Here is a 144179-nt window from a genome sequence, read left to right as displayed (position 1 = left end):
TAGAGCTGGCCGGCCATCTAAACTGAGCGATCGGTCACTCTGTCAGAGCTCCAGAGGTCCTCTGTGGAAAGAGGAGAACCTTCCAGAAGGACAACCATCTCTCCCTCCAATCCACCAATCAGGCCTGTATGGTAGAGTGGCCAGACGGAAGCCACTCCTTAGTAAAAGGCACATGGCAGCCTGCCTGGAGTTTGCCGAAAGGCACCTGAAGAACTCTCAGACTATGAGAAACAAAATGGTCTGGTCTGATGAGACAAAGATTGAACTCTTTGGTGTGAATGCCAGCCGTCACGTTTGGAGGAAACCAGGCACCGCTCATCACCAGGCCAATAACATCCCTACAGTCAAGCATCGCGGTGGCAGCATCATGCTGTGGGGATGTTTTTCAGCGGCAGGAACTGGGAGACCAGTCAAGATAAAGTGAAAGATGACTGCAGCAATGTACAGACACATCCTGTATGAAAACCTGCTCCAGAGCGCTCTTGAACTCACACTGGGGCGATAGTTCATCTTTCAGCAGGACAACGACCTTAAGCACACAGACGAGATATCAAAGGAGTAGCTTCAGGACAACTCTGTGAATGTCCTTGAGTGGCCCAGCCAGAGCCCAGACTTGAATCCGATTGAACATCTCTGGAGAGATCTTAAAATGGCTGTGCACCGACGCTTCCCATCCAACCTGATGGAGCTTGAGAGGTGCTGCAAAGAGGAATGGGCGAAACTGGCCAAGGATAGGTGTGCCAAGCTTGTGGCATCATATTCAAAAAGACTTGAGGCTGGAATTGCTGCCAAAGGTGCATCGACAAAGTATTGAGCAAAGGCTGTGAATACTTATATACATGTGATTTCTATTTTTTTATTTTTAATAAATTTGCAAAAACCTCAAGTAAACTTTTTTCACATTGTCATTATGGGGTGTTGTGTGTAGAATTCTGAGGAAAAAAAATGAATTTAATCCATTTTGGAATAAGGCTGTAACATAACAAACTGTGGAAAAAGCGATGCGCTGTGAATACTTTCCGGATGCACTGCAAATGCTAGTTATCACCAATATACTAATAACCCAGTTGTGCTTCACTCATTTAGAATATGGAACCAATGCAAAAAGCATTTTAAGATGGAGAATCTTTTATCTGTGGCACCTTTGCATGAGAACCACCTTTTTCAACCCTCGCAAACATATGCATTTTTAATATCTGGAAAACATTTGGGATTAAATTACTTAGAGATCTTTATATAAACATCGTTGCATCCTATGAACAATTACATTCAAAATTTAACTTTTCAGCAACACATTTCTTTCACCATCTTCAAATTAGAAACTTTGTTAAACAGAACCTGCTCGAATTTCCCCATCTCGCACCATCCTCTATGCTGGAAAATATATTGCTCAGTTTCGAGGACTCAGACAGCATTTCTGCAATATATAAATTTATTTTACAGTCCCTCCAAGAGTACAATTTGAAAAAGATCTCTGACTCAACATATCAAAAAAGGAGTGGTAGGTAGCAATGCAGAGAATTCACTCGAGCTCCATATGCGCAAATCATATAATTATTCAACTCAAAATGAAATATTAAGCACATCTGTCTCACTTAAAACTGTCCAAAATGTTTCCAGGGCAAGATTCAACCTGCGAAAGCTGCAATCAAGTCCCAGCCTCACTGGGTCCCATGTTTTGGGCCTGCACCAAATTAACATCATTCTGGACAAAAATTGTAAGTGCCTTTCAGACAGCCTTGGTGTCACAATCCCTCTTAACCCGTTAAAAGCTGTGTTTGGTGTTCTTCCAGATGGGCTTAAAGCAGAGAAGGACAAACAAACTGTGATTGCCTTCACTACACTATTGGCACGCAGACTTATTTTGCTAAACTGGAAGAAACCTAACTCTCCTCTTTTAAGTCAGTGGGTAACTAATGTTTTATATTATTTAAAATTGGAAATAATCTGATTCTCAGTTATAAGATCTGTGCAGAACTTTTTCAAAACCTGGCAGGATCTAATCAATAATATTTTAAAATAAACTCTCAAAGCACTTAGGAACTAATTATCTTCCCATTTCTGTTTCTTCTCCATTTAACTGTATCCACCTATTAAACTCATCAATTTATGTATTTTTACAAGCTTTAAGTTTTACTCCGTTGGCTATGCTGTCTTTCTCAGGGGTGGGGGGTTAATTTGTTTTCAATCTGATTTTTTGTAAAAATTGATCTATTTGTATGGAATGATTACAATAAAATCAATAAAATTAAAAAAAAGAGTGGCGAGGAGAGAGAGAGAGAGAATTTCAATTTCAATTCTTTATTGTCATGTGTACAAGTACCATGTACAATGAAATGCTTGCTTGTATGTGCCCCTGCAGACAGTGAACATAGTCAAAAAAACAAAACAAAACCCACATAAAATAAATAACTGAATATAAATAAGTAAATAAATCCTAGGAATAAATAGAGACAGTGGCAGAAGTATATGTGCAGGTAGCAGTGGAGGTGACACAAGGTTCTGATTGTCCATGAGTTGAATTGCAGTTGGGTAGAAACTGTTTCTGAACATGGTGGTGCACGTCCGAATGGACTTTAGTCACTTCCCAGATGGGAGGAGGGTGAAAAGTGACAGTGCAGGGTGGCTAGGGTCCCGCCTGATACGGTTCACTTTCCTGAGACATTGTGTATTGTGGATGTCATGGATCACAGGGAACTTTGTGCCTGTGATCTGCTGTGCTGTGTTCACCACACGCTGCAGAGCTCTGCAGTCCTAAACCGAGCAGTTGCTCTACCAGGATGTGATGCATCCTGTCAGGATGGATTCCACAGTACATCTGTAGAATCTGCACAGGGTTGTGGGGGACATCCGGGCCTTACTCAGTCTCCTGAGGAAGTAGAAGCGTTGTTGGGCTTTTTTGACTACTGCCGCAGTGTGACTTGACCATTTAAGATCATCAGTGAGGGTGACTCCGAGGAACTTAAAGCTGCTGACCTGCTCCACAGCCTCACCTCCGATGTAAATGGGGCTGTGCTGTGTTGCCTGTTTGCGGAAATCCACAATCCTCTCCTTAGTTTTGCTAACGTTGAGGGTGAGGTTGTTGTCCTGACACCAGTCTGCCAGGAGTCTGACCTTCTCCCTGTAGGCCTTCTCATCATCCTCACTGATCAGACCTATTACAGTGGTATCGTCAGCAAACTTGAGGATGGTGTTAGAGCTGTACTTAGTGATGTAGTCATGGGTGTAGAGAGAGTAAAGCAGGGAGTGCAGCAATGTCCTGCGGGGTGCCAGCGTTGATGGTGATGATGGAGGAGGTTTTTCCACCAATACGCACTTGCTGAGTTCTACCGGTGAGGAAGTCCAGTACCCAGTTGCACAGTGAAGAGCTAAGCCCCAGATCCAGAAGTTTAGCAATGAGATGAGATGAAATGACGGTGTTAAATGCAGAGCTGTAGTCCACAAACAGCAGCCTGGCATAACAGTTCTTGTTCTCTAGATGAGACAGGGTGGTGTGAAGTGTTATGGAGATGGCATCCTCAGTGGACCTGTTGCAATGGTAGGCAAACTGGAGGGGGTCCAGACTGTCAGGGATGTTGTCCTTGATGTGTTCTAACACCAGCCTCTCAAAGCACTTCAGGGCTATGGCAGTAAGTGCTACTGGGCATTAATCATTAGGGCAGTCTACTTTATTTTTCTTTGGGATAGAGATGATGGCTGTGTGCTTGAAGCAAGTGGGGACAGATGAAACTCTCAGAGATGTGTTAAAAATATCCGTAAAGACAGCAGCTCGCAAGATCGCAACATGTTTTTAAAATGCGACCTGAGACTCAGTCTGGGCTGGGTGCTTTGCGGATGCTGAGTCGGGAAAAAGTCTTCCTCACGTCATCCTCAGAGAGCCTCAGGCTGGAGTCTTGTGTCGCTGTGGGGGGTGGTCCCACGGGCCTGTCCATGTTAGTGCGCTCGAAGTGAGCGAAAAACACGGTCAACTCATCTGGTAGTGAAGCGGTGGTAGCTGTGGCCGTATGTGTCTGGGGTTTGTAGTCTGTGATCAGCTGAATACCCTGCCACATCCGACGAACGTCTGCTGTGTTGTTAAACTGAGAGTCCAGTTTGTGGGCGTACTGGCACTTTGCATATTTAATGGCTTTTCGGAGATCATACCTGCTCTTTTTGTATGCCTGTGTATCTCACTGCTGTGCTCACAGATCCGCCAGCATACTTCAGCACACATCCAGGGCTTCTGGTTCGGAAATACGTGTATAGACTTTGTGGGTACGCAGTCATCCACACATTTGCCGATGAAGCCTGTGACAACTGCGGCATACTCGTCCAGATTCTCAGAGGACTCTTTGAAAACATCCCAATCCACAGATTCAAAGCAGTCCCTAAGTTTCTTCTCTGCTTCCCGGGTCCAACAGTACACCTCTCTCAAGACCAGCGTCCATATTTCAACTCATTTCCGATCATCAAACCAGTCCAATACTTGCTTCTTCAGGAGCCGTATCATTATCACGACAGCAGGCACCGAGAAATCCCGGGGTTTGGATTCTTATCAACCACTGCTGAGGACAATTATGGTGAGGTCATTTTTTGTACTGTCGGGAGGAAGTAAAATATCACACCAGCCAATGTTCAACTATTGCCGGACTTTATTAGCTTTTGGACTCATTTATCACTTTCATTTCAACCTCCGTTTATCATTCATCTGTGTTTGTGTTTATTCATTTATTGTTAAGGTGCAAGGGAGGGTTTTTATAAACATTGTGTATTCGTATTTTCATATAATTTATAATTATTCACTGGTGTCATTGGGATAGTGGTGGTTTGTGTGCACATATATATATTATTGAACATTCGTCTGTCCTCATGTGTATTTATGACTTACAATATATCCGTGTTTGATTTTATATATCTGTCTACTGTTTGCTTGTTATTTCGTCATGTCAGGAAAAACAGGACAATCTGTAATGAGTACGGCTTGTTATCATCTCAAGAGTCTTCAGGCTAGTCCAGAGAAATAGTCTTGGTAGTGTAGTGGCCAGTCTGGGTAAAGGGCCGGCCGTTACAAGTTTACTTTTTTCAATTTTGCATGCCTTATATAAGGCTATTAATGTGTTCTTAAATAAAACATAATAATTATGAAAACTTTATTATTTAAATACATTTTATTGAGTTATACCCAGCAACAAACACATATAACCATATATGCTAATATCCTCCCGGTCAAAAAAGAAATTTAATAGATGCAAGCTGTCACACATGTGCGACTAGGAGTGAGCCGAGTGAGCCAAGTGGAGGTAATTACCCGCCATGCCAGGGTGTGGCGGGGTGCTCTAAACCTATTTGTTATCTCTACAAACCAAATATGGGGAACCCTGCCTGATTTAACATCATTTCCTGTCCTGGCGCAAAGACTGACGTCACTTCCTGTTCCGGCATCCAGACTGACGTGTCTTCCTGTTCCAGTCAAATGACATAACTTCTGGTTCACAGCATATAAAACCTCCATCTTTCCAAACCAGTTCAGTTCAATCTGGGAACTCAAGCAAAGAACATCTTGTTTTCTTTAAGTCTTTTGCAGCCAGGGACAATATATGGATGGCTGCCCCAAACCTTCCCAGTGTGTTGAGACTCATTCTTTCACAAAGTATACATATAAATTACAGCTCTATTTCCAACTGTGTAACTCAAACGGTGACTGTGGAACCAGCGTGTAGGTGAACTATCCTATTATGCTGCTGGTCAAAATTTGCATCACATATTGCATGCCCAACGGGGAAAAATATAAAGTGGCCTCGCAAAGTACAACATTTTCCTAAAAGCGAAAGCGGAGCTTCACCGCGTGCTCCTGTCAGCAAGAGTGCAGCTTAAGCTCAAGCAGGCAGACACAGACAGTGCCTATTTGATTTCACGTTATTTTTTTCGAATACAAATATACAGCAAAAAATTGAAACAAAATAAATATTTGTAAAAATCCACTATTTGTACTGTATCCGAATACCACATTCAGATTTGGCTCCACCCCTACATTACACGGTAAAGCAAAATGTTTAATCTGGACCTAAACCAGATCCAGAATGTCACCTAAAACTGAACTAGCTCATGTTCCAGTTCTTCACTTGCAAATACGTTAAGTTCACCATTCTTAGAAAAATGAGCTTGTTCAATGAACACGCTCTTTTGAATTAGTTCACGCAAAATACTGTCGCCAATGCTTTAAAAAGGGTGTATGCAGCAGAGACAGTTACCCAGCTGGATGGCCTGTATATTAGAATGACAAGGAGAGACAATGGGACATGGCTTTGGTCTCCCCCAGATGGCAGCTCCTGCTGGGCATGCTAGGAATGGCACCCTGCACACCCGCAGGGCATGCTGGGTATGGTAGTACTGTGGAGCAGTCTTGTTGGGTTCCGTGTGTTCCGCCAGGGGGTGTTGTGGGCCTGTGTAACACCTGCTATTGGGGACTTCATGATCCAGTGATGCTTCCAAGGGGTTTTGCCCTAGCACTGAAAGTACCTCCCTGCTCTAATATAACAGAAGCCACTCGACCTCATCTGGGAGAGTTGGAGTCAGGTGGACAATGGACAAAGCTTCTCGGGAGGAGTGGCAGTAGAGGGAAAAGTGAGAAGATGAGAGAATACTTGTGGTTGTAGCTCCTACCTTGATGGACTGAAGGCAGTACCCCAGATGTCCACATGACCATCATCATCAAATTCTTGCACTTGTAGCCTGAAAGCCATAAGGACTAATTTAGATAATTTACTGTATGTTAGGGAGAATGCCCAGTGGGGCCTGGGTGGTCTCTTGGCCTTGGAACCCTTGCAGATTTTGTTGTTTTTTTATCTGTCCCATCTGGAGTTTTTTCTGTCCTACTGGCCATCTGACCTTACTTTATTCTTTGTTACTTGGTATTGCCTAATCTTATTTTTGTTTAATATAAACTTTTCTTTCTTCATCTCGTAAAGCACTTTGAGCTACATACACCATTTGTATGAAAATGTGCTATATAAATAAATGTTGTTATTGTTGTGTCACTTTTGGGTGCCTTTATAATGTATTTTTGATAATAAACCTTTGTATTTGAACTCAGGACTTGTGCCATTGTGGTTGTGTCTGGGGTTTGAGGTGCTGCAACGCCCCCTAGAGGTCACAAAACATTTGTTGATACATTATATAGAGAGATCTTTTTTGTGTACTTTTCCTCTTGACAATGCAGTTTTGAAAATGTGGCGAAGGTAAAAAGAGCGGTGATCAGATAAGCCTAGTGGTAGTCTGGCTATCGATTTGCTGGCTCTTTGGGGAGACAGAAGTCCACAGAGAGAGCAGGTTTTGTTTTGAACAAAAATGACGTGACTCGGGCTCCATGGGTGTGTGTGCATGTGACTCTTGGAAGTTTAATGGGAGGATTGTGACTGATCACCCTTGCACAGGAGTGTACAGCTGGTTCCAGTTTTCTTATGGACTCTCTGCAGTTCATAATTAGGACAGTGTGCCCATGGAGGTATAAAACGGGGACTGTAGCGGGAGGCAGATTGAAAAAGAAAGCAAAGGCAGAATTGGGTGGATGAGCTAGTGCGGTGTAGAGGAGGCCGAGCAGTCAGTGGCTCCAGCTATGGAATAAATTGTTTACGAATGAGTTTACTGTGTCAGTTTTCCATTGAGAGTGGTTCACGGGTGGATCTACCATCAGGGTGTACTGGGTGCACAACCAGGAGCCTTTTCATTAGATGCAACACCGCCCCACCTTGATATAACAACCGTGGTGAAATGGTGAAATGGTCACGCATCTGCACCTGAAAACTACCAAGGGGACCCCCGTTTGTTATTATGTACGAACGACTGTGCGTCAAAATCACCAAGGGGACCCCCTCAACCCATTGCAACTATCGAATAATTGACAAGGGTACCCCACAGCTTGCTTAAACGATCAAATGTCTGTGCACCAAAATTGAAATGGAGGACCTCTCCCCCCAGCTCGTTAATACAAGTAAGTGTTTGTGCATTCAGATCAAATGTAATTACTGCACTACATGAAACATTGAATTCTTAGAAGTATTTGATTCTATGTTATGGTGCTCTGTTCATTAAACCATACTGGATCCTGTGGGTGGTCTTAATCTGGGCTTGGAGTGGATGAGCTTGTGTATTTGTTATATATTTTTTCGTTTACTCCTTCGACAGTTGCTCCTGAAGACAAAAGTGTGAAACACCTGGAGCCTCATGTATAAACGGTGCGTATGCACAAAAATGTTGCCTAAGCCCGTTTCCACGCTCAAATCACAACGTATAAAACCTAAACTTGCCGTAAAGCCACGCACATTTTCACGGTAGCTAAAACCCTGGTGCACGCAAGTTCTCTGCTCAGTTTTGCAAACTGGCGGCACCCAGCATCAAAGCAGTGCTAATGTTCCAGTATAGTTTCCATTTCTTTTTTAGATCCACATCCCTGACGCGGCTTTATAAATACACTGAAATTAACTGCATATTGTTTATTAGTTTAATGCATCTGATTGTAATTAACCTGTAACAACATAATGGTCATTAAAATGGTCAAACTATTCTAAATACAATAGCTGCTTTAGCGTTTTTACTCTCACTGCACCTTCTTCTTCTTCTTCTTCTTCTTTCAGCTGCTCCCGTTAGAGGTTGCCACAGCGGATCATCTTTTTCCATGTTACTCTCACTACACCACTCGGAGTATTTATATCACTGTATCTGAATGGTGAATCACAGCTCTACAGCATCTGACTGGAAAGAGAATTATCATTATACAGCATCAAGCACACGCTGCCTCAGCCATGGTGCCTATTTGAACTGCTTTCATATGGCAAACACTTCAGAGCCTTTCCTGTATGGATCTCGCGGTTCAGAAACAGTTTCATCCCAAGAACTATAAACGCACTCAATCAGTCCATCAAGTGCTCCTTATCTTTATTGTTAATAATTAAACATGTTAGGACATTGTGTCACAGTCACAGCGCTAGCAAGGATCTGGCGCTCCGTTCACGGATTGTTCCTGCCTCGCGATGTATTCTTGCTGGGGCTGATGCGACTTTGGAAGGATAGAATAATTAAACATGTACTACGAAGATATTTCAATGCTCCTTAAAAGTTTTGAAGAATCGGCGATCTAAGCTTACAGATAGCTTAACGTCTATTACAGAGCTGATTGTGTGGCGATTGGGTATTTGGTGAAAGAAAAGTAAGGATAGGAATTGGAAGTTAGTACGCTCGAAAGAGACAGTACTGCTACAATAAAGTATTTCATCGAAGGTCACACACAGCGCGGCAAGCATCTTGCATGAGGTATGAACAATCACTGCGCCACCGTGTTCTCATGTTTAATAACATGCTTTAACTCCTATCATCATGAAAATGATATCAAGTATACATCTCAGTATTTTAATTATTCAGAGAGCTGTAATATTACGAATGCAATAGATTTTGTGTCCTGTCGGAGGAAGAGAAAGCCCATTTAAGAGGCACATAGTGATTCACACACATAGAGCACATAGAACAACAACAACATTTATTTATATAGTAAATTTTCATACAAAAATGTAGCTCAAAGTGCTTTACATAATGAAGAATAGAAGAATAAAAGACAGAAAATAATATAGGTCAACATTAATTAACATAGAATAAGAGTAAGGTCTGATGGCCAGGGTGGACAGAAAAAACAAAAAAAAACTCCAGACGGCTGGAGAAAAAAAAAAAAAATCTGCAGGGATTCCAGACCATGAGACTGCCCAGTCCCCTCTGAAGGTCAAATACAAAACAAATCATTTAAACTTGCTACTTTAGTTATGATGGGATTAGAGAAACTAGTAAATTAAAAGATTTTAAGATGAAGTTTCTGATGTTCTACTTTAATGACAAAATAAACTATGTGATTAAAGTGGAGATTTCAAGATTAAAGTTGACATTTCGTGCTTTGTTCCCCACTGTGTGCCTATTTTTTTTTCTCTGTACCCTAATAAGCTTTCATATGACACTCAGACGGTGGGCTACGACTCGCCTTTTCACAGCAACTTTGATATCTGACAACTTCTTTTATATTTTGAGCACTGTGCGACTATGTGAACTTGAGCTTTTGAGTTTCTCTGACACTCTATGTCACTCGATCAACTTCCTTTTGTTGTTTATACCACTGTTTAAGCCAACAAATAGTATGTTTTTCCTTGCCTCCACTTGGTATTCGCTGAAATTCTTCTATTTTCTCCGTGCTTTTGTCATTGCCTTTTCACAGAATGCTGAGCTTAAGGGCTATTTATATTGATTTGCATATTCAAAGAGGTGTAATTTTGGGAGGAGTTTGGGTGGGGCAGCAGGCGCGTACACATGTGCTACTTTTCATGCTGACTGGGATTTATGTAGCGAAAGAACTTGGAAGTTGGCGTTCACACAGATTTATGCATCTGGATTTTTTTGTGCATACGAACATTTCTGCTTTTGTCCTTAAGCCATGTTTTAGTGTGAATTCCACTCACGGCGTTATGCATGAGGCCCTTGAAGTTGTTTATGCTGAAGGAAAAACACCTTGAACAGGACATGAGACGGGTAATAGCCAGAAACAACCAAGGTTAAATGGCCAAGTATTAGCATATAAGCAAGGTATGATTGCTGTTAGCTGGGTAAGTACGAGGGATGTTCAAAAAGTTTCAGGCCATTTCTTTAACTCTATTTATTAAGGATTTATAAAACAAATGACATCACTTTTCTACATAGTCAAAGTTTGCAATGCAATTTTCCCAGCGTCATACCAACTTTTTAATGCCCAATTACTACTCCTTCCGCCTTCACCGTTTCCAACGAAAATATAAAGTGTGGAAACTTTTTGACTGTCCTTCCTATTTATTCAATTAGCTAATAATGACATTCTTTATTTCTTCACACAGGTAGTAATTATATTGTTTATTTATCCATCTCTTATTGTAACAGAATGAAGCAGTAGGGTTTCATATCAAACTAACAACCTACTTCTGTCTTCACACATCTTGTGCTCATCTCTGAGGCTAAGCAACATTTTGCATGAACCAGGCACAGCAGCTCACTTCTCCAGCTCCTTTTCATAAGAAGTATTTTCAATATTCAGACCTCCTAGTGTATATTCATATCTAACATTTTCACTTCATATGTGTAATTCTTTCCATTTACTGACAAATCTACCCAAGCCTGTCTACAGTCCATGTCCCTCTGTATTGATTCAGCTGATTCTAGACTATCTGCCAATCCACCCACCTTCATATTGCCTGCAAACTTTAACTTGATAAATCACTTGGACTCTCCTTAGTGGTCCATCACTGATGGAAGATTATCCACTTCCTCACATGGGAAGACCTTCTGCCTTCCCTCCATTCTGTGTTGGTCTCTAGTTGAGTAGAGTCTTACATGAACCTCAGGCACAGCAGCTCACTTCTCCTTCTCCTTAAAATTGAAGTGAGTGACATGATGATGTTCATGAAAGTAAAGAAATGAAAGCAACTTAACTTATGTGGAAATGTATAAAAGATGTCTCAGTGACACTGTAAATTACAGTGAGTAAACATGTCAGGTCAGGTTGGGGAGCAGGCACTGGTACAGCATGTTGCCGCACCCACCACACAATGAAGTAGCTCTGTAACTCCCCAGGCAGACACATGGTCCAGTCCCACCCTCCATCTGAAGCAGGCAGGTGTTACTTGGGTGTCCCCTTGGCCTGGTCCAGCCATTCAGGTCTTCAGCAATCACCCTCGGGGAATCGTGCCACACGGCCATAGTGCTGTAACTGACACTCCCTCACAATTCAGGTAATGTGCCTCATTCGGGACTCCTTAAGCAGCCACTCATTCGACACAAAGTCAAACCAGTGGTACCCAAGGATACTCTGAAGAGACACAGTACCGATGGAATTCAGTCTTTTTCTCAGGTCACTGGATTGCCTCCATGTCTTGCAACCATATAGCAAAACAGGAAGGACCTGGACTCTAAAGACTTGGACCTTCGTCATTTTGTAGTGATATCAGGAGCGTGACAAACCCCTTACCTCATTCCCCCCTTGCTCTCCTGATCCGTCTACTGACTTCATAGGAAGAGTCACCAGAGACATGAATGCCACTGCCGAGGTAAGTAAACCTCTCGACAAGGTCGACACTCTCTCCATGGACAGACACACTGCTGATGGCTGTGCCTAGGAGGTCATTAAAGGCCTGGATGTTGTTTTTTATCAGGACACTCGAAAGCCCAGACACTCAGACTCCTCACTCAGTCTCTCAAGAGCACTGATCAGAGCCTCCATTGACTCTGCGAAACATTGTCGGCAAAGTCAAGATCAGTGAATCTTTCTTCATCAACAGATGCCGCTCGGCCACTGGAGCCCATGACCTTGCCCAACACCCAGTCTATGCAAGCACTGAACAGAGTAGGAGCAGAACACACTACTGACGAACCCCATAATCAACTGGGAGAAACTCAGAGATTCTGTCTCCACTCTGCACATCACTCTAAATATGTATTATTTAAAATTATTCAGCATTTTCTGACACTATCATTTAGTGGTAATACACTGCAATAAATGCCATCTATCATGTTCAGGTGAAGACAACATTTTTAGCTTAAAACTTCAACGCAGATTTTAAATATCCTTTAGGTACAACTTTGAAAAACTGAGAATTTGAGAATTTCAATCCAGTTATCCACATTCGGCTGCTAACAACACCACACCACATCATTTAAGCTGGAATTGGCTGTCTGTTAAAGCAATTTCAGCCACTTGATATTGTAAAACAGTACTGAAAACATATTTTATGTACACTACTACTACATTTAACTACTGTCTATTATCACTAGTATGTGTGAATATCAGTCAGTCAGTAATTTTCTAACCCACATAGTCCCGAACAGGGTCACAGTGGGTGTTGGAGCCTATCCCTGCTAGCCAAGAATGAAAGGTATGAAGAAATCCTGGACAGGGTGGCAGTCCACCCTAACATGAATCACACTCACATACACAGTATAGGGCCAACTTATTATAACCAATTCAACTAACCTGCATATATTTGAAGTGCCAGAGAATTCCGGCGGAACTGGAGGAACCCCACGCAGACATGGGGAGAACATGCAAACTCCTCACAGGGAGAACACAGGATGCAAACCTTGGTCCTCTTACTGTGAAGCAGCAGCACTTCCACTGTGCCACCCTGACACCCCCTAAGAATATCACTGTTACAAAAAAAATATAATTAAAAATATTTAGATGAGAACAGGCCATTCAACCTTGTGCTAGTCTCACAAATAGCTTCTACCCACAGGCCATCAGACTTATGAATCATACATTCATCATTGATTGTTACCCTGTCTGTAGCACGAGGAACAGAGTACTTTATTTATTACATTTTTTTCTGATTATTTTCTGATTTCTGCCTAATTATTACTTTTAGGTTAACGTTTATTTAATTTATTGTTTGGTGTAAAGGAGACTGGCGAAGTAAAAATGACATTGCATGGTTTAAACCACTGTGTTTTTTTTACTGTGCATATGACACTAAACTTCATAAATCTTGAATCTAGTTTTATCCACTTCATAATTCCAAAATAACACCAAGTCGAGTTTTGAACATTCCCAAATTCCTACTATCTACCATGCGTACTTGGTCCTTTATTCCATATGTTTACGGTTCTCTGTATGAGAAAAAACTTTCATATGTTTGTGCAAAATTCACCTTTAACAAGTTTCCAACTGATCCCTGTGTTCTTGTTAAATTCACTTTAAAGTCACAGTCTCAATCCACTGGACTAATTCCCTACATAATTAAACATGTCAGTCAGGTCTCCTCCTAATCTCCTTTTGCTTAAACTATAAAGGCTCAGCTGTTTTAATCTTTCATCATAATTCATCCCCTGTAGCCCCAGAATCAGCCTAGTCGCTCTTTTCTGGACTTTTACCAGCACTGCTTTGTCCTTTCTGGAGACCAAAACTACACCCAGTACTCCAGATGAGGCCTCACCAGTGTGTCATAAAGCTTGAGCAGCACCTCCTGTGACTTGTACACCACACATCAAGGTGCTATATAACCTAACCCTAAATCCAAAGAGGACTGTTTCACTTATGTTAGGTAGAATGCCCAGAGGGGACTGGGCGGTCTCATGGTTTGGAATTCCTGCAGATTTTTTTTTTCTCCATGTTATGTCTGCAATATGTACATTTTACAACAGTGTGTTCTTGTTGGCCGTAAAGTGTTTGGGGTTAGAGGTTGAGTGTCTGGCGGAACTGGTGGTTCGGAAATAAACGCCTTTCTGAGAAAAACTGCACCTGTACGCTCTCGTATCGTATGCAACACTCCAGCCGTCTGGAGTTTTTTTTTCTGTCCACCCTGGCCATTGGACCTTACTCTTATTCTATGTTAATTAATGTTGACTTATTTTATTTTGTAACTGTGTCTTTTATTCTTCTATTCTTCATTTTGTAAAGCACTTTGAGCTACATTTTTTTGTATGAAAATGTGCTATATAAATAAATGTTGTTGTTGACATTCTGTTAGCCTCCTTAATGGCTTCTGAACACGGTCTGGCAGTGGATAGTGATGAGTCCACTATGACTCCTAAGTCCTTCTCATAAAGTGTACTTTTGATTTTCAGACCTCCCATTGTGTATTCAAACGTCACATTTTTACTTCCTGCCGGGGTGGATCTACTCTGAAGATAATGAAGTTTAAGCTTCATGGCCCCTAATCTTGGAGGCATCCCTGAAGCAACTTTAGTCCACATTGCTTAAAAACTTTGTGTGTCTACTGTGTGAGATGGAGTTTTTAAATAATAATATTATGAATGATACAGCTTAATTCAGTATAGCCATTTTAATCAAAATCTGATATGTTGTGGTTAAATTTGTATAACATTTGTTGTCATCTGCCATGTAACTACACAATTGTTTTTACTGGTTGTGAAGGGACCTCCACAACAGAGTCCTGAAAATGTCACTGCTTCCTATGTGTAATTCTTTACATTTACTTACATTAATTTTCATATTCCACAAATCTGCCCAAGCCTGTCTGCTGTCCAAGTTCCTCTGTAATGACTCAATGGATTCCAGATTATCTGCCACTCTACCTAAATTGATATCATCTGCAAACTTAACCTTAATAAATCACTCAGTACACTCCTTAGTAGGCCCTGTTACCGCTGGGAGGTTATCCACTTCCACACATGAAAAAACCTCAGCAAGGTGCAAGTTTAGAGTACTCTTTATTTCACTGTCTGTAATAAAAATTGAGATAACAAAATCTTTGATGAAGCGACTAGAAAGTGTAAAACTTTTAAACCTGCTAATCAAGTCACCAAATGCACCTGTCATGACTGGGGAGTCCAAAGCATTTCAAAGAATAGCCTTTTAGTGGGGGAAAAACCCTCAAACTCCGAGAAGAAAGGGTCTTAAAAAATCTTTAAAATAAAAGGTTTATTTTATTCAAAAGACTCTGCAAAACAGAACGCTCTGAAGAGCTCAAATGAGTTGAAAAAGTCAGACAATCACAGTAAACAAAGATCCAATACAGAATCCAAAGGTGTAATCAAAAAACAGAGCAAAGGTTCGAAAAATCGGTAAACACAGTCCCAACACAAAATCTAAAGTCGTCATCGAGAAACAGAGCACAGGGTTGAAAATCTAGGAAATCACAATGCAAAGGCAAAAGCAAAGACAAGAAACACTTCACTCCCTAGCACGTTTGAAATGAACTGCCAGGAACTATGGAATGCCCTCCCATATATAGGGTGGAGGGCTGCTCCTTGTAGTGATTGGCAGGTGACCCTGCCCCTTGGGGAACCACCCACAAAGCACAAGGGACATAACCTAGGTCATATCCACTTACAAATGAAATACAAAGAAAAATGTATATCTCTCTATTATATAAAAAAAATGATGCGACAAGACAAGTCCCGCGAGACTTCGACCTTGATATTTTTTCAAGACACACCCTCCTCTCAACCATATTAAACCACGCACATGGTACTCTCAGCTCTCATTAGTGCTTTTGTCAGACACAGTTCCTGCTCTCTCAGTTCTTATAAATTTTTACGCTTTCCTCACTTTAAGTTCACAATTTAAGAAGACGTATTATGTCCAAATCTTATTGAAGAATTTCATCATGAAGAGTTATCAACAGAAAAACTGAGTACACGGGCAATCCTAGCACTGAGAAACGATGAAGTCAAATGAATTAACGACAAAAATGTTGATCGGTTACACAGCAAATTGGTTAAATGAGTATCAATAGACTATGCTGAAACAGTTGGTGATGATGGTGAAGAAGATAAAAACATCAACTTGCAATATCCCGTAGAATATCTACAACCGTTAACACCGTCCGGTCTTCCACCACACGAATTACTGTAGAAAGAAAGATGTATCCAAGAAAGGTAATGTAGTAAATCTTCAGTGGATAACATTAGACAACAAAGGAGATCTTGATATGCCATTTGTATTAAAACTTTAACAGTTTCCAGTTAGAATAGCTTTTGCAAAGACAATTAACAACTCTCAGAGCCAAACACTGGAAATAGTCATTTTATTTAATAGAGAGAAAGAAACGAAATTCAATCATGTGCAGTTATACATGGTGTTAACACATTGAAAGTCCAAACACAGAATCACAATTCAATGCAATATTGACTAAAATTGAATTCAAAAATTATTTTATTGAAGCTTTACAGTAAAAGCTTAAGTTAAAAAGTATTAACGTGTTAATTTCAAATCCAAAAAGAACGAAATCATATAACGCAACAAATAACTCTAACGCAACATGAAGCATAATTTACTTTCAAATTATTACCTTTTACTATTTTTTAATATGGTTAATTACTCTCTGTAATGTAAAATAGTTAGTTCTATTATGCATATGTAACAATCCCCATGAAAATAAAAATCTATTTAATTTGTACATCTGCATCCGCATCCCCATACGCGAGCGGCAGAACCGCAAAGAGGCTAGCACATAGCGCAGGCCCAGGGGTTGGCAAACGAAGCGAGCAGGGGGCAAACCCCCCAGCAGTAAATAAAAGAAATATAAATACAAATAAAAGACAAAACAAAAATTTGACAATACAAACAAAACAACAGCACCTGCACGTTACGCCATGCCTACATTCTCATACTTGTTTTTATTTCCAAGTCTTTTTACCTCCTCATTCATTCACTGTGAAGTTGTCATACTGCTTCTAACATTCGAGATTAACTTTTTCTGCATTACATGTTATCAGCAGTTAGTGCCTCGTGGTCTAATTGCACTGCTCCTTCAAATTTTACAAAGTAAGCAGCACAATCAGAACAGTCTTTGAAATCTTGTGATTTTTTTTTTCTTTCTTTTTTCATTTTACAAAACAATGGCCAGTGTACAGCTGAGCACACAGGGTTGAGTGACGCACATTGACACACTTGGTTCAAGTTAGAAATACGAGTATGTGTTCTGGTGACTCATAACTTATTGAAAGCTGTTTGAAACTGTTTTTTTCATGCATTGCTAAATATAAATACGCTTATAAAAGTCAATATAGAAAGCTGGTGTATTTAGGTAATGTGTGTCTCTTATTCAACTCATTTTATGCTCAGTGCCTCAAAGAAAACATCTGTTTAATATGGCACACAGCTGTAGTCACTAATAAGCAGCCAGATGCCTTTTGACAACTTGCCCACTTATGAGTGCTCTGTGGGAGGCATCTTGACTTTTGCTGGACCATTCTGGCTTATCCTTTTCTGTTTTTATGTGGTACAATAATAATAAAAATGATAATTTCTGCTCCACAGCTCTAATTGTCATCTGTGTTATGTAATATTATACTCAAATACAGTTCTACATATTCCAATGCCCATATATTTAAAGAGAATTATTCAACTTTTCACATTTTATACACAATTACATTGATATGCAAGTGCTGCAATCTGCGTTCCCTTCTTGCCTTGGACCCTGTTCTACTGACACACACTCGACCCCCCAATGTCTGAGAATTTGATTGGGCCTAAGAATGTATCTGAATGCACATTTCAGGGTCATGAACCACAATCAGTTCCAGGGGCAGGGGTTGCCAGTTTCTGCAGGGATGTTAGGCTGATGCACCCTCTAGTGCAACCTAATGTCCACGTACCCTACAGTTTAATTCAGAAGACAGTGTCTCCATACCTTTCAGTTCTTATGGATATAACTCTGGTCTTTTTCCTCCAGTCTGGGACCATGTGCTGCATCTTCTGGACAGCAATTCCCAATTGTTTCACAAACTTTCAACAATATTTGTCAGGCAATGTGTTTCAGGTTCTGTCCCTACTGCCCTCAAAACTGCTGCAGTTACACCACTCCTTAAAAAACCTGACCAGGATCCTTCTTCTCACTCCAGTTTACAGGCCTATCTCTAGTCTTCCCTTTTTGGCTAAGGTGATGGAACGTCTGGTTGCTACACAACTCCATGCTTTTCTTCTAGACAATACACTCTATGAGCCTTTTCAGTCTGGCTTTCGTACACAGCACAGCACTGAGACAGCTCTTCTCCACGTAGTTAATGATCTTCTCCGGTCTGCAGATTGCGGTTCACTTAATATTCTCCTCCTTCTTGACTTAAGTGCAGCATTTGACACTGTTAATCATGAAATCCTCCTGTCACGTCTCCACCGTAGGGATCTCCGGCATAACCCTTCAATGGCTCACATCATATCATTCTAATAGGCAACAGTTTGCCACACTCGGCTGATATAAATCCTTCACCTCACCTGTGTCATGTGGTGTCCATCACGGTTCAGTCCTTGGGCCATTACTCTTTTTTTACTCTATATCCTTCCTTTGGGTTAGATTATTAACAGACATGGCCTTAACTTCCACTGCTATGTAGACGATATACAGTTATATCTTAGTGCAGACTCTCCTCTCAGCACACTCACTAACTGCATCACTGATCTTAAGCTATAACATTCGCAAACTTAATGCCAGTAAAGCTGAAGTGCTACTGGTAGGCCCAAACTCCCTACTTTCTAAGGCATCCAACTTCTCTGTTTCTATTGATGGTACATTTGTCAAGCCTGTTAATGTTGTTGGAAATGTAGGTGTGTTGTTTGATTCATCACTTAACTTTGAGCTACACATTAGGTCTCTGTCCAAAATTTTATTCTGTCATCTAACATTGCCTGCCTCCATCCATCGTTGTCCTTTAATGATGCTCAAACTCTGGTTCATTGTTTCATAATGTCTCGTATTGATTACTGTAATTCCCTCTTCACCGGCCTCCCTGCAAAATCTATAAAGGGGTTACAGTGCATTCAGAACTCCGCAGCCAGAGTCCTCCCCCACACAAAGCATTTTGCTCACATCTCCCCTGTTCTCTCCCAGCATCACTGGTTACCGGTTCCATCAAGGATTAAATATAAGATTCTGCTTCTCACCTTCAAAGCCCTACATAACATTTGCCCCTCTCTACCTCACTCAGCTCCATACACTCCTTGTCGCTCTCCTAGGTCCACGAGCAGTAATCTCGCACCAGACTCTCCACCCTGGCAGGCAGGTCCTTCAGTGTTATGGCCCCTCAACTCTGGAACTCTCTTCCTCAGTCTCTCCGAGATGGCTCCTCTTTCTCCCCCTTTAAATCTCAACTCAAAACATTCCTTTTTGAGAAACGTTTGTGTTCTGTGTGATATCTTTTTTTTCCTCCTCCTTTATATGTAAAGTGGGTTTGTGAAAGGCGCTCTATAAATGCAACTTATTACTATTATTATTATTACTAGACATTAAGCCCGTTACAAGGAACAGTCTATATTAAATGGCATGGGACCTTGTATGTGGCTGTAATATGCATCACTGTATTGTGTGCCTTTAATTTTCTCTCTCAGTAATACTGGTTTGTATTTCCGTAAAATGCCTGTAATTTTGTCTGACAGTAACACAGTGGAATCTCGGTTCACAACCATAATTCGTTCCAAAACTCTGGTCTTGAATTTGGTCGTGAACTGAAGTAATTTGCCCCATAGGATTGTATGTAAATACAATTAATCCGTTCCAGACTGTATGAACTGTATGTAAATATATATATTTTTAAGTTTTTAAGCACAAATATACTTTGTAGTTAATTATACCATTGAATTCACAGCGTAATAGTAAACTAAATGTAAAAACATTGAATAACACTAAGAAAACCTTGAACAACAGAGAAAACTAACATTGCAAGAGTTTGCACTATAGCCTTACGACTCGCTCGCTAAAAACACTTTTTTTAATGAGTTTTAAGCACTGGGAAAAAATGAACGTTTGAAAAATCCGTAATTTAATTAACAACCAAGAAAAGTAACATTGCAACAATGCACGTGGGAGCCTGTGTGTGTGTGTCTGTCTGTCTCTTGTGTGTGTGTGTGTGTCTTTCTTAAGCGCGCGCCTCTGTGTCTGTGTTTGTGTGTGTTTGTCTGTCTGTCTCATGTGTGTGTCTGTCTGTCTGTCTCGTGTGTGTGTCTTTCTCGCGCACACCTGTGTGTGTGTGTGTCTGTCTGTCTGTCTCTCTCTCTCTGCACAGGGAATGCACAGGAAGAGACTGAACACGTGCTGTGTGGCCCCGCGCATGCACACTTCACCAGAAGACACACACACACGGACACCTGGACGCACACAGGGGTTTTATTAAAGAGGATTCCCTGTCCTCTAGTGCCCTGGGTTATTGCCCAATTCATCTCACGCTGCTTTTCTTTCTCTCTCCCTGTGTCATTTAGAGGTGCTTCTGCTGCTACTACTCCAAAAGCACTCACTGAACAAACAGGGCATATGTTTATCTGGATTTCCTCCTTCCATATCTAATATCTGCAATGCTAAGGTCATAGCAGTGCTGGAAAAAGTCCAGAGATGAGCAACTAGGCTGATTCCAGGGCTACAGGGGGTGACTTATGACGAAAGAGTAAAAGAGCTGAGCCATTTCCATTTAAGCAAAAGGAAATGAAGAGGAGACATGACTGAAGTGTTTAAACTTATGAAGGGAATTAGTCCAGTGGATCAAGACGGTGACTTGACGGTAAAATGAATTCATCAACAGCACAGAGTTATAGCTGGAAAATTGTTAAGGGTAAATTTCACACAAACCTTAGGAAGTTCTTCTTCACACAGAGAACCACAGACATGTTGAATAAAAGACCAAGTTGATGTTACTTTGGAAGAATGAAGTGGATAATACTGGGGAGCTGTGTTGGGCTTTATGGCTTGTTCTCATCCAGATTGTTTTAATGGAATGATAACACACACATCTTCCTTTGACCATCTCTAATAAGGTCATGCTGGACGTTTTCCCTGACTCATATACTGTAAATGCACATACACTGATCAGCCACAACATTAAAACCTACTGTCTTAAATTTTTAGGTCGCCCTCATGCTCTAAACCAACTAAGGCAAGGACTCCATAAGACCTCTGATGGTGCCCTCTGGTATCTGGCACCAAGACATTAGTAGCAGATCCTTCTAGCTCTCTAAATTTGTGAAGTAGGGCCTCCATGATTTAGACATCTTTTCTTGCACATCCCACATCTATCACTTGTATCAAAATTGGAGTCTGAAAGTCAGAGTTATGCTGATGACACCAACCTTTATGTGTCTACTAAGCCCGACTCCACTCTTCCACCTCCTTTCCTCTCTGACTGCTTGCAGGAATTTAAATAATGGTTGTCTGCTGACTTTCTCAAATTAAATAATGATAAAACAGAGGTTCTTCTGGTAGGAACTAAAAGTGTTTTGGCCAAATGTGTCAATATTTCTCATAATATTTAGTGATAATTCTCTGTTCTCTTATTCCTCCCAGATAAAGAGTTTAGGTGACATTCTCGATAGAACCTTAAAATTTGATGCTGGTATTAATAGTATTATTTGGTCTGCATATTTCCATCTATGTAATATCAGCCATTTACGCCCATCTCTTCGAGCTAACAGCGCTGCTATTCTTGTCCATGCTCTAGTTACAGCTCGTATTGATTAATGTAATTCTATCCTCGCTTGTCTCCCTCACAAACTCCTCCATAAACTACAACTGGTTCACAATGCTGCTGCACGTATTCTTACCAGAACTCCTCCACAGACCTCATTACTACTGTCCTCCTGCAGCTTCCTTGGATCCCTGTTAAATACCACATGGATTTTAAGATTCTGTTTTTTACGTTCAAGGCCCTCCATAGTTTGGCACCTCTGTATCTCTGATTGTCTTCATATCTCCACTCCTTCCTGTATTGTTAGATCCTCCTCCTCTATTAAATCTTATTATACCTTCTGCTCGACTGGCTATCATTGGGTTTAGGGCTTTCACTGGAGTGGCCCCTCGTCTTGTCTCTCCCACAAGACATTCGTAACATTGACTCTCTTCTTACCTTTAAATCCCACCTTAAAACACTATTTGATAAAACGTTTAGTTGAAATGTTCAATTTCAATATTGTGTTAACAGTTAACATTAATAGTTGTATACTATTAATGTGTTTTGTAAGGTGTCCTTGAGTGCCTTTAAAATCTCCTATAAATTAGTAATAATAAAAAAATAAATACTGTATCTTCTTCCCATAATGCATCCTGCCATCTCTTCCCCAGGTAAACAATGCACATGCCCCCAGCCTTCACATGCTCTAAACGAAAACATGACTCATCAGACTAGACCACCTTCTTCCTTTGCTCCATGATACAGTTCCAATGCTCATGAGCCCATTGTAGGCCCTTTTGGTGATGGACAGGGGTCTGCATGGGCACTTTGACCATTCTGCAGCTATGTAGCAAGAGGTGATGCCTTTCTGTCACGGCCAGCATTAAGTTTTCAGAAATTTGTGCTACAGTAGCTCTTCTGTGGGATCAAACCAGATAGGTTAGCCTTCACTCCTAACGCAAATCAATGAGCCTTTGGAACCAATGGTTCACCAGTTGCCCTTCTTTGGACCACTTTTGGTAGGTATTAACTAGTACATACTGGGAACACCCCCCAAGACGCTCTGACCCAGTCGTCTAGCCATAACAATTTGGTCCATGTCAAAGTTGCTCAGATCCTTACGTTTGCCCATTTTTCCTGCTTCCAACATACCACCTTCAAGAACTGACTCACTTCCTGCCTAATACATCTCACCCCTTGACAGGTGCCATTGTAATGAGATCATCAACGGTATTTACTTCACAGTAATAGTTTTAATGTGGTGGCTGATCAGTAGACAGTGCCTATGAAAAGTTTTCACCCTCCCTGGAAGTTTTCACATTTTTTGTTATATAGCAATGAACCACAGCTGATTTAATTTGGCTTTTTTGACACTCAACAACAGAAAAAGACTCTTTAATGTAAAACTGAAACCACATCTCTGAAAAGTGGTCTAAATTAATCTCTATATACACTCACTGGCCACTTTATTAGGTACACCTGTTCAACGTCTTGTTAACATAAATCTCTAATTAGCCAATCACAGGGCAGCAACTCAATGCATTTAGACATGTACACCTTGTCAAGATGAACTGCTGAAGTTCAAACTGAGCATCAGAATGGGGAAGAATGGTGAGTGAGGTGACTTTGAGCGTGGCCTGGCTGTTGGTAGCAGATGGGCTGCTCTGAGTATTTCAGAAACTTTTCATCTACTGGGATTTTCATACACACCCATCTCTAGGGTTTACAGAGAATGGACCAAAAAAGGGAAAATATCCAATGAGTGAAAGTTCTCTGAGCAAAAATGCCTTGTTGATGGCAGTGGTCACAGGAGAATGGCCAGACTGGTTCAAGCTGATAGAAAAGCAAAAGTAACTCCAATAAGCACTCATTACAACCAAGGTGTGCAGAAGAGCATCTCTGCTTTACATGATGAAGAAAAGAGAAAAAAAAGACAAAACTAATTAACATAGAATAAGAGTCAGGTCCGATGGCCAGGGAGGACAGGAAAAAAAAACTCCAGACGGCTGGAGAGAAAAAATAAAATCTGCAGGGGTTCCAGACCATGAGACCGCCCAGCCCCCTCTGGGCAAACATCAAATCTTGAAGCAGGTGGGCTACAGCAGCAGGAAACCACTCTGGGTGACACTCCTGTCAGCTAAGAACAGGCAACTGAGGCAACAATTTGCACGGGCTCATCAAAATTGGACAACAGAAGATTGGAAAACGTCTGATGAGTCTTGATTTCTGCTGTGACATTTGGATGGTAGGGTGAGAGTGTGATGTCAACAACATGAAAGCATGGATCCATCTTGCCTTGGATCAACAGTTCAGGCTGCTGGTGGTGGTGTAATGGTGTGGGGGATATTTTCTTGCCACAATTTGGGCCCCTTAGTACCAATTGATCATCATTTAAATGCCACAGCCTACCTGAGTATTATTGCTGACCATGTCCATCTCTTTGTGACAGCCACCTTCTGTTGGCTCCTTCCAGCAGTATAACGGGCCATGTCACAAAGCTCAGATCATCTCAAACTGGCTTCTTGAACATGACAATGAGTTCAATGGACTCAAATGGCCTACACAGTCACCAGAACCCAATCCATGTGGTGGAACAAGAGATTTGCATTATGGATGTGCAGCCGACAAATCTGCAGCAACTGTGTGATGCTATCAAGTCAATATGGAGCAAAATTCCAGATGAGTGTTTCCAGCACCTTGTTGAAACTATGACATGAAGAATAACGTCAGTTCTGAAAAAAGAGGATATATATGTATATATATTGTCACGCACGTGCGCGTAGGGGGTCGGGACGGACCTAAATAAGATCGGAAAGTCATACGCCAGAAGAGAGTGGCGGGGTACTAACCTTTCTCTCTTTGTTTCTTACAGAAAGAAAGACGCACCGCCGCCATGAGCCTACATTCAACAGTTCCCGCAGTACGCTACTTCCGCCCTTCCTCTGTCCACTAACTATGATGTCATCAATCCCATCATCCATCTCGGCTCCTACCCAGCATACCTCTACTTCTGGCCCCTCCTACATAAATACTCCTCCGCCGCCATCTTTGAACTGTCAAAACACTGAACTGATTTCATGTACTTGACCGTGGCAACTAATTGCGAGATTTTTACAGTATACGGGGCCGGAAACCCCAAACCTTTATGCTTGTGTCTTTGTTTCTTTACAAAATATATCCAGTATATATATATATATATATATATATATATATATATATATATAATGTAAAGTTGACTGACTCACTCATCAACAATTTAAAAAAGATGAAATTTGTTAGGATGGTACATTTAGGACAGTAGGCGTCCACTAAGAAAGAACATTGGTAAAATTTAGTGGTAAAATCGAAAAAAAAAACAGAATAGAAAAATTAAATACATGAAAATCTCAAAAATGCCTTGATTGATTTGACAAAAGTTTGTTGATTTTGTACAAAAAATTATCTGACTTGTGTTTTTTTATTTGTGTATATTTGTCATTCCTAATGCGTTATTGAGTTGGACATCACAGGCGGAGCTTTGTGGAGACAGAGGGTGTGGTCCACCCCAAGCAGTACTTTTTAATAAACTTTAGTACTACACCTTCTACTCTTTTTTGACAATTTTGTTTGATAAGGCTCTGGAAAGCTAAGGTGTGTTGTATACAGTATGTCAAAATTTCACCATTTTTAATGTTTAGAAACTGTTACAAATACATATGTTGCAAAGCTATATTTTACAAATGCCAATCTTGACCAGATCGCAGACTAACTCCGACCAAAGACTCTCTCCCGAAAGGGACGAATCCTTCAATCTCATTATTAATATTTTATTTTTCTCTCAATCTCAAGATGAAGTGAACAAAAGAGAGCGGTGCTGCTTTTAGAAAAAGGCATGGGGGAAAAGTATTAAAAAAGAATGAAGGGGCGTTATTGAAATACCTCAATTATAACTGATAATTACAAATGTACTTAACATTTTTGTTGTTTCCATTTTTTGTATGATATGTGTTATTTTATTTTGTAAGTGGGGCAAACTCAAAGACCACCCCAGCTGACTAAAACTCTCATTACGCCACTCTCGGACATTCTAACACCTCTGTTTCACCGCTGCACTGACAGAGATCACACAAACAAATGGCGTGTGTCCATTTATGAAAATAAAGGCTGTTTGCATAAAAGAAGTGAATGAACCTCGAAGAAGATGCGATTAGCAAGTGCTTTGGCCAGTAGCACAGGCAATTTCGTGCAACTGATCCAGTATCAAAGGTTAAATTATTTATTCATTTAATAAATACTACCTCCCATCCCCTTTAAATGTTGAAGTGCGGACTAAAATTCCCATCAGCCAGCACTCTGCTCCAGACAATTTTATCAGTTCTCACAATGATTAAATAAGAGCATTCGATAAAAATGCCACGTCATCAAAGGTAGCAACAGCTGCATTTATTTATTTATTTTTCCTGCAACCACATTGGGATATCAATTTTATTATCTTACTGAAATCAGTCTCAGAGAAGTGTTTCTCGACCTTTGCAGCTTTAGCACCCAGACTTACCTTATTGATTTCATTGGTGAAGTCCAGGCAGCATTTGAAGGAGAGAGGGATTTCTCCCTTCATGAACTTAACTTGGTTAGAAATCGGGAAAAAAATTTCACAGCATTAAGTTACAATACTAATTAAATACCAGGATTAAGCACTTTCAGAAGTTAAAAACCTGGAAAAAAAAACAACTGCAGATTACCAGATGGAGCCAAGCCAAGGAGGAGGAGCAGAATGAAACATGACTTTTCCTATAATTTGTGAAGATGCTGTTTTTCAGAATGTGTTAAGAGGAGAACAGGATGGTACTTTAATACACAGGATAGTGTAATAAAATGCATTCCATTTGTCACTCCAACAGAAGGCGCATCACAAACTACACAAACATTTGTAGTATCAATCAAAAAAGTCATTGCATTTGTTTTTCCACCAAATGGCATATCATAAATATTTGCAGTAATAAAATGCAATGAATGTGTTATTTCAACAGATGGCACATCACAAACATTTGTAGTAATAAAATACATTACTACAAATGTCTATGATGTACCATCTGTTGGAATGACAAATACAATGAATATGTCTCTGTTATAGACCATTTGGTATGAGATTCGTAAAAGTAGAGCTAATGTTTGAGATGTGCCATCTGTTGGAATGACAAATGAAATGCATTTTATTACACCATCCCGTTCTCTTATCACATTCTGAAAAACAGCATCTTAAGCATTATAAAATTAAGAATCTTATGCATTATAAAATACATGCCAATTACATTGCCATCTACTGTACGTTGATTACTTAGAAATTAACCCAACCCATCTTAGATGGGTAGCTCAGCTAATTTTAGTATAAAGAATTAAGGTCTATATTAAAAAAGAGGCACTTGATTACTTGCAGGTCAATGTTCCTTTATTTTACATTTTTATTTTACAAAAAATGAAACACAGCATATGTTTTGTTTTTCAACAGGATACTATAATTCAAGTCATTTTTTAATTTCACATTGACATCTTGTTGACACTAAACAGTACTGTGGTATTTTAGGTATATTATTAGAAAAATGCAAATACCAGCTAAAGCTACCGTGTCACATTTAGGATTTATACCTAATAGTTTATCGAATGACAACACACCTACAATCGTATAGGCTTTGGAAGATACAGTAAAATATTCTAAATTAGAATATACCTGAAATTCAAGTCAACAAATATATAGACATCTGGTATCTGTATATTTGTATATCTATCTAGCTATAGAGATACTGTATATGTATGTTAAGTTAGGTTAACTAGACTAATTCTTTTCTAGTATATATAAAGTTATCACTCCATTCAAGTAAGAAAAAGATCCAAACCTTTAGAATAATTTTTTTCTGTTATTCAAAGCTTTGCTTAAGACTTCAAAAGACAATTTTTTCCCATGATATTCACTGTAATTTAGCTTTTCATTATGGCATTATGCTGTTTTATTGCTAAGTGATTCACGTGCATTTTAATAAGAAGGTAACATTTTAGAAACTCGGTGTTCAGGACTTTCTATAGTGCATCAGTTTGTCACGTCTTGTTACGTAACGCACACTGAGCTTTTGTTAAGGTCTTGTTACACAGTCGTAACCGACTAGTCCATTCTAACTTGATATCGCATGTGCTTTATAAATGTTATCAATGCCAGACAACAGTTATGTTAACGTCTTATTACATTGCAGTACGTGACTAACAGATTAGCTTTAGGCAGCCCCTAAAGTCTAAAGTACTGCTTTATATAGAACTAGCCACACAACTTGTCGAAGGCAAGTAATAGAAACATTTAAAAATATTTGCAGTCTCTTGTCATAAGTAGGTAGTTTCAGTGCCTGTGTCTGAATATCACTTCACCGGCGCTCCCTTTCTCGAACGCTTTCCTGTAAAGCCTGCTTCTTAGACTGTCATTGCTTTCGAGGTGCCTTTCTCGCCACCTGTCCAGTTTTAAACTTTGTCTACTCGGCGTGCGCCTTTATTACCCCTTGTCTGTCTCACACTCGTACTACTTCTTCTGTTGTGCCGAGAAAGACAAATTGACCAATCACAGCAAAGCAAAACTGACCAATCATATTGCTCTGAAGGACTGGTCACGCTGGGAAAATTGCATCGCAAATGAATGTAACTATGTAGAAAGGTGATGTCATTTGTTTTTGAAATTCTTAATAAATAGATTTTAAAAAAATTGCAGAAACTTTTTGAACATCCTTCATAATAGGAAGCCAATCCAGGAAAACCTTTGTTGCGCTAAAGAGCAGTTGATAACAACACATTACATGGTGTTTTGCTTATCTAAACACTGAAGCATACGTCCATAGATATGTGTGTACGACTGATTTAATGAGACACAGAAGTTCTAATATACAGCATAATTCTACAGCTTTCACTAAAGTTTGGGGTGTACGAGGGCATTTTGGATTGACATCATGATCTGAAGTCTTGCTTGACAGACCAGCCCTGAGTTCTCGAGTTGGAAATCTGACTTAAGGGTGCATTCCAGTTGAAAATTCTGACTAGGAACACAAAAATCCTGACTTCCCATGTTAAATAGAATGCAGCATTAGTGCTTTATTATACAGTAGATGTCTTACTAAGACCAAACAAAGCCAAAGTTAACGTTTTACTAAACAATAGTTAACTGACCATTCGATGCGCTTTAGAGAGCACCTCTTCTAAAGTGTTACCGTTAAAAGATCATAACATTCATTTGTGGACAGGTCCACATTTCACAGGTGCCTTAAACGCTCTCACAGTGAATTGTTTTGCCACTTAGTCACAGTATTTGTCCCATGTCTGCTTACTAATGATGTGCCCAGAATATAGCCACACTATCCTATTTCGTTTTCATATTAGATTTAAAGATTCTGCTTTTACATTTTTGGTTCAAAAACAAAACTTTCTATAAACAAACTGCTGGCTCCAGTAAAGGAGCTGCATCTTCATTTTCTCTCAGTGCTAATACTAATGCAAGGGACGCTAAATACAACACCTCTGCAATTAATAAGTAATATATTAAAAGATGACCGTCAATTAGCATTGCATTCATAAAAACAACCTACAACGTCTCTAGCAAGAATGGCACTACTAGAAGACATTTAGGATATTTACACGGTTAATTAGATTAGGAGTGGAAAGCTGCCGGTTCTGCTAATGGACTTCATAATTTCAGTAGATGTTCAGAAAGCTCGAGCAGACACAGATCTCCTTCAGTCTTAAAACGTATTCATGGCAAACAGCGTGTTAGTCTTTTTTAGTTTTCTAGAAGATTGTTGTGTTATTTTTATGAAAGCCCATCGGTTAAGATCTCACTTTTTTGTTCTGATTTTATATGATGGTAAACTGCTACATGTGAAAACAGATGCTATTATGGTAAAATGTATAAAAAAAAAATAACTCAAGCATTGGCACAGGGGTTATGGTTAGGATTAGGGTAAGGTTTCTGCCTTATCTCTCTATGGACCTTGGTTCACCGTTTGTGTGGGGGTGTGCGCACAGCGGCACAGGAGTTACTGTTGCTCCCTCCTGAATTCAGAGTTCTGGGTTTTGAATCCTGAAATGTTGACTGGATGGACTTGAAATGTTTCTCCTGTGTCTCCATGGGTTGCTCCTCTTGCAACCCAAAGACATGAAGGTGAAGTTAATTGGATTGTGTGTGTGTGTGTATGTGGCACCCCATCTAGGGTTATCTCCCACTTTGCATTCAGTACTGCCAGCTTAGGCTATGGCCCCTCAGGATTTTGACTTGAATTTGTATGTATGATTAAGTAGCATGCAAGGGCCATGCGGAGGAAAAAAATCTGTCATCAATGAAATTCCTAAGGAGTTAGTTTAAGTTATGGGGTATATAGGTTAGGTTAGGTTATATAGTACCCTGATGTGTAGAGTACAAGTAAAAGAGGTTATCCTCAAGTTTAATAACACACTGATGAGGCCTCACCTGGAGTACTGTGTGCAGTTTTGGTCTCCAGAATACAAAAAGGACATAGCGGCACTCGAAAAGGTCCAGAGAAGAGCGACAAGGCTAATTCCAGGGCTCCAGGGGATGAGTTATGAGGAAAGATTTAAAAAGCTGAGCCTTTGCATTTTAAGCAAAAGAGGTGACATGATTAAAGTGTTTAAAATGATGAAGGGAATGAGTCCAGTGGATCGAGATGGTGACTTTAAAATGAGTTCATCAAGAACGTGTGGACACAGTTGGAAATTTCTTAAGGGTAAATTTTGCACAAACTTTAGGAAGTTTTTCTTTACACAGAGAACCACAGACACTTGGAAAAAGCTACCAAGTAGTGTGGTGGACAGGAGGACATGAGGGAGTTTCAAAACTCAACTTGATCTTATTTTAAAAAATTGAAGTGGATAGAACTGGTGAGCTTGGTTGAGCTGAATGGCCTGCTGTCATCTAGATTGCTATAATTATTAAAGGAACAGGAACTGTGTACATTTGTGTGATTAGGACTTCAAGGTGTTATACTTGTGACGCTGCTGCTCTTGCAATAAGGAGACCAGGGTGCTCCTTACATGGAGTTTGCTTGTTCCCTTCAAGGCCACATATGTTTCCTCCGGGAGTTACGGTTTCCTCCTGCAGTCCAAAGAAATGCAGTTAAGGTGAATTGACCCATGTGTGTGTGTTCAACCTGTGATGGACTGGCACCTTGTCCAGATGTTTTGTCCTGTCTTGTGCCCAATGATTTCTGGGATACTGCCCTGGATACGTGAATTTGCAAAATGGATGGTGTCGTGAGTTGGGAGCTGCTGTATGCACATTTTATTCTTTTTTCTTGCCATCATTGTGGAGCTGACATTTTATCTATCACTTTCAGTCTTTTCTGTTGTTGAAGGCCATAGCCATGTTGGTTTTAGCAATGGCTTTCAATAGCTGAAAGGGCAACATGCTGCCAGTAGTGTGCTATCCCTTCTGTCTGAGATCTTTTGCAGATCATTTAGTTGTTTAAAAATCTGTTTATGGAATTAGAATCTTGTTTGCTTACATGACGTTGACTGTAATTTGTGTATTGTGTTTTGTTTATTCTGCTCTGTCTTTATACTGATAGCAGGAGTTTTACATGAAAAGGGAATCAAAGTAAAAATAATAAGGCAAAGCTCGAAATCATGAAGACATGAAATAAATTAACAAAGCTCAGGACGTGAATCAAAGAGCGAAGTTGAGATACAGTGTGGGATTTTGTAGCCAAAAGGAAACAAGTAATAAAAGCCGAACTGAGCAGATATAAAACAAAACTGATGAACATATAAGCGAACAAATGTGCACATCGGAACCACCCGGATGGCTCAAAGTAAACCTGTCAATACCTCTCTAATACACTGCTGCTAACCATATCGTCTGTTTCCTTCACAGCTCAGACCACGGAGACAATGCCTAGCCCCGCCCTGACACACCTTCCAAGCCCCTCCCCTTCCAAGCTTGGACCTATTTGTCCAGATGACCTGTGGAGTGAGGCCATCACTCTTTGAATCACTACTGTTGGAGACAGAACTGTCGATCGCATTTGGTTTGCCTAGACACTGTTTTCCTTTTGATTATTTAACTGTTATTGAGCCAGTTTGGCTATTTTTCTGGTATTAAATGGGGCTATCCGGCTGACACCCTGAACACTTGCATCCTTTTCCCGCAATTCTGTCACTCCACAACTATACTGATAAGACTGACTATTAAAGGTTTTTCTGAAACTTCAGATGATTAGTGGAATGCACACGCTGACCTTTGTACAGTCACACTGATGATGTCACATGTTGCATGTTCCTGGTCATCTTGCCTGGAAACTGCACAACAATTATCAACAAAAACGTCAGCACCTGTAAGAAAACGACATGACACCATGGGACAACGTAACTCAAGGTTAAAATCACTTTGAAATAAATATAGCCAATGGACCCTTTGGAAACAAAGTTTGAAAAGACCAAGGAATGGTCAGAAAAAGTTAAAGTCACCAGACAAATCATGACAGCTTTGAACTTCCCGCACTTTGTCAAAGTCTGACACTGTGGTGTTCATGTTAAAGGTTTGATATTTAAATCACTAGGGCTGCTGGTTTAAAAACCAAATCTGTAACCCGTCTGTAGTCCTCGTCTTGTAAATCACCTTAGAGAAAGGCACCACTTAAATACACTGTTACAATTACATTTTCTGGCCCTTTTCAAAGTCACACAATACATTTTGGCCATACAGTCCTGAGATTACGAGTGAATATCCCTCGATTAACGGCCAAACATGCTTAGACCAGCTGAGGTTTGGGGAGTCACCAGGAGTCAACACCAGATGAGGTATCAACAGGCCCAAGGAGAGGGGGATGCAGCTGGTACATCGCTCCGGGGTCTATGAAGATCAAGGGGGCCCATGAAGCCCAACGCGTCCCATAATCTTTATTATAATTTGAACATTTATTTAATGCATTTAATTTTTGTTGTATTTTTTACATTTTGCAAGTCCGTTTAGTTTCAAAATTAAAAAGGCACATGGATCACAGGGTACTTAGCAGCAGTCAACTGTTTACAATGTAAAAAACATTCATGAAGGCCGCCGTGGGAGAGAAGTCACGTGGTCTACAAGGGTATTCCCCGCTTGGTGGGAAGTGACAAGGCGGAGTGGGTTCCGGGTGCAGTGTGAAAAAAGTCATCATCTGGCAAACAGGTAAGTCACAAAGTCACCACGTTCTGACACACGAGGGCCCACACACCTTCTTTGCACTGGGGCCCGGATTTTCTCTCGGCGGCCCTGTGTATCAATTAATGTCTGAACAGCCATTGTGCATATCTTTCTATCTATCCTTGATACACAAAGGAGCATATGAGTTGTGGCCATGATGAAGGTGTGCAGCAGAAAGCGTATCAACCTAAATTGAAACATACAAAGTTACACTTCATCAGCCCACGTGTCTTTCTCTCTAAATATGCAATGATGTTGGGTGCTTTTGCTGCAAATGCTTCAAAAACTATAATCTTGGATGATTGTTTTGTTATTTTAAGAGTCATTTTTGTAATTATAATTAAGATATTTATTGCACTGCCATTTTGTTTTCTTCATGAGGTGCTTTTCTTGAGGGTTGCTATTATTACAAGCAGCAATATCAGAGATCACAGAATCATTGAATTTATTGGTCACAGTAACTAAAGGTCACTCTTTGGGTTCACATCCTTGTCCTGTTTTTTTGGATTCCTCAAAAATAATTCCAAGTTCGTTCACGATCAATCTTTGTTTAAGATTAATAATATTCAGACTCTTCTGATTTTTTTTTTTTTTTGACTACGTGTTTTGCTTAACATTACAGTTTTTAATCCCTCAGTTTTCTGACTTAGGCTTCAGTATTTAGCCCACCCATTTATCTCCTAGTCCTTTCATTCTTTCTGGTACAACAATTTATATACATACATTATATACATATTTAAAACCCCAACCTTTACCAGGCACACATCTGATAGAAATTCTGCAGCACATTTTCCACTAAAACAAGGAACCACCTGGAACCAGATCAAGACTGGCAGCTATTTTTTGATTTGATTTTATGTGCAAACATTCTATGTGAGACATCTATATCTATATATGCATATAAAATCCAACGTCTGTCTGTCCACTTTTCACAAGAGAACTACTTAACGGATTTAGATTGTTTTTTTTCTATAATTTGCTTTAACATTCCTGTTGATTTTGCGACTTCTCTCATTACACTAAGTATCATAGTTCACTTGCAGTACCGATTTATTTGCAAGAATCCGAGAGAGCAGCTGCAGGCCGAGGAGAAGGGGATGCATAACGTCGGGAGTGGGGAGCTGGGCAGGGCCTTCCTCATTCACTCGCCACCCTTCATTCGAATCGGTCTTCCTCTAACCATGTGTTGGAGCGTACCTTGCCCTTGCTTAGCTAGCGATACCTGCTTGTTCAGCAGACATTTTCATCTACAAATTGTTAAGGAGTAACGTTTGACATTTTTGAGAGAGAGATCCGAGCTATGTGTGTAGCTGCTGATTGGCAGAGATATCACGCCCACATGCTTTTCTCCCCACACAGGGGACGCACTCCCATCAGAGCCGAATACGATCAGATACAGTGCCTACGTCTATTGATTTTTTAAAGTTTGTCCTGCTTCATTACTACATGGGCATAGCCGCAGGGGACAGCTAGTCATTTATAAGAGAAACCTGCAAGTACGTATTTAATAAGAGATCAAACTGCCAGTAAAAGACCAAGTGGGAGAATCAGTAACGTTTAAAAAGCTTAATCTGGTAAACTTTCATATTGGGACAAAACTAGATTTGTAGGAGTGGAGGCAAAAGTTGGAAACTTGAAATCCTTAAAACTTCTGATATTTCTTTTGTAATTCCTTTATTGAGTTTAAACCTCAGATGAGAAACTGCAGTAGACTCTTGATCTTAAATAAGATGACATCTAATGCGTCACCGATTGACACATGCATGCCAGCAGCCCTGCAATGGGAGAATGCCTATGCCAAAGTATGATGTTTCAAAACAGAGACGTGACTAAAAATGTTACAGATCAAATGAAAAAAACGTACATTTAGATAATCTTAAAGTACTGTGGACCCTGACAAAACGCCATTACAGCAACCTCAGTGTCATGATTTGACTCTTGGACCTAATTTTTATAAATGGTTCCTAATTTATATATTGTTTAGGAGGGTTTTGAGACCCACAAATCCAATGGCCACATTTATGTTTTGTTTCAATGAGTATTTGCCTACATTAGTCATTTTTTGAACTCTCCCAGTGAATTCCGGATTTTTCTTGATGGCTGCTATGCTGTTGTGAGGTAAAGTCAACTGGAAGAACACCAAGTCAAAGATATGAGGGTCCTCATCATACACTTTCTGCTATTCCAAGTTTGAATTCTACTAAAAACACACAGTGCTCTGTTAATTTGTTCAGTGAAAAGGCTCTTTGGTTATGAAATCCAGTTTTGCCTTGCTCAGATGTATATTTTTTGTTTATGATTTTTGACAATCTCTCTTTAATCATTCACTATGATTTTTTGTCTTACATGCTGAACTTAATTTATTAGATTCTTGCTCTCCAGGTTCCAAGTTTAGCGTGCTTTCCCCAACTTCATCCTATCTTCTGACTTCAGTATTAGGATTAGGTTTAGGGTAGGGGAAAAAAGCCCGAAGGCCAAAAGAAATTTCATAAAAGATCCCTATACTATCCTAAGTTAAAAAGTAATCATAAGCCATTCATAAACTATTCCTCCATCATCCAATCCCGACTACTATAAATGACCCTAACTGTATTTTTTTTTTGTACATGTATTTTTAAACAATAACCCTCAAATTGCTCTGGGTCATTGATCATTTTACAACAAATTCAGATAATAACTATCATGGTCCAAATTCTGTAGCTAATGACTGAATCTACTGGGATCATTACAGCCCGTTCACATACAACTACAGTATTAAATGGACTTCTGATTCTCACTGTCCTCCGACTCACAATTCCTGTCTATCTATAGTCCTGCTGCCCTGCCCAAATCTAAACTCTCCTGTCCTCCTTACTACATAACTACACACTACTACACAACTACATAACTCCTGAAATCATCCCATTAACCTTAGAATAAAAGCCCCATTCCACTATCTTAGGTTAAGGGCCTAATCCCACTATTTTAGCCTTAGGGCCTGACCCCACTATTTTAGGCTTAGGGCCTGACCCTACTCTCTTAGGTTTAGACCCCGGCCCTACTATTTTAAACTTAGAGCCCAGCCCCACTATCTTAGGCTTAGGGCCTAAGTCAACTATTTTAGGCTTAGAGCCCCCACCCCCCTGGGGTTAAGGTAAGGGTTTGGGTAAGGGCAGGGCAGGGCATCTTATTATCTAAAATCAGAGAATATTTCAGATAAAAACAAACAATAAACAAAACCATACAAGTCATTCACTATGATTTTTTGTCTTACATGCTGAACTTAATTTATTAGATTTTTGCTCTCCAGGTTCCAAGTTTAGCGTGCTTTCCCCAACTTCATCCTATCTTCTGACTTCAGTATTAGGATTAGGGTTAGGTTTTCAACTGCTCCCATCCTGCACGATCAATACAAATAATATATATGGAGCAAATAAAGTGTTGTATTTGATACTTCGTTAGACTTTTGTTTCACTTTCAATTTCCCTTTGCACTGTTGTACATTGAATGGTGTGTCAATTCTTTCAACACTTTTCTATGGATCAAAGTCTCCTAGTTGTGTTAAACACTGTCATTAAGTGCGTGAATTCTGCCTCTGGTTTGCCATACTTGTTGGATGACTTCACATTCGATGAGATGATTCTACAAAGTAACACAAGTCCAAACAACTATAGTGGGTGTTTAAAACCTGCACATAAAGAAATAAAGCTATCAGCAGAGGTCTGTCATCTACACGACCACACAAGTGTCACCATGTCACCACTGGCTCTTTGAAGTTGTTAAACAGGAACTAAAAAAAGCCACAAAAGTTCACAGCTTATTGCCAGAAAGTATTGGAAACATAAGAGGAGGTGAGCCTAGCCTTGTTTGGTCTGGTTCCTAGTACTAATGGCAAAGTAACATTAATCACTAAATCTATTTATACTGTCAGAAAGCTTTTTAATCATTGAATTTTCACTGATTTCTACTCTTGCATTCATATCCTAAACTGTTTCTCCTAAAATTCTACAATAAATAATAATCATCATGTACAGTAATTCAAGCAACATTTTCAGGCCCAAGAACTCCAAATCCAAAGCCGTGTTCGTGAATATACAGTTTTACACTTCAGGGATCTTCCTGATCTGAATGACTAACTGAATCTCCGCTGAGAATGGGTCTGCGTCTGGTTCAACAAGTCCATGTAGATTTTTGATCTCAAGAACCTTGGATAAGAATCTTTTTCCATAAGGCTGTGGATTCGTCCCTGAGCCATGTTAAAGCAGGAGGCCGTCGGCTCTTGAAGGTTTCTCTTTGTTGTTTCCCTTGTCTGGAAGTCAATGTTTACCTGGTGGAGGATACAAATCAAAGAGTCACTAGGCAGGTTTGACTATGAAAGGACTAAAATAGTAGGGCAATTTTTAAATTCAGCAAAGAGCAAAAAGACTTGTCAAATTTCTAATATTTTCAAAACCCCATATTTTACAATAATAATTATGTAAATAATATAGCCTATTGTTGTATAGTTTTGATTTTCAAAAGCCTAATATAATGATGTGGTGCACATTTCAATGGTACCACAGTTTCGATCTGAAGCCATAACTGAGCAACCAAGGGACAGGAGAATTGAGACACAGTTCAAAAGCAGAAATTTTAGCTTACTCTCGATGTGCTAAAAATCATTTACAAAATAATATCTGTGTCTCTTCAGAGAATCCGTGTGTACCGCTCATTTGACTTTGTGTTGAACGAGCGATTGCTCACAGTGTCCCAACTGAGGCACATTACCTGCATTGTGAGGGAGTGTTAATTATGGCACTATGGCCATGTGGCGCAATTCACCGAGGGTGATTCAGTTCATAGGACTGTTGTGTTTTTACACTTAAACCAACAGTAAACTAGTATATTAATAAAGACAGACACTAATGCAGCAATTATGAAACTTCCGTCATTTTATGTGTGTTAACAAGTTCCAGCAGTAATATCTGCAGGCACATCGCACATTTAATGAAATTATTTAAAATAGACCTTATATTTAGTCTTAAATTCTTACATATATGTAACCTGGGCTAGGTTTAAAAAGAAAAAAAAAACAGGAATATCCAAATGCGAGGTTGTGTTAATAAAGTCTATTGATTGAAATGGGGTACAAGTTATAGGGGTTGGGTAAGGTTAAGTTATATATGTAAGTGTCCTCTGATTGGCCTGGAGACAGTCCATGTAAGATAGTTGAAGAAAGGAGTTTCAGGCAAAACGCTGAAACAAGGAGGAAAAAAAAGAGTTTCAGGCAAAATGCCAAAACAAGAAGGAAAGAAAGATAGTTGAGGCAGAACGCCGAAACATGACGGGAAGAAAGAAAGAGAAAAGAGAGGGACAGTTGAGGCAGAACGCCGAAATGAGACGGAAAAAGAAAAAGGAAATAAATTTAGCAAACCGCTAAAACATAAAAGGAGAAGAGAAAGATTTAGCAACACGCTAAACTGATTAGACAGAAAGAAGCAATATAAGAGTGCTTAAGGGACAGACACGTGGTGGACGGAGTGATTTGGTGACCTGAAGAAGAGAAAGACGGCAGGACTTGAGTTCGGCACTGACGAACAGCGAGTGAGGAGGTTGTTCAAGAGAGAGAAGGAGATGAGAGGCCCGAAGGAGGTACCTGAGGATAAAGGTCAAACAAGGCCGGTGTGTTTTTTTTTTTTTGTTTGTTTTAAGTTGCTTGAGTTAAATCCTCAAGTGAAGGGGCCAGTTCTGTTTCGTTTGTTTGGCCACCACACACCCGAGCTCGGTTTGGGGCCCCCAACGCAGTAAGTAAACTTCACTGACTGTGGTATTTAATAGGGGTGAGCTCACCAGTAGTATCGGACCCACGATATATGTATAGCTGTAAATAATTTAGTGTTTGTATTTTATTATGTATTGTATATATTTGTAAAATACCAAGTTTGGAAACCTGTTCATTTTGCATTTAAGTAAAGAGAGGTTTTTTTTATTTTTAAATTTAAGTAACGGTGATTTGGTTATGTGTTTAAAGGCTGAAGGTGGCATACAGTGCATCCGGAAAGTATTCACAGCGCATCACTTTTTCCACATTTTGTTATGTTACAGCCTTATTCCAAAATGGATTCAATTCAAAATTGAGCTCAGGTGCATCCTGTTTCCCCTGATCATCCTTGAGATGTTTCTGCAGCTTCACTGGAGTCCACCTGTGGTAAATTCAGTTGATTGGACATGATTTGGAAAGGCACACACCTGTCTGTAGAAGGTCCCACAGCTGACAGTTCATGTCAGAGCACAAACCAAGCATGAAGTCAAAGGAATTGTCTGTAGACCTCCGAGACAGGATTGTCTCGAGGCACGAATCTGGGTAAGGTTTCAGAAAAATTTCTGCTGCTTTGAAGGTCCCAATGAGCACAGTGGCCTCCATCATCCGTAAGTGGAAGAAGTTCAAAACCACCAGGACCCTTCCTAGAGCTGGACGGCCATCTAAACTGAGCGATCAGGGGAAAAGGGCCTTAGTCAGGGAGGTGACCAAGAACCCGATGGTCACTCTGTCAGAGGTCCTCTGTGGAGAGAGGAGAACCTTCCAGAAGGACAACCATCTCTGCAGCAATCCATCAATCAGGCCTGTATGGTAGAGTGGCCAGACGGAAGCCACTCCTTAGTAAAAGGCACATGGCAGCCCGCCTGAAGTTTGCCAAAAGGGACCTGAAGGACTCTCAGACCATGAGAAACAAAATTCTCTGGTCTGATAAGACAAAGATTGAACTCTTGGTGTGAATGCCAGGCGTCAAGTTTGGAGGAAACCAGGCACCGCTTATCACCAGGCCAATACCGTCCCTACAGTGAAGCATGGTGGTGGCAGCATCATGCTGTGGGGATGTTTTTCAGCGGCAGGAACTGGGAGACTAGTCAGGATAAAGGGAAAGATGACTGCAGCAATATACAGAGACATCCTGGATGAAAACCTGCTGCAGAGCGCTCTTGACCTCAGACTGGGGCGACGGTTCATCTTTCAGCAGGACAACGACCCTAAGCACACAGCCGAGATATCAAAGGAGTGGCTTCAGGACAACTCTGAATGTCCTTGAGGGGCCCAGCCAGAGCCCAGACTTGAATCCGATTGAACATCTCTGGAGAGATCTTAAAATGGCTGTGCACCGACGCTTCCCATCCAACTTGATGGAGCTTGAGAGGTGCTGCAAAGAGGAATGGGCGAAACTGGCCAAGGATAGGTGTGCCAAGCTTGTGGCATCATATTCAAAAAGACTTGAAGCTGTAATTGCTGCCAAATGTGCATCGACAAAGTATTGAGCAAAGGCTGTGAATACTTATGTACAAGTGATTTCTCAGTTTTTTTTATTTTTAAAAAATTTCTAAAACCTCAAGTAAACTTTTTTCACATTGTCATTATGGGGTGTTGTGTGTAGAATTCTGAGGAAAAAATTAATTTAATCCATTTTGGAATAAGGCTGTAACATAACAAAATGTGGAAAAAGTGATGCACTGTGAATACTTTCCGGATGCACTGTATATTGTGTATATTGTACACTGTATATTGTACAACAATAGAGGTGACAACACCATTAAAAAAAGAGCTCAGGGCCCTGCACACTGATTAAAGGAAGGGTGGTGCAAGGGGGTTACATATACATAACAAGGACCCTCACTGTTGAGAAACAGAGCAGCTGGATCAGGCCAAGGGGACGCCCACGTAACGCCAGATGGGGGGGTTGCCAACCATGATCCTGAACTGTTTTGTCATGTGGTGGGTGAGGCAATATGCTGTACCAGTGCATGCTGACCTGATCTAACCTAATCTTGGAAATGTATATAGTCTGCTCTAAGAATATTAACAAAAACAAGAAAAATGTGTAGGTGCTATACACAATAATTACAGCAGCTACAAAGCAAAAATTCATGAACAAAATAAAGCAAAAGGGTTCTTCTTCCTCCTTCCTCTCAGGGAGGAAATAATCAAACTCAAAATGTGGAAAAATTAAGCATGAAGATAATAATGAAAAATTAGCACCTGTTACAAAAGAATAACCTCCACCAAAACTATAAAAAAACTAATATAAACAAGTAAAATCTGTCAGTGTTACTATGTACAAAATCACACTCTCTTCTCACTGCTCCTCAAACTCAACAGCTCTGAAGTTCACACCATCCCGAAGACCAATCAACCCAGTAAAGAACCATAAAATGCCATTAAAGAACCAGTGTTTTTAAGAGTGTAGTGACTCGTTCACAAATCAAGCGAGTCGACTCATATTTCATACAGTTCTTGTGCATGCACTTAAACTTCCAATCTGTAAGGTAAGATTATCCACTGAATAGACTTGTTCATGCTCACAAATTGGTACTAAATATTCACTGTAAAGAGTCGCTTAAAAAGAAATAAATTGTTTGTGACTCGCACATCACTATTGGTAACTGCAAGGCACTGGCTGCTCATTTACCTTGAAGGTAAGTTTCACTTTGTTTCTGCTCTGAATTCCATCCTGAATTTCTGTACATGTGTGTTTCTGCTAGTTTTCTTTTAAAACTTAGCCCTCTTTAACTTTTTCTCCTGCAGGAGCATCGGAATGGTGCTTGAACAGTGGGATGATTTGAATTTGGAAACATGCTCGCGAATCATTCTTCCAAACGAGTGCCATGTGGCCCTGGACCCAAACATTGGTGCGACCTCACTCTGCACCCGCATAACACACTGATACATTAACTGGTTCTGCATCTACTTCAAAGCATTAAGTAAAATGTGACAATTTCCTACCTTATACAGTAATTGTCTAATAATAAGCAGTTTATGCTTAGCCATTATTCTGTGTGTTTACTTGCAGATTAACCAGAAACTTTGATTCAATGAATGAAAGTGCTAAATAGCATTAGGTCTTGATGTTAGCTGTCCTGTTTATCATGAGAAGTTAGTTTGCCTAGTGGAATCAAAGGTTTTTCTAATCCCTAATGGTATACCTTATATACAATACATTTTGATTTAATCATAGACCATCTTGTATATGATGAAAGACACTGTTACCTCTCTAGGAGACTGGACATCGATGAACTCTTCATAAATTTTCTTTGCCTTAGAGGCCAACTTTGCTGGGGACTTGGTCTTTTTGTAGTCTTCACATGCCAGCCAGAACTCAATGTTCTCCTCGCTGAACTCCGTTTTGAGGAATGCTCTAAAAGCAGCCAGACCATCTGGAAAAGAAATTGTAGTGAGGAGGTCTGTTACTTTGGATAATACACTTTTTTAAAACATCATTATTTTCTTTTTTACTTTTCTTAAAGCTGTACTTGTATTTTTTCTTAGAGGAGACAGCATTCCTTTGATATGGGTATTGACATCCTTAACATAACATAACATAACATAACATAACTTCAAGAGAGGCCCACTGAATCAACTAGCCGATTAAAAGAGCAAACTCAGTTATGGGATGTCCTCTGGACCTGCCGGAGGTAATTGAGAATTTAAAAGGACAGAATGAAGACAATACCGATGGCCATTATGAACAAACATTCACTTCTTCTCTCTGACACATTAACACTTTGAGCCAATGAATGATTCAGCAGAGGGGAAACGTGACTGAGGGTCCTTCACTCTACAGCAGCATACTTTTATAGTGCCTCCCTGTGACTGTGTCTGCTCTTTTTATCTTTAGGAGATTCAGGGGTTTTCTTTCATTTTATCAATGCGTATTGGTATTTGTCATAATATATATGCATTTATTTATTTACTTATTTATTGAGCTTCTCAAAAAAGGCAAATTCCCCCAGGGAAATAAATACATTTCTAAACTTTTAATGTGATTGAGGTTGTCAGTCACCAACAAAAATGCTCATGATGTGTAACTAGAAGATAATAATAAAATCCATGCAGATAAGACAGGCTGTGAGAAAACATGAGTGAAACATATCTCTAAAACACTCATTTGAAAATTATCACCTAATAAAAATATACAACTTGTACATTTTGTACTGACCTGTAAGGCAAAGCTCTTGATTTTACAGGTGGTTAGTGAACTGATCAGAGACAACATGCCATCATAACGTTAGTTGCTGACACTCTAAAAGATGGCAGTGCAGGTTATACGGTCCAGGGGCCTCATGTATAAACGGTGCATATGCACAGAAATGTTGCGTAAAAACATTTCCACGTTCAAATCACGATGTATAAAACCTAAACTTGGCGTAAAGCCACACACATTTCTTTGGTACCTCATACCCCGTCGTACGCAAGTTCTCCGCTCAGTTTTGCAGACTGGCGGCACCCAGCGTCAAAGCAGTGCTACTGTTCCTGTGTGGTTATCCTTTCTTTTCCTGATGCGGCTTAATAAATACACTGAAATTAACCATATAATTTTTATTAGTGTAATGCATCTGATTTTAAGTAGCCTGTAACAATATAATGACCCAGGGAATAGCCATAGTATTCCAAATACCATAACTGCTTTAACATTGTTACTCTTACTGCACCTTCTTCTTTCATCTGCTCCTGTTAAGGGTTGCCACAGCGGATCATCTTTTTCCATATTACTCTCACTGCACCACTCGGAGTATTTATATCACTGTATCTGAGTGGGGAATCACAGCAGCAGCTGATCGGAAAGAGAATTATCGTTATACAGCATCAAGCACACGCTGCCTCAGCCACGGCAAAACGTTTCAAAGCCTTTTCTGTACGGACATTGTGGTTCAGAAACAGTTTCATCCCAAGAACTATAAACGCACTCAATCAATTACTCCTTGTAGAACAGTTTGTACTTATAAGTACAATCACCTCAATGTAAACTTGCACTACAGCTATAATATTGCACAACCTGTTCGACTTTATAAAGCGTGTATTTACATATGATGACAATATCATTTTTAAGATGAAATGCAGCAAAATATGTTGATTATATTATACAGATAGAACTTTAACTTCATTTAAATAATCTGTATTGTTAATAATTAAACATGTGAGGACACGGTTGCTGCAGCGCTAGCAAGTTCACGTATTGTTCCTGCCTTGCGCAGTATATTTTGCTGCGGCTGGCGCAACACTAGAAGGACAGAATAATTAAATGTGTACTATGAAGATATTTCAATGTTCCTTAAAAGTTTTGAAGAATCGTCGTTGTAAGCTTACAGATGTCTTAACGTCTATTACAGAGCTGATTGTGTGGCGATTGGGTATTTGGAAAAAGAAAAGTAAGGACAGGAATTGGGGGTTAGTACGTTTGAAAGAGACAGTACTGCTGCAATAAATTATTTCATTGAAGGTCGCAGCAGCATCTTGTGTGAGACATGGACAATCACTGCGCCACCGTGTTCCCAATTTAATAACATGCTTTCATTCCAATCATCATGAAAATTATATCACGTATGCATCTCAGTATTTTAATTATTCAGAGAGCTGTAATTACGAATGTAATGGATTCTGTTTCCTGTCGGAGAAAGAGAAAGAACAGAAGCATGCAGTGATTCACACACATAGAGCACATTGAAGATCAAATACAAAACAAAGCATTTAACATGCTAATTTAGTTAAGATGGGATTTGAGAAACTAGTAAATTAAATGATTTTAAGATGAAGTTTATGATGTTCTGCTTTAATGACAAAATAAACTACGTGATTAAAGTGGAAATGTCGAGATTGAAATTGACATTTCGTGCTTTTTCCTCACTGTGTGCCTTTTTTTTCTCTGTACCCTAATAAGCTTTCATATGACACTCAGACAGTGGGCTACATCTCACCTTTTCACGGCGACTTTGATATGTGACTTCTTTTTTATTTCAGGCACTGTGTGAATTTGTGAACTCGAGCTTTCGAGTTTCTCCAACACGCTATGTCACTCGATCAACTTCCTTTTGTTGATTATACCACCATTTAAATCAACAAATAGTATGTTTTTCCTTTGCCTCCACTTGGTATTAGCTGAAATTCTTATATGTTCCCCTGTGCTTTTTCCATTGTCTTTTCATAGAACACTGAGCTTAAGGGGTATTTATATTGATTTGCATATTCAAAGAGGCGTAATTCTGGGAGGAATTGGGCGGGACAACAGGTGCGTGCACATGCGTTACTTGCGAAAGTTGGAGTACACACAGATTCCTGCATCTGGATTTTTCTGTGCGTAAGCACATTTCGGCTTTTGTGCTTATGTCATGTTATAGTGCAAATTGTACACACGGCGTTATGCATGAGGCCCTAGGTTTTTGGATTAGTGAATAAAACCTTTCTAAGCGTTTCATTAGCAGTAACTCTTCTTTCATAGTCAGGACTTTGCATGTTTACAGATAAAGAACTTGGTTTGCTTGTTGTTAATCTTGTTTTTTTTGCCTAGAGAAGTGTTGAGGCAGGCTTAGAGTGTAAAGAGCCCTTGTTGTGTTTCAGTCAGTGTATCATCCCTGGCTTAAGTATGTTTTCTTTTTTTTTAGGTTTTGTCATTTTTTTTTAATATAATTTTGTATATTTTCTTACTAATACAGTATTAAATTCACCTTGTCCTTTATTGTATTGATATAATGTTGTGATGTTTACCTACCGTATTGTCATGTTTGTGTTCTGTTAATATAGATAGCTTATTTAGTTGTCTGCCCTGTCTCCTTTATGTTGAGCCAAAGTAGGCGAGGCACTAATCAATTAGCTGAAGTGCTGACGCCAGTTAGTAAGGTGCCTATAAAAAAGTATTCACTATCTTGGATGATTTTACATTTTATTGTTGTTAAACCTCGAATTGGATTTAATTTGGCCTTTTCAATACTGATTAACAGAAAAGAAGATTTTTTAATGCCAAAGTTAAAAAGATCTCTGTGTAGTGGACATTTTGTAGACATTGCATTAAAAGGGATGCTCCTGTTACACTGGAGCTTTTTTATTTGATTTTGATTCCTATTTGTGTTTCTTATTATTTTTTATTTCTGAATTTACTGGCTTCAATTTCTCCTTTGTTTAATGATCTATTTATTTAGTTCTGTATTTTAATTTATTTGTTTACATCTTCATCTTTTAAGCAAAACCTATTTTTCACCCTTTTTCTGCCTTACCTTTTTGTGCTCCTTTGCTTCTTTCAGAATGTTTTTTTTTTTTTTACATTTTTTGTATTCTTTTCCTCCTTTTGATAATTTGTGGCTTTGAAAATCTTTGCCACATTTTTATGCCTGTGCAGGTCATAAGCCTGCCTTTTGAGTTTTTGGCCATGCTCTCTGAGGTGGTGAGGCTGACTCTTTTCATGCCTGCCTGTGATTTTATCAGATCCTGCTTTTGTTATAGAAGCACAAACCCATTATTGAGCTTTGTGAGTGACAAGATCACAACAGCCAGAAAATAAAACCTCGTCTAGTTTGCCACATTTCTGTTGTCTTTATTGCTGCGGCCCCTCCTGTTATAAAGCTTCCTAGACTTCTCTCTATACTGTGCGACTTCCTCCAAGTTTCTTCCCATGGCTCCTCTGTCTCTTGCTTCGTCTATCACCACCTGTTTCTTGGCCTTCCTGCTTTTCTCATTCATACTGGAAATCATCTTTCCACACTGTCCTTGACTGGTCCATGCGCCTTACATGTCCTGACCATCTTATCATTCTCACTACGCCTGTTCCACTCTGCTCCATGTGACCAGTTTTTACTCTCAAATCCTCGTCACTAATTGTTCTTGACCATCGTAATCTTATAATCTGCCACAAGCATTTTCTGCCAAAGAAGGAAGACAAAACTAAATTGTCAAAAATTCACAGGAAAGATTTGAAATCAGAAACACTAAAAATTTTTTCTTAATTGCGTCTGCAATATTGGATAATCAGGAAGTGCACAGAACTGAACTTTATACCATTGTGGTTAGGATATCACACGGCATGTACTGTTGGCTGTAATTTACCATTTACAGTATACTCACATTCAAGTTCTCCGGTCGATAACTTGGGTCTTGATTTTACTGTATAATTTCTAGTATTTTATATTGTCACTCATATAAATCGAATGTGTAAAACTCACGCTATTGGTCCAAGAAATTATGATATGCTAATGCCCACCTGAGAGAGTAACCACCAAATGTATTGTGCCTATGTGACCACAGGGTAATACCTGAACTATTCCAAAGCAACATTTGCACCGATTTGTGTTTTTTGTATCTCACACTCTCATACTCCTTTATCGTAAGAGCATCCCTTATCTACGATGGAGTGTTCGATCAGAAGAAAATATGAAGCTGGTTTTAAATTAAAAGCCATTGAAGTAGCAAAAGAAATTGGTAACTGCGCTGCTGCAACAAAGTTCGATGTGTCTGAGAAACTGATGTGAGATTGGAGGAGGCAAGAAGAAGTAGAAAAAAAATGAAGTGTCATATTTTTGAATGGGTGTATAAGTCGCAGTCTGATTTTATGATCGATTTTTTGGGTTTCAAGACCCAACTTATACGCAAATATATACAGTATGTGTTGTGGACCACCAGGGCGTGTACAGCCTCCCTAACCCGAAACAAACAGGCAGACACAAGTTCCAGTCCAGCACACATGTTCATTTACAGCTGGAGAGTGCTTTTCTCTGCTCCCCACAGCACAGTACATAAAGTACATAGTCTTTTTCCTTCTTCTCTCCTTTCTCCCACCACTCCTCTCCCAGCAAACTTCGTCCACCTCCTCCCGACTCTGTCTCCCTAAATGGAGTGAGGCGGCTCCTTTTATTCAGCTCTTGGGAGAGCTCCAGGTGGCTCATCAATATTACCTGGAATCACTCCCAGGTGTGGTGAAAGTCCATTGTAGGGTTCTGCAGCGCCCCCTGGCAGCCCTCTACAGAACCCAACAGGGCTGTACCAAACTCCAGCTCCCAGCGTGCCCTACGGAAATCTGTGGTATGACAGCCACCCAGGAGGGCTGCCCTCTAGCATCCCAAGGGAGGTAGTGCTTGGAGATGCTCTCTCCCCCGGTTATTCCATCCAGCTTGCGTTCTGGCCGAGGCCACCCGTCACTGTGTTACACATGTGAACATTGGGAGTGTCTTGCGGGAACTGCGTAGTAATAGGGGAATGTTTTGGTGTTACATGGCCATGAACATAATTTCCGCTCCCATTTAGAATGGAGGAGAACCTGTTTTCAGCATTTTGCCCGGTCCATGTGAGATAACCTCTGGCCCAACAAAACTTAAATGAACTGAGAAGATTCTACAACCTTCAGGAGCTAATGATCTCAGTCCATGGAAGGCCACTGTGCCTGCACAGTTCTCGAATGCAACTGGCTGTTAGACATTTTCTAACTTGGTTTAGTATACCTAATATCCTGAACACAGGTGTTTTTTTATGCTAGCCCACAGGAAGGTTAATAGTCTTGGGATTTAAAATCTTTTGCTTCAATGACTGGAGATATTATTTTAAAGATGTGACCAGAAAACAAGATGTGCTGGGATCAAAAGCAATAAAATCAAGCCACTCAAATTCTTAAATATAACACAAAAGTAGGACTCAATGTCAAAGCTGAAGCAGAAAAAAGGAGTAAATAATAAAGAATCACAAGAAAGTCTTGTAAGGATTTATCTACCACACTCAGAGAGAAGAAAGTGACCTTGTAACCCAATTTTTGTACTTAAGGCTGAGGTTATGGTGAATATGCCACACCCATAGCAACCCAGCCTCGATCATGACAACGGGGATGCCAAAGTAACATCTTGCACAGATTCAAGAAAATGGCATCAGGAACGGCTCTGACTCATTTTTACTTTCAAAATTACACTTTGAATTATAAAATAAATACCGTATATACTCACAGATAAGTTCCCCTACGGATAAGTTGGGACTTGATTTTACCGTAAATTGTCTGGTAATTTATAATGTCGGTCATATAAGTCGAATGCAAAAAATTCATGTTATTGGTCCAAGAGATTATGATATGCTAACGCCCACCTGAGAGAGTAACCACTGAGCACACTGGCTTTTTTTTTCTTTGTATTGTGCCTATGTTACCAAACGGTAATAGCCAAACTATTCTGAAGCAACGTTTGCCCTGATTTGTGTTTTTTGTATCTCACACCCTCATACTTTTTTTGTAAGAGCATCCATTATCTACGACAGAGCGTTCGATCAGAAGAGAATTTACAGCGGGTTTTGAATTAAACGTTGTTGATGTAGTGAAAGAAATTGGTATCTGCACTGCTGCAACTCATTTTGATGCATCTGAGAAACTGGTGCAAGATTGGAGGAGGCAAGAAGAGAATTAAGTGTCGCATTTTTAAATGGGCGTATAAGTTGTGGTCTGATTTTTATGATCGATTTTTTTGGTTTCAAGACCTGACTTATACGTCAAAATCCAAACATAATTGTTCAAAGGGTTGAGATGTCCCAAGCCGAATTAAATACCTAACAGAGTCACAACACTACGCCACAGTCTCCCATAAAGTCATATCATTACATAGCATTCTCAAACTTCTGTCTGGCCATGTTATACGAGGCGTGACCCAAAAATAATGAGATTGTTATATTCCTCTGAACATTTCTAAAATGTAATCACCCTCAAAATACTCTCCCAGAGACACAATTCATTTGTCCCGCCACTTTTTCCATTGTTCAAAACTGTTCTGAAACTCTGGCAACGTCCTCTACCTCCTGAAAATGCTTTCCTTTAAGGTCCCTCTTCATTCTTGGAAATAAGAAAAAATCGCAGGGTACAAGGTTTGGGGAGTGGGGTGGGGTGGGGTGGGTGGGACCATTGTCATCCTGTTTTTTATGAGAAACTTAGTGCTGTGTGTGCAGAAGCGTTGTCGTGATGCAGAAGCCAGTCGGTTTCGCCACAATTTGGGTTGTTTTCTTCGCACTACATCACCCAATCACTTGAGCACTTTAAGGTAAAAACCCTTGCCTGGCTCAAAGCTTCTTCTTTGAAAGCCTCTCGAAGCATTGTGATAGCTTCTGTTGCTGTTTCCCCAAAAGGAAACAGAACTTGATGCAAACACGTTATTCTTTCAAATCTGCCATCACAAAATTGACAAAGATGGTAACAGAGGCTCAAGAAAAAAATTACACTGACCTTATAGACCTTTCCCCAAGAACACCACTTGACCAAATGATTCAGAGGGCAGTCTAATACATGCACCTAGCTGGCAAACAACAGAACTAATGTCCCTCCAGCCTCCAGAAAAAAAAAAAAAAATTATTTTTGGGTTCCCCCTTGTACATTTTTAGGGCATCCCTGCTTCTGAACCCATTGTAAAGGAGATGAGGCTTGGTCTCACTTCAGCAGATAAGGCACAGACCAGCTCATCTAAAGAGCTCCTCTTCAATGGCTGACATCTCTAGGGTCACTATGTCACTTTGGGTAATGCTTTGATGTTGTATTGTTCAATAAATCTCTAATATGAGATCACAATTGTGCACTTATGTAATCGCAAAAAGCTGAATTAGCTTATCTAATGTGGCAGGATGCAGTCAAGGAGGCAAGTTCAATGATTCTGTGTGGCCTAACTATTATTGTCTGGTTGACAGTACTCTACATTCATCCTTATTGACTTTGTCTGACTCATTATTCGCTGTGGTAAGCAGTCACGTGCTGCAGTGATGCACTGCTTGACCACTTTCTAATCCCACGATGAATTGCTAAAGCCAGGGTTTTTCTTGGCTCAGAGGGAAATGCCGACATGCCACTTCCTTAATTTCCATTGCCAGCAGGTCGCTGATTTATTTATTTGTATTCTCTTCTGTTCACATCAGATAAGCTGGCCGTGTTCTGGAAAACACTAGTAGAAATGCTCCCTGGGGACACAAGACATTTATAGTCTGAAAATGCTATATTTCAGACTTCTCCAAGTATACAGGGAGTTGGGAATTTTTGTCAGGAGCTTTCTTATATGGTTTGAATTAAAATCAGCGGACCAGTGCTGCTAACGAAAGTCATTCCCACAGTCTTATTTGGTTCAGTGACATTAAGCAACATGTGTTTCACAAGAACACTGGCAGGATGCTAGGGAGACAGAATTCTTTTACTGCTTGAAGATTTATCCATCCATTTACTCACTTTGTAGAATCCATTTGTTACGTCAAGGGAGGCTGGAGCCGATTCTAGATGTATTAAGAGTGAAGGATGCCATTTCATCAGAGGACAAACCCATGCTCTTATATATAGATAATAAAGGAACTATATAATAGATAAACAGACAGATAGATGCATATGAAATGAACTATATAATAGATAAATAGATATGAAAGGCACTACATAATAGATTGATAGATAGATCTAAGAGGAACTAAATAATAGATAAATAGATATGAAAGACACTATATAATAGATAGATAGAAACTGTCGCAGGTGGTTGGGGGGTCGACCCGGCCAGGACGCCCCAGAAGACCGGAAGAGGGCTTACGCCTGACCCAGACCACGTGGGGGTGACCGCTGCCTTGGGAGCCCTGGACCTCAGCACTTCCACCACACCCGGAAGTGCTGGGGGGAAGAGAAGAGGGGACACCCGGAATGCTTCCGGGTGCGCAGCCGGCACTTACGCCACACTAGGGATTGCCGGAGGAAGATTGCCATGGAGCACATCCGGGTGATGATAAAAGGGGCCGCCTTCCTGCATTGAGCGGTGAGAGTTGGGAGTGGAGTATGACAGAGCTCAGGAGAAGGAAAAGAGGCGGCCTGAAGAAGAGTAAGGGATTCGAGTTTGGCCTGGACCTTGGGGTTTGTGAGCACTTTATGAACTGTAAATATGTGTAATAAACGTGTTGTGGGTGAGGTCAACGTGTCCGCCTGTCTGTGTCCGGGCCGGCTACCACAATAGATAGATAGATGTGAAAGGCACTATATAATAGATAGATAGATAGATTCTGTTTCCCTTCGTAATGACTTTTGAAAACTGTCTGGAAGGTGATAGCCCCTCTTTGTATCTCAGAATGGATGAATAGTAATTTTCTCAAGTTAAATAAAGAGAAAACTGAAATTTTAGTGATCAGCAATAATGGATACAATGAGGCTATTAGAAATAAACTGGATACATTAGGATTAAAAGTCAAGACGGAGGTAAAAAGCTTAGGGGTGATTGTTGACTGTAATCTGAATTTTAAATCACATATTAATCAGATCATTAGGACAGCATTTTTTCACTTAAGAAACATAAGTAAAGTTAGACCTCTTTTATCACTGAAAGATGCTGAGAAATTAGTTCACGCGTTTGTTTTCAGTCGACTAGATTACTGTAACGCACTCCTCTCAGGACTACCCAAAAAAGATATAAATCATTTGCAACTAGTGCAGAATGCAGCTGCTAGAATCCTAACTAGGAAAAGAAAATCAGAACGTATTACTCCAGTTTTGATGTCACTACACTGGTTACCTGTGTCATTCAGGATTGACTTTAAAATTCTGCTTATGGTTTATAAAGCCTTAAATAATCTCGCCCCATCTTATATATCGGAATGTCTGACACCTTATATTCCAAATCGTAACCTCAGATCCTCAAATGAGTGTCTCCTTAGAATTCCAAGAACAAAACTTAAAAGAAGTGGTGAGGCGGCCTTCTGCTGTTATGCACCTAAAATCTGGAATAGCCTGCCAATAGGAATTCGCCAGGCTGATACAGTAGAGCACTTTAAAACACTGCTGAAAACACATTACTTTAACATGGCCTTTTTATAACTTCATTTTAATCGTAATTTAACTTAATCCTGATACTCTGTATGTTCAATTCATCATAACAACTATTCATGGTGGCTCTAAAATCGGTACTGACCCCTACTCTCTTTTCTGTTTCTTTTTCCGGTTTCTTTGTGGAGCTCCATGATGCTCAAACAATGATGGACGGATTAAAAGGCAGAAGTCTACGTGACCATCATCATCAAGCCCTTCCGTGAGAATCCTAAATCCAAAGAGGACTGTTTCATTTATGTTAGGTAGAATGCCCAGAGGGGACTGGGCGGTCTCATGGTCTGGAATCCCTACAGATTTTATTTTTCTCCAGCCGTCTGGAGTTTTTTTGTTTTTTCTGTCCCCCCTGGCCATTGAACCTTAGTCTTATTCGATGTTAATGTTGATTTATTTTTTATAATTATGTCTTTCATTTTTCTATTCTTTAATATGTAAAGCACTTTGAGCTACTGTTTGTATGAAAATGTGCTATATAAATAAATGTTGTTGTTGTTGTTGTTGTTGTTGTTGTCTCTTTAATGATTCAATTGATTCTGATTAATCCACCAACCTTAGTATCATCTGCAAACTTAACCAGTGTGTTATTTATATCCCCTTCCAAATCATTTATATATATATATTAACAACGGCAGCGGCCCTAGCCCTGACCCCTCCTGGACACCACTCTTAACATCAGCCAATTCAGATAAGGATCCTCGCACCATCACCCTCTGCTTCCTGAGTTTGAGCCAATTGTACATCCATCTACACATAACATCCCGAACTCCCACTTCTTTCGGTTTAATGCTCTACTCTCATGAGGCACCTTATAAAATGATTTCTGAAAGTCAAGATAAATAATATCATATGCTCCACTTTGATCATACCCTTTCCTCATAGAATTCCAGTATTTTGGTAAAACACGACCTTCCTCTTCTGAATCCATGCTGTCTTTTCAGTAAAACTCCTTTTCTTGCCATGTGTTACTTGTATCTGTCCTCTTACCCATTATATATAATGCGGTCATATTTGCCATTTTAAGTTATTTGGAATTTCCCCAGTGCACAGTGATCTCCAAAAAATATGTGTAATGAGATAGATAGATAGATAGATAGATAGATAGATAGATAGATAGATAGATAGATAGATAGATAGAAAAGGCACTATATAAAAGATAGATAGATAGATAGATAGATAGATAGATAGATAGATAGATAGATAGATAGATAGATAGATAGATAGTCAGTTACAGGCAGTGTGGTGCAGTGGTTAAGACTTTTTTCACCTAAAACCCTCATGTTGTGTGTTCAGATCCTGACACAGTGTGCAAGTCACTTCACCTGCCTGTACTCCAGTTGGAAAAAGAAAAGAAATTTAACCAGTTAGGCACCTTGAGCATAATAATAATAATAATACATTTTATTTATAGGCGCCTTTCAAACACTCAAGGACACCGTACACTTTACACAACACCCAACACACAATACAGTACAATGTTTACATAGAGAAGGCAAGTTTAAAAAGATGAGTTTTAACTGAAGACTAACTGAAGCATGGGAAAGATGCAATATAAATAAAGTGTATTATTATTACCTCAAATGTTGTAAGTCACTTTGGATAAAGGCATCAGCCAAATCAATAAATGTACAGGGTGTTTTACATTTGTAGTTAATTCTGAGCTCTTTGCAGAGAACTATTTTATTTTGACATCAAAGTGTTTTTTATCTGATCAATGTTGAGAAAGATAAATTAAATCCACTGTGATTCATTTTTGTATTCTAGCCATGGTACCTTTCAAAGATTAGTAATAGAATAATTTAAAAATATTTGCTATCTATCACTTATGCTATGTGTACCTTCAGTGCCTCTCCTCTGTATTTGTGTGTATCTTTATATTCATTATCATACTTATTATTATACAGTTACTTTCTTCCTACATCCATGTCATGTTTACATCTATTCCTTCTATTTATGATATTGTCACATTTTGACACAACCTGATACTTTTCTTGTACCTTTAGATATCATAAATGTGTACTGGTCAGCGCTGCACTGTTTTCATTTGTACCACTATCTGTCCTGCACTGTTCCGCCATGTTTGCACATGCTTGAGTTGTGTGAACGTCTCTTCTCTGGCACTGTGTCATCATCTTCAAGGCATCCTTCTCACCTCCTGTCTGGTTTTATACTTTCCGTCTCTGAGGGTGACTGTCTCAGCATGCCTCATATGTGCCTTCTCTCCTCCTTATGTGTCTCACACTCAAACTTCCTTTTTCATTGTTCCACCAAAGCCAAACTAACCAATCACACTAAAGCCAAACTGATCAATCAAATTGTTCTGAGGGACTGCACACACAGACCTTAGAGTTTTATTATACAGTTGATCAATAATATTTTAAAGCTTCCAAGGGTGTGATTACTTTTGATAGGCACTGTATAGAGAACTGGACCTGGATTCGAGCATTGCTGGGGATCACCGTAGCCAAGGAGGACTGTGGATCAAAGCCAATTAATTAATTTAGTTATTATTGGTAAATCTGAACAAAGAATATGTTAACATTTCTCTGACATGCTTAGATAGCTCAGGTTTACGAAAGGCCAAAGCTTACCCCTGTATTGTATTGTATTTTTGAGGTGGCCGTTATAGACTGGCCATCTAGAGTTGTGAAGAGAATAGAGAATTTTTTATTGACACCATTCCATGCCCAATCTGCCTAGAAAGGGGTCTCTCTCTGAATTGCCTTTCCCAAGATTTTGGCTGGCAGGAAATGTGGCATAGTGGTGAAGACTTTGGACTTTAACCTCTGAGGCTGTGCAGTCCAAGAGCACCATTTCGGGGGTGACAAGGGGGGTGACTGCCCGAAGGCCCCACTTTTGAGGTCCGCATGTCCCGTTCGAGTGGATTTGTCAAGTTATATTCTCCAGTTATATTTTGATAAAGTCTGCGTGTTATCTTTCAAAAATTTAGCTGAATACTTTAATGAGAAAATCTGGTGTATGTTATCATTATTTTTATTAAATTCACATGCAAGTTTATAGAGTCCACACATACCGGTAACAGCATTTGATGTAACTGGCCCAGCTTGGGGTTGGTCAGCCCTAGGCCCCGCAAACCCCTAAAGCCGCCTCTGGTGGAGTCAAATTCCATTACTGAAATTATGTTACTATCAACAAGTCACTTCACCTGCCTGTGATCCAATTGGAAAAAAGATGTTGTAAGTCTCCTCAGATAAATCTATCTATCTATCTATCTATCTATCTATCTATCTATCTATCTATCTTTTATTTAGTGCCATTCATATCTATCTATCTATCTATCTATCTATCTATCTATCTATCTATCTATCTATCTATCTATCTATCTATCTATCTATCTAAAGGTGTCAGCCAAATAAGTAAATGCGAACAGATCAGTGAGAACAAAAGTGTCAAGCGGTGTACCACAGTGCTGCCCAGTGAGTATCATGTTCAAGTCAACTGGAACAAAGTGGCAGCCCCATGAAAACTGGATGGCTTTCACTCCTGGACTGTCAGTCATCACCATTAGAACTGAGCCCTGAGCACACAGATGTATTGTTCTGTTTGCTGGAGAATCAGTAATGAATGCCAGCAGTCTCTGTCTCAGACAGTCTCATATAAACAAAACAGATGAGTTATAATAAGCTCAACTGAGAATCATTATCATTAGGGAATGCAGCTACTGTAATGTAGGAAAAGGATGTGAAAACAGAAACATATGGACATTCTCAAATTTGCTATATCCAATTCATGGATAAAACCTAGCTGGTCTGGGATCAAGGCAGGAAACATCCCTGGACTGGGCACCAGTCCTTCACAGCAAAATTAGAGTCACTAGTTTATCTAACACATGATCTGTAGTGAGAGTATGGAGCAGGTTGAGGAGATCCTGCAGAGATGGAGATCTGCTCTAGAGAGGAGAGGAATGAAGGTCAGCAGGAACACCAAGACATAATACATGTGTGTGACTGAGAGGGAGATCAGTGGAGTGATGAGGATGCGGGGAGTAGAGCTGGCAAAGGTGGATGAGTTTAAATACTTAGGGTCAACAGTACAGAGTAATGGGGATTGTGGAAGAGAGGTGAAAAAGAGAATAGAATGGGTGGAGAAGAGTGAAAGGGAAGGTCTACAGAACGGTAATGAGACTAGCTATGTTATATGGGCTGGAGAAGGTGACACTGACCAAAAGACAGGAGATAGAGCTGGAGGTGGCAGAGTTAAAGATGCTACGATTTGCATTGGGTGTGACGAGGATGGGCAGGATTAGAAATAAAGACATTAGAGGGTCAGCTCAGGTTGGAAGGTTGGGAGACAAAGTCAGAGAGGCGAGATTGTGTTGGTTTGGACATGTGCAGAGGAGAAGTGCTGAGTATATTGGGAGAAGGATGTTAAAGATAGAGCTGCCAGGCAAGAGGAGAAGAGGAAGGCCTAAGAGAAGGTTTATGAGGGAACATGCAGGTGATGGGTGTGACAGAGCAAGATGGAGAGGGCAGGAAGAGATGGAAAAAGATGATCGGCTGTGGCGACCCCTAATGGGTTCAGCCAAAAGCAGAAGATGAAGTTTATCCAACATATAAAACAAGAAAACTGGGCAAACTCCACAAAGACCATAAATGGGTGAAGGATTTGAACCCATGGCACCATATACAGTATACTAACCATTCTGACATCCAGAGCGTAATCTATTCAGGTCACCTAGAGAAACATGGCAGCCCTAGAGGCGAAGGCAGTATTAACTCCTGGGCTATGTCAGGTGTGTTTTGTCCCTACAACACAAATTCTTATCTTCAGATTGTAGGGAAACAGCACCTGTGCACAGCGCATTATGAGTGGACAACGCTCAACCTAAGATCATTTTGTAATATGGCCATGCTAATGTTACAAGGGAAGGAAATAACAATTGAGGATTATTCCTAGTAGACTGCATTTCTTAGACACAGGAAGAATTGCTTAATCTGCAAGACCATTGGATACGACCCAAAAAATATGAGTCTGGTCAGTGGAAAGTCTGCTGCGGTTTCATGGAGTGCACGTTTGCATCCATCAGTCTGGAATTTCCCAGAGTGCCAAAGTTCGCTTCTGTCAAGCACTAGAAACTCTTTAACAGGGAAACTCCTTTGTCGTCTGCTCTGTGACATTTGGACCACACGATTGCGCAACAGATATGCAGAAACGCATACTGGAAGACAAGTGCAAGAATAAGGGGGAAATGGAAAGTGGATAAAGCACCGCTGACTCACACCGTGACCCTGACCGGGTTACTTCACTCGCCAGCAATCCAACTGTGGAAATGATGAAACTGTGCTGTCAATAAGCTATTAGGTCGCTTAATATACAGCGGGGAAAATACGTATCTATGGAAAGAACTGAAGATCAGAGTTAATAGAAAAGCCCCCTTCAAGATTTGAAGACAATTTGTGTGGAAGAATGGGCCAAAATCCTACCTGAGCAATGCATGGGATTCGTTTCTCCATACAGGTGGCGTCTTGAAGTTGTCATTACCAACAAAGGCTTTTCTACTAAGCATGAAATAAACTTCACTAAGCGTGTTCAATCCTTATTCCCTGTGTCATTCCACTTTATAACACATAACTTAATTTATGGACTTATTTGTTTTAATATCTTTGTATGTGTGGATGTACTTGGGTCATTGCCAACATCTGCTGAAAATTTCATGTCAATAGCCGCATTAGCATAACATATTTACTGAGAAAAATGTTGACGTGTTCAATATTTATTTTCCCTGATGGAAATTCAGTCCTCATCACTGACACAGTGGGTTTTAGATGGAAAGATTTGACCTTGAACAGACAGCAAACTTAAATATAGTGTTGAGTGTAAGGTTATACAATAGCCACTCATACTGACATCTACATTAGGACATTCAGCCCAACAAACCTCACCAGTCCTATCCACTTAATTATGTTGAGTTTTGAAGGGCACTAAAGCTCTCCTGTCTACCTCACTACCTTGTCACTTATTCCATGTGTCTGGGGTTCCCTGCATGAAGAAAAAATGCCTAATGCTTGTGCAAAAATCACCCTTAGAAAGTTTCCCACTGTGTCCCTGTGTTCTTGCTGAACTCAATTTAAAGTCACGGTCTCGATCCACTGACCAAATTCACTGTCATAATTTTAAACACAATTATTATATTACTTCTTAATGTCCTATAGCTTCAACTCAAAAGTGTCAGCTCTTCCTCATAACTCATCTCCTGTAGTACTGGAATCATCCTAGTTGCTCTTCTCTGGACTTTTTCTATCACTGCTATGTGTTTTTTGTAGCCCATTGACCAAATTGATGAGGCCTAACCAGAGGTTAAAGCCTGAGCAGAACCTCTTCACACAAAGGGCGTTATATAGCTTCACATTCGCGTTCAGAAGCCTTCATAATGGCTTCTGAACACTGCCTCCCAATTGATAGTGCTGAGTCCACTACGACTCCTAAGTCCTTCTTATAAGTTGTACTTTGATTTTCAGACCTCCCATTGTGTATTCAAACCTTACATTTTTACTTCGTATGTGTAATACTTTACATTTACTGACATTAAATTTCATCTGCCACAAATCTGCCCGAGCCTGTGTGCTGTTCAAGTCCTTCTGTAAAGATATACTGTAACGGATTCCAGATTATCTGCCAATTAACCCATCTTGGTATCATCTGCAAACTTAACCAGCTTGTTACTTATATTCCTGTCCATATCATTTATATACGAGTAATGGCGTACCGCACGATAACGTGCAGTGAATACACTTGACATGAGCATTCCTAGTTTTCATCCTCTTTCTCTGTCTCTGTTTAGTATTCATTTGCTCAGAGATTGATGTGCTTGCTCCTTCCTGAGCAGCTCTTCTTTTCTCCACCCTAGCAGCCTGCTGCTTCTCTTCTTTCGTTGGCATCTTTTTGCATTAAAACTGATTAAGTTAGTTTTTTTGTTGCAATTACTTAGTACGTTTTCTTTCATTTTTCACTTAAGCTGGCACTTAAATCTTCAATCTGACTCAAGGATGATTAGCAAAGGTGGTAGGGAATGAGAACTGCGCCCATACGCATGCGCCGCATGGCAGCCCTGCTGTGCGCTGCCGAGAGTTGATTCTACAATAAAACAAAATAAAAATAAAAAGAGTAAGCTGCCTCGCAGTTAGGAGACCCGGGTTCACTTTCCGGGTCCTCCCTGCGTGGAGTTTGCGTGTTCTCCCCGTGTCTGCGTGGGTTTCCTCCGGGCACTCCGGTTTCCTCCCACAATCCAAAGACATGCAGGTTAGGTGGATTGGCCCTAGTATGTGCTTGGTGTGTGGGTGTGTTTGTGGGTGTCCTGCGGTGGGTTGGCACCCTGCCCTGGATTGGTTCCTGCCTTGTGCCCTGTGTTGGCTGGGATTGGCTCCAGCAGACCCCCGTGACCCTGTGTTCGGATTCAGCGGGTTAGAAAATGGATGGATGGATGGAATAAAAATCATCACCCCGAAAGCAGATAATAGACATCAAGTAGTATGTGTACCAAATTTCAAGTCAATAGGTGAAACTATTCTGTTTCTGTCCCCCCTGGCCATTGAACCTTACTCTTATTCGATGTTAATGTTGATTTATTTTGTTTTATAATTGTGTCTTTCATTTTTCTATTCTTTAATATGTAAAGCACTTTGAGCTACTGTTTGTATGAAAATGTGCTATATAAATAAATGTTGTTGTTGTTGTTGTTGAAACGGTTTGTGAGCCACAGGTGATTTAAAATACTGGGCAGACAAACGAACAGCCATGGTAGCATATTATATAAGAAGATATTTAAAATAGCAGCGGCCCCCTGCTGGACACCACACTTAATTTCACCCAATTCACCATCACGCTCTGCGTCCTGTGTCTGAGCCAATTCTGCACTCATCTAAAAACATCACCCTGAACTCCCACTTCTTTCAGTTTGATGCCCAACCTCTCAAGTGGCACCTTATCAAATACACTTTGAAAGTCCGGATAAATAATATCATTTGCTCCACTTTGATCATATCCTTTGGTTACTTCCTCATAGAATTTCAGCATGTTAGTAAAACACAACCTCCCTCATCTGAACCCATGCTGACTGTTCAGTAAAACCCCTGTTCTTGCCATGTGTTACTTGTATCTGACCTATTACCCTTTTTATATAATGAGATTATATTTGCCATTTTCAAGTCATTCAGAATTTTTCTAGTGCACAGTGACCTCCTAAAATATGCATCAAGAGTTGATAGATAGATAGATAGATAGATAGATAGATAGATAGATAGATAGATAGCAGCACAGTGTCCCTGCTTCTGCGCTGGGACTTTGGGATCCACACACAGACCACAGAATAAGTGCCCCCTACTGGCCTGGCCAACAACTGTTCTAGCAGTAACCACTGCTTTTCCCGGTTGGTCTTCCATCCAAGTACTGGCCAGGTCTAAGGATGCTTAGCTTTAGATAGATGACCTAATCTGAACTGCATTTGGTATGGCTGCTAGAGTCTTTCAGTCCCTGCTAGCACTGGGACCTATTCTAAACAACAAAAACTAACTCAATTAAAACACTGTATTCTTAGTTATAGCAAGAAAGTTCTATCTCTTACTAACTTTACAGGAGGTAAAATACTGTACTATTTTCTATGACTAAGCAAACACTAATATGAATTTAACTTAAAGCATTAACTTTCTAAGATTACAAGATTACAAATATATTTATTCTTCATATACCAGGAATTGGTGATGGGGAGCTTATCTGGGCAACACTAGGCACATGGCAAGGACAAACCAATGCACGGAAATGCCTTCTGATTGCAGGCCACAGTAACAAAAAAAACATCAGTTAACTCAACACAGGATGGAAATAAAGGAAGCCACCTCAAGTTCCAGATAGTCGGGAATCAAACCCAGGTCATTGGAAATGTGCAGCCGTAGCGCTGACTGTGATGCTCCTATGCCATTTTTGGAATTCTACAAATTATTTAAGTGCATGATAACTTGTATTCAAGTTCTAGTATACTCACATTTATGAGACAGAAGGACATCAAAAGATTCTGTCCACCTCAATGCTTCTTCTGTGGATAACCTGGCAAAATGAAGACAGCATTATATGTCTTGTAAAGTACGCAGCGTTCTGCTAAAAAATATAGAATGAATTACTTATTAACTAGCGACTGGAGCCCGATTGAATTGGGCTACAAATTCTACGTTTGTGAAATCCATACTTTCTTTGCAAAGAATTGTTTGTTTTGTTAAGTGCTTGAAATGATTTTGTTATCATGGCACTGATTTGTGCTTAAAATAGACCTTTTTGGCCGATGTAATGAAGAGCTTCCTGTTTAAATGGGGCTGCGAGATGTGAACTCAGCTCCTCGGCGCACCTCATTTGATTTTTTCCAGCAAACAAATTTTCAAAATAAACCATATTTTACGACTCTAATCAGAGTCGATGTAATAATAATTATGTTGGCGTGATCATTTTAGATCTGAGATCGGCTAAAATTTAAATAATGACCGTTGTTAATACCCAGCCATCATTACTCTGTTTGCCAATAGATGTCAGAAGGACAGATGCCAAAACCGAACTGCCCAAAGCTGGATTTCGGCGTACCAAGCAAATGGCGATACGTTCTAAATTACTTGCGGTTCTGGAGCTGTTGAAGGGTTTCAGTCAGTCGACGATGTTAGTCCTGGAAAGTACGCCCCACCAAACCAACGTTCCAAAAACCACCCAAACTTACTGTAGCATTCAAACATTCTTAGCCAATCATGCAATACTGCGTCCGTGTTTGCCACGTTGTGTTCTAACTGCAGAGGCAGAGTCCCATTGCATGGTTCTAACTTGTATTGAGTCGAAGTATTGACGCGAACACCATACATACAGATAGTATCAAATTATATATAAGGATATGCAACTTCTACTCTTTCATTCCCAGATCTACAGTCCCCCTAATGGCCAATCTAATGTGGATACAGTAGCATGTTGGTTGTTGTATGTTCAGAATTCTCCTTCAGAGAGTTTTTAAACTTTTTTTTACCTTTTCTCTTAACATCCACCTTCTAATAATTCAACAAACAAAGTGCATCACATAACTTTAATAAAGATACAGTATATTGAGGTCTGCTTCTCAATAATCCAGACAGTATGTCAATTTTAAATATCCACTTTGCCTGATTAAGGTGGCAGGGAGCAAAAGACTGTCTGAGTGCCCAAACACACTGGGCAGAAAACAGCACAAGATGGCTCACCTGATCACATAGCACTCAAACACAAACATTTGTAACGGGCTAGTTTTAATTTAACTGGATAGTAAAGATGGATATAAGCGGGATGTTTAAATCATAGTTATATATTTAAAGGAATAAATAAACATGCAATTATATATTCAAAAAAATACAGGGATACAGACATAAACGAATCAAAAATGGCAACAATGAATCTGTATTAGTTAATATCTACCAATGAGTAGTCCAACTCGTATAGATTTCAAAGGAAAGAAACATAAGCAGCAGCAGAAGACACCATATCGCAGAACATTGAGCACTCGATCTCTTAAACATTCAGTTCCTTGACATTTTGTTGAAGTACACAGGACTAGAGGTACTCAAACCACACTGTGAACAAGGAGATTGCAACAGTTCCCTCCTTTGACATAAAGTTGAACTCTCAATACCCGATTGGTCATAATGAGGCCCATGATGACACCTGTTTTCTTTGTAGTTCTGTTCCCTGTCACGCTCTGTGAACATCCATTAATGTATATCATTGACAGAAATCTCCTTTAGAGTCCTACACTTTGGTAAGGACATTGTGTTTTTCTATCCATTTTTCAGTTTTTACCTTCTTGTTACATTTATTTTCAATTTAGCATTTCACTTTAATCCATTATTATTCATTTCTCAATTTTATTTCATAGTTTATAGCCATAGTTTTATTATATTTGAGCCTGTAGTTGACAATTCAATAAGGCATTTTATCCATTTATGCTGAGATTTAACCTAGCTGTATATTCAAGTCCTTTTCTAATTCCATTATTCTCATCACTCGTTACACTGATGTTTTTGTGATTTAGTTCATTATTCCTCTTCAATTGAGTTCCTATCACTGGAATAACCTTTCTATGATATCTTTCCTTTGTACAAAAAATATTTAGTCTCACTTTTCACTTTTCTCTATTTCTTTTTCTGCATTTTCTAGCATTCAAACCTTTCTTTACTTTTCTCCTTTAGAAATTTTTATATACAACCCTGGAGAATGAAACACATTGGACCCATCCTATTCTTGAACAGTGCTGCCACAAGGGCAAAGGATATTTCTGTTTCACATATTTGAAACCAGCTATCTGGAAATAATATGCTGTATTTATATTGTCACACATGTGCATAGGAGGCAGCTCAAGAGCTCAAATGAGGGTAATTCCACGTCAGACGAGGGGTTGGTGAGGCGCAATAATCCTTTCTCTCTTTCCACTGCAAACCAGCTACGGGAAATCCCACCTGAGCTTGAGGACATCACTTACGGTAATGACCCCAAGGATGCTACTTTCGGCCCCGAAGACGTCACTTCCGGTCATGATCCTGATGACGCACTTCCAGTCCTGATGACACAACTTCCGGTTCTGGCCCGAATGATATAATTTCCTCTGCCATCCCTTAAAGTTGCCATCTTTGTCTCATCTAGGCAGTTCTACTGTGGACTCGAACATGTTCTATTGTGCTTTTCAAGTCAGGCATGGACAAAAAAGGATCACATTCATGGCTCAGTTAAAGTACGCTATACAACTCCAGGATGAGAGTGGGCGATGTGGCTGTTTTGCCTCTTTCATTCTTCACTTTTTTCTTCAGCGGTCCCCCAGAAATCTCCTATCTTCAAGGCATGACAGACTTTTACAAACCTGTGTGGTGAAGATTCAACTTTGATAGTGAAGACCATGATTTACGTTCTTTAAATAGGCCAGAGCGTCCTACACTGATCTGATAATCCTACATTTTCACATACTTTTTTAACATGAATCAGTTTCATCTACTGTATAATTAAATGAACATGTATAATGTTTTTGTGTCATGTGTTTAATTGGCTTCTCTTTATCTAGTTTTAGCACTTACATAAAAATCTGCTTAAATATATCTATCTATCTATCTATCTATCTATCTATCTATCATATAGTGCCTTTCCTATCTATCTATCTATCTATCTATCTATCTATCTATCTATCTATCTATCTATCTATCTATCTATCTATTATATAGTGCATTTACTTTCTATCTATCTATCATATAGTGCCTTTCCTATCTATCTATCCATCCATCCATCCATCCATCCATCCATCCATCCATCCATCCATCTATCTATCTATCTATCTATCTATCTATCTATCTATCTATCTATCTATCTATCTATCTATCTATCTATCTATCTATCTATCTATCTATCTATCATATAGTGCATTTACTTTCTTTCTTTATATCTATCATAAACTGCCTTTCCTATCTATTTATCCATCCAGCATCTATCTATCTAGCATATAGTGCATTTACTTTCTATCTGTCTATCTATCTATCTATCTATCTATCTATCTATCTATCTATCTATCTATCTATCTATCTATCTATCTATCTATTATGTAGTGCATTTAATTTCTATCTATCTATCTATCATATAGTGCCTTTACTGTTTGCTATTTTCATGTTAATACTGTACATGGGGGGTCACCTGGGGTGCTCCAACTCTTTATTATCTCTTTGTGGTTTCATTACGAAAGATAAGTCATGGATGATCTGCCACGGTTCTGGGCACACAGCATATTTCTTGTCTTTTATATAATACATTTCAAATTGTATTTGTTATAATATATTAACTTCTATAGCATTGCATTTGTATTCAAAAATACATTTTTGGCTTGAAAAATTATATTCTTATTAAATCTGCAGAATGCAAAACGCTAAAAGTACAAATTCAGAAGTGTAAAAAGTATAATAACTGCTTAGGTGTACAGTCATTTACCCAACGCTGTTCAGCATAACGGTTCATCTCAACAATTCTTTCAATCACATCATCACCAAGAAATAACTTCAAGTAAATCATAAGAGGATCTTGGCTGTCAACATTCACTTTTATTCCTGGCTGCCCCACAAAATCAAAACGAGGTGGTGCTGGTTTATTATGAGGAGGGTCAACAGAAACCCAAATGCGAGCGTCATCAGAATCACTTTTGATTTCAATGTCCATTTCAATTTGACTGTCTGAAAACACATTCACTTTGTCATCACTGCTCGTATCACTGTCAAGATCAGGCAACACCTGGACTGTTAAAAAACGTTTTTTACAAGATGCCATTTTGAGGCTTGGAGAAGCTGAGTTTATAGATGGGTAATGTTCAGACCGTAAAATACGCCTATACTGTTGCCCGAAAAACACTTGGGGCTAACACTGTTGCCGCTTTTACAATCCGTGTAATCATTAAGTCTAATCCTTACGTGAGGCACATCTATACAGTTGCCCAAGTGACACTTGGGACTAATGCTTTTAACACTGTTTTCACAACCCAAGTGAAGCTCATGTCTAACGTTAAAGAGGTTAAGGAAAATATACATTTCATTATACTTCAGATATAATCTTAAAAATATATATTACAACTAAACATATTGTGGTGGGCGGCTGGGGGCTGTGCCCAGCCGGGATGCCTGGAAGGACCAGGAGATGGACTATGCCTCCCCTGGACCATGAGAGGGCAGCCTCCCTGGTTTGTACTGGGGCAACGGGAATTGAGCATGGAAGCTGAACCCTATAGGGGCCCGTAGCCACCACCAGGGGGCACCCTGGCGATTCTGGAGCCTTGGACGTCAGGAATATCAGGGACACCCGAAGTGCTTCCGGATGCCCATGTAGCATTTCTGCCACATCAGGAAGTGCCGCAGGAAGTTCATCAGAAGGCACCTGGCGTATGTCCGGGTGGGGATAAAAGAGGCCACCTCCCTCTAGTCAGGAGCAGGAGTCGGGAGGAAGAGGACGAAGCTTGGGTGAGAGGAAGAGAGGTGGTGAAAGGAAGAAGGTGCATTGGAAGGCCCGGACTCTAAGGGTGGTTGATGCAGGGGCACTGTGTGCTGTGCGGGACTTTATGGACACTTTTAATTGTAAATAAATGTGTGTGTTTTCGACTATCGGTGTCTGCCTGTCTGTGTCCAGGCTGAGCTACCGCAATATGTTACATTATATTGAAAGTTATGTTCACATATTTTTGGGTATGTTGCAATATATTTCATTTTAGTAAGGGCATTGATATTTGATCAGGCACATCTACTCCCAGCTTTTAATTTAACTGGCCCACCCGCTCAAATAAGGTGCTCCCCATACAAATGAAATAACATGGTGACAATACACGGCCCTGGCCCAGTTTTGATCCAATCACATTTTCCATATTCAGTCTTAAGTGTTGCTTCACAGTCCTTTGGAGAAAAATGCAGTGACTTTGTACTTTAAGAGCCGACCATGGTTTATTATCGTCCGCTCAGTCAAAGGTTTTAGAGTAGCCAATGAGGAAGAAGTAAATGTTTTCTGGAACTCCCTTGCTCTCTCCATTATTCAGTGGACTTTGGCAGTTTAGCCTTTGTTTTTTCTGCCTGTTCTGAAATCAGCTTGCATGTTGAATAGTTGTGAAGTGGCCATACTATTTACAGTTTCATTATGTATTTTTATGCTGCTGATTGTGATGTTTATCAATTTTGGTATTTGTTTTATATTGTTACAATTCCTATAAAAAGTATTCCTCCCTCGGAAGTTTTCACATTTTAATGGTATACAGATTGGACCTTCCAGATGCCTACATGTGCATTAATAGAGCAATCAAGTGAAACCCCCAATAGGTGATCTCCATTGAACTAACTCTGTGACTTCTAAAGCCAGTGGGTTGCTCCATTAATGATTGATTAAGGGGCCTCATATGTACTTACGTGATCCATTAGTTTGTGTTTTATATTTGCCATTATTTTAGGCCACTTGGCCGGGAATCCTGTTCTCACTTTGACATTAAAAAGTCATTTTCTATCAGAAAAATCAAACTAAATCCTTTGTGATTCAATGTTGTATAACAATAAAATGTGAAAACCTCTAAAAGGGGGAAACTTTTCATAGGCACCATACATGTTTGTCTATAACACCAAGACACATTCCTCAGTATAAGAAGCCATGCCAACTCCGAGTCAGAGTACTGAGAGGCTGACTTCTGCCTTCTTGATTATTTTCATGGCTCTCATTCTACAGTTGAGCTATAAAAGCCATGTCCAATGCTATCTCCTGGTTTGCAACACGTTAAAAGGAGGTGTTCAAAAATGGTCTGATCACATCCATCTCACGTTTCTCAAAACACCTTAAGGGGTGTTGTTGAATTGAGCAGAACATGGTGGACTTACTTCAAACATCGGCCTGCTTTCTCCGGCACTTGTGGAAGAAAAGCTGTAAAATCGCTATATGAATCTGATTTGTTGGATAAACATCCCAGCCTAGTCTTCATTGTTCTTGTTCTAAAAAGAAAAAAAAAATAAAAGAGACCATGAAGAGCACACTCTTACGCAGTGTCATCTGAGGACAAACTGTCCAGTAATTCTGTGAGACCAGTGCTCTCCTATCTGGCGTGTTCCCAGTCTCTCCAGGAGTCGACTTGTTTAAATGAGAAACCAGAGCGCTTGTGCTCCACAGTCTGTGTGGTCTTCTGATGCCATGGCAACTATCCAGATCTGTCTGACACACGGAAGGCATGCCGTGCCCTCCAACAGAGAGAAGGGTAAAATATTTCTGTTTTTATAGAAAAATTCAGATTTTTAACCATTTACTTGTCATTTTTTTTAAAAACACATCCTTTAAAACATTAAACAGTGATAAAGAAATATATCTCAGAAATTCCGTAAGAAAACGTGAATTTATGTCACTTAGCCCTTAAAACATTTATCTGTCCATTTAGTTATTTCTAAACTGTTCATCCAACTCTCAGTCATGGAAATCCAGATCTTATCTGAGCAGCATCAGGCCTAAGGCAGGGATAAACCCATAACTGGGTCCAGTCGATGATGGGACACATCCATAATGACAGTTTCATAATGCCAATTCAGAATCGAAAATTAGCCAAACACACACATCTTTGGGGGGTTATGGGAGGGAAATCTGAGATCCTGAACACAACACAGCACTCTGTCTTACACGCTGAACTGACAAGTCTCTCACATGGTCTGTTTTAAGGGTGTAGCAAGGGGGTGGGAAGCTTCTTTGTACAGTCTCGGTGTTATTTTTCAGCCAGGGTTCCCCGCCTTGCTGGGGTTCAAATTTCTTTCTTGTGCCCTTTTTCTTTATTTATGATTCTTTTTAATGCTAATGACAGAGTGGTGGCTCTGAGGGTGAGGATCTGTGCCGGTAATCGGAATGTTGCTGGTTCAAATCCCATAAACACCAGAAGTGACTCTACTCTGTTGGGTCCTTGTGCAAGGCTCTTAACCTGCATTTGCTCTGTCCTGGGTATGACGTTAAACTGCATCCAGCCCTGCAAGCAGGTCCTCCAACCCTCAGGGAAAACTTGGGGGTCAGTGGCAGAATTGGCACTTCAGCCACTGTAAAAAAACCTCATACTGTTCTGTGTGGTGCTGAGGTGTCGCACGGCTGTACTTGGATCTCAATGAGTCGCGTTGTGGCAACGTGTTGAAATCAGCGCATGCTCCCAACCTCTCTCTCTTTTGTTTATGTTAATATTGTTGTTCATGGGTATTATTTGCATAATTATGTTCTTTATCAGTATTATTGATTGTTTATTTGTGTTTGTGTATTTCCTGTTATGTTCCTTGTGTTTTGTGGGAGGTTCCATAAGAGGCAGAGCCACCTGTCCATCAACATCAAGGGATTGCCCTCAGCACCATAAAGGCTGAGGAAAACAACTAGACTCTTGAAGTTCACTGAATGTGCTGGCATTGATGAGATCTCTGGTGATTCATTACTTCTTTTTGATTATTAATTTATGGGATTTTGACCTCTTTGCCCTGATTTTTGAGCATTTGCCTCTGGATTGTAAAATTTTTGAAGACAAGTCCTTCTGTGCCTTTTTATGCTCCATGGAGTTTACCTCGACAGTGATATTCATGTCTCTGGTGACTGTTCCTATGAAGTCAGTAGATGGATTGGGAAAGCATGGGGGGGATTCATGAGGTCGCTGGAAAGGGGGGTGTGGCGCTCCCGAAATCTTTGCAAAAGGACGAAGGTCCAAGTCTTTAGAGTCCTGGTGCTCCCTGTCGTGCTATGGTTGCAAGACATGGACGTTATCCAGTGACCTGAGATAAAGACTGGACTCCTTTGGTACTGTGTCTCTTCAGAGAATTCTTGGGTACCGCTGGTTTGACTTTGTTGCTCATGGAGTCCCAAATGAGGCACATTACCTGCATTGTGAGGGAGCGTCAGTTACAGCACTTATGGCCATGTGGCACTATTCCCGGAGGGAGATCCAGCTGGCAGGGTCCTCATTGTTGAGGACCTGAGCGGCTGGACCAGGCCAAGGGAAGGCTCATGTAGCACCTGGCTGTGGCAGATGCAGGGTCATTTCTGGGGGTGGGACTGGACTGTGTGTCTGCCTGGGGGGTTGCCAACCAAATTCCCAAGCTGTTTTTTTATGTGTTGGGTGTGGCAACACAATGTACCAGTGCATGCTCCCTTACCTGTCCTGTGCTTTTGTGCCATGGAGCATTTTGTGATAATTTATCTATTACCTTTAAAGATGTTGTGTTTATCATTTTGTGACTAGCCAGGGTTTGATGGTTTTACCCTCTCTAGTGGGCATTTTTGAGGTATTTTGGGAGTCTGCTAGCTTTCTTTAGCCCAGTGCTATTTCGGTGTATCTGCCGTGACATAAAGACATCTGTCATCACTTTCTACTCAAGCTCCACTTCTTTTGTCCAGCGGAATGCGTTATTTGACAAAGAAGTCTAAGCTAATGGAACACCTCTGCAATTGCTCTCATGGCACAACTAGAGGGCACTTAAAATACCATATCTATGTTTTTTGCGTGAACATGCAGTGTGGCAAGCGGCTGGGGGTGGCACCCAGCTGGGATGCCCGGAAGGACTGGAGGAGGGATTTCGCTTCTCCAGACCATGAGGGGGCAACCACCCTGGTGGCTTTGGGGACCAAGGGAACACAGCTTAGAAGCTCAACCCTATAGGGGCCCGGGGTCACTGCCAGGGGATGCCCCAATGCTTGAGGAGCCCTGGCCCTCAGCACTTCAGCCACACCCTGAAGTGCTGGGGGGGTAGAAGACCAGGGACACCCGGAGTGCTTCCGGGCGCACAGCCGGTACTTCCGCCACACTTGGGAGTGCCGGCAGTCACTCATTGGGAGGCACCTGGATATAAAAGGGGCCACCTCCCTCCATTCGTTGGCTGGAGTCGGGAGCGGAGTAGACAAAGTCTTGGAGGAGAGGAGTGGTGGCGGCCTGAAGAGGATAGAGACTCATTGTGAGTCCTGAACTTTGGGAGACTTTTTGGGTTGTGTGTGCCCTGTAATTGGTATATGAATAAACATGTGTTGGGTTTTGTACCTACAGTGTCCGCCTGTCTGCGTCCGGGCCAGTTACCACAGCAGTTAATGCCCCAAACCTTTGTTTTATGTCTGATGTCTTCTTAATTACAACTTTAAAACCTGCATTAACCAATTCAAGGTTGCACATATTGTGATATCAGTGACATGGTAAAAAGTCTTGAGGTCTCCAAAACTCACCATTATAACAGGACAGGACCTTCTCTGGTCTGCCCAAAGAGGCTTACTCTAGGTACAGCCAGTCCCCAACTATTACCTCTGGGCTTTGGCCTAGCAGGCCCCAATAATAGGCAACTGGTCTTATCTGTCACACAGGGTCAATTCAGAATCACAAGTTATCCAAAAACATTTACCTTTGGGGATATGGGAAGAAAATCAGAAAACCTGAACAGAAAACATCAAACTCTGCCTAACAAGTCTGATTGATGAGCTTCTCATATGGTCTATTTTAAGGGTGTAGAAAGCTGTGGAACATTTCTCTCTTTACAGTGGAGGAGCGACAACCAGAAGATGTTATGTTGGTTATTTTTGTTTAGTTTTCTCTGGCTTTTTAACACCTCTACCCACAATCTGTTACATCGCTTTGGGGATTTTTCAGTTGAAGGATTCTGAAAATTCCTTCCGTGTTTTAATTTAACGCTTTGCTTGAAAGCTGATTGTTTATTTTTTGCTTACCGTGATGTCACATTGGATCCTGATGGGACAGAAGAAACTTGAAATTACTTTCTACTCAAGCCAAGTCCCTTCTGACCAGCCAGAAAAAAAACAATAAACACTAAGCAAGATGTATCATTTGATCAAAGAAGCACAAACTAAAGGGACGCTCCTGCAATTCCATCTCTGGCACCACTAGAGGGCCATTAATCCCTTAGAAACCCTGAAGCCTGCAAAAATATTTGCAATGTGGGGCCACCTTAAATTCCTTCACACCTCTTCATCTGTGCCTTTGTTTTGTAAATGGGTCAATGAGCACAAGCAGCCTGCTATCCCATTATCCACTGAGGCAGCAGAAGTCGAACACACAATTCTTAAGTCTGTGTATCTCGGAGTGAGGTGTCTGGAATTGTATAGAAAAATAATATATTGCTATTTAAAATACATACTTTTCATGGGTGTTCTGTGTCTACAACACTCTGTGTAAATATAGGATGAGATTTGTTGCGAGGCAAGAAATAGTGAACACATAACTAAAACAGATTTTTTTTTCATATGTTATAGTAATAACGACAAAATGTTGATGTGACTGAAGTCCAAATATCAAATGAATGCTTTCACAAAAGCAAATTCAAGAATAAAACCAAAGAAAACTGTTCAATTTACATGTTGATATCAATGTGTGAAAACTGAAGCCCAAATATCAATCGATACGAAGTAAAAGCGGTTGCATGCATGTGTGTGTTTGAGCGATTCACAGTGGAAATGCGGCTGGCTGACAGATATTTGCTTGTCTGGTGCAGGGGTAAGAACTGCTGCTGCAAAAACGAGACGTTGCTGGTTTGATCGCGGGTCCACCCTGCATTTAGCACTTTGAGTGGTGGACTGCTTATATTGGTACTATTATACCATTATATAATAAAAACATACGCTTGATTTGAGTCTTCAACAAATCAACAAAACAAGTGTGCTTTTATTCAAGACAGAACAGAATAAAAAAATCTCACATACAGTAAAAGCCCACTTGTTTCTTTATACCACGTCTTTTTTTGAAAACTAACACTGTCAGATTGGGGGAAGCGTGAACATGATTGAGAGAATAAAACTGAATAATAATAATAATAATAATAATAATAAAATCTAACTTTTAAAAGTACGATACATTTACACTGGCTGTTATAGACTCAAATCAAATATATGTTTATATATATATAGAGGCGAATGGCTAGGGGTGGTACCCAGCCAGGACTCCCTGGAGGATAGGAGGAGGGCTTACGTCTCCTTCAGACAATGGGACGCCGACTGCCCTGGTAGCTTTGGGGACCATGGGAACTGAGCTTGGAAGCTCAACCATATAGGGGCCCGTGGTCACCACCAGGAGGTGCTCGAATGCCTGAGGAGCCCTGGCCCTCAGCACTTACGCCACACCTGGAAGTGCTGGGGGAAAGAAGACCAGGGACACCCGGAGTGTATTCCCGGTGCGCAGCTGGTACTACCGCCACACTGGGGAGTGCCGGTGGAAGGTTAATTGGAGGCACCTGCAGCACATCTGGGTAGGGATAAAAGGGGCCACCTCCCTACATTTGTTGGCTTGAGTCAGGAGTGGAGAAGGACAGAGCTTGGGATGAGAGGAAAGGAGGCAGCCTGAAGAGAGGGGAATTTTGATAGAGGCCTGGACTTGGGGGGAGTTTTGGGGTTGTGTGTGGAACCCTCAGACACCAGATAAAAGTCCAAATTTTTAATTTATTTAAACTCAACAGTGCACAAAGCACCCTCCACTCCACTATATTCATAAACACAATCAATAATCAATACAATAACCATTAATCCTCCACTCCCAGATGCGTTGTCATCCTTTCTCCAGACTCATCTTAACTCTGGGATCTCCCACAGTCCTTTATATAGTTTGTGACCCGGAAGTGCTTCTAAACCCCTTCTGACATCCTAGCACTTCTGAGTCAGATCAAAATTCTTCTTTTCATCCCGGAAGTACGTAATTTCTTCTGTCACTTTAATTAAGACATACTCTTGGGTTAGAGGTAACATAGAGGTCTCTGAGCCTCCCTGCAGCGTCCCCTGGTAGCCCCGACGTTATCCCTCAGGGCTGTATAGGAAAACTCCAATGTCCATGATGCCCTGCTGGAATTCAGGGCATCTCCATGTCGCAGGGATGGCTCCCTCTGACGGCCTGGCGGTATTGGCCGGGATGAATATCCGGCCATAGTCCACTATATATATTTATATTGTAAGATATGGCCGGCCATGTACCCCGGCCAATACCCCCAAGCCGCCAGGTGGAGCCCTCCTTGCAGCATGGAGATCCCCAGAAGACCAGAAGGGCATCATGGACAATGAAATTTTTATGCACCGCCCTGCTGGATGCCATGGGGGCCACAAGAGGGAGCTGCAGGGAGGACCGAAGAGTTCTTCGTGTCCTATGACCCGGAAGTTCGTCATAGGAAGAGCGACGGGCTTCCGGGGTGAGAAAAAGTATTGTTTACCCTGACCCGGAAGGAATAAGGACTTGTGGACTGTTGGATTGGGAACACTTCCGGGTCGTGGAATATAAAAGGACTGTGGGAGCTCCCAGACGGCGAGCTGAGTTGGGAGGCAGGGTGGCTAAGCGTCTGGGAGTGGAGGATTTGGTTATTGGTTATTTGAGTATTATTGTTTATTGAAGAATAGTGGAGTGGTGGTGCTTTGTGCACAATTATTATTATAATAAATAATTATTGGACTTTTTATCTGGTGTCTGACGTGTGGTCTGAGGGTACAAGGGTGCGAGGAAAACCCTTAATCTGTCACAATATATATATATATATATATATATATATATATATATATATATATATATATTGTATATATATGTATATAGCAATAATGATAGCAGCTCACACTACTACAAGAATAACTCGTGTTCAAACCAGCAACCTCTTGACTATGTAACAGCAGTTCTTACCTCTGCACCAGCCAAGGAGATGTTGCTACTTCCTATTCGTTCATATTTAGGCTTCAGTTTTTACTCATTGACAGCAACATGTCAATTGAACAATTTCTTTATTTTTTTGGTTATATTCTTAAATAAAAGTGCACTTGTTTAGTTACACCTTTTGTGAAAGTGTTTATTTGATATTTGGTCTTCAGTCTTCACACATTATGCACTTCACATCAACATTTTGTCATTATTATTATAACCTGAAAAATGTTTCAGTTTTAGTTATGTGTTCAACATTTCTTGCCTCACATTTCCTTTCATCCTACATTTACAGAGACTGTTGTAGACACAGAACACAAGTGAAATGTATGTATTCCAAATAACAATATATTATTTACCCTGTTCAACTCCAGGCACCTAACTCCCAGATAAAGAGACTTCAGCGTCTTACTTGACTTCAGCTGCCTCAGTAGGGGATGAGTGAGCAGGCTGCTTGCTGCTTGTGCAGATTGGCACATTTGCAAAACAAAGATGGTGAGAGGAGGTACGAGGGAATTTAAGGTGGCCCGGCCTTATAAATATTTTCACAGGCTTCAGGGATTCAATTTTTAAAATACCATTTTTGTATAAGTTGCCATATTTTTTGCATGAATATGCATTAAACGGGGCTCTCCTAATTTGGTCCCCCAGCCTTTTTCTGTTTGACAGTTGTCTTATTATTTACAACGTTCAAAACCACTTCATTCAATTTAAGGTCACAGCTGCTGTGATATTGCGAAAAGCGTTGCAGTCTCTAACACTGCCATACAACCTGGCCAGGACTTTCTCTTTTTTGCCTGAAGAGACCTAGCCTAGATACAACCAGTCCCCAAATGCTACATCCAAACTTTGGCCTAGCAGTTCCCAAAAATGGGTAATTGGCTTTGATTGTTTAAAAATAACCAAAGAATCCCAAGAATTATCAAGAATACTCAACAAGGAAGAGAAACCATAAAAACTCTGGCATGTATTCAAAAAGGCAACAAGGAACCTTTATAAAAATGTTAGAACAATAAAGAGAAGAAACATAAATGCTCAAAGCAGAAAAAATAGTTGCCTAAACAATAATCTTAGGTAAAAAAATTACAAAAAGCACTAATCCAAAAAGTAAACAGAATACAATAGCAAAGAAGTGAATAAAACACCGATCATCAGTGAAATAGTACTTAAAGAAGACTGCAACACACTCCAATGAACCGTTACTGCATCTCACGCTTTCACAGCCAGAGGCAGGATCCAGTAGCAGTGATGTCAGGGTGGCCCCGCCACCTGTGGCTGCAGCCATAAAGAACATAGAATGCAATAACTTTTAAAGAAACAGTGCATAAAAATTAGTACAAAAATGAGCTCAAACACAACAAAAAACACATAAAAAGCACTAAATACACCAAAATCCAATCTGACGTGGCATCAATAGGTGGTCAAAGTCTAACCTGGCAGTACAGAGAAGACACAGTCAAGACCAGAAAAAGGATCAAGAACCAAGAAGTCAACCCCACCAAAGCCAAACAGCAAGACAAAATCTGAGGTTGAAAAAAAAAGCCAACAATCAAAAGAGGTTTGTTTTGGTATCCGTGTGACGGTGCGGGTCCTGCTCCATGCTCCCTCTTCTCTTCTGGGAGCCTCTCAAACCCAACACCATCAGTAACGTAGCCATAAATTACAAGATTTCTAATTGATTAATTATCTAACTGTATTGCCGTTCTAAGATGGATTAAAATCTAAAAATAATTAACGTACACCTAACATTTACAGTGCACCACCCATTGGGATATATTTTGTTATGTATGTAGTTTTGAAATTAATTGCCCAGGATTGGTTCCTGCCTTGTGCCCTGTGTTGGCTTGGATTGGCTCCAGCAGACCCCCGTGACCCTGTATTCGGATTCAGCGGGTTAGAAAATGGATGGATGGCTGGATGGCTGCATTTGTCATTTAAACAGCACATCACAAATAGTTGTACTAATAAAATGCCTTGGGATTTGTAAAAGCAGTGTTGTTTGTCATGTGCCATCTGTTGGAATGAAAGAGACTTAACCAGGTAGGCAAACAGACAATTATCCTTTTATTAAGGTGGATAAGAAAAGGAATAAAAAACATGGCAATAATATTTTTACTTACAAAATACAGAATGCTTTAGCATTTAATGGCACTACTACTACTTGTACTGCTATTGTTAGAATATTTTTTTTTTTTTTTTTTACGCTTTATTTTTGTATTTTGCCCTTCAGAGACACTATACAATCTGACTTTGTACGCTGGATTTCTAATTCCAGCTCATAAGGTGACCTAAGTAAGTGCTTTTGTTTTCTGCCAGTTGTCAGTTTGTACAGTAGATACGTGGACACACTTATATTTAATAAGGCACTAGCATCACATAAAGTCATGAGGGTCAGTTTTCTAAGATCATCTCACTATGTGAGCAAAATGAGTCATTTTATCTGCAAGTGGTCAAATTATACAGTAGAGCCATGGAAACAGTTGCAAGACGCGAAAAGTTGTCCTGAAATGACTTAAATATTAAGAAGCAGTGTATAAAAAACATAAGGCTCAGTTTCTAACCTGAGCAAGTCAATTTACAAGGCAGCTGGTCACAATAAATGGTAAATCTACAATTGTAGGATCCTTTTACCAGTTAAGTGTCTAGGTATGGTGTCACTGTAAGATAGATAGATAGACAGACAGTGTAAGAGCCAATCTTAGAAAGTTAATGGTTTAGGTGAAGTTAAATTCATACTAGTGTTTGCTTAGTTATAGTTATAGACAATGGTATAGCCTTTTTCCCCCTTTCTTGCTATCACTAAGAATACAGTGTATTAATTGAGTCAGTTGTTGTTTAGAATAGGGTCCCAGTGCTCAGGGACTTAAAAGACCCATCTCAGCATAGAAATGGGGTAGGCATACAGTTTTATGACCATTTTTAAATGGTTCAGAAACATTTAGAAGTGATTTATATTGATTAGAAATGAAACAAGATTTAAAGCTTTGAACAGAACTTTTCTTAAGAAGAATTTTTCCTTTTTTTTGCTATGTCAACTTTCTCTTTTTTGTGTGATCTGTTTTACCTTGCATTTTTACTAAAGCTTTTTAAAATGAAGATATTTTGTCTGTGGAATCACTTTGACGCATCAGGCTATTGCTGAATCCCATTTACAAGCTGGAGCTGCTGAACTTTGGTAATTTAGAGTAAAAGCTGCTACAGATAGATAGATACAAAAGGCACTATATAAAACTACTTAGATATATCTTCCTTTACCTGTTATTTATATAGGAAAAGGATTTACTAATGCAAAAAATGCTCTGAAGACAGTGATGCTTTGAAAAGAACAAATGGCACAGCAGTGAATGCCTGAAAGGACAAAGACAATCCAATTAATTAATTAATTATTTGCATCTGTAGTGGGTTGGCGCCCTGCCCGGGATTGGTTCCTGCCTTGCACCCTGTGTTGGCTGGGATTGGCTCCATCAGACCCCCGTGACCCTGTGTTCGGATTCAATGGGTTGGAAAATGGATGGATGGAATTCTTTGCATTTTATAGCGCTTTTCTCACTACTCAAAGCGCTCAGCAATTGCAGGTTAAGGGCCTTGCTCAAGGGCCCAACAGAGCAGAGTCCCTATTGGCATTTACTGGATTTGAACCGGTAACCTTCCGATTGCCAGTGCAGATCCCTAGTCTCAGAGCCACCACTCTGCCTAATCCAAAAAAAAACAAGTCTCATAACCAATCCAGAAAGTGAAATCAAAAGCAGAGCATTGGGTCAAAATATCCAGTACACATCAGAATAATCGCAAAAGACACTCACCAACCCCACTGCATTTAATGAACCGCAAGGGACTGTAAGATTTCCTCAGCCTTTTGTAGGACTGAGGGCAGCCCCTTGTGGTGATAGGCAAGTGGCCCCACCTCTTGGGGAATCAACTATAAAACACAAGGGACATAGCAGAATACACTTTGACATATAGAAACTAAACAACCATCACAGTAAATATAAAAATGAACAAAATAGACAAAAATGTAACTTTTAAAATCTCCTACTAGTACATGCAGGCCTAGCTCCAGGGGCTCATTTAGTTGGTCTAAGTCAACACCCGATGTCCAGTGTACTGTGACTTACTGGAATTTTTGGGACTTTATCTACCATTAACCCCTCAATATTTCAAGTGCCTCATGTGACAAAACAATAATCAAAATCATAATCACTCACTCTTACAAAAACACTTTGATGTAGTGAATTGAATATTTAAAAATGCCCTAATAATTAAAGCAGCTAACCAAGTGTCCAAATGCATGACCAAATAAACATTTTCTTATTTGTTTAAAATTAGTGATAATAAGACATGGTTTGTGTGCTTGTTAAAAAAGAGTTAAAAAAATCAATCCCCTGAATATTTTCAAAAATATTTTGGATCTGAAAGTAAGCAATGATTATTATATAATGCATGAAGGAATCGTGCTGCCTTTCTAGATGTTTCTTTCTATTTCTGGAGGCTTGCATTTGAAGCCCAAGTCCTAAAGGGCCTGATCAGACTAACGGCCTTTTTATCCCACATACAGAGCAGCATCAGAGGATGGCATTAACTGCCAAGGCAAATGCTGTGTGATACTGTTAAATTATGAGCTTTGGTCAGGCTAAAGATGGAAATGCTAACAACTGAACTTGAAACTGCGAATATAAGTATATCCAGATTAACGAGAAGATAATGGTATGTGTTTCTTATACCGAGCATGTTGGCATTATCTAAAAACACAGCTGTTACGGCTTAATGAACGCCTGCAGAGCGGCCAAGCTTATACATCAGCTTCAGTGAATTCATGCAGAGCAGAATTGGAAATAATGCATATGTCACCTCACATCAGGTAATACAACTGCCTGAACAGGACAGAAACAGGGGATTTCATGTCACATCTGCATTTCCAACAACATAAAAAAAAAGAATAAAAAAATAATAAGCTCTGAAAAAGCTCTTTTCTTGTTTAGCTAATTGTAAAGAAAAAAAAGCAGGGCTTATCTTAAAAGGAAAACATCTTAAGGACAAATCACCTAGGAAACATACCGTTTTCGGCTTGTCGTCTTCACTGCTGGGTTGTGATCCTCTGTAGAAACTAAAATGTTTTTTTTCACTGCAAGAATGCCAGTAGTAGCTGCAAGCAAAACAAAACAAACAAAAAATTAAAAATGAAATTAGGAGTTTTTACCTCCGGGTGGTGCTATGGATACCACATTGGCTACTTTCATTCCTGGCCGGGGTACCTTGTGTTTGGATTTTCTCCCAGGGACTTCAGCTTCCTCCTACACTTTTGAGACTTACTTTCACCTCACTTTGTGATTACAGAAGTTTTACATTGGGTTTCTGCTAAGTTCAGACCAGTCTCAAAACCCTTTTAACCCTCTAACATGTGAAGCTTTAAATGAATTAAAGTCTACTTACTTAACAGAGCTAATCAATGTATATGTATTGGAGCATACAGGAGCTGAAGGTGCTATTCTTCTAAACAATCCAAGGCTAAATAGAAAGGCAGCGACAGGCCAAATCCTTAGCTACAAGGATCTACAATTGTGGGATGATTTTCCACTTATGTAAGAAATTCCTGTGAGGTGTAGAACTGTGAGATCTGAGTAGACAGGTCAGCTAATGTCACCAAGAAGCTCTGCAATTGCAGTGTCTATTAGGCCAAGGCCAGGAGTCTTCCATTAGCTTAGGCAAATCTTGACGACTATGCCAAGTGTATTATCATGGACTCACTACACAACCTATCTCACTTCACAGATTAGCACTGTGGTATCTGGAAGTGACAAGCTGTGAACCTGCTTCTAAGGGCTGCTGTAATCCAAATATCATTGGTTCATGGCTCATCACTGGCAGTGATATGGCTTGTGTAGTGTCCATGATAATGCAATTGGCGTAGTCGGCAGGATTTGCACTTTGGAGGTGTGGAGGGTGGTGTGGTGTGGTGACAATTCAGCTGATGTCACAAATAAACAGCTCTCTTCTATACTCTCTTCTAAAACACTCACATTCTTTATTTCTCATAGCCACATTATATGCATTGTACTTCCAGTTGATAATTTATAGCATATAACATTGTCGTGTTTTAAAGCACCAAGCCAAAGAACCTGAAAGAATCTGAATGATACAAGCCCCATGCCGCCAATGAGTTGTAATAAAAGTGCATGCTAAAGGTAATGTTGAAAGCAAAACAATTTTTTAAAGATTTTGTTTGACACATTCCTTGAAGGTGCAAAGGGACATAAATGTATTAGTTTCATAGTATGTGTCATGTTTCAGCCAGGGTTCCTCCATTGGCTAGGGTTCAAAGGTGTGTTTTATGTCTTTTTTGTGTATCTGTATTCCATTTATTTATGTTAATGTTGATTTTTGTTGATTATCTGCATTATTCTATGTTTATGATCTTGACTATAATATGCCTGTGTTATGTTTCATGTGTTTTGTGGGTGGTCCCCCAAGAGGCAGGTCACCTACAAATCAACACCAGGAACTGCCCTCTGTCCTATAAATCTGAAGGATATTCCACAGTTCTTTGTAGTTCATTTCAAATGTGTCAGGGTGTTTTTTAGTATTTGACTTTATTGTATATTTGGTGATTTATTGATTATTTGACCTGCTTCTCTGTTCCTTTCGATTATGTCTTTGGCTTGTGTATTGGGACTATATTCTCTTGGATTGCCTTGTGTTTTGGACAGTTCAATTTTGTCTTTGTGCTCCACAGAGCTTTATAGTGATTGTAATACTTTTTGTGAAGAATACTTTTTGTGCGTTGAAACTGGGGAGCCCTCTACAGCGCATCTTCAACCTGAGCCTGGAACAGGGGAGAGTCCCGAGGCTTTGGAAAACATCTTGTATCACCCCAGTCCCAAAGGTATCATGTCCTACTGAGCTGAATGACTTCCGGCCTGTCGCTCTGACGTCACATGTGATGAAGACCATGGCGCGGCTGCTGCTTCACCACCTGAGGCCACAGGTTCTCCACGCCCTTGATCCTCTGCAGTTCGCATACCAGGAGAAGGTGGGAGCGGAGGATGCCATCATCTATATGCTACACCGATCCCTCTCCCATTTGGACAGAGGCAGTGGTGCTGTAAGAATTATGTTTTTGATCTTCTCTAGCGCCTTCAACACCATCCAACCTCTGCTCCTTAGGGACAAGTTGACAGAGATGGGAGTAGATTCACACCTGGTGGCATGGATCGTGGACTATCTTGCAGACAGACCTCAGTATGTGCGTCTCAGGAACTGCAGGTCTGACATTGTGGTCAGCAACACAGGAGCACTGCAGGGGACTGTACTTTCTCCGGTCCTGTTCAATCTATATACATCAGACTTCCAATGCGACTCGGAGTCCTGCCACGTGCAAAGGTTCTCTGATTACACTGCTATTGTGGGCTACATCAGGAGTGGGCAGGAGGAGGAGTATAGGAATCTAATCAAGGACTTTGTTAAATGGTGCGACTCAAACCACTTACAACTGAACACCAGCAAGACCAAGGAGCTGGTGGTGGATTTTAGGAGGCCCAGGCCCCGGCCCCTCGTCAACCCCGTGATTATCAGAGGTGACTGTGTGCACATTGTGCAGACCTATAAATACTTGGGAGTGCAGCTGGTTGATAAATTGGACTGGTCTGTCAATACTGATGCTCTGTGTAAGAAAGGTCAGAGCCAACTATACTTCCTTAGACGGTTGGCGTCCTTCAACATCTGCAATAAGATGCTGCAGATGTTCTACCAGACGGTTGTGGTGAGTGCCATCTTCTACGCGATGGTGTGCTGGGGAAGCAGCAAAAAGATGAAGGACGTCTCATACCTGGACAAACTTGTTAGGAAGGCAGGCTCTACTGTAGGAATGAAGCTGGACAGCTTAACATCTTTGGTAGAGAGACAGGCGCTAAGCAGGCTCCTGTCAGTCATGGAGAATCCACTGCATCCTCTGAACAGTGTCATCTCCAGGCAGAGGAGTAGCTTCAGTGACAGACTTTTGTCACCGTCCTGCTCCACTGACAGACTGAGGAGATTGTTCCTCTGCCACACTATGCGACTCTTCAATTCCACCCAGGGGAATAAACGTTAACATTATTCAAAGTTATTGTCTTTTTTTAACTGCATTTTTATTACTCTTTAATTTAATATTGTTTTTTGCATCAGTATGCTGCTGCTGGAGTATGTGAATTTCCCCTTGGGATTAATAAAGTATCTATCTATCTATCTATCTATCTATCTATCTATCTATCTATCTATCTATCTATCTATCTATCTAAATCTTTTGTTTTTTAAAAGATTCAGTCATTGTTCTTATTACCAGCCAGGGTTTGAGAGTGAAATCCCCACTAGTAGGCATTTATGGAAGTTTATGTGCTTTGGTACTCCTGGTCCACGATTTTATGTTTACATATTTGGTTTAAAACAGTTCCAGTAACCAATTGTGCAAAGGAAACAATTGATACATTCTAATATAAATGTGCTGTTATGTGCTATTGTATTAGTGTGGTAAACGAGAGAACCGTCAGTGTCAGAGTTCTTCTTCGCCAGTAATTATTCGGTCTGAACTCAAAAGAATCAGAAGTGAAGTGAATAAGAATCTTGAATCAGGAAGACAGTGCTTGCTCATGCGTATTAAACGTTTTCATAATGTTTAGAACAAAGACATGTCTTTCTTTAATTTACCCCTCTGCTCCACAGCTTAAAACTACAAATCAAACAATTCTGACATGAAAGTGTTGGTTTGCATTTTGGATTTGGATTTGGATACATTTCTGCCACAGCATGCACAGCACTTTTTGTACATGGTGCCCCCATTTCAGGGCAGCATAATGTTTGGGACAGTTGGTGTTTGAAGTGTGTGTGATACCTCAGGTGGGTTTCATTGCTTTATTATTGCAGCTATAAAATACCTTGGCTTACTTCTACCCTTTGGAGTCTGTAGTTGCCATTGTTCAAAGTGAAGACTAGAGCTGTGCCAATGAAAGTCAAATAAGTCATTAGGAGACTGATAAACGAGAATAAAACAATTTAAGATTTTGGTAAGACATTAGGATGACCTAAATCAACTATCTGGAATATCATTAAGAAGAAAGAATCCAGTGGTGAGCTCAGTCGTTGCAAAGAGACGGGTGGGCCAGGGAGGACCTCCACTGCTGATGACAGAAGAATCCTCACTATGGTAAAGAAAAAGCCCTAAACACCTGTCTGACAAACCAGAAAACAGTCTTCAGGAGGCCGATGTGGGTGTGTAATAGACGACTGTCTACAGAAGACTTTATGAGCAGAAACAGAGAGGCCACACTGCAAGTTGCAGACCACTAGTTAGTTACAAAAACATGATGGTCAGATTACAGTTTGCGAAAAAGAATTTAAAAAAGCCTGCAGAATTCTGGAAAAAGGTCTTGTGGACAGAAGACACAAAGATGAACCTGATCAGAGTGATGCGAGGAAAAAGAAGTGCCCAAGATCTAAAGCAGACCACCTCATCTGTTAAACAGGGTGTTGGGGAGTTATGTGTTGGGCATGTATGGCTGCCACTGGTCCTGGTACATGTCTCTTCATGGATGACAGAACTGTTGATGGCAGTCACACGATGAATTCTGAGGTGTGTAGAAACATCTGACCTGCTGCAGTTCCAGTAAAGGCCTCCAAACTCATTGGACAGTGCTTCATCCTATAACAAGTCAATGGTCCAAACATACTGTAAGGGAACAAGGGAGTTTTTCAAAGCTGAAAAATGGAAAATGCTTGAATGTCCAAACCAGTCACCCATTTTCAATTCAGTTGAGGAGGCCTTCCATATGCTGAACAGAAATCTTAAGGGGACAAGTCCCCAGTACAAGCAGTAGATGAAGATGTCTGGCTTAGAGGCTTAGCAGGGTATCACCAGAGACGATCCTCAGCATCTGGTGATGTCTATAAATCATAGACTTCAAGTAGTCACTACATGCACGGGATATTTGACAAAGTACTAACTATGAATGTTTTAATAGACCTGCCATTGCTGTGTGCCAAACATTATGATGCCCTGAAATAGAGACACAGTGTAGAAAAAGTGTTGTCATTTGTATGCAAATGTATGCAAACACCCTTAAATTAAAGTCTGCTATGTGCACTTTAGTCAGCTCTGAATTGTTTGATTTGTAATTTTAAATTGTGGAGCACAGGGGTAAATCAAGGAAATATGTTTCTTTGTCTCAAACATTACGAAGGGCACTGTACCTGTTATACCAAAGACATTGCCAACATCATGCTTGTGCTCTGCACTCCTGTTGCACTCAGCCAAATTAATTCATTTGTATTCGTAAATTGATTGTTATGACTCACTGAAAAGAGTCATTCAAAAAAGTCGAAACTGTTTATGAATCTCCTGCTAATTTGGATCCCGAAATTTGAAATATGTTACACTAGAGAAACGCTGCCACTTAACTGAGATCACTTGAAGTTTTAAAAATAGAATTAAATGAATCAATCAATTGGTCAATGTTATGTTATATTAGAAGTTGGGGGCTTCACCACCTGTTCGCTTCTACTCGCTATGCAGCAGCCACTTCACATCTATGCCACTCGCGTATATGGATTTTGCTTTCACCAAACAACATATCTTTTAATTTTCGCGGCTACGCCTCTTCATTGGGAAGAAACACTATTTTTCCCTGACGGCAACACGAATTAGATGATCTACAAGTCTCTTACTTAAAGTTTAAATCCAAACCACACACATATATATATATATATATATATATATATATATATATATATATATATATATATATATATCTTTTCGCTGTTCTGTTATTTCACTGAGTAATAATTTCCATTTGTTTGCGCTAATGCAATCTTTACTATCATTTTTTTGAGACTTTCGAATTTTAGTACTTTCATTATCTTTAACCTGCTCTGCACATGTATCACACTGATGTTTTTGAATTCTTTACAACATTCTACTTTGTCATCTACTCTTTGTCTTTTATTTCCAGCCCCAGGCGTGGTTAAATTTGGCACAAAGTCTCATTTTGCGGGACGTGAAAGTATCTCTCTGAAAAATTCTCATCTTGTCCCAGGCTAAAAAGTCTTGTCTCATCCCATAATTTTTTTTAATTATAATAGAGAGTGTTGCACACGACCAAGCAAAGGTAATTCCATGCCAGGCCAGGGGGTGGCGGGGTGCACTAAACCTTCTCCTGTTATCTTTACAGACCAGCCGCGGGAAAACCTGTCTGATTCAGAGCTCCGGTGCCCAGAAGAATGTCACTTCCGGTTCCCTTACATCACTTCCGGTCGGATCCCTTAAAGCTGCCATCTTTGCAAACCCCCTGCAGTTCTGTTTTGGACTCAGTATTGTGAACATCTCTGTGATTATTGAAACTCTTTTTCAGCCAGGAATATTATACGGGTGGCTGCCCCAAAGCTTTTTAAGTGTGTCGAGTCTGTTCATTTTCACAAGAGATATCAAACATTATTATAGTAAGTATCTTTTTATTGGCTCAATCAGAGCCTAGACAGCATCAGTGACTTGATCACATCTTATATAGCATCTTTCATGCCTGGAGACAGGTGGCACAGTGAGTGGTGTTACCATCCAGCAGTATCTGGGGCCCAATTTTTCTCATTGGAGGTTAATGAAGTCTGAAAGTTCACCTTGTGTTTTGCAGGGATTTACTCCTCGATGTCTCGTTTCTTTTGACAGTCAAAGGCTTTGAACATTAATTGGGTGGACGTTGACGTGCTATGTGATGGGATGATCACTTCCTTGGTTTCATTGCTGCCATTAAATTTCACATTTGACCACTGAACCTTCCACGGCCAATGCTAAATCTCAGCCTCTGTCCAGATCGGTGTATTAAAGATGGACTTATAAGACCACCATAGTGGGAGCTGAATTTGCGTCCTTGCAATTTATAGTCCACCACCTCGGTGAATGAGCCACTCTTTTGTGCTGCCGACCATACATAAAGTTTAATTGAGTAGTCCCAGACTTTTTCAGCTCTTTTTGGCAGCTTTCCATACTTCTCTGAAAAAAAGTTGATGACTTGCAAGGCAATATGTGTTTGCTCTTCAAAAAAACAGCTGGCTAGAAGGAACATCTTAATAAATAAAGTAGCAGCGTGATTATATTTTTTTTGTATCTCATTTCTGGTGAGAACATTAGCAAAGATGATACCTCTCTGAATTTCTTTTTTTCTTTTCATTTTTTTTTTCCCTGTGGTAGAGAAGCTCATAGAGGAAGTCGGTATGCAAACAGAACAAAATGTTACACGTAGGTAGATAGCGGGAGGTGAGCCGCACAGGCTGATTACTGATTGTCACTTTTCTCCGCATAAAAAAGAGCAGGAAGGTACAAACTGTTTTAAAGAAATTAACACCCTGTGGCCCCTCAAGAAACAGGCTTCTCATTAATTTCATTTCAATAGGGGCCTCCACCCCACCGCTGTGTGAACAATTGAGGCAATGAGAGCCACCGAAGAAAACATCCTGTGCTCGGCAGCAGCACGGCAAGAACAGAAAATGCAAAGCGTTCTGCCTGCATGGGGCGCTGACTTTGATCTGAGAAAATTCATTAGCCGTCGATGCGGGACACCTCAGGACGCGGCTAGCAGAGTACAAATCCTGCACTCGGGCGGGCTACTTCAAACTTGGCATCATTTTTGAAGATGGCTTTTTTTGTAATCTAATAAATGTTCTAAAATCAAACGTGTGCAGAGCTGCATTTTTAATATATCTGAAGTGTCAAAGGTTTTAGAAAAACATATTGTCTAATAGATAGATTCATATTAAAAATGCCTTTCATTTGCATATTACACAGGAAATTAAACCGCTGCCACTAGCGATAACAAATAAAACAAAGGAACTGCCATCTTTTATGACCTCAAAGCAAATTGCAGCCATCAGTCCAGCAAGTATAAGTGAAACAAACTGTGAAATAATAGAGACTTAATGTAGTGAATACATTTGATACTCACAACTACCACTCAATATGTAAATACTTCGACATGAAATAGTTTGTTGAGATGAGAACACACTGTGTTGTCTTCAGTACATTCATGAACATGCATTAAACACAGACAGTACACCTTGTAAAAAAGATTTAAACATTTGGATATGAAAGGCACTATAAAATATGAGAGATATTAGGAACACTCTGTTCATTCTGGGCAAGGCTTCCTCTTCCCCTCAAAACTGCCTCAGTTCTTCATGGCATGGATTCCACAAAAATTCCCTTGAGATTCTCCTCCATGTTCACATGATTGCATCGCACAACTTCTGTCAGCTGCACATTCATGCTGGCAATTAGAGGACAAGTAAATTGTGGCCCTGAAGGGATCCACATGGTCAGCAACAATACCCACACAGGCCTTGATATTCAAGCGATGAATGATTGGTATGAAGGGACCCAAATTGTGCCATGAAAATGTCCCCCACACCATTATACGACAAACAGCAGCCTAGACTCTTCAAACAAAAAAGGTGGGTTGTATAAATTCATGTTATTGGAACCAAATTCTGACCATCTGTATGCCTCAGCCTAGATAGATAGATAGATAGATAGATAGGCACTATATAATAGATAGAATGATAGATAGATAGATAGATAGATAGATAGATAGATAGATAGATAGATAGATAGATAGATAGGCACTATATAATAGATAGATAGATAGATAGATAGATAGATAGATAGATAGATAGATAGATAGATAGATAGATGATTTGTCCCTTACAGGAGCTGGCTGCTCCATGGGACTACAGCTCCCAGCATGTCCTGCGGATGTCCGTGTGGGGACCCTGATCCAGGGATGCTGTCATGTAGCATATTGGGAGAGCCTGTAGCCCTGACAGGTTATGTCCCCTTATCCTTCCATTACACTGGACTTCTTGCCAAGTGTGCCCACCTCTGCACTGGAGTCTTCAGCCACAATCCTGGCTAAGTTTGAGAACACCCCACCACTCTTTTTGCCCATTAGCCAACTGGGCCTTCCAGCCAGGTAAGTATGACATAAATATATACCAGCTGCATGTGGCCTTCAGGACAAAAAATAACCCATAGACTCCCTAGCCGTTTTACTGTATTTGTGACCTTGGAGAGGAGTCAGCAGACTCTTAAGGATTACTTAGGGCAGAGAACGTGGACCCACCTGTGCTTGCCGCGCCCCTGGCTTTCATAAGAAGACACTGCCAATACCATATCTTAGCCGTATCACTAGCATATGAGTCCTATTAATCTTTGTCTCGTGAAAATACCTCCAGATAGACAATATTTTTTAGCGAAAACTCCAAGCATTGCCCTCCATTGCTGCGGTGTTTCTCTTGCACGTTGTTGAACTGCGACATTTGCTTTCTTTCAACATTGTGTCTCTTCATCTGTGTCATTAGCACAATTTCATTGTTACATGACCGCGTTTGCTGCACATCAGGTCTCTCCTAGTGAGAAGTGAGGTGCATGCAGGTGCCGAAAAAATTTACAAGTGCATCATGCGCCATCTAGTGGCTGCTCTTGAGCATGAGCAGAGCGTACTGCTCCATACACACACAGGCCTTTCATTTATATATGTCTGTGAAGCACTATATAGGCATAATGCTATGGGTATAAAGGAGCCCCCGTAGAGTTTCTTGACAAACCTCTGCTGAATACCGTATATACTCGTGGATACGTTCTCCCGTGGATAAGTCAGGATTTGACTTTACAGTATCATTTTCTGGTATTTTATAATGTCGGTCGCATAAGTCAAATTGGGAAAACTCACGATATTGGTTCAAAAGATTATAATATGCTAACGCCCACCTGAGAGAGTAACCACGGAGCTCACTGCCTTTTTCTCTATGTGAGAGTGGCAATGTGCTGTATCAGCATGTGCTCCTAACATCTCTCTCTTTCTCTATTGTGCCTACGTGACCACACGGTAATACCCGAACTATTCCGAAACAACGTTTGCACTGATTTGTGTTTTTTGTATCTCACACCCTCATAACACCTTTATAGGACAGAGGCAGTGGTGCTGTAAGAATTATGTTTTTGGACTTCTCTAGCGCCTTCAACACCATCCAACCTCTGCTCCTTAGAGACAAGCTGACTGAGATGGGAGTAGACTCACACCTGGTGGCATGGATTGTGGACTATCTTACAGACAGACCTCAATATGTGCGTCTTGGGAACTGCAGGTCTGACATTGTGTTCAGCAACACAGGAGCGCCGCAGGGGACTGTACTTTCTCCGGTCCTGTTCAATCTATATACATCAGACTTCCAATATGACTCGGAGTCCTGCCACGTGCAAAAGTTCGCTGATGACACTGCTATTGTGGGCTGCATCAGGTGTGGGCAGGAGGAGGAGTATAGGAACCTAATCAAGGACTTTGTTAAATGGTGCGACTCAAACACTTACACCTTAACACCAGCAAGACCAAGGAGCTGGTGGTGGATTTTAGGAGGCCCAGGCCCCTCATGGACCCTGTGAGCATCAGAGGAGACTGTGTGCAGAGGGTGCAGACCACTAAATACCTGGGAGTGCAGGTGGATGATAAATTGGACTGGACTGCCAATACTGATTCTCTATATAAGAAAGGTCTGAGCAGACTATACTTTCTGAGAAGGTTGGCATCCTTCAAAATCTGCAGTAAGATGCTGCAGATGTTCTACCAGACGGTTGTGGCGAGTGCCCTCTTCTACGCGGTGGTGTGCTGGGGAGGCAGCATAAAGATGAAAGACGCCTCACGTCTGAACAAACTTGTTAAGAAGGCAGGCTCTATTGTAGGAGTAAAGTTGGACAGTCTAACATCTGTGGCAGAGCGACGGGCATTAAGCAAACTCCTGTTAATTATGAATAATCCACTGCATCCACTGAACAGTGTTATCTCCAGACAGAGAAGTAGCTTCAGTGACAGACTTTTGTCACTGTCTTGCTCCACTGAGAGACTGAGGAGATCGTTCCTCCCCCACACTATGCGACTCTTCAGTTCCACCAGGGGGAGTAAATGCTAGCATCACTCAGTTATTGTCTGCTTTTTTTATTTTTATTTTTTTCATTTTTTCATTTTTATTAATATTTAATTTAATATTGTTTCTTTGTATCAGTATACTGCTGCTGGATTATGTGAATTTCCCCTTGGGATTAATAAAGTATCTATCTATCTATCTATCTATCTATCTATCTATCTATCTAGTAAGAGCATCCCTTATCTACGATGGAGCGTTCAATCAGAAGAAAATATGAAGCTGGTTTTAAATTAGACGTTTTTGGAGTAGTGAAAAAAATTGGTAACTGCGCTGTTGTAACAAAATTCAATGTGTCTGAGAAACTGATGTGAGAGCGGAGGAGGCAAAAAGATGTAAAAAAAAAATGACACATTTTTGAACAGACGTATAAGTCAGGATCTGATTTTATGATCGATTTTTCAGGTTTCAAGACCTGACTTATACGTGAGCATATACAGTAATTTGTTGACTGAAAGTCCTCAGTCACAGAAAGTATGTGCCGCATTAATCATAATGGCACTTTGTTTTAATTCTGTCCTTTGTTACAAGCATCACGGGGTCCAGAGTGTTTCCTATAACCCACCCTACCCTTTTAATTAACTTGTTAACTCAATGGGTCTCTCTTGAACTGATGTTATCTGCCCAGCACACCACAGCTGGCCAAAATATTAATTAAACTAATATATGGTTATTTGTATTGATTTATTGCAGATACATCCAATTTTTAACTTACTTATCCAGTCAGAGTCAACAACCAGTTAAGATGTTAGAGGATAAACTATAATACTGAGGGGTGAACCACCAAAAGACAAGGACAGAACATCCAAACTCCAGTGAAGATAAACCAGACTGAGAGCAGAACCTAGGACTCTGGATCCTTGAGATAGCAGAAGTGACTACAGTGCCACCATGCTGCTCTGTTAAGTGCCGGTTTCAAAGTAAAGTAAAAAGATTTTTCATTAATAATAGTGAATACTAATTATGTTATAAATGTTTGTGTTTTATGGAAAGAAAGTTGTCTTTTGATGTTAGTGCTCCCTTTGGGTGGAGCTTTATGTTCTCTCCATGTTGGTGTGGATTTTCCTCTGGGTGCTCCAGTGTCTTCCCACGATCCAAAGACATGCAGGTCTGGAGGGTTGGTGAAGTTAAACTGGCCTGTGTGGGTTCATCCTGCAATGTCCAGGGATTTTTGGTGCCTTGCACCTGATGCTTACTGGGATAGGCTCCATATTTTCCTACAGCCTGCTCTGAATGAGTGGAGTTTGTAGGCAGATGTTATCTTATGAATCTTTCCTTCTACCTTTGTAATCAGAATCCAGTTCTCAATGAATCAGGAAGGACAAGTCCACCTTTAATCTATCAATCAGGCTAAATTATTGTAAGATAAAACCCAAAATTCAAAGATGTCTGTTGATATATTTTTATGTAATTTAAAATTGTGGATTATTTATTCATTTTCTCTCTCTTGATACCTTTATAAAAACTATATTTAGAGATGCCTATGGAGTAAATCCATCCATCTACCTTCAGAACTTGCTTCATCCTGTCTGCTACTTACTGCTTAAGTAAGTTTATTAAGTTAGATTTGGTTCATTCTCATGGCTTTGTCTGTAAGAGATCATACTGTATATATAGAAAATCATTAATGTGAATTTAGAAAAAGAGAAAAAAACAATACACTATTGTTGTTCTTGTGATTCTTCTATGTGCAGCCAAAAAGCTTGAATTATGCACATTTAAATATTCTGATTGAGTATGTTTAATATTTTTTTTGTATGTATGAATGAATACCATTAGGACTAATTGAGGTCATTTATGTTAGGTAGAATGCCTAGAGGGGGCTGGGTGGTCTCGTAGCCTGGACCCCCTGCAGATTTTATTTTTTTCTCCAGCCGTTTTGTTTGGTTTTTTTTTTTTTCGGTCCTCCCTGGCCATCACACCTTACTTTTTTTTCCATGTTAATTACTGTTCCCTTATTCTACTTTGTATTTATTTTGTCTTTATTCTCTTTCTACATCATGTAAAGCAATTTGAGCTGCATTATTTGAATGAAAATGTGCTATAGAAATAAATGTTGTTGTTGTTGTACTGAATTCAAAGCATGCTTGCATCCTTAAAAGGAGGGGATGCCAGTCCATCACTGGATATACTTTGTGAATAAGGCGCTATATAAGCGCCAGACCCGGCACAGATTCACACTGAGGCACGTATAAATTGAACAGAAATCTTTTTATTTTCTCTTCAGCCATGGGGCACGTCTTCCCCGTCTCCCACAGGCCCAACACAGTCCAAACACTTTTCCCTCTGTGGGGCATGTCTTCCCCGTGAACCCCACAGGTATAAGACAGTCCCAAAGCACCTTACTGTAAACACAGCAATCCTTCCGCTGGCACCACAAATCCTCTCCGGCAACCTCGTCCTCTTCCTCCCGATTCTGGCCCAGAGTGGTGGCTGCTGGCTCCTTTTATGGCCCTCCCGGGAGTGCTCCTGGTGCTTGCTCACCTGTTCCCAATTGCAGTCCCGTGTGGGGCCGATGATTAAACCAGCTGGGCTGAGCTATATCTGCCTCATCCCCTGGCGGCCATCCCAGGTCCCCACAGGGTTGGGGAGAACTCCATCTCCCATGAAACCCTGCGGGAAACTGAGGCATCATCAACCAGGGAAGCTGCCACCAAGCGTCCTGGGGGAGGTAGTGAGAAGTCCATGGCTGCTCCCCTGGACCATATACAGCAGGGTCGTCCCGACCGGGCATGGGACCTGGGTGTCCATTACAACTTATACACACACCCGAAAACTTTGAAAGTTTGTTGTCATGAAAAGAGTCATCCATTAACCTTTATAATCCACTAGGGGGCATACTGCCACCCTAACCCCCAGACACAGACAGGCAGGACACAGGTTCACTCAGCACCCATCTTTATTTACAGTTTATACGCATTACCAACACCACAATATACAGTCCATTCCCTTCCTTGCTGCCAGTCCATCCACCTCCACTTTTTCTCAGGCTTTCTCCACTCCTTCCTCCAGACTCTGGCCCCTCAGTGGAGTGAGGCGGCTCCTCTTATTCAGGTCTCAGGAGTGTTCCAGGTGGCTCATCACTATTACCTTGAATCACTTCAAGGTGCGCTGGAGGTCCACTATAGGGCTCTGCAGGTCCCCCTGGCGGCCCCCACGGAACCCAACAGGGCTACACGAACTCCAGTTCCCGACATGCCCTGCAGGAATCCGTGGTGCCTCAGCTGCCCAGGAGGGCTGCCCTCTAGTGTCCCAGGGGACGTATTGCCTTATCAATGCCCTTTCCCTTGGTCCTTATGCCCTGCTGGCGTCCTGGCCAGGTAGTGGGTGTGGCTGTCCATCACACCTTACTTGTATATTTTATTGGAATATAGGAAGAAAACCCTTTGGGGAAACAGTGCAGACCCTTCATCCGCAGTTCCCAAGCTGGATTTTGAACCCGGAATCTGTGAGTGTGAACTAATGTGCCACCCTAAATAACATCAGATGCCTTAAAATGGACAGAAATCTGACTATAAATAAACCACCCCTCGAGTTTCGAGCAAAAGGAAAAGACAAATTAAGCATGCAGCACATCACCTTGCCAAATGCTGTCAGCAGAAGCTGATGGAAACCTTACTGTAGTAGACAAAATGCCAAAACTAAATTGTTTATTCCAAGTACTTGAAGGCCTAATGTTATATAATTCGCATACTTCCAAATTGTAAATGATGCTTGAAGAGCCCAGTCTCCAGGTAGCATCTTTGACACGTAGACCTTGAAATGCCACATGAGTATCTGCTACACGTGTTTTTGTCTATAGTTTCTGAAACATTTTACTAAAGAAATAGTCTTAATAACGGAGAGGACTGGTTCCTTGAACACTTAGATTCAGCATCAGCAGGATTCAAATTCAATGGATCTACTAACATAACTTTCTCAAACTTGCTTAAACCAGTTCAAGGTCATGGAGAGCTGGAGCTTACCTCAGCAACAATGGGTAGAAACTTACCCTTTGAGAAGGAGCCCGTCCATGGGAGGGCCAGCTCACACACACACACACACACATCCAAAAGGAGCCGATTGACTTAATCGGCACTTCTTGTGTTTGAGGAAAACTGGAGTCTGTTGAGGACTGAACAGTCACACCAGGTCAGTTTCAAATTATCAGTTAACCAAACACACACAGACACATAAGAACATAAGAAATCTGACAAATGAGAGGAGACCATTTACTCCATCAAGCTGCTTTGTTGAGCTGATAGCTAAGCTGTTCCAATAACTCATCCAGACTTCTTTTAAAAGTTGTCAGGGTTTCTGTTTCCGCTACCGGTGGCTCTGATTTTAGGGATCTGCACCTGCAATTGGAAGGTTGCCAGTTTGAATCCCGTAAACACCAAAAGTGACTCTACTTCCTTAGGCAAGGCCCTTAACCTACAATTGCTCCGTCCTGGGTATGACATTAATCTGCATCCAGTGGTGTAGCTGTAAGGGTTAGGGTTAGGGTTAGGGTCCCCGGACACAGCATCCAGGGGGCACCAAATTGATGTTACGAAATTTTAGAATGAAATGTTTTCCATTCTTAAATGCACTAAAAAGTAAATAAAACACATTTGCATACTCAGTCCATCACTCCATCAGTATGAGGATATCTTTTTCTTGTCTCTTTCTGATTTCGATGCACGTATTAGTTCTATATACCCAACAGACAATAATTTATCCCCTCCACTACTCTAATAACATGCTTGACTCCCACCCAGAAACATTTTTGACGTTATTAAACAGGTCGCGCGACTGACATGAGGCATTAGTGTATCATTGTCTGCCTAAGTTGTTGCAAACGCCATTTCTGTGTGCCAAGTGAATTTGTGTTTAGGTGTTTGATAGAAAATTGATTGGGCTGTGGTGAAGTATTCTAGTAGATGGCTGCAAAAGTCTAGACGTTTCCCCATTATATTTTCGTACGAATAAATTGTAAATAATGCAGCTTTTATAAATATATAATTATGTTGCTTTATAATTTGCCATATACTTTCTTTGATGAACTAATCGATAAATTTGCAGCAGCAAAGGCTAGGAAAATTTCTCTTTGAAGTTAATAATTACATTTAAAGCATTATACATTAAACTATTTTTTTTTACTTTATACTAACTTCATTTTCAGGTTATTATATTATTATATTCAATGTAATGTTTAAGTTTTTGCAATGTTATATTTGAATAATATTTTAGAATAATTATATTTTCGAACTACCATTGCTGTCTTAATTATTTTACTTCATTCTATCTTTATAAATTTAGCAAAACCTTGAAAATATACGCATAAAAGTGCTTTAAAAAATGTAAATATTTAAAAATTTTAAACTATTTAAAATAAAAAATATTACATTTTTTCTTAAAATGCTATTATTTTAAATACATTTTTTACAATTTTTTTTCCCTTCCCCATTGCATTTTGGCAAACAGGAGGGGGTGCGAAATCTTCAGTTGTCCCCAGGCTCTGAAAACCCTTGCTACGCCTCTGTCTGCATCCAGCCCTGCATGTAGGACTTCCAACCTGCAGGAAAAAAACCTTGGGGCTGGTTACAGAATTGGCACTCCAGCCCCCATTAAAAACCTCACACTGTTCCACTCCATCTGAACTAGTGTGGTACTGAGATGTCATGCATTGCATGGCTGCACTCGGGTCCTGAGTTGATTTGTCATTTGGTGGGTGCGGCAATGCGCTGTGTCAGTGCGTCATAATAACCTTTCTCTCTTTTTCTGCTTCAGCTCCATGTCTTGCTAGGTTGTTCCAGAGTCCCACAACGTTTCGTGTCAAAAAGTGCTGCCTGGCTTCAGTCTTAAATGCACTTGCCCTTAATTTCCACTGATGTTCTTGAGTATGAGATTCACCCTTGGGCCTTCTTTATTAAGGCCTTTGAAGATTTCGACCACCCGGATTCGGTCTTCATGCAGCCTCCTCTGCTCGAGACTAAACAGATTTAATTTTCCAAGTCTGTCAGAGTTCAGTCCCATGATGCCCTTGGTTGCTCTCCTCAGCACCACTTCAAGTGCTGCTATGTCTTTCTTGTACTGTGGTGACCAGAACTGCACACAATACTCCAGAAGTGATCTTACCAGTAAATTATGTAGTTTGAGTTTAACATTCCTTGACTTAAATTAAACAGATTTTATGATTTGACCTAACATTTTACTTGCCTTTTTCATTGCTTTTGTGCATTGCTTAGTCGATGAAAATGTTGAGTCAAAATAAACCTCTAAATCCTTTTCAGATTCTGCTTCCTGTAGCTCATTGTCTCCCATCGTATTTATAACTGACTAAGCTGTCCCTCACAGCTCTACCCACCTAGTAGTGAAACGGGACAAATTTTAAAAATCAATCAATAAAAAAAAGATGCAATAATTTGTGTTGAGAATTTATATTGACAGCTTTCGTATCCGAGACCATCTTGATATACACAATTTTTGGTTTGGCTATCAGGGACGAGAATGTAGCTGTGATGTCTTTGCCGAAAATGTAAAAAATCTAGCCAAGTGAAAGTTAGGTATGCTCCAACGTCAAACGTTGTCACTGTATCTGATCGTGTTCAGCTCTCCCATGTGGGGAGATGAGCACATGGCCGTGATATCTCTACCAATGAGCAGCTACCCTCTAAAACACACGTAGCTGTGATCTGTCTCCAAAAAACGTTAAACGATGCTCCTTAACAATCTGTAGATGATAATATCTGCTGAACAAACAGGTAATGCTAGATAAGTGGAGGCAAGGTACATGTGATGAGAGGTAGACCAACTCGAACAGAGGCTGGCACGTGAGTTATTATAGAAATTAATAATTTAAATCTAAATCTGTTAAGTAGTTCTCTCGTGAAAAGCAGACAGACATACAGACAGGCAGACGTTGGATTTTATATATTGTGAACTGGGACCCGGACACAGGCAGACGGACAACATAGTTCACCCAACACACTTTTATTTACAGTATTTACAGTTTTAAATCAGTGCACTTCCCAGTGCCTCCAGCACCGTTCCCCCAAATGTCCAGGCCTCACAGTCTCTGTGCTTTTCTCTTGACCGCCTCCCGTCCTCTCTCCAGCTTTGTCCTCTTCCACCCAACATCCACTAATGACTGGAGGGAGACGGCCCCTTAAATGGGAACCCGGATGGGCTCCAGCTGCTTCCCGGCACTCTCCTTTGGACACACCCCTGTGTGGCGGAAGTGCCGGATGTGCACCCGGAAGCCGTCCGGGTGTCTCCTGTTCTCTTCCCCCCACCACTTCCTGGTGTGGCGGAAGTGCTGGGCTCCAGGGTTCCTCAGGCCCCCAATACAACCAGGCTATCACCCCCTAGCGGTCTGGAAAAGGCACAAGCCCTCCTCTGGTCCTCCTGGGCGTCCCGGCAGGGCTCCATCCCCGGCTGGGAACCACAATATATAGAGAGATGTTCCCGTTGCCCATGTGTAGCACTTTGCACTATTCCATTTTAAACTCCATTTTCCAGGTGTTCGCCCAGTTCTGAAGATTGTCCAGGTCATTTTGAATTAATTTTGCTGCCTCCTCAGTGTCCGCCATCTAATTTTAGTGTAATCTATAATTAACTGTACCAGAATCAATGTCATTAATATAAGTCAGAAAAAGTAATGGTCCTAGGACAGACCCCTGCTCCATGTAGAGCATTCTCCTCTTATCTGACACAGGGAGAAATTAAAATTCTGCAAGGAAAATGACCAGATAGTGGCTATTTTTACATATATTTCTTTAGCCAGAATACCTAACAAGAAAATTAGGATAAATTGCAGTTCTTTACACAGTGTGACCGGTGTCACCACCAGTTAACAGCCTCTTAAAGGTGGTGAATGTCACTCATGTACAGTTCTGTAGTTCCCCTGCTTCATTTTTCCTCCCGCCTACCGCAGCCAGCTACACACTCTTATGCTCTTAACTCTGAGCTGTATCTTTCTTAAACAGTAAACCCCTTGGCAGGATGAGCTGCAGGCTAGACAGGCTTACCACACAACATGCTTCTCGCACAAGGTGTAGAACATCTAAAAGACAGAGCCCCAGCTAACCTAACAGTAAACTCTCCTGCCCTTTCTCCCTCAGACTGCATCTGCTCCAGCCGCTGCTTCCGAGCCATTGAACCCACTTGATGAGGAGGACTTTGTGCTCTTATGTTCTGGACCACCACGTTTGACAGATGTAACCTGTGTGCTTTTCTGCTGCTGATAGACCCCTTCTAAAAAAGGTCTTGTGTTTACGAGGTGAGACACAAAAGTAACCGGATTGATAAAAAATATATATATTTTGATGAATTACAGCATTCTAAACCCCCTTTTATAAACTCCCCCTCCCGATCTCTACACAGCTCCGTACGTAGGGAGAATAACCAAAGACATGAATGTTTTTGTTGTTCAAAAACTGCTTTACAGAAAAAGCATTGTGTGTCTTGTCTTGTCTCGCTGTTCGCTTTTATCACCCAAAATTATTGCGGTAACTCGTGTAGCGATTGTTGTGCAAATACTGACTTGGTTATTCACAGGATATACCTAGCCGGTCTGCGGTTTGAGAGGGCATGTAGCAGGGGATATAGTTCTATGATTCACATCCGGCCGACTTCCAGGAAAGCCCCAAGCCCAGCCTGGTTATTTTTGTGTCGCACCTTGTATACCTGCCAGTTCAGCAGTAAAGATTTTATTTCTTGGAAACCTGATCCATTTTCCAATCACTTGTGCAGCTCTATGACCCAAGCTTGACAAGAAGGAAGTTTAAGTGGCTTGCTTAAAGTTGTGCAGCACAGCACAGGTGAGGCTTGAACCTGTAGCCATATGGTTTAAAGTCCAATGTCATTATACCACAATACCAGCATTATGTGACAATTACATTTACTTGCTTAACAGATGCTTTCATCCAAAGTGACTTACAAACATAATCGTATAAATATCAGTCTGGGGGACTGTTTAGGAACAAGTGTTATGGGACAAGGTTTGTGAAAATGATCATCAAAATGTGAAGATCTTAGAACAAAATGCAAGTGAGTTACACTTCCTTTGTTGTAAGAACCTAGCAAAGCTTTTCTCAAGTAGACAGAAATTCACAAGAAGAAGAGTATTCAAACTCTTCTTAAACACATTGAGGGTGTCAGAAGTTTCAAAGGAGGTGGCCAGCATTTTTCACCGGCTAGGAGCTAAAAAAGAAAAGAGTCTAGATTGAGATTAGATGCAACACAGAGGTTATATCACCAAGTGGATTAGCAAACCTGAGTGGGTGTAAAAGAGCTTAGAAATTTACAAGTGCCTCCATACAGTGTAAGGGATGCCGGGTCGCCCAACCCGTCCAGGATGCCCAAGAAGGACGGGGAAAGGCAGCTTCTTTAGGACACTGCCTTCCCCAGAACATTAGAGTGCAGCTCCCCAGGGTTGCAGCAGTGATTCTCACAGGGTATCATGGTACTTGGAGGTCTTTACCTTAGTCCTGTTGTATACCGTGGGTGCCTCCAGAGGGTGTTGCAAACACTGAGGAGCTGTTTGGCATGCTGTTTCCGCTTTACCCAGAAATGTTTATAGATCTGGGTTAACCAATATAAGAGGACTTGCTGGCCTCACAGGGACGAGTCAGAGTCTGGTGGAAGGTAAAAGGAGCAGAGGAGGCAAAGGCCAGAAGAGAAGAGAAAGAGAAAGAGTCATTGTGTATCTGTATTATTCTGTACTTGTGGCTGTGGTGGTGGGAAAAGCTTTGGGAAGAGTTTCCCATGCAATAAAAAGTCTCTTGTGTGCTTTTAACTTGTGCCCTGTGTCTGTTGTGTTGGGTTTGGGGGAAACTGGAGTGCCTTCTAGTGTCCACAACAGCTGCTTACCCATTGACTACTCTGTAGGCAAGCATCAAGGATCTGAACATAACATATGCTGCTATAAGGAGCCAGTGTAGTGATCTGAAAATAAGAGTGACAGGTGCCCACCTCATACCTGCCATCAGAGAGTTACAGTAGTCCCATTACTGCCAGAAGGGATACAAGGCTCTTAACCTGTATCTGCTCCAGGTGTTGCTGTACAATAGTTGACCCTGTGCCCAGATCCCCAGGGGTATGCGATAACTGCATTTCATTGTACCTGTACAATGTAATAAAGTTGAATAATTACCCACTCAGACGCTGTAGCCTTATGCCATTCCAGGACCCCAGAATGTAGAGTAAAGGCACTATAATGCTTCACATGATCAAGTAGCGGGTTCTCATTGTGTCAGGAGGGAGGCTGCTGTACTAGCCAATAAGGTTCTGCAGCATCAAACTTGCATATGTATGAAGTTGATTAGCATGCTCCATATATGGATGTTTTGGGGTGGCTTTCAAGGCACGTTCATGTACGCACATTGTTAGAAATGTAAATTGCATTAAATGTGTGTATAAATCTGATTTTTTTTTTGGGGGGGGGTGAGGGTTCACATTTGCCCTTTTTTTGCCCTGAGTATATTTTTATGCTCACAGTCTCTCAAAGTTTGGTCACTGTCTCTATGGAGGTAGCCTGTTCCCCGTGGTTGTCTTGTATGAGTCCAAAGATGGGAATGGTCAGGTTGATTGTAGAAATGTGGAACCTGTGTTTCCTCTCTTGTACCAAAAGCTGCTGAAATGGGCTTTGCTGCCTCAGCCACAAATTGAAATCAGTAAATGAGTAAATAAATGACATTGACTTGGATAAAAATATCCGCTCGATGAGACGATGTTCAGTAAAATATACGACATCCTCTATAATAACCTCATCTCCTGTGAAAGCAGGTCAAATTATGACTATGTGAAAACTGAAGTTTTAGAACATAATGCTATTTTATGATCAGCACATTTCAGTCAAAGGGTTATAAATACATACAATCTTAGCCAGATATTATATAATTGACCCTGCATAAAAGGGATTGATCATCTGACCAATTACTATAAGGAAGCCACTCGCAGAAACAGTCCAAACATTTAATGATCTCTAACATCCTGCTACCGCTCAGCAGTCCACTGCCGGCACATCAGGCCAAATGAGTGACATTTCTGAGTCATTTATTATTCCTCGAGTCCTTCAAGCAGAATGCTCCAGCAAGATAGCGTCGCTGGTCAACTCACAGGCTGGTTTATTTATACGTCCATCTTCTGAGAAATAGCCGAAAGTGAATGTCGTCCCCTATTTGAAATTCTGCTCATTCTTGCAGCAACACAATGTGCCATGTCCTGAAGGGAAAGCACCAAGCATTATTTGCCAGCATGAAGAGCAGTAGACTGGAAAGTTCAGGAGAGTGGAACTGACAGCTTGTACCTAATAAAAGTCAAGCACTCAAACTATTTTCTCCACTTCTGCCTGTTAAATTTATAGGCTGAGCCTGAGAGGAATATTTTTTTTACCACCACTATCTTCTCCTTAATCTGTATCATTTCATGCCAAACTTTTGATCTGTCCATCCATCTATTCATCTGTTATTTAACCCACTGAATCCAATGCTGGTGTCTCAAGGGCTATCATGGCTACACCCAGCACAAAGGCAGAAAGTAACCTTTGAATATTTGCCAGTCTACCCCGGGGAAATTACTCTCAGATTTCGAGCCACCAGTTAGCCACCAATAATGGTGCAGGGGTGGCACTAATGCCTTGCAGCTTCAGAAGACAGCATTGGAATTTCTGCCTGTGGACTAACTGTGTGGAGTTTGTGTCTGCCTTTGTCTGGATAATCCAGTCAAGCGTCCCAGTACTTTATAAGTTAGTTATTTGGTATCATTTCCTGCAGTGGCTTGGTGTGCTGTTCATGGTTGGCTCCTGCCCTAAATGTATTTCTGCTTTGATAGGCTTCTGCCACCCCCTGATCCTGAATTGGGCAAAGCAATAACAGACAATAAGATGAGTCTTTCATGTTGAAGACCTTCTTACAATAAATAATGACATTAGAAAAGACACTAAATCGATAAGACAGCTCTTTGTATGTTATAACACCTTGTCAACAAAATTTGTGAAATATATGAGGGAAGATGAAAAGATATAGAGCCTGAAGCTGATAGGCATTTTCCATATTAGTGCTTTGTAGGTGGTCTCTGTACACTAAAATATGTGAATAACCAGTGCTGTGCATGAACTAGTTCAGAAGAGCGCGTTCGTTGAACAAGCTCATTTTTCTAAGAACAGTGGACTTAACGTAACGTATTTGCAAATGAAGAACTTGAACGTGAGCTAGTTTAGTTTTATGTAACACCAACAGATAGATAGATAGAAAAAGTAGGAGAAAAAGATAGAAAAAGTGACTAGTGAGATACAAAAACCACTAAAATAGATTAAAAATCTTATTCTGGCCTAGAGTGACAATACAGATGTTAGCCTGTTCCATTTTGGTGACCAACAATATGAGCACTCAATGCCACAATAGGATTGTATCTGAATATTTTTTGAATGTTTTGTAGGACCGACTTCAGTCATCTAAATGCATTCTCAATTAATGCGAGGCACTGCTGGTGAAAACATTGTCTTTAACCCATAGGAAAAATCTACTGCTCAAAGGTTGATCTTTGATGCTTCTCTTTTACATTTCATTTAAGAATTGACTTTGTCACTGATGTTTCCCCTAAAAATTCATTAGGAATAATAGCTTTAGGGCGGCACGGTGGCTCAGTGGGTAGCGCTGCTGCCTCGCAGTTAGGAGACCTGGGTTCACTTCCCGGGTCCTCCCTGCGTGGAGTTTGCATGTTCTCCCCGTGTCTGCGTGGGTTTCCTCCCAAAGGCATGCATGCTAGGTGCCTTTGCGTTTCTGAATTGTGCTTGGTGCGTGTGTGTGCCCTGCAGTGGGCTGGTGCCCTGCACGGAGTTTGTTTCCTGCAGACCCCCATGACCCTGTAGTTAGGATATAGCGGGTTGGATAATCGATGGATGGATGATAGCTTTAGACAAAAATGAGACACGAGATACAAATGAGGGAAAAGGAATCAAAAATGGAAAAGCATGTGATATTTTGTTAGATGTCTTTTTAGTCTTGTTTTAACCTCTTTCAGGACTCTGCATCTTTTACTTATTATTAAACTGATGCCTTTATCCAAGGTGAATTACAACATTTAAGATATGATCAGTTAGATCAGATCACATGAAGTGACTTTCTCGTGGCCACGTGGTGTCAGTAGTGGGATTTCAATGCACATCCTCGGAGTTTGAAGTTCAATGTCTTTACCACTATGCCTCACTGACTGCCTTTTCCTCTAGAATGAATTAATTAAAACAAATTAAATTCTTTCACTAGGATAGATTTACCTGAATTACATAGAATAATCTCTCAACTGAAACCCTCCACCTGCGTCCTTGACCCGATACCAACAAAGTTTTTCAAAGAAGTATCAAGCGTACTAATTGACAATATTCTTGACATAGTAAACTCGTCATTAGATACGGGGGTCTTTCCAGACTGTCTTAAGACTGCTGTAGTGAAACCCCTGCTCAAGAAAAATAATCTTGACCCCTCTGCTTTTGAAAATTTTAGACCCATCTCTAACCTGCCCTTCTTAAGTAAAATTCTAGAGAAGACAGTCATTATGCAGTTAAATGACCACCTCAATAAACATGCTATTCTTGATAAATTTCAGTCGGGTTTTAGAACAAATCACAGCACAGAAACTGCACTCGTTAAAGTAGTAAATGACTTGCGGATAAATGCAGACAGAGGCCATTTATCTGTTCTCATCCTCTTAGATCTGAGTGCTGCATTTGACACCATTGATCACAACATTCTTAGAAATCGCCTTAGTCAATGGGTGGGCCTCTCTGGCAGTGTCTTAAATTGGTTTGAATCCTACCTGGCAGGTAGAAAATTCTTTGTGAGTTGTGTTAGTCACATCTCAAAGACACATGATATCCGATATGGTGTTCCACAAGGCTCTATCCTGGGTCCGCTGCTCTTCTCAATCTACATGCTTCCGTTAGGTCAGATTATCTCAGGTTACAACGTGAGTTACCACAGCTACGCTGATGACACACAGTTGTACTTATCAATATCACCTGATGACTCCGACTCTCTCGAATTCACTAACACAATGTCTTACTGGTATTTCTGAATGGATGAATAGTAATTTTCTCAAACTAAATAAAGAGAAAACTGAAATTTTAGTAATTGGCAATAATGGATTCAATGAGGTTATCAGAAATAAACTTGATGCACTAGGATTAAAAGTTAAGATGGAAGTAAAAAAGTTAGGGGTAACCGTTGACTGTAATCTGAATTTTAAAGCGCATATTCATCAGACCACGAGGACAGCATTTTTTCACTTAAGAAACATAGCTAAAGTTAGACCTCTTATATCATTGAAAGATGCAGAGAAATTAATTCACGCTTTTGTTTTCAGTCGACTAGATTACTGTAACGCACTCCTCTCAGGACTACCCAAAAAAGACATAAATCACTTGCAACGAGTGCAGAATGCAGCTGCTAGAATCCTAACTAGGAAAAGAAAATCCGAACACATTTCTCCAGTTTTGATGTCACTACACTGGTTGACTGTGTCATTCAGGATTGATTTTAAAATACTGCTTATGGTTTATAAAGCCTTAAATAATCTGCTCCATCTTATATATCGGAATGTCTGACACCTTATATTCCAAATCGTAACCGCAGATCCTCAAATGAGTGTCTCCTTAGAATTCCAAAAGCTAAACCTAAAAGAAGTGGTGAGGCGGCCTTCTGCTGTTATGCACCTAAAATCTGGAATAGCCTGCCAATAGGAATTTGGCAGGCAAATATAGTAGAGCACTTTAAAACACTGCTGAAAACACATTACTTTAACATGGCCTTTTTATAACTTCACTTTAACTTAATACTGATACTCTGTATGTTCAATTCATCATAATAACTATTCATAGTGGCTGTAAAAACCGTACTGACCCCAACTCTCTCTTCTGTTTCTTTTTCCGGCCTGCGCCACCTCCACCTACTCAAAGCTTCATGATGCTCCAACATTGATGGACTGAAAGCCAGAAGTCTACATGACCATCATCATCATCAAGTCCTTCCATGAGAATCCTAAATCCAAAGAGGACTGTTTCATTTATGTTAGGTAGATTGCCCAGAGGGGACTGGGTGGTCTCGTGGTCTGGAATCCCTACAGATTTTATTTTTTTTCTCCAGCCTCTGGAGTTTTTTTTTTTTGTTTTATCTGTCCACCCTGGCCATTGGACCTTACTTATTCTATGTTAATTAATGTTGACTTATTTTTAATTTTTATTGTGTCTTCTATTTTTCTATTCTTCATTTTGTAAAGCACTTTGAGCTACATTTTGTTTGTATGAAAATGTGCTATATAAATAAATGTTGTTGTTGTTGTACAGTAGAATGAGTGTGATCTAATTGGAGCACAACAATATAAATTAGAGATACTAAGAGTATTATCCAGATGGAAGAACTATACTTTTGTAATCATAATAAATTGTTTATTACCACAAACAACTGTCCATTGTCATACACGTGCACATAGGAAGCAGCTAAAGGGCTCGAAAGAAGGTAATTTCATGCCAGTCCAGGGGTGGCACAGTGCATTAATCCTCTCTCTATTATCTCTGCATACCCAATATGGGGAATCCCGGCTGGGTGTGATGACGTCGCTTCCGTTTCCCGTCTAGATGACATAACTTCCGGTTCCCGTCCAGGTGATGTTACTTCCCCTGACCGACCTTAAAATCCCGCCAACTACCTTCAGTTAATCAGTTCTGACTCAGTCTGTACACAACTGTGCATCCTATTTTGATCTTTTAAGGCCAAGTATACGGGTGGCTGCCCCAAACCTTTTTTGTGTGTCAAGGCTGATTACGCTTCACCATATTATTACTTAGCACACAATACAAATACTTTCAACTTGTAAAAAACATGTCAAGACACTACTTGGAAAATCTGAGCTCATTGTGTGACTTTGCTGAAATTCAGGGGGAGACACTTGTGAGAATGCAAGGGTATCTTTGCGGTAATTTTTCCTTAAGAGGAAATTGTGAGAAGTATGAAACAAAAGAAAAAGTCTGCATTTTATTTCTTTCAGATCTCATTGTTGTCTAGGAAAAACCAAAAAGATATTAAGTAGATCTCTTTTTTGATTTTTTGTTCCCATAGAAAGTAGGCCGTCTGTGGCACCTGGTCGCTGGGATGGATACTAAGCCTTACCTCTACACTTATAATATTGAATAGTTTCTAAACTGTTTTGATAACTGTTGATTGGGAAGGGCCACGAGTGGTAGTAAGTGGTGATTTTAATAGTGTGGACAGTGTAATTGTATTGCTTTGAAAAGTCACAGTCAACCGAATATGATTTCTGAATTATTTTTAAAAGACACTAAGGTCCCTGCCATATCTCAGCCCTGAGAATTCTTGAGGTCTCCTCAATGCTTGCATTCAAAGAGCAGGGGCGGATCTGACGACACACTACTCTCATTTTTAAAAGTGCAACTACTTTGACATCACTCTCCATTTTCAGGAAATTAACAAAACATTCCACAGGGTCAATTTTTGCATATTGGCCAACTTTTAACATGAAATGAACTAAAGCTTTTCTTACTGATGAACTGCCTGCCAAAATTAAATTTGGAAAATGTATATAAACATGTCATTTTTTTGGCGAATCCTCTCTAAAAGCAAATGACAGCTCGGCTTCCTCCTGAAATCATCTGACGATTTCATGAGTCAAGTCTTCGTTTTAGACGGGCTGTCTGCTAAATGGGCTCATTTGGCAGTCACAGATACAAACTAATCCCTAGTGCATTTGTGTGAAGTACAGGCTGACATTTTCCTTTTACTTCTGCTTTTCAGAAATTACTTCTGATAGACTTCTCTACACCCAGCTGCTTCACCTGCCTCCATGTGCGCCTCCACGTGAGGCAGAAACACTAGCGCGCTCCTCCTGAGAAAGCTGCGTTGGATTACGTTAGACTTGAGAGATGCGACAACGGCTGGGGGAGTTGAATTCAATTTTAACTATTAAAGTGTATGTAATGATGCAAAGAAGTATGAAAAAAATGTTAAAAGACTACATTTTGAGAAAAAATATGACTTCATTTTGTATATCAAATTATTGCAAATGACATGAAAAGTACCGTGGAAATGAAAGCCACTAACTTCTTCTTTTGTCTGCTCCCATTTAGGGGTCTCCATGGCTGATCATCCATCTCCATCTACCCCTGTCTTTTACATCATTTTCTGCCACACCACCCGCCTTCAGGTAATCCATCACCATATCCATAAACCTCCTTCCTCGTTCCCTCTTGCCTGGCAGTTCCATTCTCAACACTCTATTCCCCATGTTCCCCTCATCTCTCCTTTTCACGTCCCCAGATCATCTCAATCTCGACCCTCTCACTTGGCCACCAAACTGTGTTGTCCCTCTAATACTCGCATTTCTAACCCCATCTGCCCTCGTTACTTGTAGCATCTTCAACTCCACCACTTCAAGCTCTGCCACCTGTCTTTTCGTCAAGGCCATTGTCTCCAAATCATACAACACAGCTGGTCTCTTTGTTAGGGATTTAATCAAGGACTTTGTTAAATGGTGCGACTCAAACCACTAACAACTGAACGCCAGCAAAACCAAGGAGCTGGTGGTGGATTTTAGGGGCCCAGGCCCCTCATGCACCCCGTGATCATCAGAGGTGACTGTGCAGAGGGTACAGACCTATAAATACCTGGGAGTGCAGCTGGATGATAAATTGGACTGGACTGCCAATACCGATGCTCTGTGTAAGAAAGGACAGAGCCGACTATACTTCTTCAGAAGGCTGGCATCCTTCAACATCTGCAATAAGATGCTGCAGATGTTCTACCAGACGGTTGTGGTGAGCGCCCTCTTCTACGTGGTGGTGTGCTGGGGAGGCAGCATAAAGAAGAGGGACACCTCACGCCTGGACAAACTGGTTAAGAAGGCAGGCTCTATTGTAGGAACGAAGTTGGACAGATTTGACATCCGTGGCACAGCGATGGGCGCTGAGCCGGCTCCTGACAATCATGAAGAATCCACTGCATCCACTGAACAGGATCATCTCCAGGCAGAGGAGTAGCTTCAGCGACAGACAGACTGCTGTCACCGTCCTGCTCCATTGACAGACTGAGGAGATCATTCCTCTCCCAAACTATGCAACTGTTCATTTCCACCCCAATGGAGGTAAACGTTAACATTATACAAAGTTATTGTCTGATATTCCTGTATTTTTATCACTCTTTAATGTAACAATATCAGTATGCTGCTGCTGGAGTATGTGAATTTCCCCTTGGGGTTAATAAAGTATCTATCTATCTATCTATCTATCTATCTATCTATCTATCTATCTATCTATCTATCTATCTATCTATTATGTAGCGCCTTTCATATCTATCTATCTATCTATCTATCTATCTATCTATCTATGTCTCAGTATCGTTTTCTAGACCTTCCCTAACATTAATTTCCTTTCTTTTTTTAGCTTGTGCTGGTTGCTTTTTAACTGGGGATCTATCAGGTCTTACTGTCCAATGGTCAATGTACCTGGGTGGCACTCGCCTTACCTAGCACTTCATCAAGATATTTTTGCTGAACTAGTCGGGCAGTTCCAAGTGCTCTGACTACAACGAGAATCACACAAATCTTTGCATTCCACGTGGATGAAATCTCAATCTCAAGGACTTTGTATTTGCTACGTTTTTCTATGTCTTTGACTGAGACATTTGCATCATCTGGAATGGTTATGTCAAGGAGCAGACATCACCTCTTGCTTCTGTGTTGGGGAATGATGTCCAGTTGGTTGGCTCCAATGGTACAATTGGTGTTCACAGTCATACCAGACATAATGACGGTGTTCTCGGTTTTGATGACCCTTTCAGAAGGTAATTATACCAATATGAGGCACTGCAAGGGCCAAGTTCACAAGGATTAACAGGTGCAGGTAACTAGCTATCTGATTATGTTTATGAGTTTGTTCTTTTTCTGCTAACTCTGAGTATCCACCAACATTATGAATGATGGCTGTTCTTGTTGCTGGCATATCCTGCAATTGCTAACAACATCCACTTTGAGAATATTCTTCTAGTGATAATGTTAAGTTAAGTGCTTGATCCTTGGTTGGACATGAGGAGATTCTCTGTTTGGCCCTTCAGCCCATAGCCTCGCAATCATCCAAAGGTCAGTTTAATGCCAACACAGTTGTTTGATGTCTATATGTAGAACTCACCATGGAATGGTTTCAACCTTATTTTTTTCTTTAATTAGTGAAGTATTCATCATTGTCTTTATGTTATTATTAATTAAATAGTGATTAAGGCTTTGGACCTCAAATCCTGAGGTTGTGGGTTTGAATTCTGCAACTGACATTGTGTGACCATGAATAAGTCACTTCTCCTGCCTCTGCTCCAATTAGAACCAATTGGAACCAATTGTATCTTAGATGTAGCAAGTCATCATGGACAAAGGTGTCAGCTAAATCAATAAATGTGAAATACTCTTGATGGCCTTGAAACTAGATTCCATTGTTTGGTGACAAGTTTCGGGCTTGAAGTATCACCACTTGATTTCTTCAGCAATTACGGCAAGAAAACATTTCCTCTTCTGTTTTTTGTGCCTAATTATGAGTCTGATATATTTATTGGTTCCAAGCTTGACGTATTTGCTGACAAGCACTTTCTTGTATGTTCTCTCCAGCTCAATGAGTCCAAGGCCACCACCTCTTCTGGTGATGCACATTGGGCATACGTCAGCTTTTGGGAACAGGACACCTTACTTAGTAGCTTTTTGATCTTCCCATACATCTCCTGCATTTTCAACTCTCTCCAGTTAATATATCCATCCATCCATTATCCAACCCGCTGAATCCGAACACAGGGTCACGGGGGTCTGCTGGAGCCAATCCCAGCCAACACAGGGCACAAGGCAGGAACCAATCATGGGCAGGGTGCCAACCCACCACAGCCAGTTAATACAGTACTGTGTAATTATTACTAGTATTATTATTGTTGTTGTTGTTTATCGCATTTAATTTAATTGGTTCTTATAGTGATCAATGCTGCTGGAGTAGAAACCTGGGGAGTCATTTAAAAAGCTTGCGTACGCACAAAAAGAGGCTGAAAATGTGCTTACGCAATTTCCCACAGAAACGTCATGATTTATAAAAGAAAGCTTAACTGTTGAATGTGTATATATTTACAGTCTCTGACTCATGTGTATGCAATATTTTAGACCAATGATCACGAAGGTAAATGTAGCCAAACCAGCTAAATGACGAATCATATGTATAATAATTCATATCACTGAGCCATAATGCGTGTTGATGTAACAAACATATTACACTTGTGGAGTATGGCCAGCTGTTCATCCCAGGCAATACCCCCAAGTTGCCAGGTGGAGCCCTCCCTGCAGTATGGAGATCCCCCGAAGACCAGCAGGGCATCATGGACATTGAAGTTTTTATACACAGCCCTGCTGGATACCATGGGGACCACTAGGAGATGCTGCAGGGAGGAACAATGGTTATTTGCCTTACGCCCCGGAAGTACATCCGAGTCACATGGACAAGGGGAATGACGTGCTTCCAGGGTGAAGAAAAGGACGTTTTAACTGACCCAGAAGTGATAAAGAATCACATGGACTGGGGATTGGGAACACTTCTGGGTCAGGGAATATAAAAGGACTGTGGCAGCTCCCAGATGGCGAGCTGAGCTGGGTGGAAGGGCGGCAACATGTCTGGGAGTGGAGGATTGTGTATTATTGTGATTATTGGTTTATTTAATGAGTATTGTGGAGGAGAGGGTGCTTTGTGCACTGTGCTGTATTAATAAAGTCTACTTTTGGACTTTTATATGGTGTCTGGCAACTTGGACAAGGGTTCAAGGGAGTGATAGTGCCCCCTATCTGTCACACACTTCAGAAATAACAAATGATGCAGAGAATGTTTTTTGATATCTGTTTTAGACGGCCAGTGCTACGTATTTGCACCGAAGAACTTTTTTTGGTTATTTGTCACTTTATATCGGCTACCTGTTTTCATGTCTAAGAGAACTGGCCAACAGGCCAGGAATACCTCAGCCAAGCTTCAGTCTGTCGTGCCCGCTGTGCTGGAAGCCATTAACCGACCGGCAGTCACTACTTTCAGTTTTCGTAGGTGTCAGTGCATAAGATGTTATTGCCAATGTAAAATGGCAATTTACAGCAGTGTCCGGTTCTAATAACATAAACGGAGCAATTCACTGCACTCATATTGAAATAAGAGCACATAGTGAGATTGAAGCTGCTTTTGTTAACTATAAACTGTTATATTCTGTTAATGCACATATAATTCAAGATGTTACTAGAAAGAAAACATGTCTCAGTCACCCAGGTCAAATTGTGATTCATTTATTTTGAGGCTAAGCAGTTTTGACAGACATTCGGCTGGCTTGTTGATAACCCTAATCCTAACGCTGTACTACACATTGTAACAGCAAGATGGTGGCGACAATCTGCTGGGAGAGTGGCACCCTAATCCTTTCCCTGACCCCCAGAACGCAGAGGAGAGGTGTTTTAATGCCGCCCATGAGCTTGTGTTTTCAGTTGTGGAGCACAGCCAGATACTCTTGAATGCAGATGGTGGGATCTTGACGTGTGAGGAGTGAGGCTGCCCTATCAGTTAGCGAAGTTTCACAGCATTGTGATTGCATATGTATGAGGCTGATTAGCATGCTCCATATATGGATGTTTCAAGGCTGTTCTCAATACGCATTCATATATGTATTGTCACACACGTGCGCATGAGAGACAGTCTAAGGGCTTAGTTGAGACTAAGACGCAGAGTCGGGGATTGATTTGTTTTGAACCTAGCTTTGTAAAACTTGACTTATTTGTATGGAGTGTTATTTGATTTTAATAAATCAATAAAATGGACCAAAAAAAAGAGAGGCTAAGACAAAGATTCAGGGGTTGATTTCTTGCACTAATGCCTTTTCTGCCTCCTCCAGAAGGAAAACCCACCTAGAACTCCTCCCACTTCCGGCACAAGAAAACACCCTCCTACAGACATTATTTCGCCCCGAAGATCCACCTCTTCCTGCCCTCTAACTATATAACCCGATCATTTCTTTCTTTAGATGTCTCTGTCAGGACTCTGTCCTTAATGATTACTGGCTGGAAATCTTTACTTTGCAGCAACGTTCCACTATAACGGGTGGACTCCCCGAAATTTTATCTTGTCTTTGTCCCTCTTTTACAGCATGCATATTTACAAGGCAATTGTGATTTATAAAGGGTAAATAGAGTAGAAATGTGCGTACACCAGGTTTTATAAATCTGATTTTTTTTTGCCTTACGCATTTTCCTGTTTTTTGGACTGTGCAATTTTTCACACTCAAATTAATGCAAAGTTTTATAAATGAGGCCTCAAATCCCTAAGGTAATGTATTGAAATAGAAGTTCATTAATTGAATGAAGTCTGTAATTATTGCTTTTATTTTTATTATTAATTGCAGCAGTACTCATAGTTACAGTATAGTAGCATGTTCCTACTGGTTTTAAACCTGAATTACAATACTATACATACATGCATTGGAACAAATAGACTCCAGAGTCTAAACAAGCAACACTGGACACAAGGCAGTAAATATTCCTGAACATGGCGCCAGTCTATTCCAGAGTATAACAGTAACAAAGTTTGTGCACATACAGTTACAAACCTTCTTAATCCAATACTCAGTTCACAGGCAGTCAGAGCTGTTTCCAGGAGCAAGAAACACCCGTGGGTGGGATATACCAGTCCATCACTCACATGCATGCCTTTGGGAATGTAAGAAAAACTGGAGTACCCAGAGAAAACTCTAGAGTTTACCCAGAGAGAACAACCAGACTCCTCATAGACAGTAACTGGGGGCAGGACTTGAGTCAAGGACACTGGATCAATGATGCAGCAGCATGATACCCCTTGTAAAATATAATGCATTATTATTATTATTATTATTATTATTATTATTATTATTATTATTATTATTATTATTATTATAATACCTTCCTCTTATCGCTCTGTGGTATGCTGGTGCATTTGCCAGAGGTCAACCAGGCCCCTAAGGCTTTGAATTCAGCTTGTTGTTCAGCTGAGGACTCGTCGAAGAATGCGGGCTGTGCCGAGGAGTGCCATCTTCTAGATCTCTTTCTCACTGACACTGCACTGGAGTTTGTCCAGCTGCTCTTGGAAACCGATCTTAATGGTTTCCAGTGCGTCTATGACTACTGGAGCCACTCTTGTCCTTCTGTTCCACATGAGTCTGACTTCAATCTCTAGATCTTTATATCTAACAATCTTCTCTGCCTCCTTGTCATCTTGGATTGTATTATTATTATTATTTTTATTATTATTATTATTATTATTATTATTATTATTATATATTTGCTTATAACATCAGTTCATGGCTGCTGAGGTGTCCATGTTGTAACCCAGTACTTTGGAGAGAATGTGAGAAGTTGAAATCAGAGGAATCTTCTGCTCATCTTAAGCTGTACTGTGTCCTAGCAGTTTTGGCAGATTCTTATTGAATCCTGTTGTTGCTATTATCAATAGTAGTACAGTAGTAGTAGTAGGCTCTGACGCAGCCAGAAAATGTTTTTTCTTTACAGATTTTACATTTTCTTTTTCCTTGAAAGGCACTTTGATATTTTGAGATATTTTATATATATTTTTAAGATTTAGCCCTTTCAGGTTTGTATAGGCCAGGACAGACCATAACAGCTGGGGTTAAGCCTTTTAGGGGTAAAGCAGAGGCCTGGCCTGGCTTCTGGAGCCTTTAGAAGGCCTCACACCATTTCTCACTGTGGCCCTGGCTCCAAACTATCTATCTATCTATCTATCTATCTATCTATCTATCTATCTATCTATCTATCTATCTATCTATCTTCTTTTTTTAGCTTGTGCTGGTTGCTTTTAACTGGGGATCTATCAGATCTTATTGTCCAATGGTCAGTCTACCTGGGTGGCACTCGCCTTACCTAGCACTTCATGAAGATATTTTTGCTGAACTAGTCGGGCAGTTCCAAGTGCTCTGACTACAACGAGAATCACACAAATCTTTGGATTCCACATGGATGAAATCTCAATCTCAAGGACTTTGTATTTGCTACACCATTTCTCACTGTGGCCCTGGCTCCAAACTCTATCTATCTATCTATCTATCTATCTATCTATCTATCTATCTATCTATCTATCTATCTATCTATCTATCTTTCTATCTATCTAAAAAAAAAATCAGCAAATCAGACAGCTCCACAATGCCATGCTATTCCCACTTCCAATTATGTCAAACCTGTCATAACTTAACCCCTGGCCCCAGAACTGAAGTGGATGTCAGCATGAAACACGACTCCTCACTAAGAACTCAAGGCCTGCTCTTACCCCAGCTTCGACTGCGCACAGAGTGCCATCAGCTCATCCTCTATGTGCACATCCACTTGCCGAGTGCTTTTTGTATAAGAAGAAAACTGATACTGCAGAAAGTAGGGAATGACTAATATGAATGGACTATAAATACATCATATCATTTACTACTGAATTTTTAGATTTTACATTTGACCTTTCTTACATTTTACATTTTAAGGTTGTCATTTATATTTGACCTTTCTGATTTACATCTTATATTTGCTTTTTAGATCTGACTATTTACACCTATAAATTATCAATAACCTTTAAGTATCACATTTAGAATGTAATTTGTACAGAACTCATGCAACACTCATTGTCATGCCACATATCATTTCTACATGGTTTGAATGAAATGTATGCAAATTTCCTTAAATGAAAGCCTGCAATGTGCACTTTAATCACTTCTGATTTGTCATTGTAACTGTTGAGTAGAGGGGTAAATCAATGAAAAAATGTGTCTTTGTCCGATACATTATGGAGGGCTTTATATAAGTAGGGGTGGATCTACTATGAAACTAATGAAGCTTAAGCTTCAGGGCTCCTAATTCCAGAGGGGCTCCAGAAGTGAGTTTAGTCCACATTGCTTAAAAATTTTGGGTGTCTACTATATTAGAAGAGTTTTTAAAAAATAATAATATTGGTTATACAGTGTAATCGGTACAGCAATTTTAATCAAAATCTGAGATGCAGTACTTACATTTAAAAAAAAATTGTCGGGGGGAAAACCCCATTACAGAAGATAACAACGGTTATCCAGACCTCGTTGCTGGTTGCAAGGTGGCCACCATAACGGTTCAAGCCTCAGGGCCCCAAAATGTAGCTCCACCACTGTATATAAGGAAGACATTTCCCATATAAGCTGGATATTTGGCAGATAAGTGAGACATTTGCTATAAAAGCAGTGTATTTTACATACTGTACAATTGTGACATTAATAATTAAGCTGGGTATTTACCATATAAGCAATATTCAGCAATAATCAGTTGAATAGTTAACATTTAAGACAGATATTTAATTGACACTTAAGTTGGACTTTTATCATTTAAATTGGACATGGGTATTATAAGCCAAAATGTTTACAGTCAAGCTGAATATTTAAGCTGAATATTTGACATATAAAGTGAAAGCATTTAAGGTGGACAGGTGCAATAAGAAGACAGAATTTTTCCATATACGTTGCAAATCTGACATCACTGAAGTGCGTTTAGTATTGAGAAAAGTGCTATATAAATGTAAAGAATTATTATTATTATTATTATTAAAGCTGGTTATTTGTGTGGTGTAGTGTTTACGTTTTGCACCTTAAGCCCTGAGATTGTGGGTTCAAATGCCACTACTGATACATGGTGACCCTGAGCAAGTCACTGCCCGTATTCCTATTGGAAAAACAAAATAAATGGAACCAATTATATCTCAAATGTTGTAAGTTGCCTTGGATACAGATGTCAGCCAAATAATAAAGGGATTTCCATAGGAGATAACATCTTAACAGAAGCATTCTTCTCTTCTTTTTCACCTAAAACCAATCTTATTTAGACTCATGGAACTGGCCAGAGGTGCAGCACTGTGACCGAGTGACCAAAGAATGGGACTGGAGAGCACCAGGGCTGCAACTGGATGTATGGAGGTAATGCCTTCTCCTCTGTTACCCTCACAAATCACCTGTCCATCACGATGAATGACTTGATCTCCAACCCAGAAGTCCCGCCTCCTCTACATAAGATGCCACAAAGCCGGACATCGACATTCATTCTTGGATCTGCATCTATGTAAGTGACATCACTGCAACCAGAAACTCCGACTGTAGAAGTCACAATGACCTTTTCTCCTGTTTTCTTTTGGCCTGGCCAGCCAATCATTAAACAGCATTCACTATAAAATACCCCACCTTCTTTAACTGACTTTTTTTACTCTGTTTACACCATATACAACAGAAATGATGATTATTTAAAGTGGATATTTGACTTATAAATTGTGCCTTGTTGCTGAGACATTTGTTGCATGAGTTGGATTTTTGACCTTTAAGTGAGACATTGACCATATAAACCAGATATATGACATAAAAGGAACATGCTAACTATTTAATCTGACTGACTGACATATAAATAAGAGATTTACCATTTGCACTCGATATTTGGTCATATATGAAATTAAAGATAGTTATTTCCTATATACTCTGGACATTTGAGATATACACTTGGCATATGTTATGTAACCTGGACATTTGTCATTTATTCTACATGTACGCCACATAACTATGACATTTCACATACTTTTAAAATCTGCAAACTTGCACATCAAAGAAGAGCAGTTTTACATGCTACATCCACGTAATGTAGAAAAATGATACAAAAAAAGAAAAAAAACCAGCAGTGTTTTAAAAATGGCACCCCATTGGCTAATGCTTTAGCATACAAGCAGGCAGAGAGAACAAACGTGGAACTGAAAACACAATAAAACACAAAGAATGACAAGGAAAATCCTGCAAACATTTTAAAAAAGCATTGATTCATTAACCTTACCCACCAAGCAATACATTTTTAAATAAAGAGAAATGGAAAATGTGGGTCTTTTTTATGCTTTTGAATAAGAAATCAAAGCCTCTGTTTTGATGTCACCAGATAAAGTCTTGTTTATACTAAAGTCTTAGTAATTAAAGCCCAATGAAGAGCCTTACATACATTCATATCCACCTTAATAAAAGGATATGTCTGTGTGTCTGGCCAGTTGCTATATCTCTGTCATTCCAGCAGATGGTGCATCACAAACATTAACACTACTTTTATAAATCCCAAACCAAATGGCATATTACAGAGACATATGCATTGCATTTGTCATTCCAACAGTTGGTACATCATTAAGAGAGACATACTGTATGTATTGCATTTGTTATTCCAAACAGATGGCGCATCACAAACATTAACACTTTTTTACGAATCCCATACCAAATGGCATACAACAGAGACATATGCATTGTATTTGTCACTCCAACAGAAGGTGCATACAAGCATCCACACTGCTTTCATAAATCCCAGACCAAATGGCATATAACAAAGACATATACATTCCATTTGTCATTCCAACCGAAGGTGTATACAAGCATTAACACTGCTTTAATGAATCCCATACAACATGGCTTATGACCGAGACATATGCATTGCATTTCTCATTCCAGCAGATGCCGAATCACAAACATTAACACCGCTTTTACGAATCCCATACCAAATGGCATACAACAGACACATATGCATTGTGTTTGTCATTCCAACAGATGGCGCATCACAAACGTTTGTAATTTTAATACTACAAATATTTGTGATCCATTTGAGGGAATGAATAAAGCAATGTGTTTTAAATACACTATATTTAGTTACAATATTATCAAATATATTCCAATAGATGGTGCAGTGCAGACATTAACCTTGGTGTTCAATTACTTTTATATCTTAGAATAGCACAGCTAGTTATTGAAACAATAAAAATCTTGAGCAAGAGATAAGCTCCTATCTCAATTTTATAAGCAAGTACCAACACAATGTTTCATTAGTTAAACATTTTGGTATCACCTGACAGTTATCACTTTCTTGTTTATAATTATTTTTACAATTGCAGTGCTGAAAGTCACATTTTAGGCTGTGGATGGTCAGTTACACTAGATGGTGACTAATACTGGTGTCACATTGCATGATTTCTAACTAGAGGGGATGACAAACTTAACGACTTTGGTTGTTGATTTTGTTGCCTGAAAATTTCAGATTAGATAACCAGAAACCACAGGGGATGACAAATTACAAGACTCCATGACAACTTTCCAATACAGTTTCACTTTTCCAAAGTATCACAAGCACACAGTTTTCTTGATAGTCGATAACATTTTGCCTCACAGAGCTGGTGCTACAGTCAGTGCTCTGGTGAGCTTCATAAATCCCCTGGCAGACCTGGCAGCTTCACATTTTAAAAAACACAAACATAAGAAGGGGGTTTAGTTGATAAAATAAACCAGCGCACCTTCCCATTGTGTCCATTGTTTCCATATTTTTTTTTTGATGTAATACTTCCAGTTCAAGTGAGACACTTAGCAGGACTAAACAAGTCCATGGTGGAGATTGGACTGGCAACCATGGGGATTTTATTGTTGTAGTTGTAGCTGCTGGTAGGCAAGGCAGGATCAAGCATGAGCCAAATGTGCACCAAAAGAAATCCCTCGGTCCATAAAAGTGCATTTTAAAAAGCCAACAGTCAACACAAGAGAAGAGAAATGTTGTTACACACGCAGAAGAAAAGGCTTAAAAGGAAAAAATGTTTCTTCTTTAAAAGTAACTTTTTCTTGTTAAATTTCAGTTGAATTCTATACCTAAAGATGAGTTCTTTTTCTACGCTTTACTTCACCTTCAGTATGTTGTAAATGTATGGCGATGCATGTTCAATAGAGCACGTCAAGTTACATACGAGTGGGCACATTAAAGCCCGGTTTGAAACCGTGTGCCCTCCATGCCTTGCTTACAGCAAGGCTGGTCACTCTCTTTGTAGTCAGAGAGACAAGAAACAGTTAGAAGATACCATTTCAATTCATCTTGTGGGGGTTGTAAGAACCTGCACTAATTTATAGGCAAACATTTAACATACTGTAACTAAGAAAATACTTCTATCAACTTAACATAACCTAAATAAGTAGCAAATGGCTCTTACCGTAGTCTTTACTGTCAGCATTGTCATCAGGGTTTTTTATTTTTTAATGGTCTGGTGTTATCATTTCTGCCTTTAGAGCACCGGAAGGATAACTGGCTATCTGAGGATCAGCATGTTAGTACTGAGGAACACGTTGTGTTTTTATCAATTCAATGCACTCACTCAGACAGCAGATTGCGGACCATAAACTATTTGATATGGCATCAGTAAATAGCTGGAGGATCAGCTTTGAGCAACTCAACGGTTCTTGAGGATGATCCGCCAATTAGCTGTGAACCACCAGTCTCACTGAGATTGCACAGGTGGTGAACCAGCTGAGGGGAGGGAAAGGCTGCAGGGATCTGTGGTATGCGGGGTGAACTTCAGGCTGGTGGTAAGGCTGTCCTCCTGGCATTGCAAGCAATCTTTGCTTCCATTTGGGAGACTGGCATCATCCCAACTGACTGGAAAAGGGGACTTGTTGTCCCTATCTGGAAAGGGGACAATCGAGTGCATCCTGGCACTGAGGGTTCTAATGGAGCGCAATTGCGAAAATCAGCAGTTTCTTTGCAGCCTTTGTTGATTTTCGCAAAGCGTTCAACTCAGTTGATCGAGCTGCCCTATGGGACATCCTGAGTATTCTCAGGATCCCCTCGAGGTTGCTGGATATCATGGCCGACCTGTACACTTGTACTATGACTGCTGTGCAGAGTTGAGGCAGGACCTCTGCATATTTCCTACTTGATTCTGGTGTTCGTCATGGGTGTGTTCTGCTCCTACTCTGCTCAATGCTTGTATGGACTGGGTGTTGGGCAAGGTCGTGGGGTCCAGCGGCTGTGGGGCATCTGTTGGTGAAGAAAGATTCACAAATCTTGATTTTGCTGACGATGCTGTGATCTTCGCAGAGTCAATGGAGGCTCTGATCAGGGCACTTGAGAGACTGAGTGAGTAGTCTGAGTATCTGGGATTGCGAGTGTCCTGGATAAAAACCAAGATCCAGGCCTTTAATGACCTCTTGGGCACAGCCATCAGCAGTGTGTCTGTTTGCGGAGAGAGTGTCAACCTCGTCGAGAGGTTTACTTACCTTGGCAGTGACATTCATGTCTCTGATGACTCTTCCTATGAAGTCAGTAGATGGATTGGGAGAGCATAGGGGGGGGGTCTGAGGTCACTGGAAAGGGGTGTGTGTCACTCCCGATATCACTTCAAAAGGACGAAGGTCCAAGTCTTTAGAGTCCTGGTGATTCCTGTCTTGCTATATGGTTTTGAGACATGGACGCTATCCAGTGACCTGATACGAAGACTGGACTCCTTTGTAGTGATGGGTCATTCTTGAACGATTCATTCATTTTGAACGAATCTTTAATGTGACTCTGGAAGAACAAGTCGTCTCGTGGGAGTGATGCATTCAGTCGCACATGCGCATTTGCGCAACTTCCTATAGTTTCTTTATTGGAATTGATTCACCTGTTTCGAGTCTTCAGGTTTTTCGAGTCATTCGTTCATCACGTGACAGCCCCATAAGCTTAACCAACTCAGTCTGAGCCGGAAACAGAATTGAACGAAATGACTCGAAAAAAGATTTGTTCATTTTTCTGAACGAGACTCAAATGTCCGAGTCAGTAAAATGATCCGAACTTCCCATCACTACTCCTTTGGTACTGTGTCTCTCCAGAAAATCCTTGGGTACCGTTGGTTTGACTTCGTGTTGCTCATGGAGTCCCGAATGAAGCACATGACCTGCATTGTGAGGGAGCGTCAGTTACGGCACTACGGCCATGTGGCGCGTTTCCCCGAGGGTGATCCAGCTCGTAAGATCCTCATTGTTGGAGACTCGAGTGGCTGGACAAGGCCAAAGGGTTGCGGCAGATAGAGAGTCATTTCTGGAGGGTGGAACTGGACCACATGTCTGCCTGGGGGGTTGCAAACCGACATCCCGAGTTGTTTCGTTGTGTGGTGGGTGTGGCAACGCACTGTACCAGTGCAGGCTCCCCAACTTGACTTGACTTGATCAGTGAATAGGGTCCCTTTTTTCCTACAAACTGGAAATTGAACTAACAATGACAAACATGACAGTCCAGTAAAATATTTGTGTGCAGACATGAACACATTTGTCGCTCTCCTTACAGCTCCTGAAAAGTGATGACATGAAACGGCATTGTCCCCTGTAGCCCTGCCTGCCTTTGACATGTCCTCGTGTAAAAACAATCCAAGTATGAAAAGAGATTGTTCTATAAAGATATTCTAAAATGGCCTGGGCACATTTGTTGGGACCCCTAGAAAAGATCCTAAATACTTGGATTGAAATGATTTTCCAAACTATTCATTTGAATTCGTATCACGAATGACTCCAATCGTTTAATCAGTCATTCAGCCGATTTAAATGCAGAAAAGTCATCACTCTGCTGTTTGGTGTCATCGTGTGCCCCAAACTGAATAAAGGAAAGGGCTGTCTGAGGGGATTCAGAAAGAAATAATAGACAAGCATGTGAAAGGCAACGGCTAGAAGGCCATCATCTCCAAGCAGCTTGATGTTCCTGTGAAGACAGTTGCAAATATTATGAAGAAGTTTAAGGTCCATGGGAGTGTAGCCAACCTCCCTGGATGCGGCCAGAAGAGAAAAATCAACCCCAGAATGGGGAGATGGAGAGTGAGAATGGAGACAAAAATTCAAAGATAACTTCCAAAAGTGATACAAGATGAACTCCATCGGTGTCTGATTGCACCATCTGTTGCTTTTTGAGGGACTCAATGGAAGAAGTCCTTGGAGAACTACAACTAAAAAGCCAGACTGGAGTTCACTAAATGCCTGTTGATGAGCCACAATGCTTCTGGGAGAATGTCCTATGGACAAATGAGACCAAACTGGAGCTTTTTGGCCAGTTACATCAGCTCTGTGTCCACACGTGAAAAAAAATGAAGCTTTCAAAGAAAAGAACAGCATAGCTACTGTGAAACATGGAGAAGGCTCGCTTATGTTTTGGGGCTGCTTTGCTGCGCCTGTCACGGAGCGCCTTGTAGCGTCATGTGAGGAACTCTCAAATGCGACAACACCTTAACAGAGCCATCATTCTCTTTTTTTTCCACCCCAAATCAATTCTGTTTGGACTCATAGAACTGGCCAGCAGTGCCGCAGGGTAGTTTACCGACCAAGGAAAGGGACTGGAGAGCACATGTTTGCTGTTTCAGATCCAACCAGTGGCTGCCAGTGTCATCTCGAGCGACTTACTGAGCTCAGCTGTGATCTTGTTAGTTATAAATTCCTTTAGATAAAAGTTTCTGTTAAGTACAATTTAAACACACTTAAATGCAAATCTTTACTACATGGAAGCCTTGTAACAGCTGTAAGCTCAACATCTGGCCAAATCTCTTTAGAGACTCCATTTCCCTGCTGCACTCAACTGCAATTCAAATGGAAGGAATGTCACGAAGAATAACAAAAACACACACACGCACACTTCTCACAGGAGCTTAGGTCATTCTACCATAGTCAGCCATAATTTTATTCAAAGAATAATCACTGAGGCATTTTAATAGAGAATTGTAATTCCTAATTACAGCACACATCGGCATTTAAAATTTGGGAGAAAGAAGGCATGTTATTCACAAGAAAAATGTAGTGAAACCATTAAATCTGAATCACCCACTGTCAACTGGGATTATGCAACTGTAATAGGAAATGCACAGCAGTCAGATTAAAATGTGCTCCCATAAAGCTGCTCAAAACATAAATCATTTACAAAATTCAGCAAATCCTGGACGGGCATAATCACTGAACTGCTAACAGATTAAAAATAGAATGACACTCTGCTGAAATGATGGCACAGCATGCCTGGTACTTATAAGAGGAACTTTAATACCCATCAATCGACAGGCACTCATTAGATCAATCAAACAATTAGTCCATCAAGGAGTTTATTAAGGAGTGCCTTTCATTGTGAGTGCTGTCTGAATGTGCTTTAATCAGGCCAAGGAGAAGGACAAGGGGAAGGACACCAGACTGATACCGCTGGAAATGTAACTTTTATTATTCTATTATTATAAATATTATTATCATCATCATTATTATTATTATCCATCTGGCCAATAAATTAAAGAACCCTCTCAAACTATGGGTTGAAGCTTCTTATGCTCTATTAGTACTATTATTAAAATTACTTTTATTATTGGCATATTATCATTCATTCAGCTAATATATCTGTCCAATGACCTGTAAATTATTATTATTATCCATCCATCCATTGTCCAACCCGCTATATCCTAACTACAGGGTCACAGGGGTCTGCTGGAGCTAATCAGAGCCAACACAGAGCCTAAGGCAGGAAACAAACCCTAGGCAGGGCGCCAGCCCACCGCAGGGCACACACACACACGCACACAATAGGGACAATTTAGTATCGCCAATGCACCTAATCTGCATGTCTTTGGACTGTGGGAGGAAACCCACACAGACACAGGGAGAACATGCAAACTCCATGCAGGGGGGATGCGGGAAGCAAACCCGGGTCTCCTAACTGAGAGGCATTAGAGCTACCCACTGCGCCACTGTGCCGCCCATTTATTATTATTATTATTATTTACACTCTGCTTATCTCAAAAAAGGTCATGACAGAAACAAGCAAAGCTGGGGTGAGCAGGTCACCCTACAGTCAGCAGATTTTGCCAGCATCCCTGAGAAAATCTCCTAAGCTTTGAGGCTGTTTGAGAAAGATAACGATGATGATGAGGATGATAATGATGATGATAATGATTATTAGTATCCATCCATCCATTTCTTTGTTCATTCAGTTAATAATCAATGGACCCCTGCCCCAAGGATGATGATGATGATGATGATGATGATGATGATGATGATGATGATGATGGATTTATTTATTTATTTTAATTTTCACTCTAGTAACATGTAAAGCTGAGGTGAGCAGGTCAGCCTATACTCAACCAGTCAGCAGCTTCTGCCCGTGTCCATGGTAAAATCTCTCCAACCTTTGGAGAAAGATTATTATTATTATTATTATTATTATTATTATTATTATTATCCATCCATTCTTTCATTCATTCATTCATTCATTCATTCATTCATTCATCCATCTCTTTGTTCATTCAGTTAAAGAACATTTTCAATAGACCACTGCCCGAAGGATGATGATGGTGATTATTATTTTTATTTATTTATTGATTTTTATTTATTTTAATTTTCACTCTAGTAACATGTAAAGCTGAGGTGAGCAGGTCAGCCTATACTCATCCAGTCAGCAGCCTCTGCCAATGTCCATGGGAAAATCTCTCCAACCATTGGAGAAATAATAATAATATTATTATTATTATTATTATTATTATTATTATTATTATTATTATTATTATTATTATTATTATGTATCCATCTATTCATTCACTCACTTAATGAACATTTTCAATGCACCAAACCTCAAGACCTGTAAATTATTATTTTTTATTTTTTTTTATTGTCACCCTGCTTTCCCTGATGAAGGTCATGGTAGAAACATGCAATGCTGGGATGGCCAGGTCAGTTTATGTCCCTTAGAAATTTGCATATGTTATTAGGTCATCTGTGTCAGATTATTTTTATTATTCATCTTTCCATTTTTTAATTTACAGTATGTGTTTGATAGGCTACAGCTGCTATTATTATTGTTTTCCACCTACCCGTCCTTCCATTCTTCCCTTCATTCATTTTGTAGCCTAAAGATTCTTTTAATTACGTAGGCTAAAAGCAAAGCTGGAAAACCAGAAGTACTATATGGAGTTTAAAAGTAGGAATTTGGCTTTCCATCGTCCCCATGAGAGGATTAGTGTGGGCGTAGAAGTGAGAATGCCCTGCAATGGACTCACACCCTGGCCGGGGCAGAATCCTGTCTCAGTGTCACTGGGAAATCTTCAATGACTCCAACAACAGCGAAAACAACACATTTATTTCTATACCACATTTTCACACAAAACACGTAGCTCAAAGTGCTTTAAAGAAACAAAATACAGTTTCAAAGAATGAATACATTTATTATTATTACAGTACCTGATTAATAGGTTCCAGCTCTCTAAGACCCTGAAATAATTATTTGTGTTAGTATGAAAAATGCTGTTCATTCCTCCATTCATCCTTTCAGTCTTTACTGATCTTGTTCTAATAGTTCTTGCTCCCCATGACCCTCATTATCCATAAAATAACAATAAGAATAGTAATAATGCTTTCTACCAACTCTTCAATCCATTCATCAACTGTGCCCGTTTATTGGGGTCCACCTTCCAGTGACTGTAGAGACAGTGTTATTATTAATCCTTTCTTTTTCTCCTCTCATTCCTTTAGTGAAAGAGTTCAATCAGGTTGCGCTCCTCGTGATGCTGAAAGTATTATTATTGTTGCTGTCATTTATTTATTTTTTCAAGATTTCTAAGCATTTCTTGACCACTTGATCCCCTGTCCACCTCATAAACTTGCAGCTAACTGACAGATAAACTAGCCGAGCTGTGTGTTCTTGCGACCCGTGGCAGCCTTAAGTGCATTTCATGCACCGCTTCTATAAACTTCACTAAAGCAGCCCATTTGTTAAAAGTGCAGGAGATGCTCAGCATGAACTCTGATTCCTAAATTATAGAGAAACCTTGTAACTGTATTAGCAACAGCCCCGCCATCCCCACAGCGGCTCTTACGTAAGGCTTCATACAGTTAATATGTTTAAAACTTACCTTGTGAGCACCTCCAAGTGAGAAGATGGGAGCCTTTGAATGGTCGTCTGTGTGGCTGGAGACCTGGCACAGCACTTCAAGCCTTTGAGGGTGATCTTCTGTAATCTGTTGATACATCTGAGGCTGTGATGGTAGCCTGTCTCCTCTAGATATCTTCAGTACTCTAAGAATAGCAACAGCTATTTGTGTTTGCAGAGAGAAGGGGAGAGAGACTCAAGTGAAATGGCACAGGCTCTCAGGCGTACTGTACACAGCAGAGGGGGCTTACATTAGCGTATCACATTCTTCGCCCGTGCCGCGTATTTATTCATGCATATTTTTTTTTAATATTCATAAAAATGCTTTCCCTCTGAGGCACCCTAATTATTTCTGCATTCTGCATAAAGCTGGAAAAAATGCAAGAGTGGTTATTAAATTGAATTCATTTGTATTATTATTGCAAAGCAGATTGAGGACAGCTTATATTTTAGTACAAAGCCTTTTTTTTGGTAAATGTATATATAAATTGATTTTTAAAGCCTTATTGCAGAATGTTTTTGTTTTGATGGAGCAAACCTGCCTCACTTTTGAGTTCATGGGAGCTGCAGCCTAACTCAGCAATACTGTGCAAAAGGACAGTAACCAACCCTGGGTGCAAATGTCAGCTAATAACAGTATTCATTAAAAAAAAAAAAAAAAACTGTAAAAATAAGAACACTTTGCCTAAATGGAATCCAGAACCTGTCCATCCAGCCTTTTTCTGTGGCTCACTTTTTCAGGGTCATTGAGACCCTAAGCCTTACCTTGCCATATTGGGCAGGAACCAAATCTAAATGGGATTCCTTGCACAGTAATGCATGCTTTCTACGATCATTCCTTGCTCTAAGGTTACTAAATCCACTGCAGTTTTAGGCCAAGCTCATTATTCGCTGCAGTGACTTCTGTAATAAAACCTGAATAATAATTAACCCAAGCTCAACGACCAGTTAACAAAGCTCACATTCAATAGCTGGGGAATGACTGGAATCTTCAGTACTATAAACAGACAGAGCAGGGGCTGGCACATCAGCTCTGGAGTGCCTTGTGGTGACAGGATTTCAGTGAAATCAATCAATTAACATAACATAATATCTGAGGTCAATGGAAGGAACTGCAGGTCCACAAGTTGAAATGTTGGGGTGCCAACCTGGTTGTCCCCATTTAAATCGATACAAATGAGCAAACTAAAGGTGCACTTGATGGCACCTAAACAGGTGAAAATCAGGGTCCTTAATTCAGGGACCTTTCTTGAGTAAATTCTCAAGCGGGAAGGAGCTCTGTCTTGTGATACGTTCTCATAACAAGTGACACCGCGGTTCTGAGAACCATGGGATATGTTCCCGAGTGACCAGAAGAGGTCCATTACCCTCAATAGGCAACTTCCGGGTACTGTGAAGGGAATTAAAGAAGATAAGGTTACCACCAGCACCCCTCTCAATCTCAATCACAGAAGAGCCCCGAGGATGAACCTCTGATGCACATGTGTGACAATATAATACATTTTCAAACTTGCCTAATCCAGTTCAGGGTTTTTACGGCCAAGCTACTTTGGAAGAAGGGTGAAAATCAAACCCATTGTTAGGAGCAACTCAACATAAAAGAGACGTTCAAAAAGTTTCCGCACTTTTTTTTTAACTCTGTTTCTTAAGAAATTCAAAAACAAATGACATCACTTTTCTACATAGTCACCTTCATTTGCGCTGAAATTTTCGCAGCGTCGCGCCATCTCTTTGATGCCCAATTACTGCTCCTCCTGCCTTCACCATTTCCAACGAAAACATAAAAGTGTGGAAACTTTTTGAACGTCCCTTGTACATACACAATCATGGGACCAGTTTAAAATTTCTTGCTTCTGACTTTCCAGCTCTGAAGTTTTCATATGTGAGCAAGTGGATAACTTCCCGTGAGCAAAAGGGTCTACTAAGTAGGTACTGAGTGATTTAGAGATTGTAGAGAGAGAAGTGTTGATTAGATTAAATAGGCTGAAATCTATGAAATCACCAGGCCTAGATAACTTTTATCAGAGAGTCATTAAGGAGGCTGGTAAGTACAGATATAAACACTTGACGCATATTTTTACGAAGTTACTCTGCACTGGCTAAATTCTGAAGAACTTAGAAAATAACAAATATTATCCTGTTGTATAAAAGGTGTTTCGTCAGATCCAAGGAACTATAGACCAGTAAGTTTAATGTGTGTCACACGTAAATTAATGTAAAGAATTAGGACTGCGCAGCACATTACGAGAATACCCAGTATGGGTTTAGACAACAGAGGTTGTGTTTTACTAAAAATTAATCAAAGGCAGTTTATTTACCTCATCTTAAATGACTGTCACGCACGTGATCTTGGGAGAATAAACGTATGGGCTCATCTAAAGGTAATTTTGTTCCAAGCCAGCAGTTGGCGCTGTAGCCTAATGCCTTTTCTCTTCTTCCTTTAGCAGAAGCAGTTATTGACACTTAAAGTTCCCAACCTCCTGAGCCTGCCTCTTCCTATCCTCCAGACTGAAAAATGGCTTTGCCACAATCATGGAGTAGTCAGCTCTAGACTTACACTCACCTAAAGGATTATTAGGAACACCATACTAATGTAGTGTTTGACCCCCTTTCGCCTTCAGAACTGCCTTAATTCTACGTGGCATTGATTCAACAAGGTGCTGAAAGCATTCTTTAGAAATGTTGGCCCATATTGATAGGATAGCATCTTGCAGTTGATGGAGATTTGTGGGATGCACATCCAGGGCACGAAGCTCCCGTTCCACCACATCCCAAAGATGCTCTATTGGGTTGAGGTCTGGTGACTGTGGGGGCCATTTTAGTACAGTGAACTCCTTGTCATGTCCAAGAAACCAATTTGAAAGGATTCGAGCTTTGTGACATGGTGCATTATTCTGCTGGAAGTAGCCATCAGAGGATGGGTACATGGTGGTCATGAAGGGATGGACATGGTCAGAAACAATGCTCAGGTAGCCCGTGTCATTTAAACGATGCCCAATTGGCACTAAGGGGCCTAAAGTGTGCCAAGAAAACATCCCCCACAACATTACACCACCACCACCAGCCTGCACAGTGGTAACAAGGCATGATGGATCCATGTTCTCATTCTGTTTATGCCAAATTCTGACTCTACCATTTGAATGTCTCAACAGAAATCGAGACTCATCAGACCAGGCAACATTTTTCCAGTCTTCAACTGTCCAATTTTGGTGAGCTCGTGCAAATTGTAGCCTCTTTTTCCTATTTGTAGTGGAGATGAGTGGTACCCGGTGGGGTCTTCTGCTGTTGTAGCCCATCCGCCTCAAGGTTGTGCGTGTTGTGGCTTCACTAATGCTTTGCTGCATACGTCGGTTGTAACGAGTGGTTATTTCAGTCAAAGTTGCTCTTCTATCAACTTGAATCAGTCGGCCCATTCTCCTCTGACCTCTAGCATCAACAAGGCATTTTCGCCCACAGGACTGCCGTATACTGGATGTTTTCCCTTTTCACACCATTCTTTGTAAACCCTAGAAATGGTTGTGCGTGAAAATCCCAGTAACTGAGCAGATTGTGAAATACTCAGACCGGCCCGTCTGGCACCAACAACCACGCCACGCTAAAAAATTGCTTAAATCACCTTTCTTTCCTATTCTGACATTCAGTTTGGAGTTCAGGAGATTGTCTTGACCAGGACCACACCCCTAAATGCATTGAAGCAACTGCCATGTAATTGGTTGATTAGATAATTGCATTAATGAGAAATTGAACAGATGTTCCTAATAATCCTTTAGGTGAGTGTATGTCTGAAAAGACGCAATGCTTTGTTTTTGTTTTTATTTTGAACTCCAGATTATGCAGGGATCATCACATTGCCGCAACACTTTATCTGTTTTTTTTGTCATTCTTACACAACATTATTTAAAAAAATAATAATAACATTTTTCAAACGAGCTTCACCATTAACGATACATTTTCAAAATGATTTCACAAATAGTTTAACATTTCCCACCTTTCGTTTAACATTTCAATAAACTGAGTAAAAAAGTTTAACATATACAGGAATCAGGTGGCATGGTCGCACAGTGGGTAGCGCTGCTGCCTCTCAGTTAGGAGATCCCTGCGCAGAGTTTGCATGGTGTCTGCGTGGGTTTCCTCCGGGTGCTCCGGTTTCCTACCACAGTCCAAAGACGTGCAGGTTAGGTGCATTGGCGATCCTAAATTGTCCCTAATGTGTGCTTGTTGTGTGTGTGTGTTCCCTGTGGTCGGCTGGCGCCCTGACCGTGGTTTGTTTCCTGTCTTGTGCCCTGTGCTGGCTGGGATTGGATCCAGCAGACCCCCGTGACCCTGTACTTGGGATATAGCAGGTTGGATAATGGATGGATAGATATACAGGAATCCAGCGCTCCACGGCCCTCATTTAAATGTTGCTGGTTCAGGGGACTGAATGATAGGTCAAAGGTCAGGAAAAGCAGTCTACCAAAATCAAGGAATGTGCCTCCATTGGCTACAATGAGCACTGCGTCACTTACTTGGGATGGAAGGACCTGGGGAGAGAGCATCTCTGAGGCACTACCTCCCCTGGGGTGCTAGAGGGCAGCCCTACTGGGCAACTGTGGCACCACGGATTCCCGCAGTGCATGCCGAGACTTGGAGTTTAGTGCAGCCCTGATGAGTCACGTGTGAGCCTCCAGGGGGAGCTGCAGAGCCCTATAATGGAATTCCAACACACCTGGGAATGATTCCAGGTAATACTAATGAGCCACCTGGCACACTCACAGGAGTAGAATAAAAAGATCCACCTCATTCCATTCGAGGAGCCAGAGTTGGGAAGAGGTAGATGGTGCTTGCTGCAGAAGTCTGGAAGAGGAAGGAATGGAAAAAGGAACAGACTGGCAAAGAGAAGGGGCTGTGCTTACTTTGCTGTACTGTGCTGTAGCTATTGTTATGCTGTGGGGAGCAGGGAATTGGCGCTCCCCAGCTGTAAATAAACCCTGTGCTGTGTGGCAAATCTATGTCCTGCCTGTCTGTGCCAGGGTTAGGGCGGCTGTACGCACCCTGGTGGTCCACACACTACAGGTCTACAGTTGACTGCCCAGGACATGTTAATTATTTTGTGCTTGTCCATACAGATTTATGCCAGCCCAGTGCCAGTGCAAAGTGCCTAGGGCAAGCTTATTAGTACACCAACTGACTGCTTAGTAGCTAACCTGTGCAGTTGGGTTTTTCCCACCCTTATGATCTGCATCCTAGGCAAATGCCTACTTCGCCTTAATGGTGGAGCCACCCCTGCCCCAAACCAGTATAGTAGAAAAAGTTGCAATGTTCTCGACATGGAAAATTAAGTCTGAAATACCAGGTGATCCTTCACCAGAATTCAGATTTTGACAAATTGATTACAAAGAGTAAGAGTGGATGAACTGAATTCATCAACAACAACCTTTATTTTTATAGCACATTTTCATACAAATAGTGTAGCTCAAAGTGCTTTACATGATGAAAAAAGAGAAAAAAGACAAAGTAAGAATTAAAATTAGAGAACACTAATTAACATAGAATAAAAGTAAGGTCTGATGGCCAGGGAGGACAGAAAAAACAAATAAAACTGCAGACAGCTGGAGAAAAAATTAAATCTGCAGGGGTTCCAGGCCATGAGACCACCCAGCCACCATTCTACCTAACATAAATGTTCAGTCCTCATTGTGTTCAGGGTTCTCATGAAAGGACTTGATGATGACAGTCACATGGACTTCTGGCCTTTGGATCCATCAATGTAAGGACATCACGGTGCTTTGATAAGGTGGTGGTGGCACAGGTTGCCACCACAGACAACCGTAAAAAGAACAGAAGAGAGAGTATGGATTTTAGAGCCATCATGAATAGTAATGATAATTAATTGAATATGCAGAGCATCACAATTAAATTAAAATGAACTTATGAGAAAGACATGTTAAAGTAATGTGTTTTCAGCAGTGTTTTAAAGTGCTCCACTGTATTAGCCTGGTGAATTCCTATTGAGACATACTCAAGAAAAGGTTTGGGGCAGCCACCCATATATTCTCGTATCCCGGCTGCAAAGTCGTTCTTTCTATAAAGATACAGCACTGAAGTGCATACAACGAGTCCAAGACAAGACTGAGGGAAAAGGGAAAAAGGGCAGGCTTTTAAAGGGGAAGACAGGAAGTGAGGTCATAAGGATCGGGTACATGTTCATCATTCATTGGATCAGGCCCGGGCGTGACATCAGGGGGGCTGGAGCTGGTAAGGTCTGTTTCCATTGGTTCGGTCCCGGAAGTGATGTCAAGAGAGCCAGGGGGAGTCTCCCAGGAATGGTCTACAGGGAAGTGAGAAAAAGAGTCAGTGCACTCTGCCACATCCCGGCATGCCTCCGAACTGCCTTCATTTAAGCCCTTTAGCTGCCTCCCATACGCACGTGTGTGACAGTGCATAACAGCAGAAGGCCGCCTCACCACTTCAAGTTTTGCTCTTGGAATTCTAAGCAGACACTCATTTGAAGATCTGAGGTAACAATTTGGAATGTAAAGTGTCAGGCATTCCGATATATAAGATGGGGCGAGATTATTTAAGGCTTTATAAACCATAAGCAGTATTTTAAAGTCAATTCTGAATGACACAGGTAACCAGTGTAGTGACATTAAAACTAGAGAAATATGTTCGGATTTTCTTTTCCTAGTTAGTATTCTAGCCGCTGCATTCTGCACTAGTTGCAGTCGATTTATGTCTTTTTTGGGTGGTCCTGAGAGGAGTGCGTTACAGTAATCTAGTCAACTGAAAACAAAAGTGTGAACTAATTTCTCAGCATCTTTCAGTGATATAAGAGGTCTAAGTTTTGCTATATTTCTTAAGTGAAAAAATGCTGTCCTAGTGATCTGATTAATTTGAGATTTACGAGGTGTGGCAGAAAAGTAATGAGACTGATTTTTTATTTACCAAAGTTTTTATTTTTTTCAAACATCAATGTTATCCCCTTCAAAGTAGTTCCCTTGGGCAGCTACACACTGATGGAGATGTTGTTCCCACTGTTGGTAGCAGCGCTGGAAGTCTTCAACCGGTATGGTCTTCAGCATGTCCGTTACACTCTTTTGGATGTTTTCTAAAGTCCCGAAATGACGTCCTTTGAGGACATTTTTCAGTTCAGGAAAAAGGAAAAAGTCACACAGACTGAGGTCAGGTGAATAAGGGGGCTGGGGAACCACAGGAATGCCTTTTGAGGTCAAAAATTCTGTTATGGAGAGGGCAGTTTTTCGGCACCATTTTGGCACAGACCTTTCGCATGTGCAAATGTTCAGTCAAAATTTGATGAACGGTAAATCTGTTCAAATTTAATTGTTCACTCAACATTCTTAATGTTAAACGACGGTCTGATCTCACAAGAGTGTTCACACGTTCGATGTTTTCATTGGTTTTCGAAGTTGAAGGCCTCCCTGAACAGTGTTCATCTTCAACGTGTTTTCTGCCTTCCAAAAATGATTTGTGCCAGCGAAAAACTTGAGCTCGGGATAAAGAATGTTCCCCATAGGCCTGTTTTAACTTTTCAAACGTCACACTTGCCGTTTAATGGCACAACGTTGCTCCAAATTCCGCTGTTCCATTTTGTGTGACGCACAACCAAAAACACAACTTCGCTAATAGCAGTCACAAAAATCACGTAGTTAACGGAAGGAGTTGAAACTCGCACTGAGCTATGGGAGGGTAACTGATACACGTGCTCTATCAAGGACAACAGCGCAGCGTTGCCAGATCGCTTGCAGTGTTGCCAGACTCATTACTTTTCTGCCACACCTCGTAAAATTCAGGTCACAGCCAACAATTACCCCTAAATTCTTTACCTCCGTCTTAACTTTTAATCCAAATGCAAAAGGAAGTTTATTCCTAATAATCTCATTGTCTCCATTATTGCCAATCACTAAAATTTCAGTTTTCTCTTTATTTAGCTTGAGAAAATTACTTTTCATCCATTTAGAAACACAAGTAAGACATTGTGTTTGTGAAAGAACAGAGTCAGTGTCATCAAGTGCTATTGATAACTACAGTTGCGTGTCATCAGCATAGCTGTGGTAGTTCACATTATGCCCCAAGATAATCTGACCTAAGATGTCTTTGTCTGTGGAAAGCATTAAAGATGTGAAAGCATTACGTGTCAGGGGCTGCAGTGGCCCATTAGGCCATTATAACATTTCAGCTACTCTATCGTGGGGCTTTTTTCTCTTAAGTGATCTTCATTCAACAGGTACTGACTGACTCTGATTGGTCCAGAAGTCAAGACTGACAAATATAAGCCCACATTACCACAGTGCTGGCTTCACTGCACTAGCTCCCCAGTTGTTTCACAGTTCTCTTCTGGGTTTTGCTGCTCTTAGGTGTCTATGCTACTTTTCGAGATGGAGCTGATTGACAACTCCATCTGTGTGTTTGAAAGGTTTATCATGGCTGGCAGAAAAGGGTAGCACCGAGCTGCGGCAGAGCCCAACCAAAGTTAGGATAAACTGCACTAGCAGATACAGTTTATGTCTTCATGCCATATTAGAAGAAAGGGGACGGATGGAGTTGGAAGGCTCTGTGTGTGCACTCGGTATGCTAGAAAAGCACACAGACATAGAGTCATAGAGGAAAAGAGAGAGGTTTGGAGCCTGTACTGATACAGAGCATTGCCACACCGACCACACATCAAACCACCACAGGGTCTCAGATTTGAACCCAAGCACACCCATTGGGTGACATCTCTGTGCCACACTAGTTCAAATGGAATGGAACAGTGTGACTTTTTTTTGCAATGGCCACTAACCACTGAGTATTCCCTGCAAGTTGGAGGACCTACTTGCAGATTAACATCATACCCAGAATGGAGCAATTGCAGGTTAAGGGCCTTGCTCAAGGGCCCAACAGAGTGGAATCACTTCTGGCATTTACAGGATTCAAACCAGTAACCTTCCGATTCCTGGTGCACATCCCTAGGCTCCAAGCCACCAGTCCGCCGTAGAGTAAGAGAGAAAATGAACAATGGTCCACCAGGGTTACTAGGGAGTAGGCAACCCACCAGGTGCCACCAATGAGTGACCCTCTTCATACTTGGAAGAAGGCAGGGGTAAAATTACAGTGCCTCTTTAATATTTTTTTCTAATAAGCTGATCTCTATATTCAATGAGGAACTAACACACCCAAACCTTCAAAACCCTACCTGAAAGCACTGCTGAGGTCAGGAACGTCCTTGAAAGTCTTCATGGCTTCTTCCCTGCTCTCGATTTTGAAGCCCAAGTTACAGTGGATGCATACAATTTTCAGAACCCTTCACTTACTGCACACTTTATTTTGTTGTAGATTTAATTTTCAAATGATAAATTTGCCATTTTTAACCCTTCAATCGACATTCTGCAAAGTGAAAAGATGTTTTCAGAAAGGTTTGCAAATTTAAAAAAAAAAAATCAAAAAACAAAATCTCTCATTTCTATAAGTATGCAGGCCCTTTGCTGTGTCACTCCAGATTATACTCAGGTATATCCTGCTTCCTTTAATTCTCCTGTGTCTGAAACCTGGTTGGAGTCCACCTGTGGCAAATTGAAATGATTGGACATCATTTAAAAAGACACACATGCACATCTGTATATGAAGTCCACAATTCACAATGCATGTCTGGACAAAAACCAAGCCATGAAGACCAAGGGGCATTCTGTAGACATCTACACTCAAATTGTGGTGAGGCATGAGAGCAAGGGTATAAAATATTTTGTAAAAATGTACTGTAAGTGTTCCCAGAAGCACAGTGGCCTCAAAAATTAGGAAACAGAAGAGTTTTGGAACCACTAGGACTCTTCCTAGAGCTGGCTGTCGGGCCAAACAGAGTAACTACCTTATATACTCGCTTATAAGTCGAGTCTTGAAACCCAAAAAATCAATCATAAAATCAGACCCTGACTTGAAATACCCATTCAAAAATAGGACACTTAAATTTTTTTCTTTTACATCTTCTTGCCTCCTCCAATCTCGCAGCAGCACAGTTACCAATTTTTTTGCTACTTCAACGATGTTTAATTTCTAACCAGCTTCATATTTTCTTCTGATCGAACACTTCATCGCAGATAAGGTGTATGAGTGTGTGAGATTCAAAAAAACAGAAAACAGTGCAAACATTGTTTCGTAATATTTCGGGTATTACTGTGTGGTCACGTAAGCACAATACATATAAATAAAAATGCCGTGTGCTCCATGGTTACTCTCTCAGGTGGACGTTAGCATATCATAATCTTGGACCAATAGCGTGAGTTTTCCGCATTTGACTTATACGACTGACATTATAAAATACCAGAACTTATACGATAAAATCAAGTCCTTACTTATCCGCGAAAGAACTTATCCGCGTCATATATATGGTAGGCAAGAAGGGCCTAGATCAGGGAAGTGACCAAGAACCAAACTGTCACTCGAACAGAGCTTCAGGAGTCCTCTGCTGAGATGGGAGAACCTGTCAAAAGAACAACCCTCTGAGTAGCACAGTTAGACATTTTTGGTAGGATGGCTACATGGAAGCCCAGGATTTAGAGGTATATGCTGACACAACATTTATATTGACTAAGCAATGTACAAATGCAATTAAAAAGGCTAATAAAATTGTAGATTATATCACAAAAACTGAATTTAAGTCAAGGAACAGTATGCTCAAACTATATACTGCCCTAGTAAGACTACATGTGGAGTATTGTGTGCTGGTCCAGTAACAATGCTTCAAGAAGCACACATCAGCACTTGAAGCGATGCAGGAAATTAAAGCTGTTTAGTCTTGAGCAGAGGAGACCTGGGTACCTAATCCAGCTCTTCAAAATCCTCAAAGGCATTGATACAGTAGATCCAAATACATTCTTTGAACTTAAAGGTTATTAACAAACTTGAGGACATCAGTGGAAATTAAGGGGAAGTTCATTTAACACCAGAATCCCTGGAGCCTACGAAAATATTCGTAATGCCGGGTCACCTTAAATTCCCTCTTTGTTTTGCAAATGTGTCGATCAGCAAAAGCAGCAAGCAGCCTGCTCATTCATCCCCCCCATCAAGGCAACTGAAGTCAGACGCAAAATTCTCAGAGCTGAAATCTCTTTATCTGGGAATGAGGTGCCTGGAGTTGTATAGGGTCAATAAGATATGGTTATTTGGAATACATACATTTCATGTGTGTTCCGTGTTTACAACGATCTGGGTAAGTGTAGGATGACAGGAAATGTGAGGCAAAAAATGTTGAACACATAACTAAAACAGAAACTTTTTTCATGTTATAGTAATAACTAGCAAAATACCCGCGCAGAGAAGTAGTGTGTTGAAGAAGTTATGAAAAAGAAAAGGAAACATTTTAAAAATAACGTAACATGATTGTCAATGTAATTGTTTTGTGACTGTTATGAGTGTTGCTGTCATCAAGGATTTGATTATCATTATTTGTTTCAATCAGGTTCGTATTTGGAGGATGTGTTGTATTCAAGTTACATTCCGTGTTTGTCTAGTCTATCCCTGACCATCTCATCTTGTCAACCATTGTAAAGATAACAGGTTTCATTCATCGAAGTGATCACTACCCAAATTGGTACTTGTGAATCTAAGTTGTTTAACAGGCATTCCCGGTATTAAGTTGTGGATTTGCCTGCGAATATTTAGCATGTCTATGAATGTAATTTAAACTTAAGCTTTACACCTTGCTTTTCTATTGATATGTCTACAAAGGTTTGTTCAGTGTCAGAGGGTTGTTCCTTTCCTACTGCATCAATAAGCAGCTCGTCTTCCTCTTTATCGGAGACATCACACACTGCATGCCAGGGTTTACCTTTGCCAGTCCTGCAAAGTCAGTTCACATGAGCCGCTCGGAGTACATGCATCAAAGGTTCTCAGCTGTGCTTGTGCTATCTCGTGCAATCCTGCAATGTCCACGGCTTTATTTAATGTTAGCTCAGACCCGGCACTTAAAAGTTTCTCTCGCACTTTTGCTGAGTTTGTGCCAAACACTAGTCTATCCTTGACCATCTCATCTTTGTTTGTTTAAGCACAGTCCCTCACCAGCAATTTTAACTCCATTACAAAGTGATCAAAAGTCTCGTTTATACCCTGCGTCCTCTCAATAAACTTGCATATTGCGAATATCGTATTCGTCTTAGGCATGACAAATGCCAGCGGCCACGTGTCTATGAACCTAATTTAAAGTTAAGCTTTACACCTTGCTTTCCGATTCGTTTGAATAAGCACAGTCCTTCACCAGCAATTTTAACTCCGTTACAAAGTGATCAATAGTCTCGCGAATATCGTATTCGTCGTAGGCATGGCAAACGCCAGCGGCAGCGTGTCTATGAACTTAATTTAAACTTAAGGTTTACACCGTGCTTTGTTTCCGCAGTAGATGCACTTATGATTATGCTTGTATGCGTCAATCGCTTCATATTCTTTTGCTGCCTTCTCATTATATGGGCAAGCATTTAACTACGTGGGAGGCGTGATGATGAGGGATGCAACTCTGCCTCTCATGGTGACCGAGCTGCAGGCTATGGCCGTATATATGTACGTAAGTAGGTTCCAGTTATGACCGTTACGCGTAGAATTTCAAAATGAAACCTGCTTAACTTTTGTAAGTAAGCTGTAAGGAATAAGCCTGCCAAATTTCAGCCTTCTACCTACACGGGAAGTTGGAGAATTAGTGATGAGTGAGTCAGTCAGTAAGTCAGTCAGTCTGTCAGTGAGTCAGTCAGTCAGTCAGTGTGGGCTTTGCCTTTTATTAGTATAGATGACAAAATGCTGTAGTAAAGTGTATAATGTGTGAAGACTGTGGTCCAAATATCAAATAAACACTTTCACAAAAGGGATAACAAAACAAGTGCACTTTTATTCAAGAATATAACCAAAGAAAATTCATGTTGCTGTCAGTGTGTAAAAACCAAAGCCTAAATATCAAACAACCCAAATTTAACATATCGGAGTAGTGGCTGCTAGCTTCTTTTATAAAGCACCCAGAAGTGCTCCAGGTTTACCTGTCAGAGAGTGAGAGACGCATTTTAAAAATATTAAAATAAACTAAAAACTAGGCACATTAATTAACACACTTATCATGAAATAAAAAACAACAGGAACATTTAAAACACAAATCATTCCACTCACATACGTGCTTCATTAATAAAAAAAATAAAATCAAACATTTTGTGTAGCCTGTTCAGTAACTCTGAGGGTAAAAAGGAAAAAAAAAACAATGTTAATGTGACCATACGCCACACTTCATTCAAATTTGAAGTAAAAATAAAGCAAAATAAATACACAGTAACAAATAGCAAAACTCATACAACATCCAAATATAATTCAAAGTATATTCTAAACTTTTAAACAATCTTCATATATAACTTTAATCTCAAAAGCACCAGACGTACGCACCTCTCATCATTGCGCTCCTGTTTAACTGTCAGAGCGCGAGACACACGCGAAGTCAAAACTTGACTTGAACAATAAGAAGAATCCATCCAACCAGAAACCAGAAAAGAATCCCTCCAATGTTAAACCAAAAGAATCTGTGTCCACTACAGAGCAATAATGCCTGCTCGTTTTCCAGTATAACGACATTATATAATTTCACCATTAGTTTATTTCACTGGTTGCTCTGAATGCCAGGCAGCAGGCCACTGGGAAAGCTCCTACTGATTGTAAACATCAGTCCGGCTCTGGCTGACGTCAGTTACCAACTCGAACACACTGCCTCCCCCTAATTCTTGCTGGTACTGCAACTCGTGCACATGTCATGTTAAATTCTGACGACGTGCTCAGAGGATGCGCCAAAAGAGCACTGGGAGTGGCAGCCATGATGCATGTGTGTAAGTGTTCTGAGTGTGAAGTATAAACCTGGCTTTACTGACCCCAGAGTGCTAATGAAGCAATTGGTTGAAAAGCAGGCATCTGCATATGGATGCACAGTTAGTTGATCTCCCCTTCAACCTCTGCATCCACTCCACTCCACTCCATCCTACCACTGATCCCAAGTGCACTGTCTTTACTTTTAAACCATGCACTGACCCCTCTTATTACACCTCTGTGACCCTGAATTGGAGGAAACAAGCTTGATAATCCAATGCTATATCAGAAAATCCAAATGAGCTCAAGGAGAACCTTGCAGATTTTATGATGAGCATGTTTAAACTGTATATGGCCACGGGGATGTAGAGCTCCTCAAACCCGGTCACAGACAGGCTCAGAGACACACAAGTACAAAACACCACACAGTTTATTTCCTACTGGGCAGCTCTATTTTCCTGCTCCCCACCTCCTAGCACAGTACACAGATATCCAGCACAACACCGCTCAGTCCCCTCTCTCTTTCATCCTTCTTTCTCTCCCTCTTTTTCTCTTCTCTGCCGCCTTCACTCCTTTCCTAGCAAGCCCTGTCCTCCACCTCCCGACTCTGGCTCTTTTATAGTGCACTCGGAAGTGCTCCAGGTGCACTCTAATCTTCTTCCGGTTGTGGCAGAAGTGCTGCAGTCCAAGGCTCTGGAACTGTGCCGGTGCCCCCTAGTGGTTGAGCTTCTAAGTTCCAAACCTGTGGCCCTAATGTAATCCAGAGTGGTTGCCCTCTGGTGTTCCAGGGGAGGTATTGCCATGAATGTGTCCTCTCCTCCGGTCCAGTCATCACAGGGGTGTCCCGGCCAGGGTCCTTGCCACAATGGGTTGTCAAAGATACCTGCTGTGCTGTGGTGTACTGCGTTCAGATACATGAAGGAAAGAAGTCGATGGCTTAGGCTGAACTCAAGGGTCAGCAGAGCATGCCTTGAATTCTAGAAATCACCAAAGAATACAACTTCAAACTTTAACAGAAAATAATCTCCTATGGGAAGGATAAATTGGGAACAAGGCCAAAGACATATTTAGCTGGCCAATGGAGCGTTCACACAGTATATAATTTACGTGGCAGACACTACATTGTGCAACCTCCACTGTAGCAACCCTGAGATTTTTGTTCCTTTGCTTTTTCAAAGGTCTTATCTCAGGTGGCCGAGTGCTTTAGATCCTGTTGGCCATACATGGGAATTCCTCTAAACAACAAAGGACATTTCAATTTTCAGGTAAGATGAGAAATTATATGAATAGTGAATTGTCTAGGTAATTTTCTAAAAAGAAGTAGAAAATCAAGGTAAAATTCTACCAAAGGTCATGATATCGACAAAGCAAATGGGTGCCCTCTGCTATAGAGCCAGCAATGAATGACATATTAGGAGAGCCCACGCAGCTCTCTCTCTCTCTCTCTCTCTCGTCTCTCTCCGGAAGGGAATTCCACAAAGGAGAAATGATGTGAACAATCCGCCCACGAAGAAAAGCAAGGACGTTCACCTGTTATTTGGCTTTTTTTTTTTCAGCCTTTACGACAGCAAGCTGGAACTGAAGCTCGCTGAAAGGTGCAATGCGGTGGCAGAGATAACGGCTGCCAACAATGAAGCGTTCGTCAATTAGCGGGATCATTCTATGACTTCCTGTAATTCTATTTGTTTATTTGTTTTTACCGGCTGTTGGCTTTTATTGAATAACAGAAACTCCATCAAGTGCTGCTGCCTCGTACAAGTGGGCTTTTATTTAAATGAGAACACTTCCTGTAATTTGCTGAGAACATTCCCTGGCGTAACAAGGTGAAGTAAACACCATTCAGGCTGCAGACACTGGCACATTGTGACAAAAACAAGTATGTTGTAAGCACTGAATCTTGGATAAGCACACGCACATACGCTTAAAAATGTTTTGGTATTGCCATGGGATTCCAGCCTGGATGGACCCCAGGAGGACCAGCATAAAGGATAGTAGGGGGGACTGTGACATTCCTTATCATAATGCACTGTAGCAGCTGGTACACTGGTACTGGCATCCCAGAACCAATTAATGGGAAATTTTGCTCAGCTGGAAGTGCAATGTACTGGATACACAATCTGGATGGAGAAGCATCCTGATCAAGATGACCATTCCCAGCAGACAGACCAGAAGAAATGAGGAACAGTGGGAGATAGCCTCCCATGCTCAGGTCACACCCCTGTACACAGGTTGACACTATCGCTTGTGAGGAGCCCCTGTTTGGATGCCCAACAGGACAGCTTGGAAATTGTTCTGTGGGTTTCGGTAAGGGGTTCTGTCAGGTGCTCTGTTCCAGAGTGGTTCCATCTGCTGTAGAAGTGTTTCTTGCAGACTATGGTTTGGGCACCGAAAGAAACCCCAGGTTGGATTGAAAAGGAAGCCCTTCACTCAGCATGGAGAATTAGAGTCGGGTGTGGTAGAGAGACAAAGCTCACCATGGAGGAGTGTGAGAAAAGAAAAAGGAACTTTAGTGGGAAAGGACCGGGGGTGACTGCCTCCCAGGGTCCTGCGTTTCCCCTGTAAAATGAATGCAGCATCCCTCTCAAGTAGCTCCCACAGAAGTTACCCACAGGGCTGCATGACAGTTGTAGTTCTGGAAGCCAGCCCTTCTGGACTTTTTGGCGTGGGATTGGAGGAATCTCTCCTGATCCAGAAGTGCGTCCTGTCTACAATAATGATGGATTCAGTTGAAAGGAGCCTACACCTCATTTAAAGGAGATGGAATCGGGAGAGGAGAAAAATAAGGCTCAGTTGAAAGGTGGAATAGAAAAGAAAGAGAAAAGGCCCTGTGTTTATCATGGAGAAATCTATATTAAGGTATTTTGTTTAAAAAAGGCCATAATTTGAACCCAGGATTTACATGGGTAAAATTGTGACTGAGGTTTGGGGCTGAAAGATGCCTCCTGCAGACCACAATTGATAGATAGATAGATAGATAGATAGATAGATAGATAGATAGATAGATAGATAGATAGATAGATAGATAGATAGATAGATAGGATGAATTTGTGTCCATTCATTCTGTAGACTATTTATGAGGTCAGGCACTGATGTTAGACAAGAAGGTCTGGCTCATAATCTCCATCCACTCAAGTTCATGTTCAAGAGACCAGTCTGAGATGATCTGAGCTTTGTGACATGGCGTGTTATCCTGCTGGAAGAAGCCTTCAGAAGATGGTGGTCATAAAGAGATGGACATGGTCAGCAACAATACTTAGGTAGGCTGTGGAATTTAAACAATGGCCAGTTGGTACTAAGGGGCCCAAAGAGTGCCAAGAAAATATCTCCCACACTATTACACCACCCATCTGAACCATTAATACTAGGCAGGATGGATCTATGGTTTCATGTTGTTGACGCCAAATTCTGATCCTACTATCTGAATGTCGCAGCAGAAATCGAGAGTCATCAGACCAGGAAACATTTTTTCAGTCTTCTATTGTCCAGTTTCGATGAGCCCATGCAAATTTTTGCCTCAGTTACCTGTTTTTAGCTGACAGGAGTGGCACCCGGTGTGGTCTCCTGCTGCTGTAATCTACCTGCATCAAGGTTTGACGTGTTTTGTGTTCAGAGCTGCTCTTCTGTATACTTTAGTTGTAACTAGTGCTTATTTGAGTTACTGTTGCTTTTCTATCAGCTCAAACCAGTCTGGCCATTCTCCTCTGACATCAACAAGGCACTTGTGCAAAGAGAACTGTCGCTCACTGATATTTTCCCTTTTTCTGACCATTCACTGTAAACCCCAGAGATGGTTGTGCATGAAAATCCCAGTAGATCAGCAGCTTCTGAAATATCATCAGACCAGCCCGTCTGGTAC

At 40.6% G+C, this 144179-nt stretch overlaps 1 protein-coding gene across 1 annotated transcript; it reads right to left on the bottom strand.

Moving 5' to 3' along the window:
• Positions 1-35499: 35499 nt before the first annotated feature.
• LOC120514842 (regulator of G-protein signaling 8-like) lies at positions 35500-126760 on the bottom strand. Its single transcript, XM_039735439.1, has 6 exons — positions 126507-126760; positions 79850-79937; positions 68010-68120; positions 61625-61686; positions 42063-42229; positions 35500-37373 (listed from the first exon to the last, which is right to left on the bottom strand). Exons 3-6 carry the CDS (start codon positions 68108-68110, stop codon positions 37179-37181), a joined length of 525 nt encoding a protein of 174 aa, XP_039591373.1. The 5' UTR covers positions 68111-68120; positions 79850-79937; positions 126507-126760; the 3' UTR covers positions 35500-37178.
• Between the last annotated feature and the right edge of the window lie 17419 nt (positions 126761-144179).

Source organism: Polypterus senegalus, chromosome 14, assembly GCF_016835505.1.
Source record: "Polypterus senegalus isolate Bchr_013 chromosome 14, ASM1683550v1, whole genome shotgun sequence".
NCBI classification, from domain to species: Eukaryota; Metazoa; Chordata; class Cladistia; order Polypteriformes; family Polypteridae; genus Polypterus; species Polypterus senegalus.
This window is presented reverse-complemented; position numbering and strand designations above follow the sequence as displayed.

What these genes read in the sequence shown, in the direction of transcription:
- LOC120514842 (XM_039735439.1), bottom strand. Translation starts at nt 68,110, where the DNA reads ATGAAGACTAGGCTGGGATGTTTATCCAACAAATCAGATTCATATAGC. An exon ending in AAAGCAGGCCGATGTTTGAA is followed by an intron (nt 61,687 to 68,009) that starts GTAAGTCCACCA and finishes TCATTTTGCCAG; the next exon opens with GTTATCCACAGAAGAAGCAT. An exon ending in TGTCCTTCTGTCTCATAAAT is followed by an intron (nt 42,230 to 61,624) that starts GTGAGTATACTA and finishes TTTCTTTTCCAG; the next exon opens with ATGGTCTGGCTGCTTTTAGA.